This window comes from Mesoplodon densirostris, chromosome X (assembly GCF_025265405.1).
Source record: "Mesoplodon densirostris isolate mMesDen1 chromosome X, mMesDen1 primary haplotype, whole genome shotgun sequence".
NCBI classification, from domain to species: Eukaryota; Metazoa; Chordata; class Mammalia; order Artiodactyla; family Ziphiidae; genus Mesoplodon; species Mesoplodon densirostris.
In genome coordinates, this window is record NC_082681.1 from 32,711,555 (window position 1) to 32,830,537 (window position 118,983).

The 118,983-nt window shown below is 47.2% G+C and overlaps 1 protein-coding gene across 7 annotated transcripts; it reads left to right on the forward strand.

The window, feature by feature from the left end:
• Positions 1-41,401: 41,401 nt before the first annotated feature.
• On the forward strand, positions 41,402-114,418 carry SEPTIN6 (septin 6). 7 transcript variants are annotated; one of them, XM_060086270.1, is made up of 11 exons: positions 41,402-41,418; positions 42,288-42,390; positions 56,117-56,231; positions 64,131-64,326; positions 85,911-86,097; positions 89,010-89,171; positions 95,431-95,527; positions 98,409-98,577; positions 101,418-101,550; positions 104,017-104,207; positions 104,637-105,097. In XM_060086270.1, the coding sequence occupies exons 2-11, from the start codon at positions 42,361-42,363 to the stop codon at positions 104,749-104,751; spliced, it is 1,395 nt and encodes a 464-aa protein (XP_059942253.1). In that variant the 5' UTR covers positions 41,402-41,418; positions 42,288-42,360; the 3' UTR covers positions 104,752-105,097. The 7 variants fall into 7 exon arrangements, with proteins under 7 accessions (XP_059942253.1, XP_059942251.1, XP_059942252.1 ...); XM_060086268.1 differs by lacking the exon at positions 41,402-41,418 and adding an exon at positions 41,745-41,809; XM_060086269.1 differs by lacking the exon at positions 41,402-41,418 and adding an exon at positions 41,790-41,809 and having other exon boundaries at positions 42,291-42,390.
• The last annotated feature ends 4,565 nt before the right edge of the window (positions 114,419-118,983 follow it).

The window sequence follows — 118,983 nt, forward strand, 5'->3', positions numbered from 1 at the left end:
CTGGGCGGTTCAGTGGTTAAGACTTGGCCTTTTCACTGCCGTGGCCCAGGTTCAATCTCTGGTTGAGGAACTAAGATCCTGCAAGCCGGGCGGCACAGCCAAAAAAAAAAAAAAAAAGAATATCATAGCACCCAGAAGTCTCCTTTGTGCCCCCTCCCTTTCATTACCCCTTTAGTTCTTATTGCTGTGTAATGAATTACCCCAAAATGTAGTGAAAAATGGCCATTTTTTATGCTCATGGATTCTGTAGGTCAAGAATTCAGACAGGGCACATGGGGATGGCTTGTCTCTGCTCCATGACCTCTGGGGATTGGCTGGGAACACACAATGGCTGGGGGTGACTGGACACCTGGCGGCTGAAATCTTCTGGAGATGTCTTTCCTCATGTCCATCATTTTATGATGGCTGTTGGCTGGAACTTCAGCTGGAGCTGCTGGCCAGAACACGTATAGATGGCCTCTCTACGTGGTCTATGATCTAGCATCACTTCCACCGCACTATGTTGGTCACTCAGATTCAAGTGAAGGAAACACAGACTCCTCCCCTCAAAAGGAGAATTTCCAGACATGGTTCAAAACTGCCAAAAAAGTAATCACCATCTTAATGTCTACCACCATTGATCAGTTAAATGGATGCTTAGATTTTAAAGATCTTGCTAATCATTATAGCTTCATATCATTATTAGCTAATATATCAAGGCAAAGTACACACTTAAAGTGAGTTTATTAACAAAGTGGACGTGAACCATACTTTAATTAGCTTTCTTTTTTTTCAAGTTGAACTTCTTTTTTTTTCATTCCTTTTTTTTTTTTTTTTTTTTTTTGGCTGTGCTGCACAGCTTGCAGGATCTCAGTTCCCCGACCAGGGATTGAACCTGGCCCTGGCAGTGAGCGTCCCGAGTCCTAACCACTGGACTGCCAGGGACTTCCCTAAGTAGCTTTCTTGATGTTTTCTTTTTCTTTCTTTCTTTCTTTCTTTTTTTTGGCTGATTTCTTATCAGAACCAATTTGTTCATTGTTGTTTTTATTTTGGAATGGGGCTGATGGAAAACCTATCTAGGAATGGGAGATGAATCAGTTCTGCCATTTTCCTGTTGCCCACTTGTACTTGTATTCTTCATAGTATCTTCATTCAGGCTGTGGTTTATTTGTCGGAATCTTTTCAAGCCAGTTTTCCATTTGGGGAGGACTGGTTTAGTTAAAACCAGATGATATAATCTGCAAATTCACAACCCAACACAGACATTGCAGAACTTTTCAATAGGCTAAAAATAAAATGAAAGAGGATGGACGCCACCATCAAACACTTCTGTGTTGTGAAATTCCCATTCTTCCTTCAGGATACCCATCAGCAGCCATGTTACAAATAGACCAAATGAGGGTGCCAGTGTCACTGCATGTCTTGGGTACATTACAGTTTAATTTCTTTTATCCTTTTGTTACAAAATAACTTTAAATAAAAGGTGTAATATTTTCTTCCCACATCTCAATGAATCATCTTGTACTCCTCACTTTAGAGACAATTGGTTTATTGCATTAGTTCCATTTTACAAATGAGACAACCGAGGTCCCAACAGGTGAAGAAACTAATTCAAGGATACACAGCTAGTATGTGATGGAGCCAGTATTCAAACAGGTCTGTTTGGTTCCAGTGCTCACACTCCCTCTATCACAACCAAAAGATTCTGGCTGGCTCAGTGACACATAGTTTCTGGTTTCAGACACCAGAAGGAGGGAAGACTGCTGATCTTATTCTCCCAGCTAGGGGCACGTTTCCCTCTGCGTGGTCTATGGCAGAGTAGAGGTCAGGCTTAGAAGGAGGATACTGGCAAAACTGGAACGTAACCACCAGTCATCGGGCACTTACTATGTGCAAGACCCAGAGCCGAGCACTGAATCCTCCTCACGGCCCTGTGAGGGAGCTCCAAGTGGTATGTCCATTTTTCAGATGACAAAATGGAGTAGGTGGCCGTGCTGGCACTCCAAGCCAAAAATGGAATGACTCCCAAACCTGGGCTCTTAACCAATACACAGTGTAGCCTCTAGTAGACAGTATTGTTTCAGTAAGTACACAATAAGAGTGAGCAGCGTGCCAGGCACTGTGCCAACTGCTTTCCATGTATTATATCTCATTTAACTCTCACAACAGCCTCATGAGAAAGGTACTGTTAGACATTATCTTCATTTTACAGATGCAGAAACTGAGGCTCAGAGAGGTTAGGTAACTTGCCCAAGGTCACCGGGGGCTGCTAGCAAGTGGCAGATCTTCTAGCAGTCTGGCCTCCCTTGCGTCATTGCTTTGGTCAGGGAATGGGCAGAATCTCCCAGAGCCAGCCTTTCCTGGGGAGTCCACATCCATCTTCCAGCATCTCCTCATTGAGCACATGGAGTCCAGAGAGGCCGAGAATGGTGTGGTCTGTGGACAGATGCCAGTCCAATGAGATAAGAAAGGACACTGAGAGCTTGGCAACATATACACAACTTTGATACTGCTGCAGCATCCAAGTGCATGATTCTTTTTAAAAAACTTTTAAAATAGTATTTGTTCATGACAGATTGGAAATTAAAAAACCAAATAACCTATCTTTCACCACAGATAGCTTGAGAAGCATTGGTATAGACAAATCCTGTCCACTATCCATGCCCATGATCTGTCCCTGTGAGAGCAAGAGTGGTCAGTTCCGAGCCAGAGGAGGGAGTGAGTTGCCTGCAAATGGTTCCCAAAGGATTGTGGGAAAGACTTGGTTCACCCCAAGTTGAACCTGATGCTGAGAGTTTGTGAAAGACAGTAAAGGCCCGATCTTGTTCCTTTTGGGAAACCTCCAAGAAGAATGAGGCTGTTGGCTTTAAATGATAATGATGCTGGCTTGGAAGATCCAGACTCATTTTTATTTCAAGGGATCCCTCAGTAGTTCTCCAATGAGTATCCATCAACAAAGGGCATCAGGGGCTTCCCCGGTGGTGCAGTGGTTAAGAACCCGCCTGCCAATGCAGGGGACATGGGTTCAAGCCCTAGGCCAGGAAGATCCCACATGCCACGGAGCAACTAAGCCCATGCACCACAACTACTGAGCCTGCACTCTAAAGCCCGCGAGCCACAACTACTGAGCCCACGTGCCACAACTACTGAAGCCCGCACGCCCTAGAGCCTGTGCTCCGCAACAAGAGAAGCCACCGCAATGAGAAGCCCATGCACCACAACGAAGTGTAGCCCCCGCTCGCCGCAACTAGAGAAAGCCCGCACGCAGCAGCGAAGACCCAACACAGCCAAAAATAAATACATTAAAACAATAATAATAATAATAAATAAATACGAATTTAAAAAAAACAAAAAACAAAGGGCATCACTGTGACATCCTCCGATCCAGAGATGCCACTGCTGTCTTCAGTTTCGGTAGGCATTGCCATCTCTCCAGATATAGGACATGACCCAGTTAACTGCTATGGGACAGGACAGGCAGTGAGGCACTGGGAACCAGAGCAAGATTGTAAAGTGAGCTTTAGGGGCCTAAGCTAAAGGTCTAGGCAGGTGACCAGACTCATTTTTCACTTCCACCTTCCGCCACCACAGATGCTACCTATCACAGCTCTGCTTCCTCCAGGCAGCTCTAATCTTAATCACTGCCCTCTTCACAGCATTCTGTTGCCTGTCACACCCAACATTTCATCATATAGAATCCTGAGTGGTTCTCATATGACTTACATCTCAATTTCTCATCTAGGTTGGTTAAAGGTCCCCAAAGCAATCACAGGGGAAAAGGCAAGGATTTAGCAACCAGAACTGAGGCATGATGGGATGTGGGGCTGGGCCTCAGGAGTAATGGGGCTGCCCAGTTGTCAGAACTGAAGTCTGAAGTCAGGGCTGGTCCAGTAGTAAGGTTGACCCCAGGCAGAATCCCAGAATGCTGGGCTGGAACTGCTGACATCCTTCTGAGCTAGAGCCTGGGGCTGGGCTGAGTCTGTAGCTAGAGGGTTGATTGATCCTCGGAAAGTGGCTCCAGTCATGGAGGGGGAGGAGGAGAGTCTGGGAACCAGGCAGGACCTGAGCCTGCATTGTTCCTTGGCCTCCCATTCAAAGCCCTTTACAATGTGACCCCATCATAATGGTAACAGTTAACATCTGGTGAGCACTTCCTATGTGCCAGCCACTGCTCCAAGCTTACATGTATTAGCTCACTGAATCCTCAAACTAACCTTGCGAGCAGGTTCCATTATTACCGCCATTTTACAGATGAGGAAACTAAGGCACAGAGAAGTTAAGAGGTTAAGTGACTTGCCCAAGTTTGCACAGCTAGCATGTGGTGGAGCTGGGATTCAAACCCAGGCAGTCTGGCTCAAGGGGCAGATGTTCAGCCAAAAGCCTATGCTCTGAAATATTTGCCTCGTGATAGGGGGCTTCAATGCCTTAACCTGAAGGATTGGCTCGAATGGTGGAGATCTCAGACATGCGGGAGCCTGATAGGGGAGAAAACTCTGATCTTGGAGACTTTAAATTAGAGGCACACTCAACTCTGCCATCTGAACCCTAAGTTTCATGGCAGCTCCTCTGTGAGACCGTATCTGTCTCTTACATGAGATAAATGAGGGAAGAGAATCCCCTGCTTGGGTTTGTGGTATCTTTCTTTTCTTTTTTTTTTTTTTTTTTGGCCACGCCACGCTGCGTGCGGGACCGTAGTTCCCCAACCAGGGATCAAACCCGTGCCCCCTGCAGTGGAAACGCGGAGTCCTAACTGCGTTTCCCTGGACTGTCAGGGAAGTCCCTGTGGCATCTTTCTAAATGACCCAAGGCCTCCAAGCCATGGCCTTAATGTTTCAATGGCCCTTGTACGGGCTGAGGCTGAGTTCACCGGAACATTGTTTCCACTCAGATGGGCAGAGCCTGGTGAGATCTCAACTTGAAGCATTTTATATCGTGCCTCTTTGTCATTCATTCTGTTTCTGGAGATCAAGAAATAGGGTCTGTGCCTTTACTGGCACTGAGTCTGTCATCATCTGTGTATTCTGTGGCTTTGGGGAAACCATACTCTGTTTTCTTTCTTTTTTATTTATTTTTATTTTTATTTTTTGCGGTACGCGGGCCTCTCACTGTTGTGGCCTCTCCCGTTGCGGAGCACAGGCTCCAAACACACAGGCTCAGTGGCCATGGCTCACGGGCCCAGCCGCTCCACGGCATGTGGGATCTTCCCAGACCGGGGCACAAACCCGTGTCCCCTGCATCGGCAGGCGGACTCTCAACCACTGCGCCACCAGGGAAGCCCTCTTTCTCTTTTTTTAAAATTGAGGTATAGTTGATGTATACTATTATATAAGTTTCAGGTTTACAACCTAGTGATTCACAGTTTTTAAAGGTTATACTCCAAATATAGTTATTATAAGAGATATTGGCTATATTCCCTGTGCTGTACAATATATCCTTGTAGCTTATTTATTTTATACATAGTAGTTTGTACCTATTAATCCAGTGCCCCTATCTTGTCCTTCTCCCCTGTTTCTCCCCACTGGTAACCACTAGTTTATTCTCTATATCTGTGAGTCCGTTTCTTTTTGTTATATTCACTAGTCTGTTGTATTTTTTAGATTCCACATATAAGTGAGATCATACAGTATCTGTCTTTCTCTGTCTGACTTATTTCACTAAGCATGATACCCTCTCTGTCTAGCTTCACCTATTGTTAGGGTAGGTGTGGGCAGTTCCTCATGACTGGTCTGCTAAGAGCATGATCCCTTTGTTCGATGTGCTGGGGGTTTGGTCCAGGTTGGTAGAGGGGCAAGGAGGACCTCAAGCTGGGCACGGGCTTTCAAGAGAAGACACTGTCCCTGGGTCCACTCTTCCAGTGGGTGGCTAGGGAAGAGCAGGGAAAGGGAGAAGGAGGGAGCATCGCGGCTGGTCGCAGTGCCATTGCTAATGGATTTGCGTGCCATCTTTGGCATGCATGCCACAGGTTGCCGATCCCTGGAAGAAAAACAACCCTGCCTGGCCCTGCCAGGACAGTTGAGGGATCAAGGTCAACTGCCTGCTGGGTATACTAAGACCCTGGAGCCGCCAGTTCAGTAATACCTATCCAGGGTGGTTTCCATTCTTCTGGAAGTTTAGCTGCTCCCTGAAGGCACAAGGAAGGACCCGCCCCAGTTTGGCCACCCTTTCCAGGTGGCATCATCAGGAGTTCTGTTCCTAAGGTCCCTTGACAGCCAGTTTGGCAAGAGTGGGCTGGGAAGAATAGTCAGTTGATTCGTTTCCTGTCCGCCAGATGCTCAGAGCTGCTGGAAATCCAGGCGGATGCAATAACCCGACATGGTTTCATTCATCAAGATCCAGAGGGAGGACACACTCCTTCTGAAGACAGATAGGGCCCACGTGCCTAATCTAGCAAGTCGGGTAGGGTTCACACTTCTCCACACATTTCAAATTATAATTAAATGTCAGGGCTCCCTCATGCACCTCCTTCTGTGCTCACAGAACGCTTGTTTCTCAGGGCTCCTGGGGACAGAAGATTTTGTAAAGGAACAAAAGAGACCAAAAACACATATACAAGTTATTCATATTTATGAGTGAAAAACGAGTAAGACAACAGATTGAGGAGGCTTCTTTTCCAAGGCAGGAATTGGATTCCAGGCTGCAGGAATGGCAGGACAGCGCCCAGAGCACAGCGGGTGGGGACACAAGAAGAATACTGTGCTCAGTTTTTGGAATCCATCTACAGGGGTGAACAGCAGTGAAGGGACTTCAGGTGAGAAGTGATTGAAAGTTGGGAATGTTTAGCTGGAGGAGGAGAAGGCTCACAGGGAACATGACAGCTGCCTTTAAAAAGCCAGACATCTGGGCTTCCCTGGTGGCGCAGTGGTTGAGAGTCCGCCTGCCGATGCAGGGGACGCAGGTTCGTGCCCTGGTCCGGGAAGATCCCACATGCCGCGGAGCGGCTGGGCCCATGAGCCTGTGCGTCCGGACCTTCTGCTCTGCAACGGAAGAGGCCACAACAGTGAGAGGCCCACGTACCGGAAAAAAAAAAAAACAAAAACCAGACGGCTGGCCTGTGAGAGAGGGGAGGGGACTTAAGGCAGAGTGGAGGAGTGGAAACTGTGGGCTATGGATTCAGGAACCCTCAGCTGAATTCATTGCTCTGCAATTTACTAGGCCTGCTCTCTTTGGTCACTTAATCTCCTTGAGCCTCAGTTTTTTCATCGGTGCAATGGCTTGGAAGTTAATACCTTCCTCCCTGGGCTGTAAGGATCCAGTGAGGGGGGTCTATAAAAGAGTGCTTGAAATCTGCAAAATGCTTAGCAATTGATATTACTATCAGTCTCTGTGGTCCTGGAGCACAGAGCCTGGTCCAGTGCGTGAAACTGACAGAGAGGCAGACTGGGGTACAGTACAGTTATGAAGAGGTACCTAACCACTGTAGGGGTCATAAATGAAAATAACTGCTTTGGGTAGTAGTCAGTTCATCATCACTGGAGATGTTCAAGCAAAGGCTGGACCAGCATTTTCTGGGAGGCTGTGGGGGGGGAATTACTGCATATGGAAGAAAGTTGGAGTAATCACCTCTAAGGTCTTTCCCAACCCTTAGGGCTGAAGATTCTATACTGAGTTTCTGCCAAGACCTGTTGGCACTCGATGCCATTCCCCCTCACTTACCTCAGGACCTTGCTCCAGCAGTTGCCCTCTCTCTCCTGTGTCATTTTTTCCCTCTCTACTGGATCTTTTCTATCACCACACAAATATGCTGTTGAAGCTCCAATCGAAGAAAAAGAAAAATGGTTTCCTCTAGCTATTGCCCCATTTCTCTCCTTCCCCTTTTCTAACGCTTGCAAAATCCTGATCTGCATTTGCTTCCCCCCACCCAGTCTATGGCCTCCAACTCTCTCTTTTACATACTCTCTAAACTGGCTTTTGTCCCCTCCACTCCACCAAAGTTGTTCTTGTTAAGGTCACTGTGAGATAATAGAGAATATATATATTGCTCTCTGTCCTGGTTCTTGGCACAGAGCTCCTAAAACCCTCACAATTTCCTAAGTGATGAGAATACTAGGAGCGGGGGAAGATCCCACATGCCGCGGAGCGGCTGGGCCCGTGAGCCCTGGCTGCTGGGCCTGCGCATCCGGAGCCTGTGCTCCGCAACGGGAGAGGCCACAACAGTGAGAGGCCCGCGTACCGAAAAAAAAAAAAAAAAAAAAAGAAAAGAATACTAGGAGCATCTCTTGTTCTAACATCTGTCTTCGACCCCATCCCTAACACAGGGCTCTTAAAACTGTTATAAGTTCCTAAGTGATAAGAGCAATGAAGAACGTCTTTTGCTCTACTGAGGTGATTCTGGGTGGGCCCTTGGATGGCTCCTGGATGGGGGCTGGTCACCAGAAAGACCAAGCCATGATTAAAATCTTGGGATTTTCAGCTCCCCCCACATTCTCCAGAGAGGGGAGAGGGCCTGGAAATGGAGTTAATCATGGATCATGCCCATAAAATTTATGAAAGCCTCCATAAAATCCCAGTAGTAGGGGGTTCGAGGAGCTTCCAGGTCGGTGAACCCATCCATATCGGGAGGATGACACATCCCAGCTCCACAGGGACGGAAGCTCCTGCACTTGGGATCCTCCCAGACCTCAGCCTATGTATCTCTTCATCTGGCTGTTCTGTAGCCTTTATCATATCCTTTGATAAACTGGTAAATGTGTTTCCCTGAGTTCTGTTACCTGCTCTAGAAAATTAATCAAACCAAAGAAGGGGGTCATTGGAACCTCTGATCTATAGCTGGTTGGTCAGAAGCACAGGTGATAACCTTGGCTTGTGACTGGCATCTGAAGTTGGGTGTGTGTGTGGCAGTCTTGTGGAACTGAGCCCTTAACCTGTGGAATCTAATGCTATCTCCGGGTAAATAGTGTCAGAATTGAGTTGAATTGGACACCCCACTGGTGTCTGAGAATTGCTTGTTGATGTGGGGAACACCACCCGACACACACACATTTGGTGACCAGAAGTGTCAGAAGTGAAATGTTCCCTTTGTAGGTAAAGGAGACATACAGGGAAGAAACACACACTGGGGAAGAACTGGGTTTGTCCCTACATATGAAGGAAAAAGACTGAGGTTTTCCCTATATGATCATCAACAACTTACATGCTGCCAAATCCAAGGATCAGTTTTCTCCATCTTCCTGTGACTGGTCCCATCTGCATAACTGACAAACTTGACCTCTTCTTCCTCCTCCTCCGGGACACCACACTCTCTGGCTTTTCTCCTACTTCCCCGGTTCTCAGGCTCCTTGGCAGTTTCCTCCTCATCCCCTGAGTTGTAAATCGCGGAGTGCCCCAGGGCTGTGTCTTCAGATCTCTGTTCTTTCCTAGCGTTTCCTAGTGGTCTCATCTAGACCATGGCTTTAAGTATGTACTGGATATGGTTCTTGCCGCTGTATACTGGACAACTCCCACAGTCATAGTTCCAGCAGGGACCTCTATCTTTTTTGTTTTTTAATTATTTTATTGGAGTATAGTTGATTTACAATGTTGTGTTAATTTCTGCTGTACTTCAAAGAGATTCAGTTATACATATATATACATTATTTTTCATATTTTTTCCATTATGGTTTATCACAGGATATTGAATATAGTTCCCTGTGCTATACAGTAGGGCCTTTTTAAAAAACTTTATTTTATTTTCATTTATTTTTGGCTGTGTTGGGTCTTCATTGCTGCACACAGGCTTTCTCTAGTTGTGGCGAGTGGCAACTACTCTTCGTTGCGGTGTGCGGGCTTCTCATTGTGGTGGCTTCTCTTGCTGCGGAGCATGGGCTCTAGGCAAGCGGGCTCAGTAGTTGTGGCGAGTGGGATGTAGAGCACAGGGTTCAGTAGTTGTGGCACGCGGGCTCAGTAGTTGTGGCTCGTGGGCTCTAGGTGCCCAGGCTTCAGTAGTTGTGGCTCACGGGCTTAGTTGCTCCGCGGCATGTGGGATCTTCCCAGACCAGGGATCAAACCCGTGTCCCCTGTATTGGCAGGCGGATTCTTAACCACTGTGCCACCAGGGAAGCCCTACAGTAGGACCTTGTTGTTTATCCATTCCATATGTAATAGTTTGCTAATCCCAAGCTCTCAATCCATCCCTGTCCCACACCCCTCTCCCTTGGCAACTACAATTCTGATCTTTATGTCTGCGGGTCTGCTTCTGTTTCATAGGTAAGTTCATTTGTGAGGGACCTCTATCTTGAACTCCACACCTGTATAACCAAAGGCCTCCTTGGCATCACCACCTGGATGTCTTGTTGCCACATCACATTTAGGAGGCTCAACACCAAATCCTCGATGCCTTCCCCCCAGACCTGCTCCTCCCACAGTCTTCTTCATTTCCAAAATGGAGACTCCATGCTTTCAATCACTCAGACCAAAAACCTTGGGGTCATGACAGGGTTCAGGACAGGCCACCCCCAAATATACCACTTTGGCATATTAATTATTTTGAATTAAAGTTATCTGAGAAACAGCCAGTGTGTAAAGGACGCTATGACCCTCCTCTCTGTCCCCCTGAAAACAGGAAATACACCTCCCAAGGGAAAGGTCCTCTCCCTGCGCCAGGAGGTAGAGAGACATCCTTATTGCCAGAGATAGGGAGGTTTCTTCAGCTCTTAGAACAGTACCTGGCACAGGGTAAGTGTTATGTAAACAAACTCTGCTTAGTTTCCTCACCGATTAGTACCCAAGCCTAAGTTTCTTTGTCTTGTCAGTTCTTCACACATTTATTGTTTCTCTGTCGAAAAGGTATAAAATCTGCCTGCTTTGGTCATTTCTTTGAGTCTCATATTTCTACGAATTTCTGTAAGTACCAAATTAAAATGTGATTTTCTCCTGTTAATCTGTCTCACTTCAATTTAATGACTAGACCAGCCAGAAGAACCTAGAAGGGTAGAGGAAAGTTTTTTCCTCCCCAACAGTCATTACGCATCCCACGGCCAATTCCTCAGCAAATCCCGTCAGCTCTATCTGCAACGGGTATCCAGAACCCAGCCACTTCTCACTTCTCAGTAAAACATAAATCAGATCACATAACTTCTCTGCTCGGAACTGCCCAATGGCTACATGTTACTCCAAAGCCAAAGCCAAAGTCCTCATCTCCAACTATTCTCCCCATCACTCACCCTGCTCTGGGAATCAGTTGACCTTTTTGTTGTGCATTTAACATGCCCGCCAAGCTCCTGGCCTGGAATGCTCTTTCCCCAGATGTCTGGTTGGCCTGCTCACTCACCTCCTGCAGATCTTCTTGGTGAGGCCTTCCCTGACCATTCTATTGAAAATTGCAGCCCCTCCTGCCATCCCCTCTCTTTTACTTTGCCTTCTCTGCTTCCCTGCTTTACTTTTCTCCTTAGGACTCATTATCACCTAGCATACTATATGTATTACTCACTTATTTTATTCCCCCCCTTAGAATGTAAGCTCCATGAGGGCAGGGATTTTTGTGTCGTACACTGAAACCTCTCCAGCTCTTAGAACAGTGCCTGGCACAGGGTAAGTGCTCAATAGATGTTTGTTAATCTCCCAGACGGACTGGTAAGTGACAAACGCAAGTTGCAGAACAACAAGAATCAGTGTGATCTAATTTATGTAAAAGAATACCCACAAAGCACCACTCTGTACCTGTATATACTCATGCATGTGGATGTCAATGCATGGAATACACCCTTGAAGGATCACACCAAAGCACTAACAGTGGTTATAACTAGGGCTCTTCTCAATGGGCCCGGGAGTGGGAGAGGGGTGTCCAAGGAGATTTTAGTCATATCTGTAATGTTTTCTCTTTTTTTCCAAGGAAAATGTATCCCTGTATTACTTTTGTGGGATTCAAAAGAAATAAAAATGAGTCAATTAAAAGTTATATTTTGGGGGCTTCCCTGGTGGCGCAGTGGTTGGAGTCCGCCTGCCGATGCAGGGGACACGGGTTTGTGCCCCTGTCCGGGAAGATCCCACATGCCGTGGAGCGGCTGGGCCCGTGAACCACGGCCGCTGAGCCTGCGCGTCTGAAGCCTGTGCTCTGCAACGGGAGAGGCCACAACACTGAGAGGTCCGCGTAATGCAAAAAAAAAAAAAAAAAAGTTATATTTTGCAATAGTTTCTGGAAAGTGAACAGAAGAGTTTAAAGGACTCAGTAGTGCTAAAAGCCATTCTCAGGGCTGGGGCATCTAGGAGGCACCCCTCCTCCACTCTCTTCCTACCCCCCCACCCCATCAGACACATGATTTTTGTTTGTTTGTTTGTTTGTTTGTTTGTTTTGGCCACACCGTGCAGCTTGTGGGACCTTAGTTCCCCTAGTAGGGATTGAACCCGGGCCTTCACAGAGTCCTAACCACTGGACCGCCAAGGAATTCCTTTTTTAAAAAAATTTATTTATATTTTAGTTATTTTATTTTGGCTGTGTTGGGTCTTCTTTGCTGCATGCGGTCTTTCTCTAGTTGCTGCGAGCGGGGGCTACTCTTTGTTGCGGTGCACGGGCTTCTCTTGCGGTGGCTTCTCTTGTTGCGGAGCACAGGCTCTAGGCGCGCTGGCTTCAGTAGTTGTGGCACGCGGGCTTCAGTAGTTGTGGCTTACAGGCTCTAGAGCACAGGCTCGGTAGTTGTGGTGCACAGGCTTACTTGCTCCGTGGCATGTGGGATCTTCCCGAACCTGCCAATGCAGGGGACACAGGTTTGATCCCTGGTCCGGGAAGATCCCACATGCCACGGAGCAACTAAGCCCGTGCGCCACAACTACTAAGCGCTCTTGCTGCAACTACTGAAGCCCACGTGCCTAGAGCCCATGCTCCGCAGCAAGAGAAGCCACCACAATGAGAAGCCTGTGCACCGCAAAGAAGAGTAGCCCCCGCTCACCACAACTAGAGAAAGCCTGCGTGCAACAACGAAGACCCAACACAGCCAAAAATAAATAAATAAAATAAATAAATTTATATAAAAAATATATATATATACTACCCCAGAATACGCCTCTTTGGCATATTGATTATCTTTACCTGGTTATTTTTAAGAAACAGCAGACACAGGTGAAGCTCTGAAAACTGAGTGGAAGTTACCCTTTTGTAAGAGACTTTTACATTCGTAGGGGACACCTCCACATGTAAGGGTGTCTCCCCCTCTGTACACGCTTCTCTAAGTGTGACTCTAAATCTCTAGAAGCTCTTATCAATGCAGAAGGCAATGATTTGAATCTGCATAACACCCTTAATCTTGTTTACTGTTTACTGTGCTTTTCCTGGTAGCCTCCCCAAACAGTTTCCCACACCCCCATCCCCCCAATATATTTTGTCTCTAGCTGGCGATGGTATTTAAGATGGCAGCTTGGGCCATTTCAGGGAGTTACACAGTTTTCCTGGTTCTCTCTCACGTGTACAGGAGACATATATATTATTAAACTTCTGTTTGTTTTTCTTCTGATAATCTGTCTTTTATTACAGGGTGTCTCAGCCAAGAACCTAGACGGGTAAAGGGAAAATAATTTTTCCTCCCCTACAGTCTGTAGGGAAAAACCCAGTTCTTCCCCGCTGTGTGTTTCTTCCCTGTGAGTCTCCTTTACTACTCACGCCAAACACTTCACTTCTGGTCACAAAATGTGTGGATTGTTTTTTCTTTTTTATAAATTTATTTATTTATAGTAGTGGCACATGGGCTTAGTTGCTCCGCAGCATGTGGGATCTTCCTGGACCAGGGATCAAACCTGTGTTTCCTGCATTGGCAGGCGGATTCTCAAGCACTGCACCACCAGGGGAGTCCCAAATGTGTGTTTTTTTTTCCCACATCAAACAGTTCTCTGTGACACCAGCTAGGTGTTCTACAATTTAATTCAGTTCTGATACTGTGTACCAGTGATAGCCTCAGACCCCACAGGTTAAGGGCTCAGTCTTACAAGACTGCCCCCCACCACTTCAGCTGACAGTGGCGAGCCCAGGGTATCACTTCTGCTGCTAGCCAACAGGCTAAAGGGCTATAGGTCTGGGAGGTTCCAATGACCCCCTCCTTTCGTTCAATTAATTTGCCAGAGTGGCTCACAAAACTCAGGGAAACACTTACCTATGTTTACCGGTTTTTCAAAGGATACGATAAAGGATACAGATGAACAGCCAGATAAAGAGATAGGCTGAGGTCTGGGAGTGTCCTGACTGCAGGAGCTTCTGTCTCTGTGGAGCTGGGATGTAGCATCATCCCGGTGTGGATGTGTTCACCAACTTGGAAGCTCCCTGAACCCCCTACTCTTGGGATTTTATGGAGGCCTCCTCACACAGGCATGATCCATGATTAACTCCATTTCCAGCCCCTCTCCACTCCTGGAGGATGGGGGGTGAGGTTAAAAATGCCAAGCTTCTCATCATGACTTGGTCTTTCTGGTGACTGGGCCCCCATCCAGGAGCCCTTGGGCAATTTGCAAAAACTGGGCCCTATGCCTCACTCTACACAAAGGAGTTTCCGGTTTGTAGAAGGAAGGTGGTAACGATGATAATACCTACTTCTGAGGTTGTGGTGGCAATTAAATGAGTTTTTTTACTGCGTGTAAAAGCTCTTAGAACAACGTCTGGCATATAGTAGGTGCTCAGTACAAGGAGGCAGTTATTTTTACTTTTATTGAAATCACCTTTTATTTAATTTACTGGTTATAGGGATTTCCCTGGTGGTCCAGTGGTTAGGACTCTGCACTTCCACTGCAGGGGGCATGTGTTCGATCCCTGGTCGGGGAACTAAGATCCTGCAAACGGCCGCCCCCCAAAAAATTTACTGGTTATACAGCCCTGCAGGAAAGAATGAACAGAGTGGGCTTTGAAGTCAGACAGACCTGGATTGAATCCCAGCTTGGGGACTTAAGTAGGTGACCTTTGTAAGGCACTGCACAGTTCTGTGCCTCAGCCTCCTCCTCCGCTAGATAGGTCATAATGATTACGTCTGCCTTCTAGCAGTGTCCCAAAAATTGAAGTTGCTCCTCCAAAGACAGCAAATGATGCTGGCATGTGGCAAGCCTTAGTTAATGGGAGCGGGGTTTGGTTTTGGTTTACGATCTTGATTTGGCTGTGAGCTTCCTGTCTGGCCTTGGGCTCCTCCGTCCTCTCCCTGGAGCTCGTCTGCTTCAGCAGTCATTCAGAGAGTAGCGTCTGGCCCTCCCCTCCTGCAAACCGAGCCACTCAGCCTCAGCACGCCCCTCGGCTCCTGCCTGATGGGCTGTGACAGGCCCTGCAGGAGAGTTGCTGGCCCTGCCCACCCTCTGGCCCCCTTTCCAGCATCTGGGCCACTCAGCTCCTCCGGGGAGGGGACTTCAGCGCTCCTGGTCTTGACTTTGGTGACTAGACATTGAGTGCTAAGTCTATTTGTCACCGAGATGTCGAGATGGCACAAGTACGTCCACCTTGCCCTACAGCCCCAGCTCCTAGCTGAGGAGGAGGCTACAGCAGGGATCATTGTTGTGCCCCCGCCATTCCCAGGCCTGCAAGTGACATTTCTCTGCTCAGTTCACTGTCATACAGGAGGGTTCATGTGCGGTTTTCTCCAGAACCTAGACTGCCCTCCCACCCACTCCCACCACTCAGCTCAGCTTGTCACTTCCATCCCTCAAGCAGCGCCTCACACTGCCATCCCGACACAGCCTCAACGCGACAGCCACTGCCCCGGGCTCGCTTCATGTGCCCCTTTGCCCGCGCCTGCTCAGCAGCCGCATAGAGGAGGAGACTTCTCTGGGGCAGAAGCACACAGCCTGAGCTGGTTGGACCCCGGGTCCCTGCAGTGTCCTTCACAGGGCTCTCGGCTCCAAGTGGGTCCTCTTCATGAGCCCCGCTGGCTGCCAACTGGCCCACTCCAGGGAGGCGGTCCTGCCAAGGGCTGCCCCGATCGTTGTTGTGAGAGAAGCAGCTTGTCCCCCATAGACACGTTGGCTTCCATACTCATGGAACTGGATATGCCTCAGGAATTTGCTTCCTCCACTCCTCGAGTTTTGAAAACTGGCTAAAATGGGCAGCCGAGGAGAGAGGGAAAGACCTTACTGTGATTGGAGCCCTAGGTCTGCCAGTGACCAGCTGTGTGATCTTGGGCCATCACTTATCCTCTCCGAGCCTCTATTTTTCCATCTGAAAAATGGACATGAAAGGAATGACTTTATTACCTCCCAGGCCTTTTGTGAAAATCGAATGAGATCATGGATGTGAATGCTCTTGGCCAGCTCACAGGTGATGAGGGCTGCTGCTGTGTGTGTGGTGTGGGTGCAGCATTTCCACTACGACGCAAAATGCTGATTTTGTGTGTGTGTGTGTGTGTATGTGAGAACAAGTAAAATTTGCCATTGATTCTCCTCTGAAGTACTCAAAGACTTTGCTCAAGCAAGTATCCCCTCCTGTTCTTGCATCATTAACTCCCTCCAATGGAGCATTGCCATCCATATTCAAGCATACTGTGCTGTTCCCTCTCTTTAAGAGAACCACAGTCTTCTTGAGCCAATATCCCCGTCTACCCACCACTCCATTTCTTTTTTTTTTTATTGAAGTACAGTTGATTTACAATGTAGTGTTAGTTTCTGCTGTACAGCAAAGTGATTCAGTTTATGTATATACTTTCCCGTATTCTCTTCCATTATGGTTTATCACAGGATATTGAATATAGTTCCCTCTGCTATACAGTAGGACCTCGTTGTTTATCCATTCTACATATACTAGTTTGCATCTGCTAACCCCAAACTCCCACTCCATCCCTCCCCCACTCCCCTCCCCCTTGGCAACTACAAGTCTGTTCTCTATGTCTGTGAGTCTCTTTCTGTTTTATAGATATGTTCATTTGTATCATATTTTAGTTTTAGTTTCTTGTTTGTTTGTTTTGGCCGAGACTCGAGGCTTGTGGGATCCAAGTTCCCTGACCAGGGATTGAACCCAGGCCCCGGCAGTGAAAGTGCCAAGTCCTAACCACTGGACTGCCAGGGAATTCCCATTTGTGTCATATTTTAGATTCAACATGTAAGTGATATCATATGATATTTATCTTTCTCTGTCCGACTTACTTCACTTAGTATGATCATCTCTAGGTCCATCCATGTTGCTGCAAATGACATTATTTCACTCTCTTTTATGGCTAATATTCCATTGTGTGTGTGTATATATATGTTTCCATGTCTTGGCTATTGTAAATAGTGCTGTTATGAGCATAGGGGTGCATGTATCTTTTCAAATTAGAGTTTTGTCTGGATATATGTCCATGAGCCCACCGCTCCATTTCTGTGCCCTCTTTTGCAGCAGGACTGCCTGGAATTCAAATTGTCTTCTCTGGCAGTCTCTACTTCTTCACCTCCCATTGTCTCTTGAACACATTCCAATAACGTTCATACCCCACCAAGCCTCAGAATCCACACTTGCCGAGGCAGGACCGGCTACATCATTTGCAGGGCCCAAGGCAAAGTGAATATGCGGGGCTCTCTGTTCAAAAGTGTATTTTTTTCGTACAGTTATCATAACAAATTACCACATGTTGGGTGGCTTAAAAGAACAGAAATTGATTCTCTCACAGTTCTGGAAGCCGGGAGTCCAAAATCAAGGTGTCAGCAGGGTAGGTTCCTTCTGGAGGTTCTGAAAGAGAATCCATTCCTTGTGTCTCTTCTAGCTCCCAATGGCCACAGACAGTGCTTGGCGTTCCTTGGCTTATAGATGCATCACTCCAATCTCTGCCTCTATCTTCACCTTCTCTGTGTGTCTTTCCCCGCTCTTCTCCCATTAGGACATCTGTTGCTAGGTTTAGGGCCCACCCTAATCCAATCTGATCTCACCTCAAGATCTTTACCTTAAGTACATCTGCAAAAACCCTTTCTCCTAATAAGGTCATATTCGGGTGGACATCTTTTGGGAGAGGGGTCATCATCCAACCCACTGGAAAACGTTGCTTAAGAATTTCCAGATGGAGACAAAAGAGCATTAGACCAGCACAAGACCCTGCTGAGAACGGACTGTCCAACTGCACAGGTTGCGTGCCCATGAGGCGGGAGCGTGCCAAGGTCATCCACGGCCTCCCTCCCTGCCGTCAAGTCCAATGGTGAGTTCTGAGTCCTCATCTTACTGGAGCTCTCCGGCCATTTGATGCAGTCCATCATTCTGTCCTCTCTTCGACCCTTGCTTCCCTTGGCTTCTGGGACAGCAAGCTCTCCTGCTTTTCCTTTGACCTCACTAGCCAGTCAGTCAACCCTCAATGCCTTCTGCTGGCTCCTTCTCCCAGCATCCTCTAACGTCTGGAGATTGCAGAGCCACAGGGCTCTGGCTTTGGACTGCCTCTCTCTGTGCATTCCCTCCTTTGAGGGTCTCATCTGGTGTCAGGTTTTTAAATGTCCCCCCCCTGCTGCTCTGAACCCTCCTCTGGGTGCTAGACAGACAGATCGTAGCTGCCTGCTCGACAGCTCCCCTTCGAGGTCTAATAGGCCCCTCAAACTCAGCACGTCTAAACTGGAGTCCTCCCCAGCTTTCCCCGAGTCTCCTCCGTGTCACTTAATGGCATCTCCAGCCTTCCAGTTGCTTGGGTGAAGACCTTCGCATCATTTTAATGCCACACTTTCCTTTCATAACCCAACAAGTAGTCTCAGCAAAAGCTCCCCATCCCACTCAGAGGGAGGTCTCCACTTCTTGCTGTGCATGGCTCACAAGGCCCTCTGCGATCGGGTCCTCCTCTACCTCCCCCACCCCATCTCCTGCTAACTTCACCCCGACCTTCACTCCCTCATGCTGCTCTAGCCCTCCCCCACCCCAGCTGCTTGTTCATTGATTATGCCAAGCTCACTCCCACCTCAGGGCCTTTGCACCTGCAGTTCCCTCTACCTGGCGTGATCTTTCTCCATTCATTCAGGATCCTCTTGCTCCCTCACTTCATCCAGTCCTGTTCAAATGTTCCTTAGTTAGGGAAGGCCTCCCTGACCACCCTGTCTAAAATGGCACCCTCTGGTCTCTCTCTCGTCCCATCCCCTGCTTTATTTTTATCCCTTTTGCTCTGTGTCAATCTTTCCAACTAGAATGTGAGCTCCATAGGTTTAGGGACTTGGTTTTTTCACTGCTATCACCCCCACTACTAGCGCAGTGTGTGACACACACACACACACACACACACACACATATTTGGCTGCGCTGCACGACATGCAGGATCTTAGTTTCCCAACCAGGGATCGAACCAGTGTCCCCTGCAGTGGAAGCACAGAGTCCTAACCACTGGACCGCCAGAGCTATTCCCGTGGCACATGTATATTGAGTCAAAGAGTGACTCAGTCTGACCGTGTTGCCCTCCCAGCTTAAAATCCGACAGTGCTCCCTCACACCTAGGTGCCTTTGCGCATGTTGCACTCCCTTCTCGGAAGGTGCTTCCTGCTCCTAGTCTGCCTGGAAAACTCTTATTCATCCCTTAAGACCCAACCCAGCTGTCACCAGCTTTGTGAAGCTCCCACGTCTCCAGGCAGTTAACCAGTCGTTCCTCGGTGACCCCGCAGCATCCTGTACAGGCCTCAGTTAATGTCTGAGTCTCATGCGATTTGTCTGTCTGTCTTCTCCAGTAAGCGGTGAGCTTCCTGAGGGCAGGCGCTGGGTCTTCTCATCCCTGTATCCCCAGAGTCTAGTCCGGTGCCTGCACAGCTATCAGTAAGTATTTGGAAAAGGTTTGCTGTCTGAATGAATAAATGAAGCAACAGATGACGGAAGAAAGGAATAGAAAGGAGGGAAAGAGGGAACTATTTCTTTCTCAGTAGATGCCCTCAGGGTGCCTGGGAGCCCTGTTCCCCAGACTAATCCTGACACCCTGCCCCTCATCCAAACTTTCTAGAAACAGGTGCTAACCTCTCTGCCACAGTGACTTAGTTTCCACCCCCCCAAATTAGGACCCACGATCTGACAAGTTTAAGCATGGGTTTTAGAGACAGTAAGACTGAATTCTTGAAATCTGTCACATGCAGGACCTATGGCTATTCAGGTTTATTTTCTGGTGAATGTGACCAAGAATCAGGGCTTGTGGATCTAATATATATTTGCTAGAGATTATTTGAAAATACAGGTAAGTGCAGGGAAAACCCATCCACAATCCTACATCCTAGATGCTAAACATTGTTACTATTTTGAGATAACTTCTTCTGGTATGTATGTAGGCATCAACATATGTGCATGTGTGTATATGAAACATAATATATACCTGTAAGTGCATATGTAAAATACATGAATGGAATCTCCCTGCACCTTCCATTTCATACCAATGGATCATATTGTAGCAGATGCCTGCCCACTGTCTTCATTCCATGAGTAGCTGACAGTTAGGTGTCCACACCAGAAACCCCAGGAGTCCTGGCTCTGCCTAGACTCCCCATGCTGCCCCCACCTACAAGCAGGACCTCTAGATGTGCCAATGTGCCCAGAGGGCCAGGGCCAGCTGTGGGTAAATAGAGCAATGGGGGGCAGAACCAGGAGCTGGCGTGACCCTCCCACCTATTCCCCAGATCCTTCCTGTGAGGTCCAGGAGCTGAGGCAGGGGAAGGAGGGAGAAGACATTTCTAAAGAGATGGAACTGGGACCCTGCTTGGAGAAATCCAGCAGTGGGGGGCTCTGCAGCCTGAACTGTCAGAATGCTGTGTTGCTGTGTTGCTTTTTTCCAGACATTTCTGGCACATCATGCTGGATGGTGTAAGAGACACTCAGATTTTCTCCTCTATATTAAAAAACAGGCAAAAACCCAGTAACAACAGTCTCCCTCAATCGTTTTTTTTCCCTGGCCTCTCCCAAGGTAACACCTTTCCTAGAGGGAAATTATGGGAATAAAAAAGATGGTTAAAGAAGATGTGATACAGGGACTTCCCTGGTGGTGCAGTGGTTGAGAATCCACCTGCCAATGCAGGGGACATGGGTTCAATCCCTGGTCTGGGAAGATCCCACATGCCACTGAGCAACTAAGCCTGTGAAGCCACCACAATGAGAAGCCTGGGCACCGCAATGAAGGGTAGCCCCCGCTCTGCGCAGCCAGAGAAAGCCTGCACACAGCAACGAAGACTCAAAGCAACCAAAAATAAGTAAACAAACAAACAAACAAATAAAAAGATGTTGTACATATATACAATTGAATATTACTCAGCCATGAAAAGGAATGAAATTGGGTCATTTGTAGAGGCGTGGATGGGCCTAGAGAGTGTCATATAGAGTGAAGTACGTCAGAAAGAGAAAAGCAAATATCGTATATTAACACATATATGTGGAATCTAGAAAAAAGGTACAGATGATCTTATTTGCAAAGCAGAAATAGAGACACAGATGTAGAGAACCAATGTATGGATACCAAGGGGGCAAGGGGGGCTAGGAAGAATTGGGAGATTGGGATTGACACATATACACTATTGATACTATGCATAAAATAGACAGCTAATAATAACATACTGTATAGCACAGGGAACTCTACTCAAGACACTGTGGTGACCTAAATGGGAAGGAAATCCAAAAGAAGAGGGGATATATGTATATGTATAGCTGATTTATTTTGCTGTACAGTAGAAACTAACACAACATTGCTAAGCAACTATACTCCAATAAAAATTAATAATAATAAAAAAAGATGGTTAGTTGTTTTTTTTAATAAAGTGGAACCCGGGGATAAGAACTTGGCTGGCCACTAGGGGGCAGCAAAGTGCTCCTATTCTTAGAGGAAGACAAGAAAGCCTTTCACATCCAGCCGGTAAGGGGAATCAATCTTTAGCCAAATAGCAATAAAGCCTCAGGCACTGAATTTACAAATGACTGGCCATCACCCACTCCAGCGTCAATATTTGGAAAAGAAATAAGAGTTTACATCTCAGCTGAGCCACTTAGAATATGCTCTTGGGCCAGTCGCAATCTATTTCAAGTTACTCATTCTTTTCTTTCTTTCTTTATTTATTTATTTTTGGCTGCGTTGGGTCTTCGTTGCTGCGCGTGGGCTTTCTCTAGTTGCGGTGAGCAGGGGCTACTCTTCGTTGTGGTGCACGGGCTTCTCACTGCGGTGGCTTCTCTTGTTACAGAGCATGGGCTCTAGGCGCGCGGGCTTCAGTAGTTGTGGCACACGGGCTCTAGAGCACAGGCTCAGTAGTTGTGGTGCACGGGGTTAGTTGCTAAGTGGCATGTAGGATCTTCCTGGACCCGGGCTCGAACCCGTGTCCCCTGCATTGGCAGGCGGATTCTTAACCACTGCGCCACCAGGGAAGTCCCAAGTTACTCATTCTTAAACTAGGGATACCTGCTTCCCAATATCACACCTTCTTCATATAGTTTTCTTGATAATTAAATGGATTAACTAAGGTAATAGGTAAAATGCTTGGCATAAAGCAAGTGTTCATATGTTAAATATTATTATTACCATATAAAGAACCAAGGGAATAGTTATTTGAATACCTATTATGTGTCAAGCACTTTGCATCCTTAGCGCAATCAAGTGAGGAATGATGACAAATTAAATGAGAGATTGAATGACAGACTAGAGGTTAAAGAATATGGCCAAGGCCAAGTAGCTAGCAACAGTAATAGCAGCTAATGCGAAGCAGGCACTAATTATGCGCCAGGTACTCACTGTTCTAAGTTGCATGAATTATCTCACTTCTTACAGAAGTCCTCTGGAGTGGGTACTATGATTATGCCCATTTGTCAGAAAGGGAAACTGAGGCACAACAAGTAACTGACCCAAAGTCACTGCTTTTCCCTAAGGTTGGCTCTGTCTTCTTGATCTCCAATTCCCAAGTAAACCCTTATCAAATAATCATCAACGTATATTTATTGTATGCCAACTATTTACAAGACATCGTGTTGAGCACAGTGAAGACTTGCACTGTTACTGAGGGACATAAAGGAAGACCTGAATGTTTGGAGGGATGCACCATGTTCAGGAATGGAAAGACTCAATATCATAAAGATGTCAGTTCTGGCATACAGAATTCATAGTTGTGAGATAATAAAAAATATAAGTATTGGGCTCTGGCCCGGTTGCTGGCACAGAGCTTCTGAAAACCCTGTAGTTTCCTAAGTGACGAGAGCACTAGGAGCATCTTTTTTTCCAGTATTTGGTTTTTAACCCTGGTTTCTGACACAGGGTTCCTGAAACCCTTGTAATTACCTGGGTGGTAAGAGTGTCTTTTGTTTTCATGAGGCGACTCTGGGTGGGCTCCTGGATGGCTCCTAGATGGGGGCTGGTCACCAGAAAGACCAAGCCATGATTAGAAGCTTGGGATTTTCAGCCCTTGTCCCCCATTCTCTTGAAGAGGGAGAAAGGCTGAAAGTGGAATTAATGTTCAATCATGACTATGTGATGGAGCCTCCATGAAATCCCAATAGTATGGGCTTCGGAGAGCATCCACATCGGTGCAGAGCTGGAGATGCCGGGAGAGTAGTGCACCTGAAGAGGGCATGGAAGCTCCACCCCCTTCCCACAGAACTCGCCCTGTGCATCTCTTGCATCTGGATTTTCATCTGTATCCTTATCATATCTTTTAATAAAACTGGCAAATGTAAGGAAGTGTTTCTCTGAGTTGTATGATGAGCTGTTCTAGCAGATTAATTGAACCTGAGGAGGGGGTCATGGGAACCTCTGATTTATAGCCGATTGGTCAGAAGCATAGGTAACCTGAACTTGCAATTAGCTTCTGAAGTCGGGGTGGGGGGCATCTTGTGATACTGAACCCTTAACCTGTGGGATCTGACACGATCAAATTGTATCAGAACTGATGTGAGGGAGTTCCCTGGTGGCCTAGTGGTTAGAATTCTCTGGGCTTTCACTGCCATGGCCTGGTCTGGGAACTGAGATCCCACAAGCCACCTGGCACAGCCAAAAAAAAAAAAAAAAAGAATTGATTTGAATTCTCAGTCACCCTGCTGGTGTCCAAGAATTGCTTGTTGGTGTGGGGAAGCACCACCCCACACACACATCGGATTTGTGTCCAGAACTGAAATAATAGCTAATGAGGGTTTAAAAAAATGTTGTGCCAGACTGTAAATACTGTTTTGCAATATTTTTTCATTTAACATTATATCTGAGTTCACTCCCTTTCAGTGCACATATAGATACACATACAGAGTCAGTGCTTTAGAAGGATGTATGTCAAATACTGGTTACCTTTAGGGATGAGATTAGGTTTGGAGATGACTGATGAAAGGGAACATATACGTTATTCTTTTGTTTTTGTTTTCTTTTAAAAATAAGAGTGGAGGGCTTCCCTGGTGGCGCAGTGGTTGAGAGTCCGCCTGCCAATGCAGGGGACACGGGTTCGAGCCCTGGTCCAGGAAGATCCCACATGCCGCGGAGCGGCTGGGCCCGTGAGCCATGGCCATTGAGCCTGCGCATCCAGAGCCTGTGCTCCGCAACGGGAGAGGCCAAAACAGTGAGAGGCCCGCGTACCGCAAAAAAAAAAAAAAAAAAAAGAGTGGATTCATGAGGGGGACTTTCCTGGTGGCGCAGTGGTTGAGAATCCGCCTGCCAATGCAGGGGACACGGGTTCTAGCCCTGGTCCGGGAAGATCCCACATGCCGCGGAGCAGCTAAGCCCGTGTGCCACAACTACTGAGCCTGCACTCTAGAGCCCGCGAGCCACAACTACTGAAGCCCGCATGCCTAGAGCCTGTGCTCCGCAACAAGAGAAGCCACCACGATGAGAAGCCCGTGCACCGCAACAAAGACCCAGAGCAGCCAAAACAATAAAAATAAATAGAAGACATTAAAAAAAAAGAATGGATTCATGTAGGATGGACCTAGAGATTATCATATTGAGTGAAGTAAATCAGACAAGTATCATATGATATCGCTTTATGTGGAATCTTTAAAAAAGGCTACAAATGAACCTATCTACAAAACAGAAACAGAGTCACAGATGTAGAAAACACACTTATGGTTACCAAGGGGGAAGGGGGAGGAGGGATAAATTGGGAGATTGGGATTGACATATACACTCTACTATATATAAAATAGATAACCAACAAGGACCTACTGTATAGCACAGGGAAATATACTCAATACTCTGTAATGACCTATATGGGAAAAGAATCTAAAAGAGAGTGGATATATGTGTATGTATAACTGATTCATTTGCTGTACATCAGAAACTAACACAACAGTGTAAATCAACTATACTCCAATAAAAATTAATTTAAAAGAAAAAAAAAGAATGGATTCATGTATCACTTGTGCCATTAATAATAAATTTACATTTATAATATAATGGTACAATCTTAGTGAATGGGAATTGGAATCAAAAGGGTTTGCTGTCCTTCTTAGAATGTTCTAAAATGTCAAGGTAGTTGCTTGTGTTTAACTGAACAAATAAAAATTTATTGTTTTGTACTAAAAAAAAAGGATGACTCCTATGATTCTGATCTGTGTGACAGGCTAAATGGTGGTGCCATTCTCTGAGAGGTGGAACACTGATGAAAACCAGGTTGAGGGTCAAGAGCAGGGAGGATATGATGTATTCTTGAATTTGTTGAGTCTGTTTCTTTTGAAATATCTAAGTGGCAGTGCCAGACGGGCAGCTGCATACATGAGGCTGGAGCTGGATAGTTTGGACTGGAGGTGCAAATATGTACTATATTGGATATTGTCCTCAACAATACATTTTAATAGTCAGCAGAAAAGCATTTTACATGACTCTTTATTGTAATGATCAAAAGTGGAAGGTATATAGGCTTCCCTGGTGACGCAGTGGTTGAGAGTCCGCCTGCCGATGCAGGGGACATGGGTTCGTGCCCCAGTCCGGGAAGATCCCACATGCTGCGGAGCGGCTAGGCCCATGAGCCATGGCTGCTGAGACTGCGCATCCGGAGCCTGTGCTCTGCAACGGGAGAGGCCACAACAGTGAGAGGCCCTCATACTGAAAAAAAAAAAGTGGAAGGTATAGCATTAGAAGTAAAACTCAGGGAAAGTGATCTTGCAAAGGTGACCAAATACACAGGTTTCAAGTGCTCTAATTTGACTGAAGAAGAGGACTTACAGTACCCCGGAGAGTGAATGGACATCCAAGGTGTCTGACGTGAAGCTTGCAGACCCAAACATGGCCTGGGAAAGGGGGAGTTGTTGTTTGTGCCTGCCTGAGATTTTTAGCTAAATTAACTAATCTAATTTACTTAATAACTAATACTTAACGGCTTTTATTATATGTCAGTACTTTTCTAAGCATTTTATACATTTTAACATATTTCATCCTCATAATAACCCCCTAACATAGGTAATCTTATTATCATTACCTGAATTTTACAGGGAAAGAAGAAATTGGGGCACAAAGAGGTTAAGCATTTTGCCTAAGACATATAGCTAGCAAGAGACATACTGAGATTTAAACCTAAAGGGTCTGGCCCCAAGGTCCATGCTTTTTTTTTTTTTTTGGCTGTGTTGGGTCTTCGTTGCAGCATGCGGACTTCTCAGTTGCAGCATGTGGTATCTAATTCCCCGACCAGGAGTCGAACCCACGCTCCCAGCATTGGAAGCGTGGCGTCTTAACTACTGGACTGCCAGAGAAGTCCCCATGCTTTTTTTTTTTAAGGCCAAGGCGCTTGAATTAGGAGGTCCCAACCAGCTTTTTTAAAGGACTTTAAAAAGTTCTAAACATGGAAAAGTTCACTTGTTATACATGGAGCACCTGCTTCGAAAGGCAAATAAGATTTAAACAATGTATTCAAGCCAAGAGAAATTTGGTGGGCCCAGCTGTCATTGCCTCATACCTCATGCCATGAATTTTGCGAGTCCAGTTTACCACATGATGGGATGGAGAAAGCAATGAAGATTATGAATTTCCTCTGTGCTCATGCCTTTAATCATGAGCAGTTTATGAGCTATTTAGAAGAGATTGATCCCGAGTATGGAGATTTACTGAGCTGCCATCTCCAATCAAGGACTTTTTGGAATGAGTCCCCAAATCCAATTTGGTAGACCTCCAGTGATTCATAAGATTATATTTTCTTATGGATGTGACAAGACATCTGAGCACATTGAACTTGAAACCGCAGGGGACAAACAAAAGCTCTGTTGATTTGTTCAAGGAAATGCAGACTCCAACTGGACATGTGGATTGGGCAGATGGTGACTGGAAATCCCTCATTTTCTATTGCTGAGCCTGCTTGAGTTCAATGCATTCATAGATTTTGAAGAGTTCTGCATTATATTGGTGGAAAATAAGTCACAATTGTGCGAAGATCCTTTCCCTGGGTGCAAGGGGAGGGGTGCAGAGGAGAGTTTAGACCACAGGATCCTGAGAGCCCAGGACTGGAGGAAGGAGCCTCTTACCTTAGGCCAGATACACAGAGTTGGGAATCTGTAAGCCAAAACAACCAGAGCAATAACAGCAGGGTCAGAGCCAGCTTCCAGGCCTGGGCCATGCTTGGCCGGTGCCAGGAATTGTTGATTGTCCTGTATTTCGTGTAGCCTGGTAGGATACAGAGGGCCCAGGGAAGTTTAAGGCACAGTGGTGGGGTGGTCAGAAGAGGTTGATAGGTTTTATTTTTGTCTAGTATAATAGGTTTTTTTCCTGGCCATGCCGCTCAGCATGAGGGATCCCAGTTCCCTAATCAGGGATCAAACCCGCGCCCCCTACAGTGGAAGCATGGAGTCTTAACCACTGGACCACCAGGGAAGTCCCTCTAGTATAATAGGTTTTTTTTTGTTGTTGTTGTTGTTTTGCGGTATGCGGGCCTCTCACTGTTGTGGCCTCTCCCGCTGCAGAGCGCAGGCTCCGGACGCGCAGGCTCAGCGGCCATGGCTCACGGGCCCAGCCTCTCCACAGCATGTGGGATCTTCCCAGACCGGGGCACGAACCCGTGTTCCCTGCATCGGCAGGCAGACTCTCAACCACTGTGCCACCAGGGAAGCCCTAGTATAATAGTTTTAATGAGATATAATTCACACACCACACAATCCATCAGGTTCATAGGTTTTGGTGAGCACACACAGTCCTTTATTTCCATAAACAAACAAAATATAATTTATTTTTTCAAAATAAATTTATTTATTTATTTATGGCTGCATTGGGTCTTCATTGCTGTGTGTGGGCTTTCTCTAGTTGCGGCAAGCGGGGGCTACTCTTTGTTGCGGTGTGCAGGCTTCTCATTGCAGTGGCTTCTCTTGTTGCGGAGCATGGGGTCTAGGCACATGAGCTTCAGTAGTTGTGGCGCACGGGCTTAGTTGCTCCGCAGCATGTGGGATCTTCCTTGACCAGGGCTCAAACCCGTGTCCCCTGCATTGGCAGGTGGATTCTTAACCACTGCACCACCCTGGAAGCCCCAAAATATACTTTAAAAGACATTTTTATGACTGTCTTGGGAGTACAGGCAGTATTAGGTTGTCATTTATTCATTTATACTTTGCTTACAACTGAATTATCAACCCACTACTAGTGTGTGTCAACGTTCAGCTCAGTGAACTGGATTCACCCAGAATTTTGCAGGTGAGCATTATCCCAACCCCTTAGGTTGGATGGCCAAGCTCTAGACAAGGTTAAGTAAGGTCCTCCTGATGCAGCTGAGGGTGTGTTCTCTTTCTTAAAACTGCCAAAATTGAAGCCCCCATCAGGAGTCTGTCTCTGAAGTCAGCATAAGACAGCCCCAGACTGAATGAGGTCTCACTGCTCCAGGTCATTTTGTTAAGTGTTAGTGTTCTACTCTTATTATTGAATCAATCAAAACTGACCAATGGGGGCTCCCCTGGTGGCGCAGTGGTTGGGAGTCCGCCTGCCGGTGCAGGGGACACGGGTTCGTGCCCTGGTCCAGGAGGATCCCGCGTGCCGCGGAGCGGCTGGGCCTGTGGGCCATGGCCGCTGGGCCTGCGCGTCTGGAGCCTGTGCTCCACGGCGGGAGAGGCCACAGCAGTGAGAGGCCCGCGTACAGCAAGGAAAACAAAAAAAACAAAACAAAAAAACTGACCAATGACCAACAACAGACTTACAAATGTGCGCTTTTGAATGAATACAGTTGGCTAAACTTTTGGGGGATGCTTTTGTATTACTGTCTCACAGTCCATATTGTTGACCAGCCAACAAGCCATATTTCACTATTACTATCAATGTATGCAGCCTGTACGTATCTCCATCTTTTATTATGTGACCTACAATGGAAAAAATGTGGATGCCACACCCCAAGCAAACTTTCCTAAAATTTCAGTTCTCTTATCTAGATTTGTGATCAGAACTACATGGCAGGGGACTTCCCTGGTGGGCCAGTGGTTAAGAATCCATCTTCCAACGCAGAGGATGTGGGTTTGATCCCTGGTTGGGGAACTAAGATCCCACATGCCGAGGGGCAACTAAGCCAGCAAGCCACAACTAGTGAGCCTGCGTGCCGCAATGAAGAGCCCATGCATGGCAACTAAGACCCGACACAGCTAAATAAATAAATAAATAAATAAATAAATAATTTTTAAGAAAGAACTACATGGCAGGCCATTTAAACCTGTCATCTCTGATAATGGCTTAGCTAGTATTTTCTCTCTGTTGTTTATGGAGGACTGATCCATTTATTTTGGAAACCAATAGAGGAGGTGGTTGGTAGATATTCTGTTATGAAAATTGAGAAGCTTGACCTCTGGTCTCACCTAAATGGAAGGTCATGTGCCTTCTGGAGGTGGGCCATGAAGCTACTTATAGTGAAGCCCAGATCTTCCTCAGGAAGCTGCTTTGACTATTTGCCAAGAGGTCAAAAAACACTCCGTTCTGTCCCTGAGTTCTACAATATGGAGCACGACATTAACCAGTAACCTGTCATAATCCTAGCAGAACCTCAGTACTATTCCAGCTCCGCAAAGGTCACATATGTCCCCTCCAAGGAGTGGGAATGGGGCATTCCATATAAAAGCAAGCTTCCAGAAAGGGTGTTTATCCTTTCTGCTAAGATCTTAACTGCACTTGAGTCATGCTTATTTTTGCCTTGCTTACTTTATTAAAAAATTTTATTGAAGTATAGCTGATTTACAATGTTGTGTTAATTTCTTCTGTACAGCAAAGTGACTCAGTTATACATATACATATTCTTTTTCATTATGGTTTGTCACAGGATACTGAATATAGTTCCCTGTGCTATACAGTAGGACCTTGTTGTTTGCTTACTTTAATAAGTACTTGCTGGGACTTCCCTGGTGGCACAGTGGTTCAGACTCCGAGCTCCCAATGTAGGGGGCCTGGGCTCGATCCCTGGTTAGTGAACTAGATCCCACATGCATGTCGCAGCTAAAGAGCCCACGTGCCACAACTAAGACCCAGTGCAACCAAATAAATAACTAAATATTTTTTTAAAAGTACTTGCTCTTCAAAGTCCCCACACCCCATGTTTCTGCAGGAGAATGAAAGGTTTTTAATTCTGGAAACTACTCCCCCACATGCAATATACACATCCATGTTCACCCTTGTTATTTTTTTAATTAATTAATTAATTTTTGGCTGCTTTGGGTCTTTGTTGCTGCGTGCGGGCTTTCTCTACTTGTGGTGAGCAGGGGCTACTCTTCGTTGTGGTGCGCGGGCTTCTCATTGCGGTGGCTTCCCTTGTTGCGGAGCACGGGCTCTAGGTGCGCGGGCTTCAGTAGTTGTGGCTCGCGGGCTCTAGATCACAGGCTCTGTAGTTGTGGCGCACGGACTTAGTTGCTTCACGGCATGTGGGATCTTCCCGGACCAGGGCTCAAACCCGTGTCCCCTGCATTGGCAGGCAGATTCTTAACGACTGTACGACCAGGGAAGCCCCACCCTTGGTTTTTGACTCTAGCTCAAGATAATGGACTCACACCACTGGAACCCACCTCTGAACCTTTGCTGACCATCTGGCATTTCTCCACCCATTTCTGGTTACTAGTGTTTTCTTCTTAGACCTCAGCCTGATGAGATGATCATTGCCTTTGTCTTGTTCGCCCAACTCCTACTGCCATTCAGGCATCAACTTAGTTATCACTACCTCTGGAAAGCCTTACTTAATTACCAGAATTAGGTACCCATCCCCTGAGGGTCCCGGAGCATCCAGTGGTTCTCTTTATCACGTTGTATTATAATAGCCTGTATGTCTTTCCCTCCACACCCACCTAGACTGTAAGGTCCATAATAGCACTTGTTCACTGCTGTATCTCCAGCGTTATGTACAGTGCTCAGCAGTGCTCTGTAAACCTTTATTGAATAAATGAATAAGTGAATTCATTCCACTGGCTTACCCATCTCTGGAAACCCTGGCCGTAACCTTGACTTGATCCTGCAGCCGGTGATTGACACTATGGGATGTCTGCTTTTTTTTTTTTTTTTTTGCGGTATGAGGGCCTCTCACTGTTGTGGTCTCTCCCGTTGCGGAGCACAGGCTCCAGACACGCAGGGTCAGCAGCCATGGCTCACGGGCCCAGCCGCTCCGCGGCATGTGGGATCTTCCCAGACCGGGAAACGAACCTGTGTCCCCTGCATCGGCAGGCAGACTCTCAACCACTGCAACACCAGGGAAGCCCGGGATGTCTGATTTTAAGTATCATGAATTACCCATGAGCAGGCTTGGTTGAATTAGCTGCAAGTCAATATGGCCTGAGGTGAATGAATCTACTTTATAAAGTTATTTAATATTGACCTGTTGAGTATGGAAAATATGTGCTAAAGTCAATGGTTACAATTTTACTTTACTTACTTCTACTAGGCGCAAAATACTAGGTCTGATTATCTTTTGAGGTCCTTCTCGGCAGGTGATGATAGAATCATGTCATTAGCTTACTAAAAGTCCCTGAATGTCTTATTTGCCATGGTAGGGAGAATATCTGTGCAGGTGATTGAAACGCAGATTCAAATTATTGGAGTAGAAATTTTAAAAGAGAGGGCAGGCTCTTGGCAATTGCCTTCTGTCTTAGTATGATATGTGAATAATTAATTGAAAAGATGAGGTTAGAGGTGTTACCTGGCCACCAGCAGAACTCACAAGATGGTTAGTACCTTGGTAAATTCACTAAGAGCCACAGTCTGTTCATCACCTTTGAGATTTAAACCACCTCAGCCTCAGGAAAGCTAATTCATGATAGCCAATTTCACACAAATCAAAGCAGAGGGCCAATTTACTAATTCACAAAGAAATGCAGAACACCAAGGGAAAAAATCATAAAGGGAAATATTGATAGATTTTGACTGTACAAATATTTTAAACTTCTTTACACAAAAGTCCGCTATAAATAAACTTAATGACAAAGTGTTAATATCCATATATATAAAGAGCTCATATGAATTAACAAGGAAAAAAAGTGTTTCAGTATAAAAGCAGGCAAAGGACGTGTACGAGAAATTCACAAACGAAAAAGGTAACTGATAAACATTTCAATCCTTTCTGCTGTTGGTGGTGTGCTGGAGCCTACTTGCAGGGCTTGAGAACTCACTCATATTGAGAGCTTGAAATCAGTTGTGGTGAGAATATTTACACCACGGAAATAAGCAAATGTTGCATATCAGGGTTGCTTTTTTCTTCTCAGAGAACCAGCTGTTAAACATTTAGCAGCACATTACTGCACAACTTCTATCACTCTCTCTCACCTGGATCCTTTCCAACAACGTTCAAACCTTCTCAGGTCTTTTCTGCCATCTTTAAAGAAACCCCAACCCCCCACATCCTTCTCCAGCTACCATCTCTGTTTTCCTTCACAGCCAAACTTCCCCAAATAACTGACTACATTTCCTGAATCCATTTAGTCATTTCCCAATCGTTCTTCCACATGCTCAAGCCATTTTTTGCCACCATGTCTCCCCTGAAACAGCTCTTGTTGAGCTCAATGACCTCCATGGACCTTAAAGTCTATGAACAGTTTTCCCTTACTTCCTTTGACCTCTTGGCAGTATTCAATTCTGTTGACCTTTACCCTCTTGAAATCCTCTTGTCCTTGGACTTTGGCAGCCCGTGATCCTGGTTTTCCTCCAACCTCTCTAGCTTCTCCTTTGCAGTTCCCTTCTCAGGTTCTTCTTCTCGAAATGCTGGTGTTTTTCAGGGATCAGTCTTGGGTCCTCTTCTTTACTTTCTCCCTAGGTCATATCATTTATTCCCATGGCTTTACACACTACCTATACACCAATGACTTCTAGATTTATAGCTCCGGTCCTGGCCTCTTCTGGGAGCTCCAGTTGCCTACTTGACATCTTCCCCTTCAATGTCTCAAAAGCATCTCAAACTCAAGCTAATCCCAAACTGGAGCCAAAGACTTTCTCTCTCTTCCTCAAACCTGAGGTTCTCCAGTGTTCCCCATTTCAATGAATTGCAGGACCATATAAGCCAGAAACTTAAGAGTCAACTTTGGCATCCCTGTCTTCCTCATCTCCCACATCACCAAGTCTGGGTTGTCTTTACCTTCTAAATAGCTCCCCAATAAGTTCTCTTCTCTCCATCTCTACTTCTACTGCCCTAGTACAAGCCTCCATGATCTTTCGGCTGGAAGACTAGAAGAGCCTCTTAATGGTTTTTTCTTTCTTTCTTTTTTTGTTTATTTTTTTTGGCCGTGCCGTGCAGCATGTGGGATCTTAATTCCCGGACCAGGGATCGAACCCGTGCCCCTGCAGTGGAAGCTCCGAGTCCTAACCAGGACTGCCAGGGAATTCCCCTAACTGGTTTTCTGCCTCCATTTTCTTCTCTTCAATATGCTCTCCACACTGAAGCTAAGGACCTTTTCAAAACACGAGTCTGATCACGCCACACTCCTGTCTCAAACTCCTCAGTGGCTCCCCATTACTTAGGGTAAAAAAGTCCAAACAGCTCTGTACAATGGCCAAGGGCCCTGAATTCTCTGGCTCTGTGCCTGTGTCTGCAGGCTCATTTCATTCCCCTCCAGTCCGTCTGTACTCCAGGAACGCCAGCTTCCTTTCCGCTTCTTGAACATGCTCTTTCCTTTGCCTGGAATGCCCTTCCCACTCCCGTCCTCCCTTCACCTAGCTGACTCTTATTTAATCTGCAGATCTCGATTCAAACATCACTTCCTCCACGAAGCCTCCTACACTGACAGGCTAGACTAAGTCAAATCTGCACCACCCCCCCGCAATAAGTATCTCCTTAATTGCTCTTATTGCAGTTTTTTTTGTGTGTGTGTGGTACGCGGGCCTCTCACTGTTGTGGCCTCTCCCATTGTGGAGCACAGGCTCCGGAAGCACAGGCTCAGCGGCCACGGCTCACGGGCCCAGCCGCTCTGCGGCACGTGGGATCTTCCCGGACTGGGGCACGAACCCGCGTCCCCTGCATTGGCAGGCTGACTCTCAACCACTGTGCCACCAGGGAAGCCCTTACTGCAGTGTGTGATTATTTGATTATTGTCTGTCCTCCCTACTAGACCATAAGCTCCATGAAGGCCAGGACCAAGTTTGTTTTTACTCACCAGTGATCTCCAGCACCTAGTCTAAGACTTGGCACACAGTAGGTTATCTATTAATATTTGTGAGATTAATGAATCAGTGATCCCTGTGTACAGAAAATACATAAAACTAAGCCAGCTAGTATTTCTCCTTTTGTTATATCTTCCAAGAAGCTAAGAATCCTATTTAAAGCTTAATCATGGCAATTATATCAACCCACTAGATTCAGCATATCTGAATTCTCCTTTTTGATACTGATGTTCTATTCCCAGTTTATTGACCCATAAAATCTGTTTTGGAATAAGACGCTGTGTGTGTGTGTGTGTGTGTGCGCACATGTACATGAGCACACGCCTACATGTGCACATGTGTATGAATGCAAAGCTAAATCAGTACCTAGACACAAAGCATTGACAGATTGATAAACAAAAAGACTTCACCTTAACCGATGACTAACGGTGGTGATGGTGAAGCCAGTATCTCACTGCGGTGTTGTTACCATCTTGATTCCATCTATGTGGCTTATTTCAATCCTTTCACAGTGCTGGTGGCTCATCTGTGGAAGACTGCAAGGTCACTGGGTAGAGACCTTCTTTCTCTAGATTCTATACCATGTCTAGGGGCTGTGGGTGAATGTCATTCAACTCACAAAACTTATTGTCTTCTTAAACCTTCTTTTATCTCGTGAAATGTAACACATATCCCAAAGAGTTCCTAAAGCAGAAAGATAAAGCAAAAATCAATATTTATAAAGCAAACACCCATGTGATCACCACTAGGTTAAGAGATAGAGCACTGGGGGAACTCTCTGGCAGTCCAATGGTTAGGACTCGGCGCTTTCACTGTCGTGGCCTGGGTTCGATCCCTGGTTGGGGAACTGAGATCCTGCAAGCCGCACGGTGCAGCAAAAAAAAAAAGAGAAAAGAAAAAGAAAACAGAAATAGAGCATTGGTATTTATTGTCTATGCTTCATATTGGATACTGCCGTATGACACATTTGTTATTTACTACTTGACTTTAATTTTTTTATTTTTTTTAATCTTTTTTTTTTTTTTTTTTTTTTTTCAGTACGGGGGCCTCTCACTGTTGTGGCTTCTCCTGTTGCGGAGCACAGGCTCCGGACATGCAGGCTCAGTGGCCATGGCTCACGGGCCCAGCTGCTCCGCGGCATATGGGATCCTCCCAGAACGGGGCACGAACCCGTGTCCCCTGCATCAGCAGGCGGGCTCTCAACCACTGTGCCACCAGGGAAGCCCCTACTATTTGACTTTTAGTGCATATATGTCTCGTCTCCCCAGTTAGACAGCAACTTCCTTCAGAACAGAAGCCATACCTCATATTTCTTTCTACCTCTCCCAGTGCCTAGTGCAGTGCCCTGATAGGTACACAATGCATTTGACATGATTACACATCTTAGACTAACTCTGTGATTCTGGGAAGACCACTGAGGACTAATTGTGGCGAACAAGAATTGTTTGAGGGGGACTTCCCTGGTGGTCCAGTGGCTAAGACCTGGCACAGCCAAAAAGAAAAAAAAGAATTGTTTGAGGAAACACAAGATTGCATCATTTGTCTAAGTCTATGTGTACAAATCAGGGTCTAAGGACAATTAGTATCCCTGACATGGGCAGCGTGCCCAGCCTTCTCTTGAATTCTGGCTCTTGCCCAACGTAGAAAGCCAGCCTAGGACTATGGCAGTAGCCTCCTAACTGGTCTCCCTGTCTCTGGTCTTGCCCTCATTCAATGACTTCTTGTGGTGACTCAAGTGTGCTGTGAACATAGATCTCACTGCCATGTCACTGCTCAATAACCTTTATATAGTGGTTCTCTAGCTGTGATGTGCCTCACAACCACCTGGAAATCTTCTTACACACCCATACTTCTACCGAACAAAGATTCTGTCTCGGCAGGTCTGTGGTGGGGTCTAGGCTTCTGCCTCTATAAGAAGCAGTAAGGGTGATTCTGATGCAGCTCAGGTACTGTCCACCAAGAAACACTGCTTCAAAGGCTCTTTATTCCCTACAGGGTGAAACCTCAGCATCCTTAGCAGGGCACACAAGGCCCTTAATGGGTGGCCCCTTTTAAAGCAGACTCTGTTCCCTCCATGCCACTCCAGTCCCATGTTACTGTCACCATCATTTCTTGCCTGAACTGCTACAACAGTGTTCTGGTTCCTGAGTCCTAACTGCTTCAATTGCTCTCTGCTCCAATCTTCTCCCCAACCTGGGGCCAGAGTGACCTTTCAAAATTGCAAATGTATTCATATCGCCCCCCAGCTCAAAACCCTTCGGTGGTTCCTCACCATCTAATGGACAGTTTCTCCAACTGGTTCAGGTGGCACGGCAGCTGGAAGACATGGTGGTCTTTCTAGAATGCCAGGAAATAATTGATATAGGATATTGCATCATATGAAATAAAACAATTTTCAAAAGAACACTTCTGCTAGCAGAAAATACGTCTACATTATGTGTGTGCGATACAAAATCATAGCCACAAGCACAGATGTCCATGAAAAAAAAATAAACTGTTGAATTAAGCATAACCAGTCCTGGGATTGTCTTTAATATTCTTTTGCTACATGTTCATTCATTTTGTTGCTTGCTAGCAGATAAGAAGGAGCATCTGTCAAAGACTGAACAAAACTTTATGGTTAAAAAAAATGAAAATAGAGAAGTTTCTACCCATTAACTGATGTGTTTTTCACTGTGCGCATCCATCTCATCCATCCAGAATGAGCAGGCGTTGTCCCTGGAGAGCATAGCTCGAGAATCCCTACTCTTTTTTTTTTTTTTTTTTTTTGCGGTACGCGGGCCTCTCACTGTTATGGCCTCTCCCATTATGGAGCACAGGCTCTGGATGCGCAGGCTCAGTGGCCATGGCTCACGGACCCAGCCGCTCTGCAGCACGTGGGATCTTCCTGGACCGGGCCATGAACCCGTGTCCCCTGCATCGGCAGGTGGACTCTCAACCACTGCGCCACCAGGGAAGCCCGAGAATACCTACTCTTGAGCATAAAGGCTAAGCTCTTTGGCATGACCAATGTGCCCCTTCCAGCTCTGACCCCAGCTTCTCTTCCAGCCGCATTTACAACCACTCTCCTCTCCTCCACCATTCCCTCTGGCCAAGAGTTGGAATTCCCTAAATGTTCTGTCCTTTTCTTCTGTGATTTTACATATAGTGTTCTTCTACTGTTCCCCCCACCCCTGGATGGCCAGATAAGCTACTACTCTTTCTTCAAGATTCAATCCAAATGGGTCTTTTTTTTTTTTTTGGCCACACTGCACGGCATGTGGGTGCTTAGTTCCCCGACCAGGGATTGAACCCATGCCCCCTGCAGTGGAAGCATGGAGCCCTAACCACTGGACCACCAGGGAAGTCCCCAAATGGGTCTTGAGGTGCCTTCCCTCACCTCTCTGGGTCTCTACCTCCCCAAGGTCTTGCCCCTGACTGATTATATCACTTATCACATTACTGGTTGCTTGTGGAACTATCTGGCACCTGGCCTGGGCGCTCCCTCAGGTCATGGCAAAGGTTCTTGTCACCCATTTTTCTTGAGTCCTCTGGCACTGAGCACAGTCGCTGATATGCAGTTCATATTTGTGGAATGAAGCGTAAAATTTCAAAGGAAGCAAAGTTTATTTTTAGAAACTTCCAGCTCCCTACAGGGGTCCCCTCTCCATCTTTTTTTGGTACCTCTTCTCCAACCCTAGGCACTCTGTACTCTCATGCTGCCCACTGGTAGAAATCCACCAGGATCTGCCATTATTGCTACAGCCCAGGCTTCAGAATTTTCCCTCAATATCCTGCCAAACTTTTTCCAGGCCTGTGTCCCATCCCTCCATGGCTAGATTTCAGATAAACCAGTGGTTCTCAAACCTTAGCATAAATTAGAATCCCCTGGAGGACTTATTCAAAGGTTGCTGGGTCCCAGTCTTCAAGGTTCTGATTCAGTAGGTCTGTCTGGCCTGGGGCCTGAGAATTTGCATTTCTAACTTCCCAGGTGATGCTGAGACTGCTAGACAAAGACCATATTTCGAGAACCACTGGAATAAAATAATGTAAAGCCAGGGGCAACAGGTAATAATGCACAAAGGAATCCTTACTTCATCTTGACTCAGCTCCTTCACTGAGTTTCTGGTTCTATCAGCACTGTCTGGATTTGGTTAATCTCAGATCATTTTCCCTCTGCTTCACCTTGTCCCCTTCCTCCAGCTTTCTGATCTTACTTTTCAGATGGTTCTCAGAGCGTCTCCACTTTAGACCAACTCTAGTATCCTCCTTCTCCTTTCATAAAGCCACAGTTTCAGGACAAAGCCCTTTGCTGAGCTCTTAGCTCCACTTCACTGCCCTTTTCCCCTTCCCTGTCCCCTTCCCCCATCCAGTCTGAGCACCCCCTGCCCCAGCCATCAGGGTGACTTTTCTAAAGCTTGACTATAATTAGGGCCCCCTCCTATCTAGCAGCGAGGGCCATTTCCCCTCCCCGGGGAGTCCGGTTCCACAAACAACATTAGCAAATTAATGACAGTCACCTGCTGGCCTGGGGAAGTCGCTGCTTGCTCCAGCTTCCTTAAGGACAGTGGAAACACTGAAAACACCACATCTACAGGCTTCCGTTTATTCATTCACTCAACAAACATTGAGCACCTGCCAGATAACTGCGCTGGGCCCAAGAGACCCCACCAGGACACATCGAACATGAAGACATGTTCGTGGAAGGGCCTGAGGGTCCACAATGCCTCTTCAGGAAGGGGATCTTTTGGTCCCACTCATCAACGGGGACAGACATTCAAGGAAGCAACTGACCACTCATCAGTTGGTCGGAGCAACTGACTCTTGCCTCGGCCCTCCCGTGTCTGCCCCGTGCCTGGGCAAGTGACCCAGCACCAAAGACAAACCCAGCGAATTTCCAAATTTCTTTGTTTTCATTTTATTTTTTCCCCTTTCCTCCCTCCAAGCTTCTTTGTTGAAATAAGTATTATAATCCACAGCATTCAGTTACTGGCCCCCTGCATTGAGCCAGGTAAGGTATGTAAAGCCCAGAACGCAGTGAACTAAAACCTCTCTACACATACGCACACAGCCACTGACACACGCATTGACATGTACATACTGACACACACACAATACCGGCATGCACACCTTTTCATACATACCAACACACACCAAAAATGCACACTGACACACACACATCGACACAGACACACTCACTGAAACACACACTGGCAGGTACACAAGAACAAATACAAACATAGGAGTAAGCACATGCCAGTACACACACACACTGACACGCACTGAAACACACAGACACAGCTGACGCACACTGACACAGACAAATGCACACCTACTCACACATCAACAGTAAGCCGCACCCCACGGAAACCGGGAAGCCCAAGCCCCAGGAGGCACTTGCAGACGCAGGTGACAGGTCTTGGAGGGACCAAGGGGTTGAGGGAGACTTGAGTTACACACTTGGTTCCAGTCTGCGAGGTCCAGCGTTTTGGAGTCGGAGGCCTCTGCGAGGTTCTGAGGGTCCCTAGGGACAGGCGGGCAGAGGGGGGCACACTGGCGGGGCACCAAGGGTTCCCCGCTAAGGTACCCCCAGCGCTGGGCTGAAATGCACGGAGCTTTGGGGAGCGCGGAGCGCTAAGGCGGGAGGGCGGTGCTGCTGGGGGCAAGCAGGATTCCCCGGGAGCCCCGCAGTCAGCCAGCCCAGCTCAGCTGGGCCCTCCGCCGGCTCGCCGAGGCTCCGGGTATCAGCTCTCAGCTCTGCTTTCCAAATGTGCGCCCCTCGTCCCGCCGTCACCCACATCCCACGTCCGGGTCAGAGCTAATGACCTCCAGCCCCTCCCCGTCCTCCATGCCCCAGTCTTTGCAGGGAAGACCTGTCTCCCTGCCAGACACCCAGTCTGGAAGCGGCCAGTCCCCTCTGACTCCCCGCCCCCATCCGGTCCCGGCCCAGCCTTACAGCGGTTCCTCATATACAGCCCTGCCCCCGCACGTGGCTGCCACCCCAATCCAGGGCCTGGCGCCTCGCCCAGGCCCTGCCCCAGCGCCCTGGCGGGCCTCGGAGACAACAGCCGCCCCTCTTCTCTGCCACCACCATCTGCCCTGTGGGCCTGCGCTGTCTGTCTACAGAACTCCCCTGTACTGTCCCAGATTGTGCCAGGCTCTTGTCTTTCGGTTCCTCCTAGGTCTCCAGTACAGTTGGCACCTCCAATACTTGGCTCTTCTGTCCCTACAGTCACCTCTTGATTGTGTCTCTTCTTTCTTCTGTACCCCTCCCCCCAATCCAAATCCTCTGCCCGCTTGTTCAGGAAATGCTTAATTGGGTGCTTGGTGGACGCCAGGCCCCGAACTAGGCACTGGGGGACGCATTTTGCGGAGTCCTTGTTCTCAAGGTTCACACGCACGTAAAAAGCTCCCTGAGACAGTGTGAGAAGCACTGTCCCGGCAGTTGGAATCAACTGCCAGGGGAGCGCTTCATATGGCCACCCCAGTTTCTCTGCCTTCCCTCCTCCCCGCGCGCACGGGCCTCTGGGTTGGGTCCCTTCTTCTCTCTCGTAGGTTCCCGTTTTTCTTCTTTCCTCCCTCCTGCCCCCCCCCCAACCGCTCCCGCCTTGGGCCATTTCCCACGCTGCATCCCGGCCCCCTCGCGGGCCCAGCTTTCTCCCATGGATCTGTCTCCCCCCGCGGTCCCGGGTTCCACTCGAGGGTCTGAGTCCCTCTCCGAGACCAGGGCACCTGCCCCCTTAAGGAGTGGAGTGGAATGGGATTGTCCCGCCCGCTCGGGCCTCGGGCACGCGAAACCTGCCAGGGTTCGCCAGTCACTAGAAGCTAACAAGGGGCCACTCCCGGGAGAGGGGGTGCGGGGCGACAGGCCGGAGAGGCGGAGAGGTGCCGAGGGCAAGGGAGGGGACCCGCGGTGGCGGTGGGCCGGGAGGAAAAGGAAAGCAGGCGGGCAGAGCCCCTGCCTTCGGGAGGTCTCCTTCTGCACGCCTCAGCCGCCTAGTCTCGGGCTGACCCAAGGTTAAGGGGAAATCAGGGGGCGGGACAGAGCCACCGGAAGCAGCTCCGCGCCCCTCCCCAATATCCCCTTCAGTTGAGCCGGGAGCCTTCAGCCCCAAGCCCCTCCTCTGAGACTCCCCGGCGGTCGAGGCACTACGAGGGGGTGAGTCGTCTGAGCCTCCGTTCAGACGCTGAGCGTCTAGGGCCCGGTGGGGAGAGGAGGCGTGGGGTCCGTTTGTATTAAGTACCCAACGGTGGTGAGCTCGGAAATGACAGCCCACAACACCCGCCGCGTGGAAACCCCAGGGCAGAAGGGGCGTGTCGTCTCAGGACCTTTGGCCTCGGACTGCGCAGGTCACAGCTCAACTGCTGGGCCCGCAGTGCGGCTCCCCCCAACCGCCTCCTTTCTAAGCTCCACCGTGGGGCGGCAGGTGTTCCAACTCGCCCCCGCCCCAGCAGCACTCCCGGGCCGGGGTGGGGGAGGTGGGGGGAGGTGGGGGGGAGCAGCGAGACTCCAGCGGCGGGCGCTCCCCTCCAAGCACCCAGAGATCTCGGTGAGGAGGAAGAGGGGGTACAGGGGGCGGGGAGGAGAGAGAGGAGAACCGCAGGGCTCAGCCGCCGAGTTGTGCGCGGCGGGGGGTGTGGAAGGGCGGGGGCTCCCTTCCAGCCTCCGGGGTCTGGGGACTCAGAGATGTAAGGCGAGAGCAGGGGTGTGTGAGACAATTCAGCAGAGGTCGGGACGTACCACGGAGCCCAGTGGCGAGGTGGAGGGGCAGAGGACGTGGTCACCGAGGGGAGCCCCCGCCCCCGCCCCCCTTCGCAAAGGCCTACAACTGAGGTTGCAGGGAGAGCCGGAACTAGGCTCGCGGGAGAGGGAAGCGGCGCGTTAAATCCGCCCCCTCCCCGCACCCGACTTCCGAGGGGGTGGGCGATAGAGGAGAGGTTGGAGCCGCGGCGAGGGGGCCCCTCCCTTGCACCTCCCCCCACCGGACTTGGTCGCGCCTGAAGTGTAACACTTTCTCTTTGTCGGAGGAGCTCCGCTGTTTCCTGTGCTGTAGCTCCCGTTGCGGCGGCGCCGGTGGCAGCCCTGGCGGAGGCAGGAGCGATGGCAGCGGCCGATATAGCTCGCCAGGCGGTGAGTGCGGGGCTTGGGTGCCAGCGCCAGGGCCGGGGGCCTTGGAAGGGCCGAGAGGACCTGGCCGCCGCCGCCTCCACCGCGAGAAGGGCAGTGGGCAGCATCCAGGAGCCAAGGCGCGGCGGGACTTCTGCTCCCGGGGTCAGCGACTCAGTCCCCTAGCCTCCCGTCCCCGAGAACCGTGGTGGCGTGCGGGTGGGGAGCCTTGTCCGGGTTGCGGGCCAGCGACTGAACTTGCATTGCCCAAGAGCTGCAGTCGGCGCCACCGCCTCCCTGGCTGCAGCTGCGGCCCCGCCGCTGGGGCGTTGCCGAATGAATGGCCGCACTGGCCGCCAAGCCCTCCGGGTCCCCGGCACCCTGGCCTCGCTCCCTCTGGCTGCCGGGCCGCGCCCCTGCGCCCCGCAGCCCGCCGGGACCCGGGCCTCCTCAGCCAGAGGGGCTTGGGGCTGGGGTGAGCCTGGGGCAGGAGGCGGCGAGTGGTGAGGGGGGCGGGGAGGTGACTGGCTGGGGTAGGGTTTCTCCATATGCATTACATATGTGACTGCGTCTCTGTGTGTATCACTGTGTGCATATGAGTGCACGCGCGCGCGCTCCTGCCTCCCCGGGCGGGCGGCGGTGCCTGGCTTGTCTTTGACCCTAGATGAGTCCGCCAGTTTCTTGGAGTGTGCTCGCCTCCCTGGTGCTTGTCCCTGGGTCCGGACGCTTCTCTCGCCGTCTGCTTGTGTTGTGTGCCTCTGGGTCCCATTTGTGCGTTTGTGTGCGGTGCAGTCCGCTGGCCTGTAGGTGGCTGGCTGCGTACTTCGGCGTGTTTCTGAGCACCTGACCAGGGTTTTGCGGGCCTCTGGGCAGGGGGATCTGTCTCCGGTGCGTGTTCAGTGTAACTGGGCTTGTGTGCCAAAACCTGTGGAGCTGGCTTCTTGTTATGGGGACTAAGGAAAATCAGTGCGACGCTTGCAAAATCGGTGCCCTCTCTCTCTTTTTGTTGGCAGCCGACTCTGGAAAAAAAAAAATCTTCATTTAACGAACTGAAGTTTTCCAGTCTGGGATGTGCAGAGAAATTATACTGAAGTGACCCGAGGCTCCATGTTTGTTTTTTTAGACCAGAAGTTTAGTTGCCAAGGGAGGGGATGATTCCATTTGAGGGAACAACCTAGCCTTTCTATTCATCCATGGGTATCTGGGATTTTAAGAAGCCCACAATTACCAGCACCCTGAGGTGAGGAAGGAGAGTGAAGTAGAGGTAGGTCAGATCCCATGACACTAAATACTACTTGATGCAAATCTCTGAAACAAACAAACAAACACACACACACACACACACACACACACACGGTTTTTAAACCTTGTGGCTTACTTATTTAAGAAAATACTCCATGCAGTGCAATTTCAGTGCAAAAAATATACATAGTCTCTAGGTATTTGGTGTAATTGAAACTGATTTGTTTTCAAAATCTGAATCCAGAGTCTGATAGCATTTCCTCTACAGGAAATGGATACATTTATTCCATCCTCTTGTTCTTGTTTGGAAGGGCAAGGTGATTTCTTTGGAACCTCCCCCACCCCCCTGAAAGACCCCAGCATGGAGCTCCTTATGCAGTCATGATGTGGAAGGACCAGCAGAAGATGGGAGACAGTGCTCTGTGATAATGGAATTTGAGAGAATTCTCTTCTCCCCAAGATTGGCACTGTAATATGTATTGCTTTAGTGTTTTGAGGGTTCCCAGAGTGCCTTATCTGCTCCTCCATTACCTGCATTTTAGAGATGGCATGCCTTATGTAGAGGAATTAGTCTCCTGGATTACACTTGCTCCATCCTTAGTGACCAAGAAGGACACTAGTGATTTTTCTTGTCAGCTAATTAATTTGCATCGACCTGCCCATACTCTCTCACCAGTCCCCCTAACCTGAATTAAGATTGCAGGGCCGATGTAACAAAGGGGAACATTCCAGAAGTTTGTGTTTCACCTCCGGCAACCCAGAGATCCCCTTTGTTCTGCAAATGGAGGTGGGGGTGATTTAGGGCCACTTGGTTTGCTTTGCTTGTTTCCAGTTTGCTCTGGCTGGCCTTGCCCTACTGTATGATGAACCTAATTGTATACCAGATTCTGAAGCTGAAAGAGCAGCCCCGAGCACTTGAGACCTTGTTATCGTGATAAATGGGTTTCTGGGAAAACTGACGTCACTCTCCATGCCCCCCTCCCCCAGCCAGTGAAGCTCTTGTTTATGTGTCATTTGTCTCTCTGCCTGCCTTTGTGTCTGCAAGAAGTTGTAATTCACCAGGGGAAGATGGAATTAACTCGGGAGGCCTTTGGACGTCTGGCTGCTGATTGTTTCTTCCTGTGATCGAGTATCCAGGATTTGGGAAAAGAAAACTGGAGACTAAACCTAAGTGTGACTGGCTTAGGAGTTCTTCTTAATGAGCTCTGAGACATGGTGCCCTGCAAGTAGTGCTCTGGTGTGTGTGTGAGGGATGGGCTGGCCTTTCCAGAGTCAGTTGAGGGTCACTCTGGCTTGTAAGGTAACATCATTAGTGACAAAAACAGACCTTAGAGTTGCTGGATAGGATCCTTATTTGGGCATGCATGCAACTTGGAAGTTCAGCTTTTGTGTATGGAATACAATCCCATCCCATCTGAATGAACACCACAAAGATTCTGTAGGACAAAACTGTTTCTTCATCATGTCCACAAGTGTTTATTTGATTGACTGCTAAGCGTCCAGCAGTATGGCTGGCTCTGGTCAACTATACCAGAGAAAAGGAGTAAACATAGTTCCTGGCTTTTACGCTTATTGCGGTCTAGTTGGAGAGACAACTTGTGGACACGGTGAAATAATTAGAGAACTATAGAAGATTCTTGGGATGTTTCCATCCCCAACCCCTGCCTGGGAGATGGCTTGGGCTGCTGTTAATATATACTCTGAGAGGTTCCATGACTTGTCCAAGGTAACTTGGCAAGGCACGGTGCAGCCAGGTAATGGTTTTTCTCCCTAAAGAAAGAGCTTGCAGGGCCTAACGCTGCCCTAGCTGTGCTGGGCCTGGGGCAACTGTTCCGGGGCAACTGTCCCAAGGCAGCCGCCTACAGGTGGCTGCACTCTGGTCTTGCTATCAAATGACACTTAACCTTGATTCCCGTTGAAGTGCCCTGCCTCAGCCATCTCCACCACCTCGCACCAGAAGTCACATGATGCCCCAAGCAGCGAGAGGAAAACCCCAATATCCACCCATACCTCTACTGCGAATACAGCACTGAAGAAAATTTGCATGGCCCCAAATATTAAAAATCCTTGAATCTAGGTCGAGGGTGTATGAATGATCATTGTACTATTTTCCAACTTTTCTGTGTGTTTGAGACTTTTCAAAATTAAAAGTTGGAGGGAAATTACAATGTCCGCCCTCCTCCTCACAAATGCACATGGCCCCTGCCCTCAGGGAGTTTACAGTCCAGTAGTGGAGGCAGACACAAATAACTATAATTATCTTTGTGATGTGCTGCAGAGGAGAGCTACTGCCCACTAGGATAATTCATTACAAGGGGACCTGATCCCGCAGTGGAAGGAGGGGGGGCGGTGGGTGACAGGAAAGGCTTGCTGAGGGCTTTAACTAGGAAAAGGGTAGGTGTGAAGATGGGTGAGATCTCACTTCTGCTCCCAGGCTGGGAACATTTCATTTGTTAATTCATGTACTTTTGTTTTCATGCATTCCTTCAACATGTGTTTATTGGGCACCGACTCTGCCAGGCCCTGTGCCAGGTGCTGGGGATATAGTGGTGGCCACAGCACACACGACAGCCCTCTCAGAGCTTCCACGTGAGAGGCCGGTATAAGCCCTGTTTCCTCTTCATATCCTAAAGCCTGGAAATGTGAGTGTTCGCGGCATTCTTATTACAAAACTGCATTACAGTCGAGTGGTTTGTCTGTATAGTATAATGAGATTTTGATCTGCAGTCATCTGCACAGCATTTACTTTGTAGAGTCTCTGCTGTAAATTTTCTATTAATTGCTGGCTTTATTACCCAGTATGGCCCCTCCCTTTTTGTGCTGTAAGGGAGCGAACGCGTTGCATTAGCCTAAGCAAAACTAATTAGAAAGATAAGTCCCCTGGATAAAGGTATTCCAGAACTAAATAGGACTGATTTCTGGACTTGCCTGGGTTTCTGGATTATCGGAGCCTTGGTTTCGTATTAGCATGAACAATTGAGGAGCGCTTTCAGTTGCATTTACGTTAAAACCACATTCCAGAAAGAAAGAGACAGAGAAAAGAAAAGAAAGAATACCGTAGATAAGTGTAACATGTCTCTTTCAACGATCTCAAAACGCTTCCATCTGTACGATTTCATTTTCCCCAGGAGCTTCCTGGATGAGTATTACTGTTCTTTTCATTTTATGGGTTCAGGGAGACCAAATGACTTAGTTCAAAGTGTTATTGCTGGTCAGTGGATGAAGCAATGAAACACCTTCCAGATGACACAGATTCGTTTTTATAAAAAAGACTCTGGCCTTTTCATCACATTTCCAAGAAATAAAAATCCTGCCATGTCCCCTCTTCCCCATCTTTTCACTGCGACCCCCCCAGCCCCACCTCAGTATACTCATGGAGGTCGAGAAGAGTATACTTGGGTGCTTTGAAGACTCTCTGATGTTAAAAAGTATTCTCAGCTTAAACCCCAGATAGCACAGTCATGGCTATGTGTGGGCTTCCTTCCTTCCTTCCTTCCCTCCCTCCCTCCCCTCCGTCTCCTCCCTCCCCTCCCCCCTCCCTCCCTCCTTTCCTTCCCCTCCCCTCCCTCCTCCCCCTCCTTTCCCCCTCCCTCCCTCCCTCCCTCCCTCCCTTCCCTCCCCTCCGTCTCCTCCCTCCCTTCCTTCTTTCCCTCCCCTCCCCTCCCTCCTTTCCTTCCTTCCTTCCTTCCTTCCTTCCTTCCTTCCTTCCTTTCCCATACTTTAAATAAAAATCTTGGAGCCACCAGCCACGTAATGATGGATTATTTTAAGTAACCACTGGAGGAGGCGCGCAGAATAAATTTGAAACATAGACCCTTCCTCCTCGGTTTGGCAGGAGGCTTCTGCTGCCTGCACAGAGGAAGGACCACATGCTCAGGAGGGGGAGATAACGCTCCCGCTTCTGCAGTGTCTTCTCATTAGAGGCAGCCATCTGCTGAATTATGCAGCACGCTCTCCGCTGGCCCTGCAGTGGGGTCATCCCTTCCACTCACTTAAAGGTGACTGGGCAAAAGATTCGCGGGCCTTCTTGGGGACAGGACCCAGGGCTCAGGTTTCTCCTGCCAGGGCCCTCTTGGGAGCAGAGCTCTGCTTTCACGGCCCTGATGAGGTGTGAGGTCGTGTTCAGTTTCCTTTCGCAGCAGAGGCCCCCAGCTCTGAGCACTGGCGCTGAGGCAGGAACTGGGTTTTTTCAGATCCCCTTTAAATGAGACCAGATGGAGGCAGAGGCAAATTCAGGCTCCCTAGAGGACAGCTGGGCATTCATCCAGAGGCCTGTGGGTAAACCTTTTTTTTTTTCTCTTTTTAACAGATTGGAGATGACAATGGCCAGAACACCTAGGAAACTCTAAATGGCCTGATTTGAAGGGAATCTGTCAGGCTTCTGTGGGAAAGTTGACCCACCCTGGGCAAGGGTCACCCCTGGCTGAGGTGGAGATATTTTACCTAGAATCTGGCTGGTTGGGTTCTGTAGCCCTGGGGCTCTTGAGCAGAGGCCAGGCTGAGGCTCAGGCTCGAGTCAGCAGTGAGGGAAATGGGAGCTAGAGGTGGGAGAGAAGATGCAGAAGAGGGGCACCAGCGTCTCCTGGCCTCCACCGCCTCAGTTGCCTTCTGTGGGCCAGAGGCGCCTTGGTGAGCCCACAGTCTTCTGGGTCATTTTCCATGACCCTTCTCCTCCCGACTGGCGTCAGCCACAAGTCCAATGTCCCAGAATTGTAGCAGCAGAGAGAAATCTATGTGCCACTTGAGTCAGCTTTTCCATTTGAGAGCGGCGGTCTGCTTGACAGGGCCCTGGGTCCCAGCACCACTCTCTGCCACTAAATCACTCTGTGACTCGGGACAAGTCACTTCCTGCCTCTGAGTCTCTGTTTCCCTTTTTGTCAAATGCGCGGGTTGGATTAAGTGATCTTTAAGGGTGTTTCCAGCTCTGACATTGTACACTTCTTGTGTTTCCTCCAGCCTAATTTCTTTTACGTCCTTGCCTGCTTCTGCTTCCAAATGAGGTGGCGGAATTTAACTCCACCCCTTCCCTGCTTTGACTCCTTGAGCTGGGTGGGGAGACAGCTGTAGAGAAAGCAAGTCTGTGCTTTTAGCTCAGCAGGGTCTCTGGAACTGGAATAGAAACAAACAACCCTTCACATATTGTCTGTCCGTCCGTGTAGGTGTGTATAGCTATTGACTTCCTATAAAGGTACATGACAGCTGAATTTTTGCCTATTGAATCCCCTTTTACATGCACTAGGAGAGCTGGCTATTTAATAGAATCCTGCTGTGAATCCTTTTATAGAAAAAAGCCACTCTGGAATTGATCTGGTGTATTAAAATCCAGAGTTCCATCTATTGGATTTGCCAAAACTGGGCCTTCTCCCTGTATGGTGAGAATGCTTTCCTTTGTGCTTCGTCAGGATCCCCTAAGCTGCTCCCCCACTGAAAAGCACTGGGGCCCCTAAGGGGTGCTGCTAGCTTTGGCAGGTTTTATTTCTCCTCGGAAAGGCCCCCAGATTTCTCTCTCCCAGTTCAGGGCATCACTACTACTGTCAGTTTCCTCTCAGCTCAGCTTAATTGGAGCCAGGGAAATCGTGACGTTTGATGTGTTAGGCATGTTGGAGTTGTTGTTTTAACCTCTGGGAACTTAGCAGTGCTCTTGTGGTTCTTATGGCTGATAATATGGGATGATAAGTGGCATTCACTCCCTTGGTAACACGAGAGGTAGCAGATAGGGCTATCATCCACCTGATTGTTTCAGCAAGACTTTTTTTTTTTTTTTTTTTTTTTTCGGTATGCGGGCCTCTCACTGTTGTGGCCTCTCCCGTTGCGGAGCACAGGCTCCGGAAGCGCAAGCTCAGCGGCCATGGCTCACACGCCCAGCCGCTCCGCAGCATGTGGGATCTTCCCGGACCGGGGCACGAACCCGTGTCCCCTGCATCGGCAGGCGGACTCTCAACCACTGCGCCACGAGGGAAGCCCTCAGTAAGACTTTTTGCTGCATGTTTCAGGGTCTGTAATTTGACTTTGACTCCTGGTTCACATGAATCTTTATAAGAATAAGGCATACTGTATAATAATGTTATATTGCATATAAATATGTTATAATAAGAAGAATAATAAGGTTTTATTGTATTATTGGGAAAATAAATGTTTTATATACAATAAAACTGCCAGAAAGCTGAATACTTCACCAAATTTTCTGGTTATCTGTACATAAAGCAACTTTTTGGCTGTAACTAAAGATTTTGCTAAAATATCTGAGGCCACTTTTCTGCCTAGGAAAGTATCATCATAGGATCTTAAAAAAATAATATTTTAATTCTGATTATAAAAGTAAAATATGGGGCTTCCCTGGTGACGCAGTGGTTGAGAGTCCGCCTGCCGATGCAGGGGACATGGGATCGTGCCCCAGTCTGGGAAGATCCCACATGCCGCGGAGTGGCTGGGCCCGTGAGCCATGGCCGCTGAGCCTGCGCGTCCGGAGCCTGTGCTCTGCAACGGGAGAGGCCACAACAGTGAGAGGCCCGCGTACCGCCAAAAAAAAAAAAAAAAGTAAAATATGCCTCCTGTAGAAAATTTGGAAAACAGAAAAGCAGCAGCTCCTACAGCCCCTCCAAGCCAAAAGCAACCATTCTCACCATTTTGGTATATATTCTTCCAAGTTTTTAAAAATGCATGCATACTTTTTTTCCTCATGATTGGGATGGTCTTGTATACACAGGGTATTGTTTTTGTTTCTTAACTAACAGTATTTGGTGATCATTTTCCTATGCCATTAAATATTCTGAGAATATATTTTTATCAGCTGTTTAATATTCCATCATGCATCATTGAACTATTCATTGAGTTTGAGCGTCCTGAAGATTTGCAGCGTCTCTCAGAGATTGATATTCAGAGCTGGGGAGGGAGATAAAGGAAGGGAAGGTGTGAGAGATCAGGCCCACCAGTAAGTGACACGTGGGGCTGCTGGAGAGAATCCTATTTCAGTGTTTCTGTCCTTTCCTAGCATCTTTGTGCCAAGGCCAGAGGAGAAAGTTGGGGACAAGCCCGGTCTTTGGCCATGAGTTCCAAACTTTTTGTTTTGATCATGTCGTTCAGAATGACAGCTACTAACTTGGCCACCCCAGTTTTAAACGGAGGCCAGAAATTCTCCGTCGACACAGATGCGCCCTCAGTTTCCGGAGGCTACCTACATGGCTTGCGTCCTATGCCACAAAGGTTGGAAGGGGGGAGGGGGGCAGGGGTTGTCCACTTGGGTGCTTATGGGACCCTTTATTTTCAGAATCACAGCAAGGGGAGAACGATGCACAGCTGGAACTGCCCTCACCCGTTCTTCATAACACGAACCTCCCGACTATTTAATTAAAACGCGCAATCGGTGTGTCCTCGGGGGAGGAGGCGGAAGAGAAAGACAGCGTTGTTTCTGCCTGTGATATGAAATGTGGTATAATGTATTTCAAGACCGCAGGTGACTGCAGATGAGGAGAAAACAGGAAATGTAATTGAGGAGGGGAGTGGGGCCTCTCCCAGTTCTCAGGAGCACGCTTTCATTTTTGCCTGCCTTTTAGCTCCTCTCAGACGCTGCAGCCTAATTACCCCTGCCGCAAAGCTGAGCCAGAACTCGCTTTTCGTGTATTAAAAATATTTTTTAAATTACACAGGTAATGTGTGAATACATTCATGCTGTAAAAGAATCAAACAATGCAGAAGCACACTGACCACCCCCCCCTGAGTAAGCCCCTAGTTCCAGTCCCTTCCCCTGAGGTACCCTGAGTTCTAGGTGTGGTGGGTGTCTTTTTAGTCCCCTTTCTCTCACATACATTTAAGTGCAAATACACGCGGAGGGTATTTTTGCATATATGGCCTCATGCTGTGCTTATTGTTCTACAGTTTCTTTTTTTCTATATTATAATATGTCTTAGAGATATTCCGATCAGTACCTATAGACTACTGCATTCTTTTTATTATTATTATTGGAGTATAGTTGATTTACAATGTTGTGTTAGTTTCTGCTGTACAGCAAATGAATCAGTTATCCATACACATATATCCACTCTCTTTTAGATTCTTTTCCTATATAGGCCATTACAGAGTACTGAGTAGAGTTCCCTGTGCTATACAGTAGGGCCTTATTAGTTAACTATTTTATATATAGTAGTGTGTATATGTCCATCCCAGTCTCCCAATATCCCTACCCACCCTTACCCCCTGGTAACCATTAGTTTGTTTTCTACTTCTGTGACTCTGTTTCTAGACCTACTGCATTCTTCTTAATGGCTGCGGAATATACCAGAATATGCACGTACTGTAATTTAGTTAACTGTTTGGTTTTTCTGTCACAACCTATGAAACACCGGAACGAACTTTTTGGCCAATCCAATATTTTTCCCACTGTCGGACATTTAGTTTTTTTTTTCTTCTAGGTTTTCAGTATTATAAATAATTCTGTAATGAGTTTCCTTGTACTGTACGTGGACCTTTGTACAGGCATGTGAGTCTCTGTAGAGTAGATCCCGAGGGGAGGTTGCAGGTCACGGGAGATGGGCCATTTAACATTTTGCTGGCTGTGGCCTTTCTAGCCTCTCAGTTCAAAGCGTCAAACATGGCACCACCTGCTACTCAAGATGATAACTTAAGGTTTTAGTGTCAGACGTCCTGGGCCAAGTTGCCAGTTCCATCTCCTTTTGTGCACTTTGTAATCCAGGGAACATTCAATTGACTGCAATCAAAGCAGTCAGGACCTCAGTTAATCAGGCCACATTAAGGAGAAAGAGGAAAGAGATAAGCTATCGGAGGTTTAGAGAGGGAAGAGGGAAGAAACTTCCAGGGGCTGTCCAGGGGTCAGTGTCCATTCAGCCCAGTGTCCTGTCCTTTTCACCGTTACGTATTTACCTCTGAACAATGAGGACTGATGTTCATAACGGTGACCTTGACATCTTCTAAGATTCATCAAAGCAGGAGTGAATGGTGTTCGCCAGGCAGGATTTCCTAAAGCAGGAACTGCATATACAAATTCATTTTCGAAGCTTTCTCAACTACAAGGATTGAGACACACAGTTTGCTGCTTAAATCTTGATTAGCAAGAAAGACGCATTACCCAGATTCCATGTTCCCTAGTCCCCAAACCTTCCAGTTAACTTAGGTGTATTGGACACCGGGTAAAAAGATACAGAAGAAAAAAGGATTCTAAAAGTTAGCAGTGGACTTTACCAAATCCAGACCAATGGTCGTTTCTCTGTAATTCTTCCTGACTTCAATCTTGGCCTCTGGTGATAGAAAACTATTGGGTCATCTCTTACTTTTCTGATCATCCCCCCACCCCTTGGAAGAATTCTCTTCATCTTCCCATTCCTTACTTGTGGGCATTGCTTATATTCAGTCCTTAGTTCTTTTCTCCCTGTACTGTCTCTTGAAGAACACATCCAGTTTCATACCTCTCACTGCTAAATTTATATCTCGGTCCTGAATTCTCCCTGAGCCTACAATCCCATATTGCTAAGTACTTAGTGGGTAGATGTGTCACCATAAAATCAAAACTATCTTGTTTTCTTTAGTATAGAAAATGCTTTTACAAATCCAGAAGAGAAAGACAAGCACCCATTTTAAGAAAGTGGACAAAGACATGAATAGGCAACTCGCATATACATAGACACAATACACATCTGTAGGTGAACGATAAAAAAAGTTCACTCTCACTAATAAAATGCATATGAAGTTACATGATGCCATTTTGCAATGATTCAATTCACAATGCTTAAAAAGCCTCAAACCCAGTGCTGGTCTAAGTATGTGTAAATAGACACTCTCGCATACTGGCGTTAGAAATAGACATTTGTAATATTCTCTGTTGAATGATTTCTCAGTGTGTACCAAAGTCTTTCCAATGTGTGTGGCCTTGGACCCAGCAGGCTTTAATTCTAGGAATTTAGCTTAAGGAAATAATCAGAGACTATGCAAACCGGTAAGAACAAGAATTATTACTTATAATGTTGAAAACTTGGAAACACGCTAAATGTCTAGTAGTGGAAGACATTTCACTGGTTGAGAAAATGTGGTAAGTTCCTACAATGGAATGCTATGTGGCCAAAAAAGTAATGTTTTAGAAGTATACTTAATTACTCAAGAGAACATCCATACTATATTAGGGTGATGAAAAGGAATATACAGGATTATTAAGCCAGGTGATGAAAAGGAATATACAGGATTATCCCTATTTTGTAAAAATAAATAAATAAATAAATAAATAAATAAATAAATAAATAAATAAATAAATAAATAAGAAAAAAAGTATTATATGTAGACTGTAGGGAAATACATGTAAATACTAATAGTGATTATCTCTGGAGAGTGATATTATGGGTGATTTTTATTTTCTTCTTTATAATTTTCTATATGTTTTAAAATTTCTACAGCGAACATGGATTACTCTTATAAAACACCTGACAAATGTAATTTTAAAATAATGGCTATTTAAAACTAGAATCTTCGACTTCTCCACTAAAGCACCCTTTCCTGGCTTCCCTCTTTCTGCCCTTGGTGCCATCAATCCAACCTCCCAGCCGTAGGACCTTGCAGCCTTATAGCTTTGATGGCTCCCACACTCTCTGCCCAATCATTCACCGAGTCTCATCCTTTCTTCAGGACGGCTCTCAAATTTGTTCCTCCCTCCTGAGTCCCAAGTCAGATCAGTTCACTTCAAGCAGCATTTATCGTCACAGTGCCTGGCTGTCACTCTGCCAGTTCAGCATTATTGGAGTCCTCTCCTAATACGTCTTCCTGCCCCTTCTCCCTCTCTCCTCCCATCGATCAAGCGCCCTGCAGCTGGAATGATCTTTTGAAAAGACTGCTTGTGTCATGGCCCTCCCTGCTCAAAACACTCAAAATGCCCCTTTCAAACCCCATTGCCTAGGGAATAAAGGCCATACTCTTTCTTCTGCTATTTAGGGCTCTCACAGCACTGGGCTAGGTGGGAGATAACTGTGGGCACGTGGGAGGTGCTTGGGTGAGGCTTGACAATGAAATAAATCTTTAAGAATAAGATGTGGAGTTCTCCCCACTGCCCTTCACTGTCTTCAGTTTGAAAATTCCCTTTCCTCATCTTTTGGCACTTGCACCAGATGCCCTGGAGCACTTGAAGTTTCATGGTGCTGAATTTGGACACAGGAAGAGGCAGCCGAGGGTGATGATATATGGCTCAGGAAACCTCAACTCTGAGTCCCTCCCAATTTCCAATGCCTGTTAAGTAGGAGGCGCCATCAAGAAAGCATATTGGCTCTTAGGCTTCTGTCTCCCCTGCAGTCCTGAGGACCAAGAATGAAAAGTGGGAAACTTACATCTTTTTTTTAAAAAAATAATTAATTAATTTTTGGCTGTGTTGGCTCTTTGTTGCTGCGTGCAGGCTTTCTCTAGTTGCTGTGAGCAGGGGCTACTCTTCATTGCGGTGCGTGGGCTTCTTATTGCATGGCTTCCCTTGTTGTGGAGCATGGGCTCTAGGCATGCGGGCTTCAGTAGTTGTGGCTCGCGGGCTCTAGAGCTCAGGGTCAGTAGTTGTGGCGCATGGGCTTAGTTGTTCCACGGCATGTGGGATCTTACCGGACCAGGGATCGAACCCGTGTCCCCTGCATTGGCAGGCGGATTCTTAACCACTGCGCCACCAGGGAAGCCCCTTACATTTTTTTTGATTGCTTTGATAAAAAGATGGAGAAAATGGTGAGGGAAAGCAAAAGAGGGTGAATGTAGCCCTGAGTGATGCAGGCCACTCATGAAACCCAGCTGTCTTCAGGTACCCCTCTGGGGCCCAGAATATACCAACCAGGACTGAATGATGGCATATGGTTGTCTGTTGAGACTACTCCACTGGAGGGTGTGGGGTGAGATATGTGAGGGTAACAATCTTGCCAGATGGCAGTCACGGGCATGAGGGATACTTAGTTGCGGCATGCGTGCGGGATCTAGTTCTCTGACAAGGGATCGAACCTGGGGCCCCTGCACATTGGGAGCGAGGAGTCTTACCCACTGGACCACCAGGGAAGTCCCGAGAAGAGAAATTGCTTTTTGAAGTCCCTTTGTCACATTTACTGAACACTTATACGTATTCCAGGCATTGTACTAAGCTCGTTACGTGTGTTGGCATATTTAAGTCTCCCAATCATCTGTTAGGTAATATTACCTCATTTGACAGATGTGAAAGGAAACTGAGTCTCTGTGAGGAGAATGAACCCAAGGCTGGGAACCTTCTCACCCCCTGCCCCCCTGCCCTCCCACCCCTTACAAGCCCCCTCTGTAGTTTGCTGTGTCTGGAACTATGTGATGTTCATTATGGAGCCTCAAGGACGACTGTACCCAAGAATCCATGATTTCTAAGCGAATGGGTCATTTTGCTTTGGATCAGGGACTAGCTAAGGGGAGATGGGCCCCAGTGGGTGTTAATTCCTAGCACAGAGAGCATTTGGATGGGGAAGTGAGACCCAGGTTGCTTTTAAGCACATTTTCATTTTCTCCCCTCCCTCCCCTTCCAAATTAGGGTGAAGGTTGCCGAACTGTCCCCCTGGCTGGACATGTGGGGTTTGACAGCTTGCCCGACCAGCTGGTGAATAAGTCAATCAGCGAGGGCTTCTGCTTCAACATCCTGTGTGTGGGTGAGTATTTCCATAGCAGGAAATTCTGTTACAGAATATGGATCCTTAATGGCTGGGTGTGGCTCTGGAGGTTATTAGGTTCAATAGTGTGTCATTCTGATCTATTTGCAGGAGTGTTTCTGCCCCTCTTCTTTTATCCCTTTGCTTGTTTTGGTGAGCAGCTGGCTGTAGTTACATTTTCCCCTGCCCAGACCAGAATGCGGGGGGCAATACCTTGAGGGGAGCTGAGCTGCGTGACACCCAGTGGAAATTCTGTAAGGGAGCTGGCTGGCTCAGCTCCTCTTATCAGGTTTGTTCTGACTGCAGAAAATAGGAGCCAGGGCAGAATTGGGAGGGAGGTAATGGCTGTGGAAAGATGCCTGCTTACCAGCTGTGGGCAGTGGGTTGGGTCTGTCTGTTTCCTCTGCAGCCCTGCTGTGCTTGGTACAGTTTGAGCTCTGTGCAGGGACCACACAGCTGTGTGCCAGATTCTTTTTATTCCCTTTAAGTGTATCTGTGCCTGGACCTTTAGTCTCAAGTGTGGGAACCATGTCTTAGTCACCTCTAGTCACCTCTACTGTGCTAATTACAGCACAAAGAGAGTTCAATAATGTATGTGAAATGAATGCATGAATTATCCCCGCAGGAACCACTCACTACATCTCTCAAACACTTTCCCATGTTAACAGTTTGGGTCATTACTAGGACTCTGAGAAGTGAACAGACCAAGTGGCATTCATATCCTCATGGAATAGACGGAGACCAAGAAACTCAGGGGGATGAGGGACTTACCTGAGGCAACACAGAATAAGTGGCAGAGCCATGACAAGGACCCAGGTCTGCCTGACCCTTTGTCCCTCCCACTGCTTCGGTAACCGCTGCCACAGACATGTCTTGAGAATGCAAAAGCACTTTGGAAACCGTCAGCACCAACCAAACAAATCTCAGGAACAGCAGTTCTTTGACATTCTTTGAGAATCTCTCCTTAGACCTTAAATAATGCCAAATTTGCAAACACGATCACAGTGTATAATTTTCACTATACAGTGCAGTAAGGCATACCTGCATATTTTTAGTGACATACCTCCAAACCTTAATGATTCTATAAATACCATAATAATGGCAGTTTTCATGTGGGTCGGAACACTCAAAACACGTCTGCTAATTGTCTTTTCCTCTTTTTGTACAGAGCATAGGGGGAATTCATTCATACTGAGTGTGTGAACCACTACTGAATTGGATATTCTACTCCCTAATGTAGTCTAAAGTTCTGTTTTGTAACTAAGGTTATTCATTTTCTTGGACTCTGTTTTTTCTTCTCCCTCCCTGGCACTCCTCAGATCATTTTCTGTCGGAGAATTAGCTACACGCTCAAGGACAAGTAGAGAAAACAAAGCCACTTCTAAGTGTGGTTGACAGGCAATCAGCTAGGCGCACTCACTAGTGAAATGACTCACTCTCACGCGCCAGCTTTGGAACCTATGAGATGAAAATATGTGCTTCACAGATTTACATATCATGGGCCTGAGTGTCCAGATCTAGGCTGTTAATTCTTCAGCCTAGTCTACCCATGGTTAAGATGAGGTGCTATTAGGAGAGGGATACAAAATAAACAGCAGTCATGGTGATCGACATCAAGATCAAATGCCATCACATCCAATATTAGCCCTGCCAGATCTCTCCCATCTTTGGCTGATGGCCCACTTATTTCACATAACATTTGATTACTGAAAATCTTCCACACAAACATATTGGACTCCCTTGGCATTCCTCCCAGAGCTCCGGGTGACCTGCACTGAAGTTGAGGGGATGAGAAGTGAAGTGACAGGCCCACCCTCATGAGCCTCTCAAACCAAGTGCAATTGGGCGGGCTAGTAAAGCTTTAGGAGGGAGGCCGCATAGGTCAGGATGGCTCTCTGAGGGCGGCAGTGTAGGGTAATTGGACATGTGGACCACAGGCTCCCCTAGGGCCCGGAGGAAGAGGCAGCCAAGCCCAAGGCAAAGTGAGTGGGAGAAATATTTATTTATTTATTTATTTATTATTTTTTATTTTTATATTTGGCTGCCTTGGGTCTTTGTTGCTGTGCGCGGGCTTTCTCTAGTTGCCGCGAGCGAGAGCTACTCTTCATCGCAGTGTGCAGGCTTCTCATTGCAGTGGCTTCTCTTGTTGTGGAGCACGGGCTCTAGGCGTGCAGGCTTCAGTAGTTGCGGCTTGCAGGCTCAGTAGCTGTGGCTTGTGGGCTCAGTAGCTGTGGCACACGGGCTTAGTTGCTCCGCGGCATGTGGGATCTTCCCGGACCAGGGGTGGAACCTGTGTCCCCTGCAACCTGTGTCCCCTGCATTGGCAGGCGGATTCTTAACCACTGCACCACCAGGGAAGTCCCAAGTGGGAGAAATAGTAAACCCCTACCCACCCAGGCATCGTACATATGCAACTGCTTCACTGTGCGCCTGCGGGCATGGAATCGCTCAACTGCCCAGGACAGACCCTCCAAGAGGGGAAGGGTAGAAAGGAGACCCTCACACCCAAGGAGTCACCTCCTCTCTTTCTCTCTCTACTTATGAAGTTTCAGGAAACGGCTGCCCTAATAGCTCTCCTCTTAGCCGTGCAGGTGCACCCCTTGGAAGCACCCGCCCAGACTGGGTTAACTGCATTCCCCATCCCTGATCCAAAAAAGCCTGCAACTCATGCATCCCCCTCTCTGGCTGGGCTCAGAAGCCTGTTATTGCTCTGAGAACCCACAATTTGGGCCAAAGTCACAGGCGGCTTACGGTGGCTCTAAGGCTGCAATCTCAGCCCAGCCGTGGGACTGGGTAGCATCACCGACGTGGCGAAGGATCCATAGCTTGGCTGCTGAAGGTGATTGTTTCTCTTTCAGGACCTTCAGTGACCATACTTTTCATGCCTACTGCCTGTGCATAACGGTCAGCTTTACTCCCTTAATGACGATTATAAAACGGTTCTGTTTGGGCATAGAATATGTTTCCCCAAAGGATTTTCTTTTCTTTTCTGATAGGGCATTTTAAGTGTAAAATTATGGTGACACTGGCTTTGGTTATTAACAGAGATCTAGAATATTTTTATCACAGTCTTGTTTATTGTGGTGCTGGGCTGCAGATCAGAGGCCCCAGTCTAGTGGAGTGAATACCCTCCGTGCATAAGTGTGCATGTGCATGCTGGGATTGAGAGGGAGAATTTTTATGAATCAAGAGCGTAATTTATACATAAGGGCACTGATGATGACACCTACGATCATTATTTTTAGAGGGCCAGGCACATAGGTGTGAGCGTATTATGGCTCCCCTTCAACAGACGCTATGGTTGACAGAATTACCGAGTGGGCTGAGGTCCCCCTCCTGTTCTAAAAAATCTGCTAGCCCACTCCCAGTCTACTAGCTTAGCTTTGGAAATCACTAGGATCCCAGGATTCTAGATATAGTACAGGAGGCGTTGGAGGAACCACTAGAGTCAGCAGTGCAAACGTTCTGCTGGGAAAGAGCCCCAAAGAGACTCAGCCCTCTGAATGTGCCAGCAACAGAGAATGCCTGTGACGAGCACAAAGGGTCATAATGCTAATATTTACTTTGAAACTGCTCAGGATTCCAGGCTCAACTGGGCTCTGTTGAACTTGGAAAAAAAAAACATACAAGAGAAGCAGGATTGAGGCTCAGTGCAGGAGGAGGGGAAGGGCAGCTAGCATTCTCTCAGGGTCAGGGAGCGATGGTTTCATCTCTTCGTCTCTGGGAGAGGCAGCCGTCCACCTGGCTAAGACAGGCTGCCAGCGGTGGTGTGCTGGTCAGCGTCAAACAACCCACTCTCAGGAGAAAAGTTGCCGTGGTTTGTAGCATTTACCAATTTTTGTGCTGTCATTATTCCCACCGTAGCTGGTTTTAAGCTGCCAACATGACATCACTTCCCAGCACATGGGCTTGGGAAGAGCTGCAGGAAGCCGGGCGAGCCGGCTCCAGCACACCACTGTTTGCCAGGTCTCTGCAAGATCAGGAAGAAGTAGAGGGCACGGTCACAGAGCCAGGCAGGACCTCGTCCCCATCCGTAGGCTCCCTTGGCCAACAGGAGTTCCCGGAGAGTTCCCTTTTGGACACCTTCCGGTTGAACGCAAAGACGTTTCTCTTGGTTTATTCCAACATTCAGAGCTGGAAGAGACTAGCTCCTGATCATTGCTGTATCTCCGGCTCCTAAACCTGTGCCTGGCTCCTATTAAAGGTTCTAAATATTTGTTGAATGACTGAATGAAACAACATATCACACCTATGGGACGCACTAGAACATGCGTGGGCTCCGGTGTCAGACTGCCTGCAGTCAAGTACTGGCATTGCCACATACTACTTTTGTGACCCTGGGCCAGTTTCTTCCTCCACATTTTATAGATGAGGAACGTGACGTGCAGAGACTGAAGAGCAGGGACACATTCACATAGCTAGGAAGTGGCTTGGTTAATCCATCTGTAAATTAAGGACAAATAGTAGTATTATCTAATACACAGCCTTATTTTAGGGAATAAATAAGGAAATATATGTAAGGTATTTACAGTGGTGCCCACATAGTAAGTGCTCCAGAAGCAATAGCTGTTATTATTACTACTCAAACCTGCTCATTTTATGGAAAAAGAGACTGGAGTCCAGAGAAGGGGAAGGGCTAAGCTTAGGTCACAGTCATTTAGTGATAACCTGCCTGGGACTCTGCATTTCATCACTTGCAAGGACTTAATTGCACAAGGTACCAGAGGATGCAAATGTTAACAGCAGATGAGGAAAAGGGCTAAGCTTTTCTTTGTCACAGTGGTTTTGAACTCACGGTAGAGAGGTCAACATCAGACTAGCCCAGGGAGTATAGTTTGAAAAAGCAGATTTCATATTCCATGTTTTAAATTGAATTCTTTTTTAAAAACCTGGTGTTTCCAGGATCCTGTCTACATTAAGTCAAGTGAGAGGAAATCCTCTGGGCTGGTGGAGATGACTTAAAAAGGGTTAAGAAACCCCGCTGTACACCCTGAGGAGGGAGGAGGAGAGAGAAATTGACACCTCGGGACTCCTCAGGTTTCCTGCTGGAATCTAATTGCCAAGTCCCTACCTTCCTGCAGGGGTGTGGAATCTGCTGACCTGATCTGAGTTGAGCCGAGAGTGGCTCCCCTCCCGCCGCTCAGTACCGGGCCCAGGACAACATCCCAGGCTCAGGCTGGGTCTGTGGCAGCCATCGAGAGAGAGCTCCCACCCCTCCCCCCGCCCCCAGGCTCCATATTGATGGAAAACTGGAACGGGAACACTCGATAGCAATGGGACAAGAACACTTGATTTTCTGCCCTCTTCTCATGTTGCATTTATCACAATTCCCTAGACACCCGCCGGGTCTTTTCTTCCAGACACTCGTCATTGAGCATCTAATTTCCACAGCCCTTTTGCACTGGCAGGCATCCGGGTGGTCACTTTCCCCATTGCCCTGCCCTGCCCAGCCCACCCGGCCTGCCGGGTTTGCTGCGCAAACAGGGTGGGCCCTTCCCTCTGTGGTACTTGCTCCTGAGGCCTCTGTGTGAGCCCCTTGCTAGGCTCTCCGGGGAGTAGCAGAAGTTGCCTATCCCCTGTCCTCTGAGAAGGCTTAGGATCAGGGAGTCAGGGAGCCAGCTCTGGGTGCTGGGGAGTCAGGGCCCGCCACGATCTAGGAGCTGTGGGGCGTTCAGCAAAGAGCTCACAGGACCGGAGAGAGGGTCTGAAAGTGGGGATGTATACGGACAATGTATTAGGCACGTACAAAGACCGGCGAAAATGTAGCTTAAGCTTCAACGCCCAGAGGGAAGGCGAGTTAGGGAGAGGCAGCCACCCTGTGTGCCCATCTCAGAGGTGCCGGCCCCTTTGCAGTGGAGCGGCACCTGCACCTTGGGCCGGGAGGGGGGCGATTTCTTCCGTTGCTTAGCCAAGTCTGCCACTTCCCACCTCACCAAGTTTTTCTGGGGACCCAAATACTTCCTGTTCCTTTAGGGAGGGAGAAAGGGGCCTCTTCTGGGAGAGTCTTTGCTGCTAGTAGGTATAGCAGACCCTGGCTGGAAGCACGATCTGTGTGAGGAACCATTTCCCTGCACCCTGGCAATCAACCACATTAGTCAGACCTGGCTATGAAGTTGGGCTGGGGGGCCGGGTAGCCAGGCTGAGTTGAATGTTCTCCTTGTTTTCTCTCTCTCTCTCACTGATCCCTGCACACACAGAAAGCTCTCAGCATAGACAGATATTTTTAAAAGCACCTCCTGCATTCATAGCTCATTATTCGGGATAAAAGAGGTTTGCAAGATGCAAAGCTCGACACACCCAGAGGTGGGAGGGGAGATGGACCATTTACGGTTATGGGTTGTGCAGCTCGAACCCTAGCCTTGGACTGCCCTGCAGATATGTGCTGTCGGTCACAAGAGGGGACCTGCCAGGCCAGGATTTGCCCAGGGCAAACCCACTCCCCCCATTCCCAACTGGGAAGATGTGTCAGTTCCCACATCTCAAGGGTTGTGAGCGGGGAAAGGGAGAAGAGAAGAGGGGTGATGATAGCGGAACAGCAGGGTAGCCCGGGTCTTCAAAGCGCAGTCCTTGGTTCCTGGCAGTGACTTGACATCCTTTGCGTCTCTCAGGAATAACCTCCACAAACCTTCACCAGTCCCCGCAGCCCTTCCCCCACTCGCCAGTGGTTTTGAAATTCCAGGGGTTTAATTTATTAGTATTCCACAGCCTGTTAGTTAAACAAACAACTGACTGGCTTGTTTGAAATTTAAAGGGACGAATAATTTGTGGCCTGCTAAATTCCCTCTCCATTAGCTAAAAATGGTCTCCCCACTGGGACGCATATCCGGGTGGAGTCTGGGCCTGGCAGGGAGAGGTGGGGACTGAGAGGAGAGGATACTTATTTGATGAGGGACTGCTGTCCTTTTTTTTTTTTTTGCGGTACGCGGGCCTCAGTGGCCATGTCTCACGGGCCCAGCTGCTCCGCAGCACGTGGGATCCTCCCAGACCGGGGCATGAACTCGTGTCCCCTGCATCAGCAGGCAGACTCTCAACCACTGCGCCACCAGGGAAGCCCCAGCCCTTATTTTTTTAAAATTAATTAATTAATTTATTAATTTTTGGCTGCATTGGGTCTTGGTTGCTGTGCACAGGCTTTCTCCAGTTGCGGTGAGCGGGGGCTACTCATTGCGGTGGCCTCTCTCGCTGCGAAGCACAGGTTCTAGGCACGCGGGCTTCAGGAGCCGTGGCACGTGGGTTCAGTAGTTGTGGCTCGTGGGCTCTAGAGCGCAGGCTCAGTAGTTGTGGCGCACGGGCTTAGTTGCTCCATGGCATGTGGGATCTTCCCGGACCAGGGCTTGAACCCGTGTCCCCTGCATTGGCAGGTGGATTCTCAACCACTGTGCCACCAGGGAAGCCCCGCCCTTAAATTTTTATTATGAAGGCTATACACGTTCCTTGTAGAAAACTTGGAAAATAGAGAAAAGCATAAAGAAAGAAGTGAAAAGCGCACATAACCCCACCACCCAGACATGACCGTTGGTAAGAGTACATTGTATGCCCTTCCAGTGTTTTTCTAGGCATAACTCTACCTCGCCATCACTGCCTTTAAGACGGTTTCTTTTTCTGACTATAAAAACAATGCATACTCAATTTTCAAATAACACAAAAATATGAAGACTAAAAGAAAAATTACCCCAGTTCCACTATCCTGAGATGACTACTGCTAATATGTTGGTGCAGTTCCTTATACTCTTTTTCACTTAACTGAGATCAAATAGTCCATGTAGTTCTATGTGCTCTTCACTTAGTGTCTTACCGTGTACATTTTCCCATGTCAGTGAATATGCATCCGAAACATGATGTGTAATGGCTGTGTGGTCATTGTGTGGATGCATCATAATTCATTATTTTGTTTTTCAGGAGAGACAGGTTTGGGCAAGTCCACCCTCATGGACACCCTGTTCAACACCAAGTTCGAGGGGGAGCCAGCCACCCACACACAGCCGTGTGTCCAGCTCCGGTCCAATACATATAACCTTCAAGAAGGCAACGTGTGGCTAAAGCTCACAATTGTTAGCACAGTGGGCTTCGGGGACCAGATCAACAAGGAGGACAGGTAAGGGAGGCGGTGGGGTGGGGAGGCTACTGGGAGGCCACGGGGAGGAGCTCACCACTGGGGTCCCGCTGGACCTCTCAGATGATGCAGGCAGGCAGCAGAGAGCTCACTAGCACCACCTCCACCCAGGGTCCCTGTCTATTTCAGTGTTCTACGCCACACGCTTTGCCAAAAGCAGGATGTTTTTCTGTTCCATTCGGCAGACATTTATTGAGCCAGGTACTGCCGTGCTCTGACAGTCTAAAAAGGAATGACCTTGTCTCTGCCCTTGAGGCAAAGACTCACGGCGAAACCTGGTCTTAAACAAACAAGTTCCTTTGAGTGTGACCTGCTCTGTAAAGGACAGGGTACACAGAGGTAAAGGACAAGCTACAGTGAGAACATGAAGGAGAGAACAGTCAGCTCCATGCAGGGAGGTCAGGGAGGCCTGCACAGAGGAGGTGCCCCTGAGCTGGGGCCCTTTGAAGGGTGAAAGATTTTGCTGGACAGACAAGGGAAGGTTGGGAACAGCATCCCGGGCAGGGACAGCTGCTTGTACAGAGGCAAAGGAATGTGGAAGACTGTGGCATGTTCTAGGGGACTGAGCTTGCTCTGTTTGGCTAGACCAGGGGTAGAGTTACTGTGAAGCTAGTGAAGCTTGTTTCAGGGCCCTCAGTTGCACACGCACCTCCAAAGCCCTGGAACTAATTTCTAGTCATTGTGTTGTTTGATCTTTCTTGGAGGGCCCTTCAAATCGTGTGAATCTAGGGCCCCACAATACTTGCTGTGCCCCTGGGCCGGTGCTTGGCGTGAGCTGGGGGGAAAGTGAGGGGAGATGAGCCTGAAGAGGTAAGCAGGGACCAGATCATGGAGGGGTTTGTAGAATGTGTAGATAAGGAGCCACTGAAAAGCTTTATGTAGTAGAATGACGTAGTCGAATTGGCCTTTGAAGAGGGGGCTTTGGGATAGTATGGAGATGGGCTGGAGAGCACGAAGACCAAATAGGAGACTGTTGAACCAATTTGATCGAGGCCAGCGGTGACACAGGTGCTGAGACAGGGAAGAGGAGACAGATTTGATAACTACTGAGTAGGTAGACTCAACAGGGCTTGGGGGTTGGGAGGGCAAAAGAAGAACCTAGAATGAGGCTTGGATTTCTGCCTTTGGAGAGTGGACAGATGGTTGGCAGCATTCAGTAAGAGTTACCATAAGAACCAGGTTTAAGAAGAATCAGCTCTGTTTAGGAAGTGTTGAGTTTGAGCTGCCTGCGGACCATCGAGAGAGATTACCTTTATCGGTAGGAAGCTGAATATTCAGGGTTAGAGGTCAGGAGAGGGTCTGCAAACAGACTTGGGTTATCAAGGTATAGGTGATATGTTCCAGCCACAGACACACGTAAGATCATCCAGGGATTGGAGCCGAGTGAGATGAACGCTGGGCTAAAGATAAAAACCTGAGGATGTTAAGTCAGCAGATGGAGGAAAAGACATCCTGGAAAGAGACTGAGCTGGAATAAGCAGAGAGGTAGGAGGAGACTGTGGGTGGTTGAGAATGGTGTGCCAGTGAGGGCTGGAGTGAGGCTCAGATGAGGATGAGATGAGGGCTGGGTTGAGGGAGGGGGAGGGCGTCAGGCACCATCTGCATTTTTTTAACATCTTTATTGGAGTATAATTGCTTTACAATGGTGTGTTAGTTTCTGCTTTATAACAAAGTGAATCAGTTATACATACACATATGTTCCCATATCTCTTCCCTCTTGTGTCTCCCTCCCTCCCACCCTCCCTATCCCACCCCTCCAGGCGGTCACAAAGCACCGAGCTGATCTCCCTGTGCTATGCGGCTGCTTCCCACTAGCTATCTGTTTTACGTTTGGTAGTGTATATATGTCCATGCCACTCTCTCTCACTTTGTCACAGCTTACCGTTTCCCCTCCCCATATCCTCAAGTCCATTCTCTAGTAGGTCTGTGTCTTTATTCCCGTCTTCCCCCTAGGTTCTTCATGACATTTTTTTTCTTAAATTCCATATATATGTGTTAGCATACGGTATTTGTCTTTCTCTTTCTGACTTACTTCACTCTGTATGACAGACTCTAGGTCCATCCACCTCACTACAAATAACTCAATTCCGTTTCTTTTTATGGCTGAGTAATATTCCATTGTATATATGTGCCACATCTTCTTTATCCATTCATCTGTCGATGGACACTTAGGTTGCTTCCATGTCCTGGCTGTTGTAAATAGAGCTGCAGTGAACATTGTGGTACATGACTCTTTCTGAATTATGCATTTAACTAAAAGTCACATGGTTATCACAGGTGCTCTTCGCAGAAAAGGTCATTCATCATTTTGAGCAAAGTGCTCATCCTTTGAGGATTCCCTTGCTTCTCAGATGAACTGTATCCCAAATTCTTCTATTTCTCCTTTAAAATAACAACAGCCATACTCATTTCCTTATAATGAATAAATATATTTAGCTCCTTAATAATTGAACTGAATTCTGTTTTCCATTTGAAATTCTAGACGAAGGACACCTCTGCTTTGTATAGGCCTGCTTATTGTGTGAATCTTGTTTGGTGGAGAATAAATTAAACCCTGGGGAAAGGGGATATTTGGGTCACAATATGAGTGATTAATCTCAGCTGCAGATTGCTCAGCATCTCCTCCATTAAATTTTTCACAGTTCTCAGTAACATATAGTCGACATATCTAACATTGGAAAACGCCTGCATAATGATGGTTTGGGAGGGCCAAACTGATAGAGCCCCTTAGAGGCTAATCTACTTCTCTTATATTTTTAATATCCTTACTGTTTTTCCTGATTATAAATGTGATACATGCTTATATCAAATAATACAAACTCACGTAAGTAAAAATGAGAAGCCTCCGGGAAATGGGCTGGGGAACAGGAGTGGAGTAATTCCAGGGATTTGTAATAAAAAGCCATGTTTTCTCCATTCTGACAGGGCCATGAGGACATAGATAGGTCAGTGCAGCTGTGCTGAAAGAGAGTATCAGAAGGCCCTGCTTTACCCAGGGTGCAGGGGAAAACTGAGAAGAGGACGAAGGCCATATCTTGAAGGGCACCATTTGAAAGCTTCTGAAGCAAAAGGAACTCAAGAGGGAGACAGAGGACAGGCTGGAAAGGGGTGTGCTTAGGAACGTAGGCTTTGGTCTCAGACAGACCTAGGTTCAAATCCCATCTTGCTACTTATTAGCTCAGGGATCTTGGACAAGCATTCTGTGCTGGTCTCAGCCTATCCATAACCAATGTTGTAGCTGGACCGGCCCTTGTGGTTCTTATTATGATTGCAAGACACCCTCAGTAATAACCGTCAGGAAACTTGAAGGGGGAAAAAAGGGTTTATTACTCACAGGTTCTGGAAAGGACAAGGCACACCTGGGGCTACACAGCGAGGTCGAGGGTAGAGAAAGAGAGAGAGAGCACCTGGGCCTGGGGTTCTGCTTTCATAGGGATCGAGGGTAGGCGGCCTGTGGTTTTGCGGGCTCACTCTTTATTGGTGAATGTAAAACGTAAGAGCGGGAATTTAACACGTGGGGAGAGAAACAAACAAGTGGCCTAAATGGTCAGTTATAGAAATCTACCAATATCTTTAAAACAAGGAAGCCTGGGGTGGGGGGGTGGACAGGGCTGGTTCCTTATCTTTCTGTGGCTGGCAGTGTGTTTATTCGGGATAGCTGTCCTTGAAGTAGGTGCCTTTTTGAAGTGGATGCCTCCCAAATCAAAGCTTAAATCAGACACTTGCCTTACAAAAATGCAAGTTACAACTGTCAGGGCTTACACTACAACTAGGCACTTAAATTCTCTATGCCTCAGTTTTCTGTAAAGTGGGGATGGTGATAATACTGATATCTACCCAGAGGGTTATGGGTGAGGCATACTCCACGTGTATGGCATAGGAAATGCTTAAACAGTGCCTGGCACGGGGTAACTAACAAACAGAAGATATTGTTATGATCGTGACTTTTATTGGTAGAAAATTTAAGGGAGAGTTGTATTATGTACCATATGGGAGGGAATGATAAATAGTGTCCAGGAAGATAAAAACTGAAAAATATTCATTGGGTTTGGCAACATGAAGGTCATTAATACACTTAGGAAAAATAATTCCAGGGAAATTGTGGGTAGAAACTAGATTGCCGTGAGTGAATGGGAGATAAGGAAGTAAAGGCATCAGAATAGCAAAAGGAGGGACTTCCCTGGTTGCACAGTGGTTAAGAATCCACCTGCCAGTGCGGGGGACAGGGATTCAAGCCCTGGTCCGAGAAGATACCACATGGCACGGAGCAACTAAGCCTGTGTGCCACAACTACTGGGGCCTGCGCTCTAGAGCCCGTGAGCCACAACTACTGAGCCCTCATACCGCAACTACTGAAGCGTGTGCACCTAGAGTCCATGCTCCGCAACAAGAGAAGCCACCACGATAAGAAGCCCGTGCACCGCAATGAAGAGTAGCCCCCCGCTCGCCACAACTAGAGAAAGCCTGTGCACAGCAACGAAGACCCAACGCTGCCAAAAATAAATAAATAAATAAATTTATTTATTTAAAAAAAAAGAATAGCAAACGGAGCAATTGAACAGAAAAAAGAGTCCAAGATCAAATCCATGTTTATATGGGAATTTAGCATTTGTAACTTAGCAAGGAAAGAATGGACCATTCAAGAAAATGTGGGCTTCGCTGGTGGTGCAGTGGTTGAGAGTCTGCCTGCCAATGCAGGGGACATGGGTTCGTGCCCCGGTCCGGGAAGATCCCACATGCCGCTGAGCAGCTAGGCCCGTGAGCCATGGCTGTGGAGCCTGCGCGTCCGGAGCCTGTGCTCTGCAACGGGAGAGGCTACAACAGTGAGACGCCTGCGTACCGCAAAAAAAAAAAAAAAAGAAAAAAGAAAATGCTGGGAAAATAGGCCATCCGTTAGGAAAACATAAGATGAGACCCTCCCACACAAACACCATTCACAAAAATAGATTCCAGTTGGATTAAAAACAACTTCTAAAAATACGAGGAAAAAATATAGGAGAATATTTTTATAACTTTGGGGCTAGAGAAGGATTCTTTTTTTTTTTAACATCTTTATTGGAGTATAATTGCTTTACAATAGTGTGTTAGTTTCTGCTTTATAACCAAGTGAATCAGTTATACATATGTTCCCATATCTCTTCCCTCTTGCGTCTCCCTCCCTCCCACCCTCCCTGTCCCACCCCTCTAGGTGGTCACAAAGCACCGAGCTGATCTCCCTGTGCCATGCGGCTGCTTCCCACTAGCTATCTATTTTACGTTTGGTAGTGTATATATGTCCATGCCACTCTCTCACTTTGTCCCAGCTTACCCTTCCCCCTCCCCCTATCCTCAAGTCCATTGTCTAGTAGCTCTGTGTCTTTATACCCATCTTGCCCCTAGGTTCTTCACGACCTTTTTTTTCCCTTAGATTCCATATATACATGTTAGCATACAGTATTTTTCCCTTTCTGACTTACTTCACTCTGTATGACAGACTCTGAGTCTGTCATCCACCTCACTACAAATAACTCAATTTCATTTCTTTTAATGGCTGAGTAATATTCCATTGTATATATGTGCCACATCTTCTTTATCCATTCATCTGTTGATGGACACTTAGGTTGCTTCCATGTCCTGGCTATTGTAAATAGAGCTGCAATGAATTTTGGTACATGATTCTTTTTGAATTATGGTTTTCTCAGGGTATATGCCCAGGAGTGGGATTGCTGGGTCGTATGGTAGTTCTATTTTTAGTTTTTTAAGGAACCTCCATACTGTTCTCCATAGTGGCTGTATCAATTTACATTATCACCAACAGTGCAAGAGGGTTCCCTTTTCTCCACACCCTCTCCAGCATTTATTGTTTGTAGATTTTTTTTTTTGGCGGTATGCGGGCCTCTCACTGTTGTGGACTCCCCCCGTTGCGGAGCACAGGCTCCGGATGCGCAGGCTCAACGGCCATGGCTCACAGGCCCAGCCGCTCCGTGGCATGTGGGGTCTTCCCGGACCGGGGCATGAACCTGTGTCCCCTGCATCGGCAGGCGGACTCTCAACCACTGCGCCACCACGGAAGCCCTATTGTTTGTAGATTTTTTGATGATGGCCATTCTGACCGGTGTGAGATGATATCTCATTGTAGTTTTGATATGCATTTCTCTAATGATTAATGATGTTGAGCATTCTTTCATGTGTTTGTTGGCAATCTGTATATCTTCTTTGGAGAAATGTCTATTTAGGTCTTCTGCCCATTTTTGGATTGGGTTGTTTGTTTTTTTGGTATTGAGCTGCATGAGCTGCTTGTAAATTTTGGAGATTAATCTTTTGTCAGTTGCTCCATTTGCCAATATTTTCTCCTATTCTGAGGGTTGTCTTTTCATCTTGCTTATGGTTTCCTTTGCTGTGCAAAAGCTTTAAGTTTCATTAGGTCCCATTTGTTTATTTTTGTTTTTATTTCTATTTCTCTGGGACGTGAGTCAAAAAGGATCTTGCTGTGATATATGTCATAGAGTGTTCTACCTATGTTTTCCTCTAAGAGTTTGATAGTGTCTGGCCTTACATTTAGGTCTTTAATCCATTTTGAGCTTATTTTTGTGTATGGTGTTAGGGAGTGTTCTAAATTCCTACTTTTACATGTAGTTGTCCAGTTTTCCCAGCACCACTTATTGAAGAGGCTGTCTTTTCTCCACTGTATATTCTTGCCTCCTTTATCAAAGATAAGGTGACCATATGTGCTTGGGTTTATCTCTGGACTTCCTATCCTGTTCCATGGATCTATATTTCTGTTTTTGTGTCAGTACCACATTGTCTTGATTACTGTAGCTTTGTAGTATAGTCTGAAGTCAGGGAGCCTGATTCCTCCAGCTCCATTTTTTGTTCTCAAGATTGCTTTGGCTATTCGGGGTCTTTTGTGTTTCCATACATATTGTGAATTTTTTTGTTCTAGTTCTGTGAAAAATGCCAGTGGTAGTTTGATAGGGATTGCATTGAATCTGTAGATTGCTTTGGGTAGTAGAGTCATTCTCACAATGTTGATTCTTCCAATCCAAGAACATGGTATATCTCTCCATCTATTTGTATCATCTTTAATTCCTTTCATCAGTGTCTTATAATTTTCTGTATACAGGTCTTTTGTCTCCTTAGGTAGGTTTATTCCTAGATATTTTATTATTTTTGTTGCAATGGTAAATGGGAGTGTTTTCTTAATTTTACTTTCAGATTTTTCATCATTAGTGTATAGGAATGCTAGAGATTTCTGTGCATTAATTTTGTATCCTGCTACTTTACCAAATTCATTGGTTAGCTCTAGTAGTTTTCTGGTAGCATCTTTAAGATTCTCTATGTATAGTATCACGTCATCTGGAAACAGTGACAGCTTTACTTTTTCTTTTCCAATTTGGATCCCTTTTATTTCTTTTTCTTCTCTGATTGCTGTGGCTAAAACTTCCAAAACTATGTTGAATAATAGTGATGAGAGTGGGCAACCTTGTCTTGTTCCTTATCTTAGTGGAAATGGTTTCAGTTTTTCACCATTGAGGATGATATTGGCTGTGGGTTTTTCATATATGGCCTTATTATATTGAGGAAAGTTCCCTCTATGCCTGCTTTCTGCAGGGTTTTTATCATAGTTGGGTGTTGAATTTTGTCGAAAGCTTTCTCTGCATCGATTGAGATGATCATATGGGTTTTCTCCTTCAGTTTGTCAATATGGTGTATCACATTGATTGATCTGTGTATATTGAAGAATCCTTGCATTCCTGGAATAAACCCCACTTGATCATGGTGCATGATCCTTTTACTGTGCTGTTTGATTCTGTTTGCTAGTATTTTGTTGAGGATTTTTGCATCTATGTTCATCAGTGATATTGGCCTGTAGTTTTCTTTCTCTGTGACATCTTTGTCTGGTTTTGGTATCAGGGTTATGGTGGTCTCGTAGAATGATTTTGGGAGTGTTCCTCCTTCTGCTATATTTTGGAAGAGTTTGAGAAGGATAGGTGTTACCTTTTCTCTAAATCTTTGATAGAATTCGCCTGCGAAGCCATCTTGTCCTGGGCTTTTGTTTGTTGGAAGATTTTTTTTTTTTTTTTTTTTTTGCGGTATGCGAGCCTCTCACTGCTGTGGCCTCTCCTGTTGCAGAGCACAGGCTCCCGATGCACAGGCTCAGCGGCCATGGCTCACGGGCCCAGCCGCTCCGCGGCACGTGGGATCCTTCTGGACCGGGACACGAACCCGCGTCCCCTGCATCAGCAGGTGGACTCCCAACCACTGTGCCTCCAGGGAAGCCCTGGAAGATTTTTTTTATTATTATTTATTTTTGGCTGCGTTGGGTCTTCATTGCTGCACACAGGCTTTCTCTAGTTGCAGTGAGCTGGGGCTACTCTTCGTTGCAGTGCGTGAGCCTCAGTAGTTGTGGCTTGCAGGCTCCAAAGCACACGCTCAGTAGTTGTGGCGCACGGGCTTAGTTGCTCCGCAGCACATGGGATCTTCCCAGACCAGGGCTCGAACCTGTGTCCCCTGTATTGGCAGGCGGATTCTTAACCACTGTGCCACCAGGGAAGTCCTGTTGGAAGATTTTTAATCACAGTTTCAATTTCAGTGCTTGTGATTGGTCTGTTCATATTTTCTATTTCTTCCTGATTCAGTCTCAGAAGGTTGTGCATTTCTAAGAATTTGTCCATTTCTTCCAGGTTGTCCATTTTATTGGCATAGAGTTGCTTGTAGTAATCTCTCATGATCCTTTGTATTTCTGCAGTGTCAGTTGTTACTTCTCCATTTTCATTTCTAATTCTATTGATTTGAGTCTTCTCCCTTTTTTTCTTGATGAGTCTGGCTAATGGTTTATCAATTTTTTTTAATCTTCTCAAAGAACCAGATTTTACTTTTAATGATCTTTGCTATCATTTCCTTCATTTCTTTTTGATTTATTTCTTAACCACTGCGCCACCAGGGAAGTCTGATTTATTTCTGATCTGATCTTTATGCTTTCTTTCCTTCTGCTAACTTTGGGGTTATTTTGTTCTTCTTTCTCTAATTGCTTTAGGTGTAAGGTTAGTTTGTTTATTTGAGATGTTTCTTGTTTCTTAAGGTAGGATTGTATTGCTATAAACTTCCCTCTTAGAACTGCTTTTGCTGCATCCCATAGCTTTTGGGTCGTCGTGTTTTCATTGTCATTTGTTTCTAGGTATTTTTTGATTTCCTCTTTGATTTCTTCAGTGATCTCTTGGTTATTAAGCCTCCATGTGTTTGTATTTTTTACAGATTTTTTTCCTGTAATTGATATCTAGTCTTATAGTGTTGTGGTCGGAAAAGATACTTGATACGATTTCAGTTTTGTTAAATTTACCAAGGCTTGGTTTGTGACCCAAGATATGATGTATCCTGGAGAATGTTCCATGAGCACTTGAGAAGAATATGTATTCTGTTGTTTTTGGATGGAATGTCCTATAAATAGCTATTTAGTCCAATCTTGTTTAATGTATCATTTAAAGCTTGTGTTTCCTTATTTATTTTCATTTTGGATGATCTGTCTATTGGTGAAAGTGGGGTGTTAAAGTCCCCTACTATGAGTGTGTTACTGTCGATTTCCCCTTTTATGGCTGTTAGTATTTGCCTTATGTATTGAGGTGCTCCTATGTTGGGTGCATAAATATTTACAGTTGTTATATCTTCTTCTTGGATCGATCCCTTGATCATTATATAGTGTCCTTCTTTGTCTCTTGTAATAGTCTTTATTTTAAAGTCTGTTTTGTCTGATACGAGAAGTGCTCCTCCAGCTTTCTTTTGATTTCCATTTGCATGGAATATCTTTTTCCATCCCCTCACTTTCAGTCTGTATGTGTCCCTAGGTCTGAAGTGGGTCTCTTGTAGACAGCATATATATGGGTCTTGTTTTTGTATCCATTCAGCCAGTCTGTGTCTTTTGGTTGGAGCATTTAATCCATTTACATTTAAGGTAATTATTGATATGTATGTTCCTATTACCATTTTCTTAATTGTTTTGGGTTTGTTATTGTAGGTCTTTTCCTTCTCTTGTGTTTCCTGCCCAGAGAAGTTCCTTTAGCATTTGTTGTAAAGCTGGTTTGGTGGTGCTGAATTCTCTTAGCTTTTCTTGTCTGTAAAGGTTTTAATTTCTCCATCAAATCTGAATGAGGTCCTTGCTGGGTAGAGTAATCTTGGTTGTAGGTTGTTCTCCTTCATCACTTTAAATATGTCCTGCCAGTCCCTTCTGGCTTGCAAAGTTTCTGCTGAAAGATCAGCTGTTAACCTTATGGTGATTCCCTTGTGTATTATTTGTTTTTTTTCCCTTGCTGCCTTTAAATATTTTTTCTTTGTATTTAATTTTTGATAGTTTGATTAATATGTGCCTTGGCGTGTTTTTCCTTGGATTTATCCTGTATGGGACTCTCTGTGCTTCCTGGACTTGATTAACTATTTCCTTTCCCATATTAGGGAAGTTTTCAACTATAATCTCTTCAAATATTTTCTCAGTCCCTTTCTTTTTCTCTTCTTCTTCTGGGACCCCTATAATTCGAACGTTGGTGCGTTTAATGTTGTCCCAGAGGTCTCTGAGACTGTCCTCAGTTCTTTTCATTCTTTTTCCTTTATTCTGCTCTGCAGTAGTTATTTCCATTATTTTATCTTCCAGGTCACTTATCTGTTCTTCTGCCTCAGTTATTCTGCTATTGATCCCTTAGAGAAGGCTTTTCTAATCATGTCACAAAATCCAAAAGTCATAGAAGCCTGACAGATGTAAATTTGTTAAAATTAAAAACAAAACAAAAAAACCTTTTTCTTGTTGATGAAAAATGTGGCCTGCTTTTTCAGTAAACAAAGGATGTTGAGGCCATCAAGCCAGCAGCCACTGAGGCCACTTGCAACAGTGCACCCTGAGGGGACTCAGAATGGATGGAGAAAAACAGGATACTGGCCCTAGATAGTTAAGATGCCTGTCAAAGGCATAATTTCAATGGGCCCAGCCAGCCTCTTGTCTCTTCCCATACATAGAAGAGTGCTACATTCATTAACTTGAGATGTCTGGTTTTCTTTAATTAACAGTAATCTTTTGATGTTCTGACTACCTGGTTTTTGTTGCAAAACACCCTGTATATCCTGGCTCCTCCTTTACCTCTTTGGAGGAGTCCCTCAGAGGTCTCTGAGAAGCTGTCTTCTGGGGTTAGTCCTCAGTTTTGTCCACCAAATAAAACATAATTCTCAACTTTTAGGCTGTGCATTTTTTCAGTCAATAGTCTGTTGAAAGATACTATAAACAAAAGTAAAAACAAACTACAGATTAGGAGAAAATATTTGCAACCTGTATAGCAAAGGATTTTTCTAAAATGTAAAAAGAGCTTCTACAATTCAGTGAGAAATAAACAAGTAATTGACACAAGGGGAGATGTAAATGGCCCATCAACATATGAAATGATTGTCATTCAACTTCATCAGTGAGTAGGGAAAATGAAACAATGAAGTATTTTTTTCATCTATCAGATTTGCAAAAATAAAACATAAAAATATAATATCCATTAATACCAGGTAATTTTATTCATGTTGCTGAGAGTGTAAATTGATGCAGATTTTGTAAAGGTCAAATTTGATGGTATCTATTAAAATTTTAAATTTGAATATCTTAAGATCCAGCAGGTCCACCTTTAGGAATATAGCCTAGAGAAACAACTGTACATGTTCATAAAAAGCATACAAAAATGATGTTCACTGCAGCATTGGTTATGGAACGAAAAAAAATTTTTAAACCGTCTAAATTTCCACCAATAGGGCAACTAAATGAGCTATAGTACAACCATGCCATGGAACTGTATTTGGCAGTGTAAAAGAATGAGTTAGATCTATATATACTTACATAAACATGTTGTTAAGTGAAAATAAGAAGTTGAAGAATGATACACAGATCATGATGCCATTTGTATAAATCTGCCCCTTCCCAGTAAAACAAACATTTCTCTCTCTCTCTCTCTCTGTATATAGAAGCAGAGAAAAAAGTCTGCAAGAATAATCAACAAACTAAAAGTAGTAACTACTATTAGTAGTTACCTCTGAGGAGGGTAGATTAAGTACATGTATTGCTTGCATAACTAAAAATAAATTTTGGGGACTTACCTGGTGGCACAATGGTTAAGAATCCACCTGCCAATGTAAGGGACACGGGTTCGAGCCCTGGTCTGGGAAGATACCACATGCCGTGGAGCGACTAAGCCCGTGTGCCACAGCTACTGAGCCTGCGCTCTAGAGCCCACATGCCACAATTACTGAAGTCCGCATGCCTAGAGCCCATGCTCCGCAACAAGAGAAGCCACCACAATGAGAAGCCTGCTCACCGCAACAAAGAGTAGCCCCTGCTCGCTGCAACTAGAGAAAGCCCGTGTGCAGCAATGAAGACCCAACGCAGCCCCCCCAAATTTTTTAATTAATTAATTTAAAAAATAAAAAATAAAAAGAGTTGAAAAAAATTAAAAAGAAGCAGATAAAGTGGATATACACTGCTCCTTTAAAAAGCTTTCCTGAGCTGGGAAAAAGATAAAGCAGTGTCTAGAGGGAAGCAAGAAGGTCACAGGTGAGTTTTATGAGGATGGGAGAGATGACAAGGGCTTGAACAGGAAGCTTCCAGGATGGAGAGGAGGGGGCAGATGTGAGAGAAATAGAAAATAGTAACCAATTGATGTGGGGGATCTAGTTCAGTTTATAAGATACTAAATGTCTACTGTGTGCCAGGTACAGTGTGAGGTGCCAGGGCTACTGAGAAATAAGACACAGTCTCTAGTTAAGGAGCTTGTAGTTTAGTAGAGGGGGCAAATATGTATACAGAGTCTACATAATGTGGTAAGTACAGTAACAGAGGTATGTGGAGGGGGTCTGTGCGCACAGGAAGAGCAGCAGTCAAGCCTGGTGGTGGGAGTATAGGGTGCAGGTTGCTGAAAGGGGAGAGGAGGTGATCAGGAATGACTGGGCTAAGTCTTGAAATCTTGCAGGATGAGTACAAGGTAGTGAACTGTCTAAGAGTGGGTATTCAGTACACATTTGTTGAATGAATGAATGATATATACATTGATGGGAAAAAGAAAATAAACACCTCTAACTTTTCATCATTTAAAACCAAAAGTATCCAACTCACAGACATAGAAAACAAACCTATGGTTACCAAAGGGGGAAGCAGGGGAGGGATAAATTAGGAGATTGGGATTAACAGATACATACTACCATAGACAAATAAACAACAAGGACCTACTGTATAGCACAGGGAACTATGTTCAATATCTTGCAATAACCTATAATGGAAAAGAATCTGAAAAAGAAGATATACAGTATAACTGAATCACTTTGCTGTACACCTGAAACTAACACAACATTGTAGATCAACTATACTTCAAACAACAGCAATAAAAAAAACCCCGAAGTATCCACTGAAGGTTTCAACTAGGATGCTGGTGAGGGTGGAAAACAGTCTACAGTGCGTTGAGGAATGAACGAGAAGTAAAAATAAATAAATGAGTAGATTATTCTTTCAAAAACAATCTCCATCCATGCATTAAATATTTATTGGGCACCTATTATATGCCAGACCCTGTGGTAGGTGCAGAAAAGAAACTTGACTGCTAAGGGAAGAAAAGACACAGGGCAGTAGTTGGGGAGAAATGTGTGGTTGAGGAGGACTGGGCTGTGGAAAGATCTTTTTTTTTTTTTTTTTTTTTTTTGGCGGTACGTGGGCCTCTCACCGTTGTGGCCTCTCCCGTTGCGAAGCACAGGCTCCGGACGCGCAGGCTCAGCAGCCATGGCTCACGGGCCCAGCCGCTCCGCGGCATGTGGGACCTTCCCGGACCGGGGCACGAACCCGTGTCCCCTGCATCGGCAGGCGGACTCTCAACCACTGTGCCACCAGGGAAGCCCAGATCTTTTTTTTTTTTTTTTTTTGAGATGAGGGAAGACTCAAGCCTGTTTATAGGTTGTGGGGAGGGAGTAGTCAGTAGTAGGTGAGGAGCTGATAGATGAAGCCAGGTTCTTAAAGAGCCTGAAAGGAATAAGATCAAGTACACAAGGGACGGTGGACCTTGAACAGGGTGAGGGACCCTTCATCCTCAGAGACCAGAGGGGAACAGGGAAGGGGAGGGAGTGAGGTGGGTTGGGGTAGTGTGAGCCTGGTGACCTTGATTTTGTTGATAAAGTAGAAGATAATACCATCTTGTGAGAGGGAAGGGGTCATGAATAAGTTGTGGAGCTTGAGAAAAGTGTTGAAAGTTTGGCATGGTCAGTGAAAGCAGTAGGAAGGGAGCCAATCAAGGCCGGGCAAAAGGATTGTCATCTTGTTTTAAAGGCCTATATGAGGTTGGAGGCCAGGAATTTGGGTACCAAGACCCAGAGTTTGTTTGTTTGTTTGTTTGTTTGTTTAATATTTATTTATTTTGGCAGCGTTGGGTTTTAGTTGTGGCATGCACATGGGATCTAGTTCCCTGACCAGGGATCGAACCCAGGCCCCTTGCATTGGGAGCGCAGAGCCTTACCCACTGGACCACCAGGGAAGTCCCCAAGACCCAAAGTTTTGTGATTGCTTTGAGTCAACTTCAGCAGCAGTGGTGTAGGAGCAGAGAGCAGATCCTGAAATTTATTCAGCCCAGCAGTTTTGCTAGGCAAGGAGGGTAGAAAGCAGGGGTGTGGTGGGAGATGAGTTGATAAAAGAGTGTTTTGGACGATCAGTTATGGGGGTCAGCCTGGACCGAGAAGGAGATGAGGCCAGGAGGGGGTTGATATCCTGTGAGATAATGGAGAGGTCAAGGTACCAGAGGATTCTATGAGGTGAAAGATCAGGTTTAGGCAGACTGAAGGCATAGGAGAGCTGGGAAGTTGTGCAGTGGTGGTCAGATAGTGGGGTGTTAGAAGCTGTCTTGGGTGAAGCTGGCCTGGCGAATTACCGGTATGATGTGTAGGTGGCTGAAGTAGAGGGAGCTGGAGGCTGGTGAAGTTGAAGCGATCAAGGAATAAAGAGGCTGAAGGTTGATGGCCTGTCCTCAAGCACATTGCAGTCACCAAGAACAGGGAGAAAGACGGGGTCAGGCACCACCAGAAGAGGATGGAACAGGCCTCAAACGGAGAAAGTTTTTTACACTGAGGTAGAGGAGTAACGCCCTAGAAGTGGCGCTGAGCGGCTACCTGAATGCCTACACACTGAGCCCAACGTACATAGGTTGTGGGAGAATAAGAAGCCTACACAGGGGACTTCCCTGGTGGCGCAGTGGTTAAGAATCCGCCTGCCCATGCAGGGGACACGGGTTCCATCCCTGCTCCGGGAAGGTCCCACATGCTGCGGAGCAACTAAGCCTGTGCACCACAACTACTGAGCCTGTGCTCTAGAGCCCGTGAGCCACAACTACCGAGCCTGCACGCCACAACTACTGAAGCCCGCGCACCTAGAGCCCGTGCTCCACAACAAGAGAAACCACTGCAATTAGAAGCCTGTGCACTGCAATGAAGAGTAGCCCCCGCTCACCGCAGCTAGAGAAAGCCCACACGCAGCAACGAAGACCCAACGCAGCCAAAAAAAAAAAAGAAGCCTACATAGGAGGGGGCTGCCAGGCAGTGGCGTCCTCAGGGTTGCAGGGTCCTCGGGAGAATTACGTTACCAGCAGCGTGAAGAGGTAAGGCAAATTTTGTGAAGAGGAAGATGATATAGGCCAGCACTTCTCAAACTTTAAAGTTGCATACAAGCCACTGAGGCTCTTAATAAGATGTAGATTCTGATCCTGTAGGTCTGGGTTGGGGACTGGAGAGTCTGGATTTCTATCAAACTTTCAGGTGACCATAGTGCTGCCTATTCAAGGACCACACTCTGAGTGGCAAAGAGGTAGGCAATTTTGTTTACCATGGTTCAGGGGTTTCAGAGGGCACAGTGGACACGTTTTTGAGGGGTGATGAGTGCATGAGAAGAGAGTGGAATAGCAGTGAGCATAGAGGGAAGAGGTGACTGGAAGGATGGAGTAGATTAGCTGTTGTCACTCTGGGCACTGTTGCAGTAGACCTGACCTTATGGTATCTTGGCTTTCATGCCTGAGATGGTGCTGTTCAAGTATAATGTCTGTGACCAGGCCTTCTGGGTTTCCAGCAGGGGAGCTTCTGACAGCTGCGTTTGCACTGAGGACTGGCACGTGGCAGTAGGAGACTGGGATGACTTCCGGGTGTCTAGGAAGCGGATAGGAGACAGCGATAACTGAGGCCATGGGAGTGACCAGGACCACGCAGGGCTAACGGGCATGTGATGCGTAGAATGACAACAAAAGATGGCCCAGGGGCTTCCATGGTGGCGCAGTGGTTGGGAGTCCACCTGCCGATGCAGGGGACGCGGGTTTGTGCCCCGGTCCGGGAAGATCCCACATGCCGTGGAGCGGCTGGGCCCGTGAGCCATGGCTGCTGAGCCTGCGCGTCTGGAGCCTGTGCTCTGCAACGGGAGAGGCCACAACAGTGAGAGGCCCGCGTACCGCAAAAAAAAAAAGATGGTCCAGGATGGAACTTCAGAGATGAGCCAACAATTTAAGCTAAGGCAAGTGAGAAAGAAGAGTTATTATAGAGGTAGGAGCTAATGGTGGCAGTGAAGCCAGGGGACAGTGTTTCAAGAAAGGACTGGTCAACATTGTCAAGAAAGAAGACAATTGAAAAGTATTCATTGAAAGGTAAAATTATGATTTTTCCATAGTATCTCTGTCTAGGAAACCCAAAATAATCAACTGAAAGACAATTCTAATGGGTAATAGTTCTGCAAGGTAGCCAATTTCAAAATAAACATGCATAAAGCCATAGACTTCTTATCACCTGACAACCAAATAGAAAACATTATGGAACAGAAGACCCTTTTCACGGTTAAAAAAAACCAACCTTACTCTATCCTACCCACAAGACCCTATGTGATCCGTCCCCTGCTACCTTGCTTGTTTCATCTCTTATTATTCTTGTATTTCTTGAGGTGAAATTCACATAAAATTACTCTTTTAAAGTGAGCAATTCAGTGGCATTTAATAAATTCACAGTGTTGTGCAACCACCACCTCTGTTTAGTCCCCAGACATTCTCATCACCCCAAAAGGAAACACATTAAACAATAACTTCCCATTCCCCTCTCCCCTCAGCCCCCAGTAAGTAACCATTATTCTGTTTTCTGTTTCTGTGAATTTGACTATTCTAGGTACCTCATAGAAGTGGAACCATATACTATTTGTCCTTTTGTGTCTGGCTTCTTTCACTTAGCGTGATGTTTTCAAGGTCCATCCATGTGGCAACATGTATCTGAATTTTCTTCCTTTTCATGGCTGAGTAATATTCCATTGTATGATATTCCACACTTTTTTTTTTTTTTTTTTTTTTTTTTTTTTTTTTTTTTGCGGTACGCGGGCCGCTGACTGCTGTGGCCTCTCCCGTTGCGGAGCACAGGCTCCGGACGCGCAGGCTCAGCGGCCATGGCTCACGGGCCCAGCCGCTCCACGGCATGTGGGATCTTCCCGGACCGGGGCACAAACCCGTGTCCCCTGCATCGGCAGGCAGACCTTCAACCACTGCACCACCAGGGAAGCCCGATATTCCACACTTTATCAGTTGATGGACCTTTGAGTTGTTTCCACCTTTGGGCAATTGTGAATAGTTTATTGTTCTTCCTTCGTTCACTAGTTCTACTGCTCAAACTTGTCAAGCTTGTTTCTGCCTTAGGACAATTACATTTGTTATTCCCTCTGCCTGGAATGCTCTTCTCCCAGATTCTCCATGACTGTCATTCTCATCCTTGCAGCTCAAATGCTACATCCTCAGAGAAGCCTTCCCTGATCACTGTATTTAAAGTAGCTGAACCCTCAGCCACTTTTTATCCCATTATCCTGTTTTATTGTCTTCATAGTACATATCATTGTCTGAAATGAATAAGAAATAGTGTCTAGACCAGGGCTTGTTTGGTGCCTTTGGCCCCTTAACCAAACAGTGAGGTGTATGGGCTCAGAATAACATTTTTACATGCCTAAAATACATCAATTATACCAAAAAGTAGTTACCAAAATATTTTAAAATTGTGATATAGTAATCTGTGTGCTTCTCTTTTAATCCCTGAAATAACAATATCTATATGCATGTCTAATAACTATTATACTTTAGAAGTTGTGATGATTATAAATACTATTTTGAGATATTTACAATAACTGTAATAGGAAACAAAAAATATTGGTGATTTCTATTGGTTATGAAATCACAGGCACTGCTGAAGTGACTGCAGATTGTTACCTACTTTTGTACCTGAAGAAACTCTAAACTTCAGTTAGAGGGGCCTCCCTGGTGGCGCAAGTGGTTGAGAGTCCGCCTGCCGATGCAGGGGATACGGGTTCGTGCCCCGGTCTGGGAGGATCCCATATGCCGCGGAGCGGCTGGGCCCGTGAGCCATGGCCGCTGAGCCTGCGCGTCCGGAGCCTGTGCTCCGCAACGGGGGAGGCCACAACAGTGAGAGGCCCGCATACCGCAAAAAAAAAAAAAAAAAAAAAAAAACTTCAGTTAGAGCTTAGTGAAAAAGATGTGATTTATTTCCTATCCAAGTTCATGGATCCTATGAATTCTATGCATAGACGGACCCCTTGGAGGTCTGTGGACCCCGGTTAAGAATTCCTACCCTGAAAAGTAAAAGATAAACGGTAGTGAGGAGGAGGGGTAGAGTATATTGGAGCTGGGTTTTGTAGGAGATGGAAGAGATCATAGTAAGCCAGGGAAAATGGGCTGGAAAAAAGCTGCCTTTGGGTGTGAGGGGTGTAGAAATTTCCAGTTGAGAAGGATATGAGGGAAGCAGCGTCTCTGAAGGGGAGTCAGGTGTCATTTAGAGGAAGGGAGTAAGGGATTTTTGTTTACCATGGACTGGAGTCCAGTGAGCATGACAGAGTGGGATGGGGGAGACGGCCACCGAGGGAAGATGAGCCATTGGGAGCAGGGCTGGGACCCTTACTATATTCCAGATACCATGCCGGACACTGAGAATATAAAGATGAATAATACTCTAGTTGTGGGACTTCCCTGGTGGCGCAGTGGTTAAGAATTCGCCTGCCAGTGCAGGGGACACAGGTTTGATCCCTGGTCCGGGAAGATCCCACACGCTGCGGAGCAACTGAGCCCCTGCGCCACAACTACTGAAGCCCACGTGCCTAGAGCCCATGTCCCACAACAAGAGAAGTCACCGCAATGAGAAGTCCACATACTGCAACGAAGAGTAGCCCCCGCTCACCACAACTAGAGAAGAGCCCGCGCGCAGCAACGAAGACCCATCGCAGCCAAAAAATAAATTTAAAAAAGACTCTAGTTATAAGATAAATACGAGGGATGTAATGTACAACATAATAAATATAATTAATAGGGCTGTATGTTATATAAGAGACTTAATCCTGAGGAAAATTTCTTTTTTATTTTTTATTTATTTATTTTTTTTTTGTGCTGTACGCAGGCCTCTCACTGTTGTGGCCTCTCCCGTTGCGGAGCACAGGCTCCGGAAGCACAGGCTCAGCGGCCATGGCTCACCGGCCCAGCCGCTCCACAGCATGTGGGATCTTCCCGGACAAGGGCACGAACCCGTGTCCCCTGCATCGGCAGGCGGACTCTCAACCACTGCGCCACCAGGGAAGCCCTGTATTTCTTTAATTTTGTACCTATATGAGATGATGGATGTTCACTAAAGTTATTGTGATAATCACGTCATGATGTAAATCATTATGCTGTACAGCTTAAACTTATACAGTGCTGTATGTCACTTATATCTCAATAAAACTGGGAGCAGAAACAAAAGAAAATGCAGGAAGAAGGGGAAAAATGAATAAGACAAAGATGAGTCATCCATTTAGGATTAGTCTAAACCAAATACTGTTGGTTGACTGGCTGCTTTGGCTGCTCTGATGATGCATCTCTTCAGAGACCCTAAGAGCCAGAGGCATTAGCAGAAAGATAGACTCAGGGTATCACTAGAGATTCAGGGGGAAAAAAGCTAAAAATGCATTGTTTTCTTTCCTCCTTTGATCCATTTTGTAGAGCAAAAAAAATGAAGTAAAAAAATTATGTAATGGAGGGAAAAAATGTAGCAGTGCCATAATTAGATCACTCAAGTGAGCCTGTCAACTGAAAATTAATTGGATAAACCTAAGGGATGTATCCCCCTGCCCCCACTCCTAATTCTTCAGGAACCTTCTAAGGATCTCTGCAACCAACAGATTCTTTGATGCTCTTACCCTTCAGAACAATGTTTGGCTCATAGGGGTTAAAGGAAAAAGAAAGGACTATATTTTTAGATTTTTCTCTGGGGCTCCAGAGGTACCCAGCATCTGGCTGTCTCTGTATGTAGCTCTCAGAATCTAGAATTCTGTGATTCTTTTTAAAAAAACTCTTTTGCCTTCTCTACTAGGGGGATCTTTCAGAAAGGCGCAGGGTGGGAGCTGCTGCTTCTCCTTCAATCGTGTTCCCTTCCCGCAGTGGTCTCTGCAGACTCCATGTCCCGGGCCAGATGCTAAACCTCTTCCAGCTTGAAGGGAGAAGCCCTGGAGGGAGGGGCATCGGACAGACAGGGAGATGAGAACAGAGGCAGGGCGGAAGCTAAGATGACCTAGCTAGAGCAGGAAGAGGCTGCGGGGGTGACAGGAATGGCCTGGGAGAGAACAGAGAAGCTTCCCAGGACAGAGAGGAGACTCCTGGCAAGACTTGGAGCCACATGGGAGCGCAGTGCCTGGAGACTCAGTGAGCTGGGGGCTGGGGCGTGCGGTGTGTGTGTGTGTGTGTGCGTGCACATGTGTTAAGGTTGTGCAGGCGGGACTATCTTTACCAAATTTTGTCCGAATACGTAGATTTTAAAGTCACAACCTTAGAGGAAATGAGAACTGCAAAAATATCTGGACCTTAGGGGAGCCAAGTGGAGAGCGCCTCAAACCCAGGAAGATTGAGTAGAACCCACTGTGTTCTGGAAGATTCCCCAGCAGTGGGTCAAGGAGAGGTCCTGACCACAACTGGGTACCAGTTTGAGTATTAGGCACGGCGGGGGAGACACAGGAAGCGGAGACATGAGCCCAGCCTGGCGCGCAGTCAGCCCATCCACAGACACTGCCAGTGGGCTCCACACCACATCGGGGCCCCGTGGGGGCAGAGAAGGGCCCTTCACTGTCCCTACCCTTCACAAGGACACAGTCTATTTGAGGGAACACAAATCCTTGTGAAGCACCAGTAAGCGATCCAATAGCATAATTCTGTTTTACACTCCTGGGTCATAGAAGGGATTTCCGGCATAACTGGGGAGTTGTGGAGGAGATGGGCATTCCTCCGAGCCCTGAGGCCTGGGAGGGTAGGATTGGGATGAGAAGAGAGAAATGCACATTCTAGAGAGAAAGCGCACTGATGGGCATATGGTTGGCTCATGTGGGGACCAAAGAGGTGGCTAGTCTGACGGACTTGGAGGTCCACTGAGAGGAGGTGGAGAAATGCAGCTGGGTGGGGAGAGCCACATTACCAAGGACATTTTCAACTTCTAAAAGAGTTTCGAAGCCTATCAAAATCCAGGTTTTTGAAGTGGTCTCTCCATTTCCCTACTCTCTCCTTTAGCTACAAGCCCATTGTGGAATTCATCGATGCCCAATTTGAGTCCTACCTGCAGGAGGAGCTGAAGATTCTCAGGGTACTGCACACCTACCATGATTCCCGCATCCATGCCTGCTTGTACTTCATCGCCCCCACGGGTCATTCCTTGAAGTCTCTGGACCTAGTGACGATGAAGAAGCTGGACAGTAAGGTACCGAGGCCTGGGAGGCAGGGACGAGGGCAGGCAGGAGGCAGGGCAAGCTGGGCTCCCTCCTGCTGGTCTCTCCTGCAATGCAGATGCCAGAGCTCAGGAGAGGTTTCGTGGCATCCTCATCCTCCCCTTCATCCCCTGTCCCTCCATAAAGATGGTGTTAATTGATCCAGCACCTGAGTTGTATGCTTTGTGATGTTTTCCCAGCACTGGGCATGAGTCTTCCCTGAGCTGTCTTTCTGCCCTGATCCCTCTTGGGAATAAAGGTGGATGCAAGCAAGATGGCTGTCTGGGTCTAGGGCCTTAGGCTTTGGCGATGCAAAGGTGTTTTTCCTTTGTCCTGATGTTAACTAACCTTTATTAGAATCAAACATGCAAACTTGACTTCAAAAGTTACTATTCTTATTATCAATAATAATTTTATCATAACAGCTAACATTTTTTAAACCCTTATTATATATCACCACTGTAAAAGTACCTCATGGAGTATCTCATTGAATCCTCACAACAACTCGGTAAGGCAAATGCTATCATTACCTTCCATTTTATAGAAGAGAAAACTGAGGCTCTAAGAGGTTAAGTGACATGCCCATTGTCATATAGCCAGCTCCTGGCAGAGCATAGATTTGAACTCAGATCTGTGGCACCAGGTTGTATTGCCTCCATACCCAAGGAAGATGGCTGTAGGAATCAGGCACATCCTGCTTTAAGATAAACTGAAAAATGCAAGTCCCACATCCGATATAAATCAGACAGTGATTCTTCGTGTTAAAGGATTAGTGGCTGTGCAAAAGAGTCGACCACAGGATTCTTTAAAAAACCTAATTACTAGTACGTTTCCTCCCCTAACATTTCATATGGGTCTGGCACTGTGATGAGTACTTTATAGGCATTGTTTTATTTAATCCTTCCAATAATCCAGCGTGGTGGGTACTATTATTATCCCCATTTTACACAGGAGGAAACTGAGGCACAGTCAAGTAGCTTGCTCCAGGTCAGACAACTTGTAACGGGTCTGGGATTCAGACCGAGCTCTCTCTGACTCCAGGGAATTTATTTTTTTAAAAAATCTACTTTATATGCAGTTGTTTAGTAGCCCATTCACTACAAAAACGGAGTTTCAGGGCTTCCCTGGTGGCGCAGTGGTTGAGAGTCCGCCTGCCGATGCAAGGGACACGGGTTCGTGCCCTGGTCCGGGAAGATCCCACATGCCGCGGAGCTGCTGGGCCCGTGAGCCATGGCCGCTGAGCCTGTGCGTCCGGAGCCTGTGCTCCGCAATGGGAGAGGCCACAACAGTGAGAGGCCCGCATACCGCAAAAATTAAAAAAAAAAAAAAAAAAAAAATAGGAGCGGTTTTTCATTTTTCACGGCAGTGAGTTCAATGCCCACGAGTAACGGGCCGCTTAGGAAATGTCGCCACATCCCACATGTCTTGAAGAGGGCAGCAGAGTGATGCGGCTGGCGGCCTGGCGGAGGAGCTGAGTTAGGTAGGCCTGTGTTTACAGCGTGCCAATGGGGGACGTGGTGAAAAGTGTTGCCACCTTGCCAAGGGCTTTGGTCCCCACGCCCCAAGGCTTTAAGGGAGGTGCCTCCAAGGTCCATTCTTTCTTTGACCAGCACCTGAAACTGCAGTGTCAGCCTTGAGAGGCACTCCTGAGGCAAAGAGCAAAGGAGGTGGGATTTGTCTTAAGTCTAGAGCTCTTTTCAGGGCCCAAGTACCATCCATGCCAGCCCATTGGAGTCTGGTGGCAGGACCAACTGTGCTTTCTGTGTGAACTTGAGCTTAGCTGTGCTGTGTCTCACTCAGGCTTGTAAGTTTCTTTACCCTCCGGCAGTAAAAGCCTTGTCACTTCTTGGAGGTATTTCAAGGATTGAGGTTCAGGTGGGTTGAACTTTGGGGTAGCATTAGTCCTTTCTCCTGCTGTCCAAAATTGGGCATTTGTACCTGCTTTCTTTCTTTCTTTTTTTTTTTTTTGCGGTACGCAGGCCTCTCACTGTTGTGGCCTCTCCCGTTGCGGAGCACAGGCTCCGGACGTGCAGGCTCAGCGGCCATGGCTCACGGGCCCAGCCGCTCCACGGCATGTGGGATCTTCCCAGACCGGGGCTCGAACCCGTGTCCCCTGCATCGGCAGGCGGACTCTCAACCACTGTGCCACCAGGGAAGCCCCTGTACCTGCTTTCTTTATGCAGAAATTAATCATGAGATTCTGGCAGTATAACTCTTTTTGGCTAAGTCTCAGATCAAATTGGTAACACAGGGTCATCTTCACGTAAGTGGGTTGGTTCATCAGTGTTTGCTGCCAGAAAGAGGGCCAGGTGTGCGTCTTCACAGAGCCCTGCCCTTCTTCCCTTCGCATGTGGGTTCCTTTCATACTGGCTGGGGCTAGCCTGCACCGATGGGTTGGGACAGTCTATGTTAGCAAGAAGTTGCCACCTCTCCCCTTGTCCACTGTCGATTCCCAACTGTCATCTTTCTGCTTCAAATCACCCAAGCAGTGACCTTGATATTAAGATATCACATAGCTCATCAATTTGGATCTGAGCTGGCAGGTTAAGACTGTGGACTTAGGAATAAGGCTAAACTTGGATCTGGATCCCAGTTCTGTTACTTACCTGCTCTGTGGCCTTGGACAAGCTACTTAGCCTCTCTGTGCCTCAGTTTCTCATTGTGGTACTAATACCTCCCGGGAGGGTTTTTTTATCAGGGTTAATTGTGTTAATCCTTGTAAAGCACTTAGTTCAGTGCTCAGCAAACAGTAAGCACTCATTGTTGTGTATTATATTGCTGTTTGGCCATGGAGGTGGCCAGTCCTGGACTATTGCGTTGAGCTGCTCCCTCCGGCAGCTGGTAGAAGTCCTAGGTCAGCTGCAGATTACCAACAATGATGCCGCTTTTCTCCTCCCTTCCCTAGGTAAACATCATCCCCATCATTGCCAAATCAGATTCCATTTCTAAGAGCGAGCTAACAAAGTTCAAAATCAAAATCACCAGCGAGCTTGTCAGCAATGGAGTCCAGATCTACCAGTTCCCTACAGAAGATGAGTTGGTGGCAGAGATCAACGGAACCATGAACGTGAGTGGGAGCACAGGGCTTCAACTTTCTGGCCATTTGCTCTTTATTATTATTATTATTTTACCAAATAGCAGTCAAACATCACCATCCATCTTAGCGTAGTCAGCTTTCATTATCCGAGTCTCAGGTATTTGTGAGAAAGAATCCAGAAGCAAACAGCTCCTCTCTCCTCAGAGATGCAGAGATTAATAGCCAGAGACTGAGGGAGGGAAAGACTGACTCCAGGGGATTCAGACCTCTCCTTCCACCCTCCTCTCTGATGCCGCACTGGTCTAGGCCAGGCAGCCCCCATGGGACTGCCGGAAAGGCAAACGGTCTTTGTCTCTGACCAATTGATGCAGCGAAAGAAGGCAAGGCTGAAAAAGTTGGCTAGCTTCGGAGACTCGAGGCTAATCTGTACTCAAATAATCAAGCCCTTTGCCCCTGGGACATGTAGCCTCCAATTTTTCTGGTGACTAGAGAAATGCTATTTTTAAATTTCAGGGTTATGCTTTCTTTATTAAGTGTGAATGAATTGAAGAAAAAAAACCACAACCAACCACTTGCCATCTTTCCTCTCACTCCCCCTTCTTTACAATGTGTTGATGCTGTTGCTGTGAAATCTTCAATGTTGTGATTTCAAGGAGACAGATAATAGCTTGCAGAAAGCCTCTGCTTCGGGAACAGATTTCTTTTTCTCTGTTGAGAGGCATCAGTTTTTCCTAATGACATAATGCCTGGGTATAGCCAGACTCAGGAAAGCCTTGTAATAAAAGCCATTTTTAGAAAACTTCCCTGCTGCCGCCACCCCCTAAGTTATCATTAGAGCATCAGCTGCCACCTCCTATGAATCGGCCAACAAATTAGCATAGCGGGGCAGCAAGTCACTGTCTCGCCTGACTTCCTGCCCATCAATACACCCGAGATATGTTTGTGATGAGAGGTCCCTCATCATCTTTGACAGAAAGCTGGCCCAAGGGTAGAGCTGTGTGGATTGTGGGAGGTGGAGTTGTAGCCTCTCTGACTGGTCATGAGCATTAAAAAACTAAAAAAAAAAGATTAGTGCTTATCCTCTCCAGCAGTCAGGGCATTTTGATGGAAACTAGCTTCTGTCATGATGAGAAAACCTGAAAGGGTGCCTAGTCTGCAAGAAAATTGGAGCCTAGAGAGAAGCGTCATCAGGCACTGATGTCTGGAAGTGCCTAGTCACCTCAGAACATCAGGCCCCATAGATACCTTCTGAACGTGGATTCCATAAGTCACTAGGCAGCTTTCAGGCTTGTGGTTTGCTTTGCTAAGGATAGATAGGGGCGAAGAGTCCTCAGCAATCTCAGGGCATCACACAAAATGACCTCTGGCTGCATTGTGGGTCAGGAGTGGCAATCACGTTGGGCTCTGCTCTCGACTTAGCTCTGGGCCCTTGCTTGAAGCTTGGGCAGCCTTGGCCTCAAGGTCAGAAACTTCCCGTGCTACGAAGCAGCAGTCCTTAACCATGCTGTTTTGGCTGTGAAGGGGTTCTGGGTCCTTTCTTGCATTAGTCCAGTGTTTCACTTTGAAAAACTAAATTTGAGTGGATTCTGGGTTATCCCTATAACAGCATCACTCGGCACTCATTCCCTTGCGTTCCCCCAGGCTTTTTTGAGTGGGAAAGACGGGTGGCTGACAGCTAGCGTGCCTGAACTGTGCATGTGCATGGAAGGGGGCGTGCATGTGAACGCTGTGTGTTACATGTGTTGTGATGGGGAAAGGGTGGGGAGTTGCTGCTATAAAATATATACACGGGATTGCTGAGCCTGCCTGCCACTGGAGCAACTGTGTCAAACCGGCTCTTTGGACAAGCCATGCATATGAAGCTGCATCATCAGAGAGCCAGACTCGGCTGGTAGGAGGCATGGCTGCTGGCCTTTCAATTCTGAATTTGACTCCAGCCTCACAGCCTCGGCCACCCCAGCCAATTGTCATGGGAACCGGATTGGAAGAGGGGAAGAAGCCTCTTGCCCAAGTGTAGAAGAGCTGCCAGTCATCCTGCAGCTCCCCACTAGGGATTTTCATGGCAGGAAATGAGAGTCGTGAGGTCTAGCCTCCCCCTGGGCTTCTGGGTGGCTCTGAATACCCTTATTTCAGCTTGAGGGGAAAGAGAAGGGAGGGAGAGGTCTTGTTGCGTGCTCCTTTCCACCTATCCTCTGAGAGCTCTTAAGGTTGTAGACTTGAATGCTTACAATTGCTATGTGGTTCAAATCGAATGTTGTTCTTTGAATGCTTCAGACCATGGCCAGGGACCAGGGACTACGCCCAGTTACTCGACCCGGCTCAGTCAGTTGACTGCCTGTGAGGTCTTGGGTTTGGCCCCCTCAAAGGCATCTGGGCCCAGTGAGAGCGCATGGGTGACCGGGAGGGTCATAGAGGCCCCTAGGCACAAGCCTGCCTCCTCCTGAGGCAGCAGTGCCGTTTCCAGTGTTGGCACATACTTTTTTTTTTTTTTTTTGCGGTACGCGGGCCTCTCACTGTTGTGGCCTCTCCCGTTGCGGAGCACAGGCTCCGGACGCGCAGGCTCAGCGGCCATGGCTCACGAGCCCAGCCACTCCGCGGCATGTGGGATTCTCCCGGACCGGGGCACGAACCCGTGTCCCCTGCATCGGCAGGCGGACTCTCAACCACTGCGCCACCAGGGAAGCCCGGCACATACTTTTGTGGGAACCACCACCAAGGGTTGACTTGAGAGAATCACGCAATTCTCGGTCACTGGTAGGAGCCTAGAATGGAGGCCAGCATAACCAGCAGCACGACTGGGAAATACTGTCCCCCTGGGAGGAAACCACAGCCATTCGGGATATCATCAGATGAGACAGAAACGGTGGTCCTGACACTCTATTTCACGAGGCTTAGGGGGAGCCCGTCCCTAGTAGAGTGGGTGTCGTGGAACCAGAATACAGTAATCATGCCAGATGGGTCATCAAACACTTTAAAATGTACCGAGAGGAATTTAAGGTACATATGAGGCTGCAAAGGTAGTGAGTCTGGGAACAGACTCCCGGGAGGAGGCTTGGGACTATCTCCTGGTGGAGTTTTCTGAGACTGGGGCATCCGAGGTCTCTTGGGCGAGAGAGGGCAACACGGAGTCCCCTTAGGAACCTGCCCAGGTCTCAGCAGCTGCGCCGTCTTGCATCTACCCTCTCCTCCCTGGGCCCACACGTACAAAGTATCAGCCCTGGAGGTGGGGTTGGTTGGAGGGTTTACCTTCTCCCTGCTCTGCTCGACTCTATTCTGGTTTTCAGAGCCATCAGTGTCTCAAGAGCAGCAGAAAGAGGGCCAGAGCTGGCCCCATGATTTCCTGTCCTTCATGGTTAAAGCTGAGCTGACTTCCAGCCCTGGGTGGTTGGGAGAGGCTGGCAGCTACAGCACGGTGTCCTCACTGCTCCCTGGGAAGATCTGGGCACGGGACTTAGGGACCTGGGCAACTCGGTTAACTCTTCTGTACACCAGTTTTCCGAATCACGAATGGGGTTTATACTAACCGCCCTGTAAGCCTGTTGTACAATCAAATGAAATCTGCCTGGGAGCACTCGGAAATGATATCCTTGCATATACTTATCAGAACAGACTTTGATGCCAGTTGCAAAGGAGTGTGTGTGGGAGGCCTCGGGAGCCCTCTGAAGCTGCCGTGGCATTTTAGTGCGGGGAGGGATAAAATGACAGCAGCAGGAGGGAAAGCAAGTGACCCTGGCCTTCTAATTAACAATGTCTTTTGGAGATAAAAATAACAGTCCCAAGGGAATACTGACTTTTTTTTAAAATGCCTTTATCCTCTTCTTAGATTTTGTTTTCTTTTTTTGCTCTTAAGCCCAGAGAAGCACTTCCCACTTCACATGCCTCCTCCTCCATCACTTTCAGCCGAGAGCCCAGGATGCGTGAGAATGATGCAACATCTCCTCCCTTGATCTCGCCCTCTGCCGTGGCTGCCCCTTCGTGTGACTGAAGCTTTGGGCTGTCTGCAGGAGGGGCGGCCTTTTCCTTGAGAGTGTTTGGGGGTGGATTTGAGGCTCCCGACATGTCTTGGGTCTCTGAGGGGGGATGAATTGTGTCCAGATGACCCCCCTGCAAAGCCAGCTGGCAGAGGTCACAGACGCTCTGGCACTTAGGCAGAGTTTTCAGGATATCATTGCCCCCCACCCCATGCTCCATATGTCGCACGCCCAATGACCCTCGTGATCGGTCCCCTACTAGGACTGATGAAACATTTCCCACCTCCACCCCTCACCCACCTTCCATATCCATAACCTCATCTTTCCCTCTGTCCTCTGACTCCACTTCAGGGACAGTCATTGAAGTGGGAAGGGGTGTGGGAACACCTGAGATGATCATTGGAGAGCCGCTGAGAGGGGGTGAAGGGGGAGCTGCTTCAGCTGGATGGCCAAGCACCTCGGGGGGTTAGCAGATGTCCTGGGGCTGAGCTCCTGACTAACGCCTGTGTTCTTCCACTCTGAAGAACATTCTTGGGGTGCAGAGTTAGAGGAGAATGGAAAGGAAGGATTGGCTGTGAGATCAGATTTCAACTGCCTCTTACAATCTGGCCTTGCATGGCCAGTTCACCCCAGGGGTTTAGAGTGCTCCCCTCATCCTGCTGCTCGAACCCCCCAAAAGGGAGTGGTAGACCAGCAGGGGTGGGCTTTAAAGTCAGAGATACCTGGATTCCACCCCTAGCTCTGCCTCTTACTACGGTGTGGCTGCTGGCAAGTCATTTAGCCCTTCTGGACTTCAGTTTCCTCTTCTGTAAAATGGGGATAATAAGAATACTTACCTCCAAGTGTTGTAAAGATTCAATGAGATAATGCAACGTAGGGCACCTGGTACGTGGGAAACAGAGCTGCTGCTAATATCAGGTCCATAGCTCCCAATCCCGTTAGTACGATTGCTACTACCTACTCTGTGGAGCCTGCTTTGACTTCCCACGGAATTAGCTTCTCCTTCCTCTGAGGTCCTCCAGCCCTCAAGCCTCTGTTCATAGTCTGGACCTTTACTGTATTATCACTGTTTGGTGCATCTTTACCCTACCACACTGTGCACTCGCCAGGGGCAGGCTCTGAGCTATTTTGGCGTTGTATTCTTCTTAATGCCTGGCACATAGTAGGAGCTCAGTAAATATTTGTAGACTGGATGAGTGAGCAAGTGGGTCAGAAAATCTGAGATCGAAGCCTGTTTCTCCAAGCAGGCTAAGAAAGCTTGTTCCAGTGGACTTTTTCCTTCTCTGTGTTTTAGCCCTTTTGGCTAAAACTCCACCCAGCATCACCTGGTTTGTAAACAGTATTCATTCAGTGCTTCCATTTGGCCGGTGGTGACTCAGACTTATAACCTGGCCGGCTCCCTGTGGAATGGGGTGCAGTGCCGGTGTCCCAGGTCCCACGCTACCAGATGGGGGCGGCTGCCTCTTCTCCGGGCCTTGCACCTCATTACCCCCCTCCCCTGCAAGCATTTGTACTTTTCTTTCCTCTGCTATTTCTGTGGTCGTGCCACTGCCATTCAAGGAGTATTTATTAAGCACCTATTGTGTGCAGGGCACCAGACCATACACTTGAGCCCTTGGGCATATTCTCTCTTATGTGATTTTGGGTATGTAGTTCAGTCTTCCCCAACCAGAGTGTAAGCTCCCCGAGGGTGAGAGAGTGTGTCTTCTACTCCTTTGGTTTCCCTTACAGCCCCTGACACAGAACCCCGCACAGGGATGGGCACGTGGGTAAATACTTGGGGACTTGACTTCTAGGCTCAAGAGTTCAATGCGAGCTCTTGCTCTAGGGAAGGATGAGAACCAGGAGCGTCCATCTCAGTCAGCAGTGTGGTCTCTGTATGTGCCTATTCTCGGTGCTGTCACGCTCCAGGAAGGGGGGGCAGTCATCCCAGCCCCTTGGTTCTCCTTTAGTCTCTCTCCACACACAGCCCCCCTCATCCCACTCACCTGCGCTCCAAAGGCTCTTCCCCTTGGCAACTGTGAAGGCTGACTAGTTGGCTAATCTGTGTATCTGCTTATTATTCTGCTTATTTACTGTCGTTGTTCCCTGCTCACTCGGCCATGTCCTTCAATTGTGAATTTCTGAACAGCAGAAGCTTGGACTAGGCCTATTCTCCCTACACAGCCCGGGAGCTTAAGAAAGGTCTCTTGATAACGGCGACAGTGAGGGACACTGCAGCTGGAGCGCCGAGGCCCCGGCGATGACCAGCAGCTGAACTGGGGGTCGCTCAGTGCCTTTCCCCGGAGTTCAGAGCTTTTGTCTGCCTCCTGTTCCAGGCCCACCTGCCGTTTGCTGTCATTGGCAGCACAGAAGAACTGAAGATAGGGGACAGGATGATGAAGGCACGGCAGTATCCCTGGGGCACGGTGCAGGGTGAGTGAATCTCCAGGAGAGGGGCTGTGCTCAGGGATCCCCTTCTGTCTGTCTCTTTGTTTGTCCTCAGCCCCTGTGTGACCAGTCCCTAACTTGTCCCCAGTCTCTACTCATTCAGCTTGGGCCTCAAACATCCATAGGTGTTGCCAGCAGGCAAACTCTGGCTCCATACCTGGATTCTCTGCGGTGAGCAGGCTCTCTTTGTCTGTAATGGAGAAAGCATTCTTAAAACAAAAATAAATGTACTTGGAGTAAGGTAGGAAGGAGTGTGTGAGAAAGCATGTGTACTCGCCTGAGTGTACCAGGAGACAGAGAACAATGTCCACAGCGGCATTGTTCATAATAGCAAATAATTAGAAACAAGCCAGATAGCCATTAAAAATAAATTGGGAGAATTGTGGAATGTTCAAATAATGCAATATTATTCAGCAACGAAAATGGATGGACTTTAGTTACATCTACAGCAATGCATCTCAGAAACATAATGTTGAGCTAAGTAAATCATAGAAGAAGACAGGCTGTATGATTCCACTTATATAGATTCCAAAAGTAGATAAAACTAAACTTTAGGAATTCATGCATAAGTGGTAAAACTATAAAGAAAAACAAAGGAAGGATAAATCCCCAACTCAGGCTAGTGGTTAAGTCTGTTGCAGGGAAGGAGAGGCATGAGATCAGGGACTCAAAGGGACTTCTAGGGCACTGGTAATGTTTCACCTGGGCCGTGGATACATCGGTGTTCTTTTTTTTTTTTTTAAACCTTTAAATTGTACATTTCAAGCACTCTTTTGTATTATGATTATTTTGCAAATTAAAAACAGACATACTGCCTACGGGCTCAGGAAATCTCCTTTTGTGGTCTGCCTGACACATATTAAGTAAGTTACCTTTGGTACTAGTCAGTTCAGTGGATAAGGCCCAGGACATTGCCATGGGTGTACGAGGTGTCTGGTCCTCCGAGTCTCCAGCCATATGCTGGGTGGCAGACGGCAGGGGCACCATGTGTGAGAGGGTGGCTGGTTTACTGTAAACTCATTCCGGCCACTGAGCAAACAACCAGAAACTGGTGGGAAGTTGTCCACATCACATCAAAGGCTGGCAGGCTCTGGGGCACGCCAGACACCCTCCGGCGATAGCTGGCTTTTCCGTGGGTAAGGACAACGCTGGTCATCAGAACCATGCTAGGTTTTGGTCTCCTCTACCATTTGGGGCTGGGGATGCCCCTCCCAGAACATTTGCAAATGCTTTCTGGACCAACAGTCCCACCCTGGGAGTGAATTTTCGAGTCTGAGAGACAGGAACCTGAGGTGAAATGAGGAGAAGCTAGCAGACGTGGTCCTAATGACATACTCCGATTCAGACCACCCCACACCCAACCGACAAAGGGGCTTTTCCAAGTGTTTCTTGTAAGTCGGAGTTCGGGGTTCTGTTTGAGTGAGAGAAGCCATGCATTGTCTGGGCCTTGCAGGGCCTTGGAGTCACTCCTTGTGACCGGCCATCAGGGGCCACTCTCCAGGGATGGAAGAGGAGATTGTCCTGAGGAGTTGCCTGACTTATGCTGATACGTTCTATGACAGTGAGGGGCTTTCTCCCAGACGCAATATGTCTTAGGCAAAGGGGTTATGTGAGCTGATTTGGGCTTTGGAAAGATTGCTCTGATGACCGCAATGCAATCTGCTGCAACCCTGCCCCACCCTGTCATCCCCGTCTCCCTCCCTGTCCCCATGACCTTCTGCCAGACCCGTGACACAGAATCTGGGGTGACTGTGCCTGTTCATCATCTCAGATGCTACTGTCCCAATGTGGTCAGGCCACATCTCCCCATTCCAGCAAGGTGGAGCCATGCCCGGAGACACGTGCCAGAGCACTGCTCATGACCCGAAGACCCTTTGCTGGGATCGGGTCCACACCTCTGTCCTTCTTGGCCACTGCCCCAAACGCAGACCTTTGCCACACTCTTTTGAGGAGGGGGCTTGTTCACTCAGGCTGGAAAGTGGGGCCCACTCTGTCCTGGTCATCATTGCTGCCATCAGGCCATTATCCACCCTCTAAAAACACCTCCTTTGAAGCTTCTACCATCCAGATGGGCCACACCTGTGGTCCACATCCCTCCTTGTCACTGTCATCTATTGATGTCCTAGTTCTTCCCCTTTATTCTTTGGACTTTGGCACCTGGTCATAGCCTTTGTCTCTCCTTTAGAGGACCTGGATTGCAATCCTAACCCTGCGACTTCTAGTTGTGTAACCTTGCCTAACCTCATTGAGATCTTGCAAGGATGAGTCCCTTATCTGCCTGATTAATTCCTAGCCTTCCTTCAAGAGTCATCTTAGGGGGTCTGTCATCTCTTTGTTGAAGCCTTCACTCACCCTGGAGTTCTCAGGCCCCCAGGCTTTTCTGGGCTTTTGTTGCACCTTGGCTATATACCTCCATGTTGGTAATTTTTGCATTGTATTATGTTCTTCCACTAAACTGGAAGCTCCTATGGGCAAGACTCCATGTTTTTGAATTTCCAGTGCCTCACACAATCCTGGGAACAGAAATTCTGCAAGTATTTATCAGGTGGATGGTTGAATGTGCATTTGCCATCGTCCTAAAGTGGTGCAGAGCGAACGTTTCTGTGAATGTCTGATGGGTGAATTTGGGTTGAGGTGCTAGTGAATGTCTTCTTAGATATTTTTATGGTATTGCAGTTTTCCATGAGTGTCATTCTTGTAACTTTTCCTTTGCCTTTTTAGTAGAAAAGCCAATTAGGAGGCAAAATTGCGAGCTCTATATACACAGATTGAAAGGCGATGTCACTGTTAGACATTTCCCGTCTCGTTTTGTCCATTTCCGCTTCTTGTGACCTTCCTTTCCAATACCCCAACCGCTGCTATGCAGTTGAAAATGAAGCCCACTGCGACTTTGTGAAGCTGCGGGAGATGCTGATCCGGATCAACATGGAGGACCTCCGGGAGCAGACCCACAGCCGGCACTATGAGCTGTACCGCCGCTGTAAGCTGGAGGAGATGGGCTTTAAGGACACCGACCCCGACAGCAAACCCTTCAGGTACCTCTCCCACCAGCCCGGCCCAGCTCAGCTCAGCGCACACGATGGGGGCGGGGGCGGCGGTGGGGAAGCCTTGCCCTGGAGAATTCACAGGGGAGGTGAGACACGGGTGCCCAGACCTGGAGCCACAGGGCTAAGTCGCTCGTCACTTCCACTTGCCCGTCCCTTCTCTGCCTCGGCACACCTGCCAGGGGAGCTGTGGCAGGACGGGCTTGGTAAGCATTACTGTCCTGCTTATAAGGGTGGGGGCAGGGAGGAGGCCAGGGGATGGGCAAGGCCGATTGTCTTGCCGCCACAAGCATTCACACGGCAGCTGCGAGCCCTGAGCCCAGGCCTTGTTCCTCCACGTGGCAGTTTGTGTCTGGTCACTGCCCTACTTTCTACATCAGGCTCTTTCTGCTCTGTCGGGTTGCCAGTCTGTTCCTTAGCCCCCTCCCCGTTATCAAAACCAGATGGGACCAGGCAGCACTCATCGCACAAGTGTTGATGAACTTCCGGCTCTTTATTCGCTGTCCTTAGTGTTTGTTCAAGGGCAAGTTTTGTTTCGACCACAGGATGTTAATAATCATTGACATTTCAAATCAGAATCTAAGATGCTTTCAGAGAAGAGGAATGTTTTTGAAAACATTGCTTCAAATGCTTTCAAATAACTATGCTGATGGGAGCTATATGTTTTAAGTGTTTGATCTGGACGCATGATGTGTGACGTGAGCCCCACATTGTAAATTACCATGTGGTGTCCTTTATTGGAACTCAGGTCCCCTTTCAGGAACTGTCAGGCCTCGATAAGCAAGTAAGGGGGATGCTTGTCGGGTAAGATGGCCTTCAAATGGCCTCTGAGATCCCACAGTACCTGTTCACAGCAGAAAGCCAACCTGGGGGCAGGGCATAGCCATTCCTTTGGGGATGCCTGGTTCTGGAGGGGCCAGTGAACACCCCTTTCATGGACAGGGGCTGCCGGAGCCCCTGGAGTTAGAGGAAAACATGCTGGTCTTTCTGGTGGGCGTTGCCTTTGCTTTCTCCCTCCTTCCCTTCCGACAGCTTTAATCTGCACCTGCGGGGGAAGAGGTGTCGTCTAGTCCCCTCCCCTCCTAGGTCGGCTCCATCCTGACTACCTCTGTTTCCCGCGTCTTTGCCCTCTGCACGTTTTCTCTGCTGGCTCCTTTCCATGTTGCAGGCAGACATTCTCATCCTAAAGAAACTCTCCCTCACCCTGCTCCTCGTCACCAGCCTCCGCCCTGTCAAGGAGTTCGGCTCTGATGGGAAGGAGAAAGAATTGTTCTGTATTTACTGGCTTCTGCCTCCACTGCACCACTGAAAGCAGACGCCTCTCTCCAAGGTCAGCAGTCACATACTCACTGCCAATTCCACTGTGGCCTCTGAGTCCCATCTTTTTTTAATCTCAACATAGCATTTGATACTCGTCCCCTCTGCCTCCTTTCCGAAATTCTCTCTGCCGTTGGCTTTTCTAGCACTGGTCCGGCTGGTTTCAGTCCTCTCGCGCGCTACTACTCCTTCAGAGCTTCATTGGCAGGTTCATTTTGTTCAGCTTCCTCCTTTCCCTGTTCTTTCTGATGGCCTCTGCTCCTTTCACTCTCTGTGTCCTTTGCAGCTGGTTCTTTCTACTCTCACAGCCCTAATTACCACCTAGAAATAGATTACTCCCAAGCTAACATCTTACTTTTGAGCTCCAAACCCAGTGATCCCACTGCTTACTGGATATTTTCACTTGGCTGTCCCATAGAGGATGTACCTGAAACTCAAGCTGTCTCAAATTTAATTCATCTCCTTAAACGTACTCCTCCAGTGTTCCGGGTCATAGTACATGGCACCACCATCCATCCGGTTGCCCAAGTCGAAAAACCAGAATCATCTTTGACTCCTCCCAAGTCCTGGGAGTTCTGCTTCCCTCACTTGTCTCCCATTCCCACATTCCTTCCCAGCCCTTGACGTTAAGATCCTGTCATTTCTTACTTGGATTGTTAGAAAGTCCGTCCTTCACACAATGCCCAGAGTGGTCTTTCCCATTTTCAAGATGGATCAAGTCAGCCCTGCTTGAAACATCTAAGTCTTAACATGGCATCCAATGCCTGCTCTCTTCTGCCACACTCAGGAGCCTCGTCTCCCACTACTCCAGCCAGGTGTGCCATTCCTTCTCCACATGTGCCCTTCCACAGGCTGCCCTCTTCGGAGCACACATCCTCTTCCTCTTCACCAGGCTAACTCCTATTTCTTTAAAACTAAGTCCAGGCCGGGGGCAGGGAGACTTAACCCAGGCATCTCCCACTAGACTGTGAGTTCCTTGGCAGGCACAGTGGCTGTTGGCTCTAGATATTGAGTGACTAGCATAGTATCACTTATTTCTGTGTCCAGCACATGGTGGAGTCTCATCAAGTGTTTGTTGAAATCGTTCAAATCATTCATCAATGGGATCAGTTTCAGAGCCAGGACCTGGCAGCATAGTGCAGGTGGAAGGACCTAGATTATGAGACGAAACCCAGCTTCCGGTCTCAGCTCTGCCTCTAACTAGCTGTGTGATCTTGAGCGAGTCACCTCACCTCTCTGGGCCTCTTTCTTTATCTGTAAATCAGGGTATAGAAGCAGATGTTCTAAGTCACTATCTCTCAGGTTCACCAGGGTGGCCCCATAACCCCGCAGCACCCTGTGACCCTGCTGTCACGTGCCAATCCAGGTGCCCACAGCTTTGTGCTTCTGCTTTTGCACGTCCCAGAGAATTGAGGAAGAGAGGGTGGGAGAACCCAGGGAGGATCACTGGGGCCAGTTTTCAGTGAACAGGAGCCATTCCAAAGGCAGGGGAATTAACCTGACCATGTTCGCAGTTTACAGGAGACGTATGAGGCCAAAAGGAATGAGTTCCTAGGGGAGCTCCAGAAAAAAGAAGAGGAGATGAGACAGATGTTCGTCCAGAGAGTCAAAGAGAAAGAAGCTGAACTTAAAGAGGCAGAAAAAGAGGTAAATGTGAGCCTGCGTGCCAGGTGGGAAGGAAAAGGAGGCTGAACTTGGGCAAGACAGGGCTTTCTGCCCCAAGAGAGCAGCTGGGGGAGTCTTGCAGCCTCTGGGCAGGAATGGGGCACAGCATCTGTCACCGTGCCTTGGCAGGCACAGAGGAGGCTGTGAGATCTGTGTCTTCTCCATCCCTCATTCCCCAAGGCCGGGATGTTTTCTCATTCTCTGTTACTTAGTTCACTAGAGCCGCACTGTCCCATATGGTAGCTGCTAGCCCATGTAACCATTTAAATTTAAATGAATTGAAATTAAGTACAGTTTAAAATTCAGTTTATAAGTTGCATTAGCCACATTTCAAATGCTCAACCCTCATGCCACAGAAAGTTCTATTGGGCAGCGCCACTCAAGAGTCAAGACCTGACCTAGCCCCTCGAGGTCAGGGGCGGGCTGATATTTCCACCCTCCCCCCTTTCTGGGAGTTCGGAGCCCAGTAGGGACAGTTGATCACTTTCTTCGCAGTCCTGCTCCATCCTGCTTGTCCTGAGGGCCATGAGGAAAGATGGTCCCAGGGAGTCCTAGGTACCTTGCTGAATCCTAAACCAGTGACAGCTGCAGCATTTCCCCATCCACTTGAATATTCTATTCCATTTCATGCTAGCGTTAAGGAAACATTTGTGCGGCTCTAGCAAGTTTTTAAACTAAGGCTTGATGGTCTATCTGGAGTTTTCATTACTTAAGCCGTGACTAATAGAATAGAGTGCATTTAGCCCTCTAACCATTGCCTTGCCACCAAGGTCCCACTACCGGCTCCCCTACTGCTGCCAGATTAATTGGCCTCAGCCACAGTTTTGGTCATGTCAGCAACTGCTTCAGCTCATAAAGAAAGGAAGCACTTAATTACTTCCCAAGTCTCTTCCTCTTTTAATCTGTGGTCCGGTGTTATTGCCAAAGCCCATGGCAAGAGAATTGACTTCATTTCAGTTTCACTTTTCAAGAGAAAAATAAAACCCAGTACTTTTAGGAAGACAGGTGAGGGGATCTCAACGATAAAGAAAATGAATGAAAGGCCAGTGAACAAAAGCCAGGTGAAAGCAACTAATCAGCAGAGCTTCCACCACCAGCCTACCCCAAGTGACTAGCAAAAGCTGGTTTACACAGCAGGTCTGTCATCCACCACCCCTTACTCAGTGACAGTCCCAGATACCTGTAGGACACCTGACCTCCTTCACGGTGTACTGTGAGTGCTGCGGAACCCTGAACCCTCTATTCCCTCCTGAATCCTCAAAAGAAAGTGAAATGATGCTTGGGCTGCTCTTACTATTCAGGGTAGTTTATCACATTCTAGTTTGTTACCACCTACACCCCTAGCTCTCTGATCCACTTATCACAGTGGCATGCCAGAATATTCTTGCTCTTCTCCTTTGGGTCTCTGGCTCTTTTCAGGGCTAGTTAAGCCTCCCCTTGATCAAAGCTGAGGTTTCCGCACTCATCCCATTTTCTAAAATTCTTTTATCTCCTTCCATGTCCAAGAACAAGTCTTTTCTTTGACCAGCTTCAGCACTGCTGAAATTTTCTCTGCAACTCCCCATGATCTCCCTGATGGGAGGGAATAAGAAAAGGCAGGGGCCCCTTTCATATTGAGAGAGATGTCCTTATATAATCATCTAAAGAGTGAGTTGAAGGACTTCCCTGGTGGCGCAGTGGTTAAGAATCTGCCTGCCGGTGCAGGGCAGGGGACACAGGTTCAGTCCTTGGTCTGGGAAGATCCCACATGCCACAGAGTAACTAAGCCTGTGTGCCACAACTACTGAGCCTGTGCTCTACAGCCTGCGAGCCACAACTACTGAGCCCACGCACCTAGAGCCCGTGCTCCGCAGCAAGAGAAGCCACCGCAATGAGAAGCAACTAGAGAAAGCCTGCACGCAGCAAGGAAGACCCAATGCAGCCACAAATAAATAGATAGATAGATAGATAGAATGAGTTGACCTTGGGCAAATTCCTTAACTTCTCATACCTTCTATTTCCTTATAAAATGCAGACAATAACAGAATCTACCCCATAGGGTTGTTGTGATGATTAAATGAGTTAATACATACAAAGTGCTTATAAAAGTCAGTGCCTGGCCTATAATAAGCACTCAATAAACGTTCTATATTATCACTGATGTTATTTTTATCCATATGTAGTAACTATGGGGACTCTTTTAAATAAAATGCTTGATTAAGCAGAATGCACGGTTCCCTGACCATATTCCGCAGCAGAAACACAGAGGTAAAATGGCAGAAGGGAACTATCCAGAACATGGTGCCCTTTGGTGCCATCAGAGCCGTCCCTGGCAGAAATGTCTCGTCAGGTCCCAGGGTCCTGAGGGTCGCAAGCCTGCCCGTCCCTACCCCACCCCACCCCACCCCGGGGCTCAGCTGGGATCTGCTCACAGGGGGTCTCCCCAAACTCCCTGTGCTTCCCTGCCAGCTGCATGAGAAGTTTGACCGTCTGAAGAAACTACACCAGGACGAGAAGAAGAAGCTGGAGGATAAGAAGAAATCCCTGGACGATGAAGTGAACGCTTTCAAACAGAGAAAGACTGCAGCCGAGCTGCTCCAGTCCCAGGGCTCCCAGGCTGGAGGCTCACAGACTCTGAAAAGAGACAAAGAGAAGAAGAAGTAAGTAGTGGGCTGCTCTGGGGCGAGGGCCTCTCTCCCCTCCTGCTCATCCCCTCAGGGCGGTGACCGAGGCCAGCTGTGGGCTGATCTCGGTGTCCCCACTGGACCTTCGGATTCCCTGAGTTTGGGGAGCTGAGAGTAGGGGAGGACGGTGTGTGGCCCCAGAGGCCCAGCCCCTCTGCTCGGCCTGCTTGGGAAAACCCTGCAAACTCAAGGTAGGAGGAGAGGGAGGGAAAGGGGGAGGAAAAGCAAAAGGAATGTGAGACAGGAGAAAGAAGAAGGGAGGAAACAACGAGAAGCTGCAAAGTTACAGGAGAGAGATGAACAGAAAGAAGCGCAGAGAGAGGGTAGCAGGAGCCTCTGGGCACCCTCTTTCCCCCGGGAGGTTGGAGCCGATCCAGCTCACAGGCCTCTGCTCGCTTGTCCTAGGTCTAAGGTGGTTCACCTCTCCATGCCTGGAGTCCCCCTCGCCCCCACCTCAGTTCTCACGGCTGCGGCCAACAGAGTTCAAGTGCTGCTGCTGAAGGCTGCAACCTGGTCCTGATTTCTCACCCCTTCCCGTCCTTCCTTCTTGGCTTCTTGGTTGTTCCCAGCCTGGGGTACCGGGGACTTGGTGGGGAACCCTCAGATGCTAGTATTCTCCGCGAGCACCACCCTCCACCCCGGGGATGACTGTGCAATCCATCTGTCTCCCCTGGCGTTTGGTGAGGCAGGATAGCATGAGCTCTTGGTTACCATGTGGGTCAGTATCCCTGACCCAGGCCCAGGCCTTGCTTGCTGAAGTTATCCATCCCTTATCCCAGAACCAGAGAAGAGAAAAGCATTTCCGACGGGACCTGTACAACACCAGGAAAACATCCGGGGGTCCCTTGCGCTCTAGTTGTTTGTGCAGTGTGACTGGAGGAGCCCTCATTTGCAGTGTCAAGCAGTGTCCTTACTAAAGCGGCCCGAGGATCTGAAACATGTCCCTGGTCATTGCCTTCTGTTCTTAGCCACTTGTTGCTGGACTCAACTATTGGATATTTGCCAGAAGGCGGAAACATCCTTTCCTCTGTGCCTGGCTTATCACTTCAGGATAAAACAGTATAACATTTCACCAACAATAAAATATAACAGTAAAATATCTTATATTTAAAGGCACTCAGTTTTGCCGTCTGAATATTCTTTTTTCAAAAGTGTAATTTGGGTATTTTCACCAATTAGTCCAGAGATTTTTTGTTACTGAGTCACACTCTATGTCAAAGTCACAGACTAACTTTTTGTGGTATTACCTGATAGACAAAGTTCAAGTAGCCCGAAAAAAGCCTCTTTGGATGCACTGTATATTAACTGACTTGTGTTAGTTGCACCCGCAGGAATGGATTCCTATTTTTAAGATCACAAAAGTCTAAATTTGTCTTCCGGCTCTAACCTGCTGCCTTCATAGTCCTGTGGTGTTTGTTAACTCAGTCCCTGGGGCAGTTTCACAGCCTGCTGTCAGGAATTAGGAGATTCATTTGTTGGGACCCCACTGGCACTCAACTATAAATACTCTCTATTGAGCTGTTCAGTGGAAGTTCCTCCCAGACCAGGCTTTCTCCTCGTTGCCCTCAATTAACTGACTGCCACCCCACCCCCAGGCAGAGGACCCCATATAGGGAGACATGTCTCTCCAGTCTCCAGGAATATTTGGAGTTGGTGATGGCACCCTTTTCCAATTTTGAGATGAGTGAAAACCTCACGGGCACGAGGCATCTCCTATTAACAAGAGAGCCTGACAAAACAGCCTGTCCTCTTCCATATTTCCAGATATATAAGTGGCCCCAGGTGTGGGCTTTTTATGTAATTCCCTGAACATGTTGGCTAGCCTCTGGAAGACCCATCATTAGACCTGTGTCACTCTTGTCCCGTGGTGATGATGGGGGGGTGGGGGGTGAGGGCGGAAGTAGGGGTAGAAGCATTTCTTCTTGAGAGATGGTGATTGGATCTAATAGAGTCACATACTGAGAACTTCCTTTGGCTGCCCTTAAAGAGGTTAAGAAAGAGTACCGGTGTTTCGGGGGTCCCTACCAGCACACCCTCCCTTCTTCCCCTCCCCACTCCTCATAATCTCCTTTGACCTCTAACTCTTCATTGTTTGTGTCAACATAATATTATGTTTGATTCATAATATTTGATTTCTCCCCAAGCTCACTCCATCTTCATCAGCTTTTACTGTTTTACAGTTAACTCTGCTGTTTGCTGCATGCTGCATGAGACCCAGGGCCCCGGTAAGCTTTATTAACTCTAAATAGAACTGGCAGTGGCTTCTAGAACACATCTCCCCAAATCCCACCCCCTGCCCAACACACATACCTAATATCAAAGAAGCTGCTTCACTGTTCTAGCTGGTATTCTCTTGTGACTTATAATATGAAGAAATAGGCTGGTGTGATTTCAAGTATACATGTGGGAATGTTTGCCTTCCTGATTAAAAGTGGGGTGTTTTCAGACTTTTGCTGCTAGAACAGCTAGGTAGCATAGGTAGATCCTGTGATCAATATTTGAAGTTTCAATTTTGGCCCTTTTTTTTTTCTAAAGGCGCCTTCATCATTACTTTCAAAATTAACTAAACTGCTGTGACGAGGGGAACTGTTGAGTTCACAAGCCCTGTCCTGCAACGTCACGGTCAGCCTTGGCGCCCAGGTTTGGGAATGTTTTGAGCCAACGGAAACTTGCTTCTCTGTTTCCCTCTGGTGGCTGTTTCTTACCTGAGGGGTTCAAGTTCTCTAATTTCGTTTGGCCCCCAAAACTATAATAAAAGTGGAAGAAAATGAAGGTTCTCAGATATTATAGAATATTTAATTCTACAAGTACCAGCTTCATGAACACCTTTGATAAGTAGGTAAGCAGATAACCGTTGGTAAGATGGATTCCTCAGGGCTAGGTGTTGTGTCTGCAGGAGTGAATAAAGCAGCCTCTGGCATCACATAGTTTATACGTTGGTTATAGCGATGATTAAGCTGCTTCTATCTTTTTAACTAGACTCAGGTAGTGAGTGGGGAGGAACATAAATATTTTAACTCTAACATAATTAGTCTTATTACCATTGTTAAACTTTACCATAGAAACTTTCAAACAGGAACGAAAGAAGAGAGAGGACAGTACAATGCAGCCCCATGTACCCAAAACACAGCCCCCAAACAACTGTCAACATATGCCAATCCTGTCTTATCTACTGCTCCAAACCAGCTGGATTACTGCAAAGCAAAACCCATATCATTTCATTTGTAAATACTTCAGCACGTATCTCGAAGAGCTCATGACTCTTAAAAAAATAAATAAATAACGACAACGCCACCATTATCACACCCCCAAAATTAACAGTTCGTTCACATAAAATTTCTAGTCGGTGTTCAGAATACCCCGGTTGTCTCAAATGCCTTTTACATTTGGTTTGTTTGGATCGGGAACTATAAAATATTGAGAAGACTTCTCCCCACTCACCCATGGAATTTATAATTTAAATGGAGAGCCTGCTGTTAGTCACCAAACTAATTGCTGTGGCTACTGCACTTGGGACTTTGGGCAGCTGGCAAAACATCCTACTTTCAAGCAAATCCCGAAGAGGAAGTCCATAGAGGCTTCTGAAACATAAGGCCCATGAAATTGGGCCAAAGGAAACAACCCGAAAAGAACAATGAAATGATTTATTGTCTGGCTTAAAGGCAAGTCTTGGAGCCCTGTTAGTTGACTTGAATGAAACAGCAGGTTTCCACCTAGGAAGACTCACAATTCCGAGAGCGTCTGTCCATGGCTGCAGTCCCAGTGCCCAGCACAGAGGCTGACACTCAGTTCATGTGTATTTTCTTTGCCCCCCACCCCCATTTTCAAAGAGGACAACAGGAAAGTTGCATCCTGTTCAGTTAGATTTCACTTAATGAAACCCAAATTAACGCTCTTTGACACAATTTGCTTCAACTTTCCCTGAGTAAATCATTGGTAATGGCCATTACTAAAATGAATCCTGGCAAAACTATAATTATTTAAAGCCATACTTTACAAGTGAGAGGCAATTGGCAAACAGTGGGAACAGCCAACCCCGACCCGGAGTAGGTTGGCTTTTTCTGGCATGCTTACCAGCACACCACAAAAGCAGTTCCTAACCAAATAGGGGAAGGAGGCCTTGGCTCCCTGGGGTCTGAAAGCAGCAAAGGCAACCCGTCCATTCCCCAAAGCCCTCATTTCAGGTGTGGATCACAAAGGCCACCCCTCATTAACTAGAGTGCAGGCCGAGTGAGGCTTACTGTTCCTTGCTGTTTTTTTTTTTTTTTTTTTTTTTTTTTGCGGTATGTGGGCCTCTCACTGTTGTGGCCTCTCCCATTGCGGAGCACAGGCTCCGGACGCGCAGGCTCAGCGGCCATGGCTCACAGGCCCAGCTGCTCCGCAGCATGTGGGATCTTCCCGGACTGGGGCACGAACCCGTGTCCCCTGCATTGGCAGGCGGACTCTCAACCACTGCGCCACCAGGGAAGCCCCCTTGCTGGTTTTGAAATGGCTTGAGGCAGCTGGCAGCTGCCTGCAATTGCAAGAGAAATCCTCCCTCTGTGACCGGCACACAGTTGCAGGTGCTGTGTCTCAGTGGTTGCTGGCCCCTTGACCCTTGGTTGGGGGTGCCCAGTGCATGGACGGTACACACATAACAAAATATTTCAGCCTTCCCATGCAGCCCAGGACATAGGCCGTTGCAGTGTTCTATAGGTTTCCCTTCCCCTAGGAAGTAGACAAAGAAGAAGAATAGAGCTGAGCATTTGTATTACATTTTCATACTATTCGAAGTGTTTTTCCGTATGGTACCTCATTTTCACATTACAACAGTCCCGTGAGGTAGAGGAGGAAGGGCTAATCTTCAGTTGACAAGATGAACAAATGGAGGAGTGGGGAATTTAAGAGACTTGCCAAGGCTCACATAGTGAGGAACAAGAATGCAAAACTCCTGGTTCCTGGTATAAACTGCCATTCACATGAGTGTGTGTGTGTGTGAGTGAGTGTGTGTGTAGGTGTGGATGTATTCACGCTGAGGAAGTGACTGTACAAACATACTCAGCATATGCTTTTAACTGTCCCTCCCCAATATCTTTATTTAATGAGATAAATGTGTTCAGGTAAAAAATAACCAGGGGCTTAGATCCACAGGCAAGGAGTTCTCAGGGACACTGTGGCGCGAAGGAAAGAGTCTTGGTCAAGCAGCCGAGGGATTCGGGCTCTGCGCCTCTTGGTTGTGACTCTTTCTCTGTGACCTCAGGCAAGTCAGTTGGCCTCACCGTGTTTCTCAGCCTCCTCATATGTCAAACTTGCGTCACAAGGATGAAGTTTAAATGGGAGAAAGTTCAAAGTGCAGTGTGAACACAAACCAATAACGGATTTCCATAGTTCAGGTTTTCAGGTGACTGTGGTCGGACCCTAGTGCAGAGCCCAGTTACTGCCCCCAGACACTTCTCGAACAGATCTTGCCCCAGGGGTACCAGGTAGTGGACTGGGACTCGCCGAAGGTGAAACCTCTACCTCCACTGCTTTCCCTATGGGGCGAGGCACTCAGTGGCTGAGAGCCTGGTGCGCTGTGCTGTGGCCTGAGGCCACCTGGAGATTTGCTAAAGGTATTCCTCTACAAGGTATCTGGGTGGGGGGCACTAGTCAGGACCTAGTAATTAAGAAGAGAGAAGTATTCTTGTGGCTGTTGATAATTGTTTTGCTAGCTAATGCCACTGTGGTCGCCACTCAGAGGTGTGTGGGTGAATGAGAGAGAAAGCATGTTCCCAGAAGCCAGTGCAATGAGGCCTTAAGACCATCTAACACAGCTATATTCTAATTTATCCAGTAGTCGTCATGACATTTTCTTCTAACCTTTTTTTTTTTTTGACATTAATCCATCCATTCATTAACCCAACTTCTGTTTTCATTTTCAGTTTAGGCTTCCTGTAGACGCCCTTTTCCTGCGCAACAGAGCTGTGCTTCCCTGTCTCTAATTCCCCCTTAACACGTCTGGGGGCACAGAACCCATGCCCTCCCCCTCTCTTCCTGCCAAGGTTTATAGAAGCCCGAGAGTCTGAGGACGGCGTCTGGCCTCTGGTCAAGAAGCCATCAGTCACGTGGTTTAAAGATGCATCCTGCATCCCAGTGCCCCTCCCAGCTCCCCCAGCCGGCCACTCCCCACTCCATCTTTGCCGGACTGTAACATGTTCAGGGGTCCCACCTGCTCTTCTATACCACCAGCTTCCCTGTTCCAACTCTGGCTGCTGCTGCTTCCCCTGAGGTATTTGCATCCACCATGGCTGTGTGAGCACCAGTCAGCACGGCTTTCCCCATTAGTCCGCAGTCACTTGGCTTCCCCAACCATCCCTCAGCCCCCAAGAGAAGAGCCGCAGCCTCTTCTCAGAGGGTTCCAGAAGGAGAATCATTTGGTGCCTTTTCCTTCTGGCCTGTCAGCCCAGCCCTTTCCAGTTTTGATTCACTCAAGCTGTGTTAAAAATCTGGAATGAGTTTACTTACAGCCAGCCCTTCCCAGACAGCACGACTGCTGAAGAAAGTAGCATAAATTTCCCCTCTCTGTTATTCTGAGTACCCCACAGATGCAGAACACAGAATAAATCTGAATATTAGTACCAACCTAGTGTCTTATGGAATTGTTATGAGGTGTCTCAGCATCTCCTCTGTAATTTCCCTTAGGACGCCACACCATCCCAATAAGGCAGGGGCAGTAGCAGGTATAATCATCCCCTGTCACAAACTGCTAAACTGAGTGGTCAAAGAATCAGTGTTTTCAGTTTCGCTCTGATGAATCTTCCAGTCTATTTGGTGAATGTGATGATGAGTTTCAATCTGTATTTTGCGCGTGCCCCACAATAAGAAGAGGTGAGACTATCAGTTGGAGAGGAGAAAAGAGGCGTTGTGCCTTGGAAGGTCCCTAAGTTTGTCTCCAGTCTAAGGATTTGGTATTTTAAAATTCTTCCAGCCCTGATTTGTATGATGGGGCCCATCCGATAGTGGCTTTGGGAGCCCCTTTGAAGTTGAGAGCCCTCCATTGTCAGGACCATGAGGCACAGTGACCTTTGGTGTTTGGCCAGTGAGAGAGTGAGAGCTGGAGTGACCTGGCAACGATCTGTGGCTAACACGCCGTTTCTCTGCCCTTCCTTTGCAGTAATCCATGGCTGTGTACTGAATAGTATTCCCCGCTACAGCTGGACTGGACTCCATTTAGCCTTTTAAGCCAAGGTTCCCATTGTAACTGACAGCTTTCCTTTGGAGCGCCAGGCCGCTGGGTCCCCTGCCCCTGCCATGTACTTCCACTTCAAGCCCCACCTCTTCTTTTGATTTCTGCCTCACAGTCCCACTGGCACTGACCATGACCTTCTTCTTTTTTATTTTTGAGGGGTTTTTTTTTTTGGTCACTTTCTTTCAAAACACACAAACAAGGCTATGTGAAATTTTCAGGCCTTTTTGAAGTATTGAGAATGGGAAGGGGGGGGTTCTCTCTTCAATAATAGATGACAGGAAGCAAAAAGCAGAAAAAATGAAAAGCAAACAAATGCACACACTTTATCTTTTCTTGTTGGCAAAGCAAGAGTGCAGTTTTGATATGTATTGTTTGGTGAGTCACTGATTGGTGAGTGGCCAGAAGCAAGTATGAAGGTGGTGCTGCGAAAGCATAAGCTAGTTTCTTGAGAAAATCCAAGTCACACAGTGGAACATTTTAGGAGACCCTGTGCTCAGAGATTTAAAAAACAAAAAAGCTTGGGTACTCAGCTCAGGGCGATGCTAAGCTAGGACTGTCCGGTCTCCTTGGGAAAGGCTGCTTATTTGCAGCTTTGATGTTTCAGTGACCAGTTTCACGGCTGCTTCCCAAGAATCCCAAATTTAAACAACGAATCGGTCTCCATCCGCTGTAATTATTTGCATTACAAATAGGAGGCTCCCTCATTTGCATTTGTTTACAGATTAACTACTTGAGGCTTGAGGAGCTCTGAAAACTTTAAAAGGTATTAGAGCCACCCAGCCTTTGAGAGACCTTCAGAGACTAGGCAGGAATTTTGTATGAAGGGAGACATTTTGGTCCAGAAGACAGATAGGACCCACTTTCTTGTAAGAGGAAATTGAGGCCCCGAGAAATGAAGGGACTTGCCAGACGCCCCAGTCCTGTTTCATGGCAGAAGCCAGGCTAAGTTCAGTGTCTCCTGAGTCCCGAGCCATTTTACAAATGGACTCAATGTGTTCATGTATGAACAAAAGACAAGTCATTTGATGTTCCGGAGAAAATGAATAGTTAGTATTAGAGGGCCTTTGAGGTTTTTATCCCGTAGGAAAATATTCGAGGACGGGGTGGGTAGGGACAGGCAAAGCAGAAGACTCTAGGCCAGCTCCTGAACTGAGCACTTCTGCTGACGATAAGAGTCACAGGCACCTGTTAGCTGCTCAGCTTTCCTGGGAGTCTGGAATGGGGCGTGCGGATGCGGATGTTTAACAGGTGCCCTAGATGATCCTTGTCATCAAGGAAGTTTGGTAAAAATCTACCCTGTGAGTGAACATGAGACCTTTAGAAAGTCAACCAAGGCTATTAAAAGAATTAAAATGCTTATTTTATTGGGTAGTTTGTCTCACTGTAGACAGAAAGGTTTTCTTCCTTCTTCAGTGAAAAGGCTTTTTAAGTGGTACAGTTATTACTATTTAAAAAAATACCCTAAGTACTCTGTTTACTTCTGGTGAAACAAAACCAGTCGTTAGAAATGGTCTGTGTCCGGCTCCATGCCCACCGCAACTGAGACTGGAATAGAATGGTTTTCTTGAAAAATCCCCGCGTGTACACCCACACACCCCTCATGTCTCTTAAGCCAAGAAGTTTGCTTTTCCTAGCTGCCGTACAGATCACTTTTTTTTGTTTTAATTATTTGGCATTCACATGTGGCTGTTAATATGTGCTCTCTCTCTCTCTCTCTCTCTCTCTCTCTCTCTCTCTCTCTCTCTCTCTCTTTCTCTCTTTTTAATTAAAACAAGAAGCTTTTAACTGGTGTGTGGTGTTCTTAAAACCTTCTCAGCAGATTTCCCGGTGGTGATGGTCCATCAGTGACCCCATTTCTCACCTGTCTTCTCCAAGTATACTCTGTGCTACCTCACACTGCCCACTTCCCTCACCCTGTCTTACTTTGAATATCCTTTTTCTTTAGCTAATTTCATGTTTTCTTTCTTTCTCTCTCCCTCTCCAGCTTTTTTTAATCTTGTCTTCAGCAGCTGCACTAAGTCTAAAGGAGAAGACTGCCATTATAGAAGAGTTAGGGTTCCATATTGTCTCAAATCAGAAACCAATTCCCTCTTCCTCCAAAGTGCGTGTGCATACACACACACACACACACGCCACACAAGTGTTCATTGTGTCCCTGTGTCCAGGCAAGACGCTCTCTCTCGACTTACATGGTATTTTAAATGGAAGTGTCTTGTCCTAACCTAACAAGGCAGGAAAAGAACCATCCGAGCTGGAGAATGGACCAAATGTAACCTCAGAGAGACAACTGCAGGACGACTCACCCAAGTGTAAGTGACTGAGGCAGGAGACCTCAGCTGTGGGTGTGGAAGTACTGTTCACAAGTTTTCGTTTGAGTTTTCTGTTTTTCTTTTTAAACACCAATTCTCCGGTTCAATGGGTTGACTGTCTACGGCCACTATTAAACATTTCTGAATATGGACGAGAAAGTCAAGCAACATTCTTATCTTCTTCAGCATTCACAGACCTTCTGCAGACCCCCCAGCAAGTGGGGGAAGTGGATCTACTAACTCAGGTGGAGAAGGGAGAGTCAGGGGAGTTTAAGCTTAGTGAGAGCAAAATGACTCCATTCAACCTTCCAAGGCCATTTGGGGTTTTGAGAGAAGTTTCTGCTCAACTTGGGATCTGGAGGGAGAGCTTTGATGTTGATAAATCTGCCTTGAATTCATTGGTTTAACTTGCATCAAAATACCATGTGAGTGTGCTCATTCCCATATATCCCTACAACCATTGCCATTCCACTGTCCTGTGTCTCTTGAGAGAGCCTCTTTGCATGTTTTCCAGAGTCTGTTTTTCCTTTCTTTGTTCTTTTTGCTCAGAGATGTGACCAGTCATTGGCCCTCTGGGGCTTTCATTCGCCAGGAGAAACATCCCGAAACCAGCACTGTTTAGCTTGATACCTTTCTAATGTCCATGTCAATTTTCAATAAAATTCAATGAAATGCTCAATGGCTGTGTGATCATTAGGTGATGGGCCCACCGCAGTTTGCCTTAGGAGGAGTGGGTGGCTTCCTTTCAAAGGGGGTGACTGAGGGGCTCAGGGAGGCACCATCAGCCAGTTTGCAACCTTCCTGGGTAGGCTGCTGGGCCTACTCCCCCCACCTGGGCTTGAAATTTCCATGGGGTGAGGTGGAGGTGAGCAGGAAGTCCTTTACTTTTCCTTCATTAGCATGGACTTATCCGTTGAGCTCATTATCTTCCAGGATAATAAATAGATGGAGAAAGTGGAGTGCCAGACCCTACAGAAGTAAGATTCGGGTGAGTTTTAATTCCAGAAGGAAAAGAACTCTGCGCTGCATGTCTTCTCTTATTTAATACTGTGATGTGAGCATCCCTAAAATTCATGGATATGACTTGAAAAGACTTCTATAGATAGGGTCTACTAGGGAGGGAATCCTCCTTGTCCCTGCGAGCATTAAAGCGGGGAAGAGGGAGAGTGGTCAGTTTTCATAACTCTGGTCGCCGTCGAGGTGGGGTTTCCTTTCCTCAGCTTCATTTCCCGAATGGCCAGATGCTGGAGACCGGAGAGTGGTCGATACCCTCTTCGAACCGAGGCCCGGAGGCCTCTGAGGGGGTACCAGGGGAAACGACACTGGCCTGCGTCTGCGCAGCTCGCACACTAGGGGGCAGCGGAGCGGGAACAACACTTGCCTGTGACGTCACCGAGCCCCGGCAGGCACTGAGGTGTGGAAAAATACCGGCTCTGGAGCCAGACAGACTTGCCAGCTGTGTATGCTCTCGGGCAAGTTGTGGTCAAAACTTCCCTGTAAAAGAAGAACATCAGTAACTCCCTTGCAGGGTGATTGCGAAGGTTCCATGAGCTACTAATGTAAATTAAAGATCTGGGTGTTCACTAAACGGAATCCCTGTTAAGGATGGAGTCTCCCCTTTACTAGAAGTATCTTAGGTTCTTCCAATCCACGGTTTCTCAACCTCAGCACTATAGTCTTGAGGCCAGATAATTCTTTGCTGTGGAGGCTGTCCTGTGCACTGTAGCATCGCCACCCACTAGATGTCAGTAGCACACTATACCATCCCATCCCAGCTGTGACAACCAAAACTGTCTCTAGATAATGTTAAATGTTCCCTGGAGGGCAAAATCGCCCCAAACAGAACCACTGCTCTAGGGCAGGGGCCAACAAACTTTTTCTGTAAAGGGCCAGCTGGTAACTATCTTAGGCTTTGCAGGCCGCCTGGCCTGTGCAACTATTCAACTGCTAACTATACAACAAAACCAGCCATTGATAATATGTAAAAGGATGAACGTGACTGTGTGCCAATAAAAGTTCATTTGCGGACACTGAAATTTGAATTTCACGTGTGGGGGGCTTCCCTGGTGGCGCAGTGGTTGAGAGTCCGCCTGCCGATGCAGGGGACACGGGTTCGTGCCCCGGTCCAGGAAGATCCCACATGCCACGGAGCGGCTGGGCCCGTGAGCCATGGCCGCTGAGCCTGTGCGTCTGGAGCCTGTGCTCCGCAACGGGAGAGGCCACAGCAGTGAGAGGCCTGCGTACAGCAAAAAAAAAAAAAAAAAAAAAAAAAAAGAACTTATAAATGAATTTCACGTGTGCGTTTCATTTTCACATGTTCTGAATTATTATTATTTTGATTTTTTCCAACCATTTAAAACGTAAAGACCACTCTGAGCATGAGGGTCATAGAAATGCAGGCAGATGGATGGGATTTGGCCTGTGGGCCACGGTTTGCTGACCCCACCTCTAATGCATTTTGGTGCTTGTTGATGCCTCATCGAGCCTAAAGGTGTTAGAAGTGACTGGCTGGGGACTTCCCTGGTGGCACAGTGGTTAAGACTCCACCTGCCAATGCAGGGGATACAGGTTGGAGCCGTGGTCTGGGAAGATCCCAGATGCCGCAGAGCAACTAAGCCCGTGTGCCACAACTACTGAGCCTGCACTTCAGAGCCCGTGCTCTAGAGCCCGCGAGCCACAGCTACTGAGTCCTCATGCCACAACTATTGAAGCCCACGCGCCTAGAGCCCGTACTTCGCGACAAGAGAAGCCACCACAATAAGAAGCCTGCGCACCGCAATGAAGAGTAGCCCCCCGCTCGCTGCAACTAGAGAAAGCCCGTGCACAGCAACGAAAACCCAACGCAGCCAAAAATAAATAAAATAAATGTATTTTTTAAAAAGTGACTGGCTGGTCAAAAGAAATCAGAAATGAAGACAAATGGCTGATGTTTTAATGCAAGTTAGTGGGGAAATGGGTTTGATTAACTAAAATTTGCATATAGTTTTGCTAGAGCATAGATGGGGGCAAGGGTCTGCTGGGGCTCTGAGAGCCAGTTGCTGGGGCTCTGCTGAGCAGTGAGAAGGCCAACTACTTCTAGGGACAGAACCAGGCCGCTAATACCCTCAAAAAGGCTGAGCAAACTGGGCTCCAGTTGTAAGCACTGACGTTAAGCAGTGTCCTTTTGTATTCAAAATGCACCCCCCCCTCGGGGAGATTCATCCCTTTGCTAAAAGGACAGTTTTCTTGCAAGGCCATTCTTTTAAAATGAGGGCACCTCTTGAAAGACTTCTGCATTAGAACAGTTAATACCTCATGTTGGCTTTGCCACCTGGACCTACTACCTTCCGTCAATGTCCAGCCAGGTCCCGTACTATCTCTTAGCCTGTTTGGCTTGGACTTTAGAAAGTCCCTGCCCTCAGCTCAATACCTATACAAATTATATGTATATTTGTTATGTATAGGATTGGGGACAAACTACTTATCTTGGTTTTAGGCTCAATGAAATTATTTTTTCTTAATCAAATGATAAGTGTGTATTGGACACCGCCCGTGGATTTGGTCCAGGGTCCTCTGCTATGGGGGATACTTTGCATGAGATCAGTTAGACACTGCTCTTGAGGAACTTACAGACTGGCCATATCTTATCTACTCAACCATATTTTCCAATACTTCCTAATAGCCGTTTCCATTCCAGTCCATTCAGTCTCTGCACAGGCCTCTCCCTGAGTTATGCAAACTATTTGTTGACATTATCTGAAATATCCTCTACTGATTGAAATCCTGCCTTTGAGGCTCAGGCCTACCTCCTCCTTGAAACCCTTCTTGACCCTATTCACCTATCTTGATCTCTTCTTCCTTTTCTAACGTCCTGGCTGAAATTTTATAATTTTCTCTGCTTCTCATTTGAGGGACTTCATTCCTCAAGAGGTTTAGCCTCCTAAGGGTAGGAACATCATTTCATAGCCCCCCAGAGGGCCAGGAGAGTGCTAGGACACACAATAAAAAGTGATTAAGAGGTAGCTAGATTGAGATTCTTCACCAATGTAGGGAACTATTGCACTTCTGAAACATTTAATTTTGAAATTAAGTTACAAGAATAATACCAAGTATACCCACATGCTCTTGACCCAGATGCACCAACTGATAATATTTTGCCCCATTTGCTTTATCATTTATACTCAGGTTCTCTCTGTATCTAGATAGACAGAGATACATAATATTTTTTTCTGAACCATTTGAAGGTAATCTACATGTATCATGGCCCTTCACCCCTAAATATTCCAGTGGGTATTTCCTAAAAATAAGGATATTCTCTTACATAGCCACAGTCACCAACTTCAGTAAATTTAATAATGTTACACTACTTTAATCTATTGAATAGTATACTTTACAGCAATTTTTCTTGCCATATAAGATTGGCTCTAGGATCACCCATTGTGTCCTGTTTCTTTAGTCTCCTTTAATCTGAAACAGCCTTTCTTTGTCTTTCCATGACATTGATATTTTTGAGGTCCCATTTAAAAAATAGACTGTTCTCATTTTGGGTCAAGGTGTTGCCCAATCTCTGCACTATATAATCACTGTTTTTTCCCCTTCTTTGCTACTAGTAAACAATCTGTGAGGAGAAAGTATAAGTCCATGCAAATATCCTACTCCTCATCAAACATTTCCCCCTAGATTTAGCATCTATTGGTAATTCTTGCCTGAACCAATCTACAAAATGATGATTTTCCAACTCCAGCATTCCCTTCATATTTACCAGTCAGCACATGGTATTCTATTGTAAGCAAAGGCCCTCCCTTCTCTCTCATTGTTTCTTTATCTACTTGGTATCACTGTGGACTTATGACTTCCTATTTTTTCAGTGGCTCATAACTCTCCTTAATAATTTTGGTGCTCAGATTACTGGGATTTGGCCAGCTCCTAGCTATTGCTTTTAGTAGCCATTCCTCAAGAGGCTATTGTAGTGCAGAATGCTCTGGTCAAGAACCTTTGGTGATCTAATTTCTGGGATAGCTTATGAGGGTGGTGCTTAGCCAGGTTCCAGGTTTCCCTCCTCTCATCACGCACTGGCTTCCCCACAGGAAAGGGCAGGGAAGGAAGCTCAGAGCTGTCAGACTCTGTGTGTGTGTTTCATGTAAAAACAGTGGCAGGAGCGTGTGTTAGAACAGAGAAGGATGATGGAGGGGAGGAGGACAGGTGATTACAAGAGGTTTCTGGATTGTTTTAGGATGGCAATGGCTGCTGTTATCAG

Bases quoted from the DNA above. Each gene is read 5' to 3' on its own strand.
- SEPTIN6 (XM_060086270.1), top strand. From the start codon at position 42,361: ATGGCAGCGGCCGATATAGCTCGCCAGGCG. The intron at 56,232-64,130 runs GTGAGTATTTCC...TTTGTTTTTCAG, and splicing joins CTTCAACATCCTGTGTGTGG to GAGAGACAGGTTTGGGCAAG. The intron at 64,327-85,910 runs GTAAGGGAGGCG...TCTCTCCTTTAG, and splicing joins CAGATCAACAAGGAGGACAG to CTACAAGCCCATTGTGGAAT.